At 39.1% G+C, this 101,378-nt stretch overlaps 7 protein-coding genes across 13 annotated transcripts; 4 read left to right on the forward strand and 3 right to left on the reverse strand.

Annotated features, from left to right (window-relative positions):
- The first annotated feature begins 907 nt into the window (after positions 1-907).
- Positions 908-4,925, forward strand: otud3 (OTU deubiquitinase 3). Its single transcript, XM_087782479.1, has 8 exons — positions 908-990; positions 1,887-2,127; positions 3,016-3,164; positions 3,293-3,405; positions 3,507-3,629; positions 3,765-3,864; positions 4,025-4,170; positions 4,238-4,925. Exons 2-8 carry the CDS (start codon positions 1,922-1,924, stop codon positions 4,403-4,405), a joined length of 1,005 nt encoding a protein of 334 aa, XP_087638605.1. The 5' UTR covers positions 908-990; positions 1,887-1,921; the 3' UTR covers positions 4,406-4,925.
- Positions 4,926-5,628: 703 nt separating this feature from the next.
- bcas2 (BCAS2 pre-mRNA processing factor) lies at positions 5,629-7,513 on the reverse strand. The gene is made up of 7 exons (XM_087782480.1): positions 7,350-7,513; positions 6,672-6,764; positions 6,529-6,599; positions 6,289-6,450; positions 6,159-6,209; positions 6,004-6,084; positions 5,629-5,923 (listed from the first exon to the last, which is right to left on the reverse strand). Exons 1-7 carry the CDS (start codon positions 7,440-7,442, stop codon positions 5,797-5,799), a joined length of 678 nt encoding a protein of 225 aa, XP_087638606.1. The 5' UTR covers positions 7,443-7,513; the 3' UTR covers positions 5,629-5,796.
- Positions 7,514-8,747: 1,234 nt separating this feature from the next.
- trim33 (tripartite motif containing 33) lies at positions 8,748-31,078 on the forward strand. Of its 4 annotated transcripts, XM_087782481.1 has the most exons (20): positions 8,748-9,353; positions 19,390-19,508; positions 20,914-21,067; positions 21,743-21,881; positions 21,957-22,073; positions 22,145-22,259; positions 22,330-22,476; positions 23,682-23,799; positions 23,882-24,225; positions 24,619-24,798; positions 25,767-25,823; positions 26,043-26,243; positions 26,327-26,502; positions 26,600-26,735; positions 26,847-27,229; positions 28,068-28,179; positions 28,254-28,328; positions 28,504-28,656; positions 30,160-30,210; positions 30,454-31,078. In XM_087782481.1, exons 1-20 carry the CDS (start codon positions 8,786-8,788, stop codon positions 30,679-30,681), a joined length of 3,573 nt encoding a protein of 1,190 aa, XP_087638607.1. In that variant the 5' UTR covers positions 8,748-8,785; the 3' UTR covers positions 30,682-31,078. The 4 variants fall into 4 exon arrangements, with proteins under 4 accessions (XP_087638607.1, XP_087638609.1, XP_087638610.1 ...); XM_087782483.1 differs by lacking the exon at positions 30,160-30,210; XM_087782484.1 differs by lacking the exon at positions 25,767-25,823.
- Positions 31,079-31,348: 270 nt separating this feature from the next.
- Positions 31,349-35,020, forward strand: slc66a1 (solute carrier family 66 member 1). Of its 2 annotated transcripts, none has more exons than XM_087782487.1 (9): positions 31,349-31,434; positions 32,378-32,537; positions 33,511-33,674; positions 33,750-33,879; positions 33,940-34,027; positions 34,124-34,257; positions 34,320-34,412; positions 34,511-34,696; positions 34,788-35,020. In XM_087782487.1, exons 2-9 carry the CDS (start codon positions 32,523-32,525, stop codon positions 34,866-34,868), a joined length of 891 nt encoding a protein of 296 aa, XP_087638613.1. In that variant the 5' UTR covers positions 31,349-31,434; positions 32,378-32,522; the 3' UTR covers positions 34,869-35,020. The 2 variants fall into 2 exon arrangements, with proteins under 2 accessions (XP_087638613.1, XP_087638612.1); XM_087782486.1 differs by lacking the exon at positions 31,349-31,434 and adding an exon at positions 31,958-32,047.
- Positions 35,021-36,252: 1,232 nt separating this feature from the next.
- Positions 36,253-44,513, forward strand: nr1h5 (nuclear receptor subfamily 1, group H, member 5). Of its 2 annotated transcripts, none has more exons than XM_087781261.1 (12): positions 36,253-36,396; positions 37,057-37,151; positions 39,799-39,933; positions 41,466-41,831; positions 41,908-42,048; positions 42,802-42,920; positions 43,263-43,352; positions 43,577-43,667; positions 43,730-43,846; positions 43,909-43,983; positions 44,038-44,151; positions 44,230-44,513. In XM_087781261.1, exons 2-12 carry the CDS (start codon positions 37,097-37,099, stop codon positions 44,418-44,420), a joined length of 1,494 nt encoding a protein of 497 aa, XP_087637387.1. In that variant the 5' UTR covers positions 36,253-36,396; positions 37,057-37,096; the 3' UTR covers positions 44,421-44,513. The 2 variants fall into 2 exon arrangements, with proteins under 2 accessions (XP_087637387.1, XP_087637388.1); XM_087781262.1 differs by having other exon boundaries at positions 43,580-43,667.
- Positions 44,514-44,558: 45 nt separating this feature from the next.
- On the reverse strand, positions 44,559-53,714 carry brpf3b (bromodomain and PHD finger containing, 3b). Of its 2 annotated transcripts, none has more exons than XM_087781144.1 (13): positions 53,384-53,714; positions 51,096-52,659; positions 50,867-51,023; positions 50,653-50,787; positions 49,869-49,997; positions 49,483-49,795; positions 48,399-48,671; positions 47,225-47,800; positions 46,181-46,253; positions 46,021-46,109; positions 45,847-45,944; positions 45,561-45,715; positions 44,559-45,471 (listed from the first exon to the last, which is right to left on the reverse strand). In XM_087781144.1, the coding sequence occupies exons 2-13, from the start codon at positions 52,634-52,636 to the stop codon at positions 45,285-45,287; spliced, it is 3,726 nt and encodes a 1,241-aa protein (XP_087637270.1). In that variant the 5' UTR covers positions 52,637-52,659; positions 53,384-53,714; the 3' UTR covers positions 44,559-45,284. The 2 variants fall into 2 exon arrangements, with proteins under 2 accessions (XP_087637270.1, XP_087637269.1); XM_087781143.1 differs by having other exon boundaries at positions 46,021-46,112.
- Positions 53,715-54,386: 672 nt separating this feature from the next.
- mapk13 (mitogen-activated protein kinase 13) lies at positions 54,387-66,096 on the reverse strand. Its single transcript, XM_087780757.1, has 12 exons — positions 65,909-66,096; positions 63,437-63,566; positions 63,309-63,367; positions 62,090-62,195; positions 61,886-61,915; positions 60,286-60,333; positions 59,354-59,468; positions 59,200-59,271; positions 57,814-57,893; positions 57,651-57,729; positions 57,059-57,232; positions 54,387-55,020 (listed from the first exon to the last, which is right to left on the reverse strand). The coding sequence occupies exons 1-12, from the start codon at positions 66,019-66,021 to the stop codon at positions 54,935-54,937; spliced, it is 1,092 nt and encodes a 363-aa protein (XP_087636883.1). The 5' UTR covers positions 66,022-66,096; the 3' UTR covers positions 54,387-54,934.
- Between the last annotated feature and the right edge of the window lie 35,282 nt (positions 66,097-101,378).

Raw genomic sequence — 101,378 nt, forward strand, 5'->3', positions numbered from 1 at the left:
GAAAGCTCAAGATAGGTTTCCCACGGTGTAAGGAAATGTTTCACAAGAATATCGTCAGTCTCCATGGCGTTAGCAGTTTGGGAAGAGGAACGAAAAAGGGGGATTTTTTTGAGAACCTTTCCACAATGGTCAGGAGGGAAGTCTTGCTAAAAAAGTTATATGGCTATGTGAGACTCACATCGTACAATAGTCTCCCATCAACAGAGCTTAATGGAAGAGGGGGCGTCTGGAAATAGAAACAGAAAATAACACAGAAACTAGAGATCACATGACCATCACGACCACAAATGATAATAAACAAATCCCACAAACGAGGAATAAAGTAAAAGAGTGGCAGCCAGACGCAAGATCCAAACAGTCAATAAACAAAATACAACTCAAAAAACAGAGTGAAAAATATGAAACAAACGTTCGGAGAAGAGAGAAGATATCAACATTGTACCAGGCGGAAGGTCAGGATGAAGGGCAGAAAGATTGGCAGATTGCCAGCAGGAAACAAAGGACTAAACAGGAAGTGTCCGTACAAAATAAAATGTCACGAGTAATGATCCTAACATGCTGCAAGTGGACAAATAAAAAAAAAGAAAGTATAATATGATTCACCAGACTAATTAATTTCGACGTACCATGTGTTTTCCCAAAGATTTGTTTTTTGTTTGTTCTATGTTATATAACATAACATAATGTACAATAAATAATAGTGCCACTGAATTCTAGTCAGAAATAAAAAGAAAAAAACTTGATTGATTTTTTTTAATAGTGATAATTAAATCATTTTGCTTTGAACAAAAATGTAATATTATGTTTTGTAAATATTTATAAACAAATGAAAAGAACATTATCTATGCCCAGTTTGTCGAAAAAAACTAAATATGATCTTTCCGACTCGCCGTACTTTAGTCAATACGTCACTTGTAAATAGAGTCTTTAACAGAGACAGTGAAAAATCAACACTCAAAAATACGACATAAATGACAAAGATACTTACTGGTAAGTAATTGTTGTTTTAGCGATTTATTATGACGAATTATAGTTATTTACAATTCGATGTTTATATCGGACGGAAACCTCTGTTGTGTCATAGCATGTCAAAAATGCTAGTTGTTAGCCTAGCTTCCTGATGTTTTTTATTTTAATCGAACAACGATTTACTTTCAAACGCAAGATCGCATGTTTACAAAAGTATCGCTTGTTGTCAAAGCAGACAATAAAATACTGGCAATGTGCTAAATATATATTGCATATTTATTCTTTCATTCTTGACTTACGTCGACGTTGTTAGCAACTTTACACTAAAAATATATCCAACTATATATTTTTTTCCTAAATTCCAAAAAAATAACTTTAATCAAGGAACACATACTAATAAAACTTTGAAAAATACATGTATACAAGACTGATGTCCTCACCTCCATTAAAGCTCTAGCCAGTCATCTTCAACATTACCACAGTACTAAGATGGTAAAATACGATATTTTAATTATCAATGTCTCCAAAATTGGGTCAAATGTTTGTTATGATATTTTGGGGTTGACATGTGTGAATCACAGCTCAAATATTATGTTTTAGGATCAATTTCTCAAAGGTCCTACATTCAAATGTTATGATATTCTATCATTTTAAGTCTTAAACCAGCCATGCACTTAAATAAAATGAGATTAAATGATCTGAAACCTATTAACTGGGTGACAATTGAAATCTAATTTCTTTCTAAACAATCAATAGAATCAAAATGAATGAACTAATGAATAATGGGTTTTAACAGTACAAATATAACACTGATAAATAAGATGATATCAAGGCAGAGGGGGGCTTGTGCTGTTTTCCAAATGCTAATGAAATATTTCTGTGTTAAGGTCATTTTTTTTGTATTACTCTTATTTCAGAAATCAGATGCTGAACAGTGACAAGTGAAAAAAATATGTCAAGAAAACAGACGACAAGACCTCAAAAGACCAACAAGAAGATTGAGTTGGAGCGCAAGAGGGATGAGAGGGTAGCACGTAGGGCCATCGCCAAGGACCGTAAGAACCAGTCGCAAAGTGGCAACGGTGGAGGAGAATTCCTCAGTTTAGCCAATCAGCTTCTGGCTCTGGGGCTCAAGCTGAGAGAAGTTCCTGGAGATGGGTAAGTAACATCCATCTGTATATGTTGATCTGTATACAATCAATTCATTCTGAATGAAAGGATATAATATCTATTAAATAGTATTTTAATTATAATAAAAAACAAAATATAACATTGGTTGAGTTATTCGTAAAAGCGCCTTTCTAGACCAGGGTCACAAAGCACTTGAACAATCAAAAACAATATGCAGTTAAAATATATACTATAAAAGGCCAAGACACATAAGACAAACACAGGAGTCCCAGAACATTGAGGAAAAGTCTGCACAAATAAAAATGTCTTAAGATGTTTCTTGAAGGAGTCAGTAGATCCATCAAATTCAGAGGGAGAGGAAGATCGTTCCAAAGCTTAGGAGCAACAGCCTGGAAGGATTTCTCTCCTCTGGTCCAGAAGCGTGTTGAGGAACCATCAGTAGATTCTGATCCACAGACCTCAGAGCCCGAGCTGGGGTTTACGGCTGGATCAGATCACTGATGTAAGAAGGAGCCTGACCATGAATAGATCTGAAAGTAAGAACCAGAATTTTAAAATTGATCAGCCGGGGAAGAGTTTTAAGGATCGGGGAAATGTGAGTTCTCCTACTAGAGCAGGTCAGAATTCTCGCTGCAGAGGTTGTATTAACTCCTCCTTGTTTAGACACCAAAATAAACTGTTACAATAGTCCAAACAAGAAGACACAAACACATGGATTACAAGCATCAGATCATTTTCCTTTAGTTTAGAGATTTGGAGGAAACAGTTCTACAGTGATGTAGACATAATTAAGCTTTTTGATTATTTTTTTTCTATAATTTTACTCTGTTTTTTTAATGTTGTATGCCAATGAAGTGAGAACTTTCGAGACATGTTTTAACGAAATAATTCCATCTGTCTGTTGTTCTTGTGTAGCAACTGCCTGTTTCGAGCGCTCAATGACCAGCTTGAAGGTCATTCCCGGAATCACTTGCAACTAAGGCAGGAAACTGTCCAGTTTATAGGGAACCATCGACAGGACTTTGAACCGTTCGTCGACAACAGTTTGCCATTTGCAACACACTGTAAGCAACCATCTGTTTTCATGTCAAATATTCATAAAGTTCTAAAGAAAAGTGCCTCTTGTTGACTAAAAGTCAAAGCTATGTTTAGATATAACATGTGCTTAACTGAGGTCTTTTCTCATTTCTAGTGCACAACCTCTCTCAGCCTGGTACGTTTGCCGGCAATGACGCCATAGTGGCTTTTGCTCGGTGTCAACAAGTAAAAGTGGTAATCCATCAGCTGAACACGGCATTGTGGGAGGTGTGTATGACTTTTAACTACTGACTTCAACTGGTGCTGTTAGGTATATACAGTAATATCTCTAAGGAAATTCTGCTTTTTTTTAATTATTTTTATTTTAGATCAATGGGACGGACAAGCCAGTGGTTAGAGAGCTGCACATCGCCTATCGCTATGGAGATCATTATGATAGTGTTCGGCGCATCGGAGACAACACGGAGACTCCGTCTCAGCTCCGCATCGAGGTACGGGGTTGAATATTCCCGATCGGTCGTCAATTTTTGAATGAAAATGTTTCCATCAACCCCGTCATTAAAGACACACATATTTCTTTTCAATTATGGTCGAGGTGAATATTGTTTTTGTTTGAAAACCACCAGGGTTTGCATGAATCCGACGGCAACCAGCGAGGGTCTCCGTCTCCGTCAACGGAAGACGACAACGTGATCCTGAGCTCCATCAAGGATCGAGGAATTCACGGTCAGTGCTTGACTCGCATTGAAAAAATGTGACGGGCATTCATGCTATCGTGTGTATTATCGTAACTATTTTTAAAAACATCGGAATAATGTTAACAGTTAGAATCCAGACGCTGATGCTGAAGATTCAGAATTGACTTCCCTGTGTGTTTGCTCCTCAGGTGAAGAAGAGAATCTGCATCAGCTCAGTGCAGCAACCATCAACAGCGAGTGGCTCTCTGGCTGCGGATCAAGCTGCAGGGAAAACTCCGACCAGTGTTGTGTGAACAAGCCACCAGCGGAGAACAGCAACACACCAAAGCCCAAGGTCAGGAAATCTGTGCTTAACCAAGGTTTCTGTTATGAATCTGAATTGGATTTTTTTTTTTTTGAAGATCTCCAACAAGCAGAGGAAAGAGCAACAGCGGATGGAGAAGAAGAAACGACAGGAGGACAGGCATCGACAGAAAGTCCTAGATGCCAGGGGAGAATGCCAGGATCAGAACCAGAACCTCCCTGATAATGTCACCATCGTACATGCACTGAACACTCTCAGTATATAGAAGCGATCGTTGCCAAATCATCTTCTCGCTGCTTCGGCTGCCGTCGACGGAAGCTTCCTACAACAGACTTTGGTCCGGGGGGAGGAGGAAGAACTCCCCCATAGGGTACTTTCTACACAATGCCTTTTCTGCATAACACATGGGGTGTTGTTGGTGAGTGTGTAGGAACTATATTTGCCAAGGGCTTCCTGGTTTCTCTACATGCTGGTGATCTGCCTTTCCATGTCAAACATGCAGTTTATTGGGTTAATCCAGATGTTCTGACCAAAGAACTCGGGCTATGTAAGGGACGTGGCAATAAGAAAGACGCTCAAACATGTTACACAATGTTGCACCATTTTGATGGTCGTAGAACAACACGGCTCTTTAGCCAATCAGAGCTTTGCTGCAGTGACCCAGTGAGGTCGAGAATAATCATCAATTTTCTTTTGCTTACTTGCATTTTTTTTTAATACTTACCACCTGAAACATGTCTGCAGGACAAAGTTGTAGATTTCTAATAAAGTATTAATTGGAAATATCTATTTCTCTGAGACAATTTAAGTGCAAGTTTATTTTCTCTTTTATCTCACCCGTCGGTTCCAGCAGGGGGCGATGTTGTGTTTCGGTCTTAGAACGTTACATATAAAAGTTTCATAAGTCAGCTCAAGATAACTTGATCTCGGCTTCTCCTCGTAAAGCGTGTCGGTAACTTTCTGCTGTGGTGATTTACGCCAAAAACATGTTTTAAATTAAGAAGGTTTTAATGAATAGGGCCATGTGGTTGCTGCGATGGACAGGCAGTTGCTCAGGGGCACATCAGCAGTGTCCAGCTGGAGGACGGTCAGCCGCGATTAGGCCCCATATGGAGCCTGAATTTGCAGCTTCAAGTCTCCAGGCAATGTCCCTTCGATGAGCAGTCGGAGTGATGACAGAAACTGTCTCTTTGCAACACACACACACACACACACCCCCACACACACCTATCAACAACCCCCTCACACATCCATGATGTCAGCCTTGTTGTTTGTCGAGACTTGTTGAAGGTATTTGCCTCAAATAAACACCTGCCCGGACAGGTTGTTTTCTTTTAGTCAAGAACTACTTGTTACAATATTAAACATCATGTTTGGATACATTTGTGGAATCTAAAACTTCCTTAACGTATTTTCAAACAAGGTTTTTTCAGTCAAATAGGAAAAGGTATTGCTCACCGTTTTAAATAAAAATATATAGAAACTAGCAACTTTGAAAAACATTTTATTAAAAAAGAAAAGTTATAAAAATGTGGACAAGATACTTGTGTAAAAAGCGACGTGTGATGTTAACGTGCATCCTTTGATTGGACAAATGAAAGGTGGATTATGATCCAACATTGTGTTCATTCATGGGAGATCATGGGGGAAAAAGCTTCAGAAGTCCTGTCTGATGTTCTCCTTGTTCTCTTCTCCCTGCTGTTGACGCAACGTTCCAATTTCATTCTCCAGCTGGATGATGGCCCTTTCGATCTCATAGTTTTTACTCACTAGCGACACCCAGCTGCGAGGACAGAGAGCGACAACGTTAGGGGGGAATCTGGGAGTATTATAATAGAAGGTGGTTTATAAAATAAAACATACTTTGACTCAAGTTCTCGCAGTTTGGCTCCTCCTCCTAACTGGTCGTTCTTTCGCTGCCAGTTCAAGTCCTGAATCTGCTTCCTGTGTACGACAACAACTCATCAGCCCCTAAAATCATTTTCATTTATTTTCATTGACAAGGAGGGAATCGTCACCTAAATTTCTGAAGTTCCTTCTGGGCCGTCTCGATCATGAACGCCAGGTTACTAAAATGAAAAAATAAGGTTAATACAATAGGTACACTGATAAAGTCAGCAGCGATTTTGATTAAGGTGAATCTCATACTCGTTGTAGACTTTCCACGCATTCGTTCCATACTGTGACATGAGCTCTAGGTTCTCTATGCGAACAGCCTGATGCTCCAGCTGAGCCATTGAGTTGTTGACGCACTCCTGCCAGGCCGTGATGTCGTTCTTCTGTCCTGATGAGGGCGCCGGAAGCTCATATCTGTACATCAGGAATTGGATTACCTTGAGTGACTGATTTTTAGTATGACTTTTTACGGACAATCTTGAAATATTTTACCTCTTCATGCTCAGTAGATCCATTGGCTGACGAGATGCCAGCCTTTCAAACTCGTTCCTCATGATCTCGGTCTGAAAACGTGTATTTGGGACCAATTAACTATTCATTAGTCTTCACGCAAAGTTTCTAAATAAATATCTCACCTCAAAGATTGTGAAATCTGGTGACACTAGATAGCTCAGGTAGTTCTTGGTAGGCCTGTATCTTCTCGTCTCTTCCTCCACCAACGCAGCTGCCTGAATGACAGAAGGGTTTCTTAACAATGGCAATGAAAATAATCTAAATAACCTTAAGTTAAGGTCTGTGAGAACACATGTTACGCATGCCGTCTGTTAATGATGGGGAGATTATGTTCTCTTCTGTAACCTGGAACCAGTTCTCAAGTGACTAGACTGAACCTCTCAGGTTACTCCACGCCATCACTCAAATAACATCATTGAGACATACAAGAAAAAGGATACTATACCAGTAAACAAACACCAAGTGTTGAGTTAATATTTATTCAGCATAGGTTTCTATTTGTTTGCTAACAAAACAACACATATGCAGGGTTATTTTATTATTGTAATAATCATGTTCACAAGAAACGTGTTTTTTCAAAAACAAAATATTAATAGTAGATTCATGAAGCCTGCGATTCATACCAACACTAACCAAAGTAAAGCTAACACATAGAATCGAATATATGTGTATTAAACCACGTAAAGGCAAGGAACATAAAGAAATGTAAATGATTCAGAGTAGTGGTGGTCGGCGTCCATGATGCTAACTAGCATGTTGCTACCGTTCACTCGCAACTTGTGTGGAATAAAATAACTTACAGCTTCTCTGACACCGGCAGCATCGTAACCTTGGTCAAAATAAGGCAACGCGTCAACAAACACTTCGCCGGCTACTGAAGCCGTCCCGGCCATTGTTATTATTGTTCGGATTTGTATTTTTAACTGAACGCGTTTCGTTTACTACGAAACAAACCACATCCGGGTTAAGCGATTTCTTCTTGGGTTAAAGGTGAGTCCGGGCACGCTACTGCCACCTAGAGTTTAACAATTGTACAAAACAAGTGATATTATTTTACCGCAAACGTTTTTTTTTTAAATATTATTCACGAGGTAATTGTTAGCACTATGTCCAATGATGGCGGGAGACGTTTAAAAAATAGATGTTCAGTGTTCAGAGGATGACTGTCACCATCCATGATAAATTATTCATTCAGCTTTTGATCTCTTAAGCTTTATAGTGTGTGGTTCTTTTTATGATTCTAAGCAATGCAAAAATACACATTTAAGAAATGATTTCAAGTGTTTTAAGTGTGCCATATTTTGATTTAAGGCCCTGTTACAGAGGTACACATATTTTTTTTATCATTGGTAGATAAGATAAACAGCCCAATATGGTCTAAAACTCGAAAGATGGTGGAACCAATTGTGTATATAATAAATATATAGTCATTTTATTATTATTTTGAAGGACAGTGAAATTCTAATTCCACCTTTTTATTTCCGTCAGCTAGACTGTAAGTTGAATAGTCTAGCGTAACAATGGCCTGACATGATCTATATATTATATAGGTATATTTTAGTATATTTTAGTATGTAATATTCCAACAAATGTAATATGTTTCATTAGTTAGGGTTCACCATTAACACTGGATGCAGCACTTCAGGAAACTCACACCGATTGCAAGGATGAATTCGTGAACCTGGATTCATGATGTTAGATATTTCTTGTATCCTTCTGGGTTAACCTGACAGTTGTCTCGCAGGTAAAGAATATGTTGGTATGTGTTGTGAGAATGTCTTAAGCCTGACGTAGGCCAAGTGCTTGCCAATAGATAATGCAGAGCCTTATCAGTTGGACTTGACCATGAATGAGACTAAACACAACTAAGCTGCACAAGATGATGCTTTGAAGCTCTCTCTTCACTCGGACGTTTTCCCAAACCATTCCAAAATTGATGATTAAAAGATGAACCAGCAGCAGTTGTTTGTACCGCCCCTGTTCGGTGGTTGCATAGCAACAACGAGTATGGTTGAAATAATTTATTTTTATTTTGAGTAATATCGACGTGCAAAGCTCGAGGGCTTTAAAAACACAAGGATAACAAAAATGTAAAAAAGGAAAGAAAAATAATAATCCATCAATAATAACTTTGATGTGACGTGGTCGCGATTGGCTCATCGATCGTGACGTCACCGCGCAAGCCTCCACTTCCAGAAGTTACGCAGCACGTTCAGTGGTTCAAAGAGGAAGGAAGATGGCGGATAACAAAGACGAGGGGGAGATGGAATCGCCCGCTAATTCGGACCCAGTGCCTTCAGCGGCGGACGGCGAGCTTCCCGACGCGCCTAAAGACGATGCGGACCCACCCGGCGCGGAGAATACACCGCGGGGAGAAGAAACCGAGACCCGGGAGGGTGTCAACGAAGCACGGACTCCCGCCAGTGACGGAACGGTCGAGAGCGGCGGCGCTGCTACTGTTACGGCGGGAGTGGAAGCTCCGAGCCCGGCCGAGCTCCCCGCAGCCACCACCACCACCGCCGCCGCCGCCACCACCGACGTGCCAGTCAACGCGGAACCCGCCGGAGATGCTCCCGCCGCCGGACTGACAACCCAGATGTCCCCTCCTCCCAGCGCTCCGGCGGTGACTCCCGTCAATCTGCTCGATACATGCGCAATGTGTAAACAAAGTCTCCAGAGCCGAGACTGTGAACCCAAACTTCTGCCGTGTCTGCACTCCTTCTGCCTCAAATGTATCCCGCAGCCGGAGAGACAGATCAGCGTCCAGGTACCAGGACCCCACGGACAAACTGACACACACATAGGTGAGACGTGAACCCCCCATGTTTTTCCCCACACATGTACTACTTCATTATATCCTGTCACCATTTCTACAAATGATGACGTTTCAGTTGACAATCTACAATAATATTATTATTTTATTTGTTTACTGCATGTCCTCGTTGTGTTGTGCCAGATTGATTGTTGCAGGAAGAGCTGAGCTAAGAGGCAACGTTCTCCAATAACGCCGATCGTAGTTCTCACCCCATGAGGTTGTAGCTGAAGTAGCAAGATTTATAGTTCAAACCCCCCCTCCTACCCCACACCACCCCTCAAAGGGGGGTTTCTCTCTCAACAGGGTAGCTGGACTCTTTCCCCTTCCTGTTGTGATGAAGTGAGAATCTCGGCCATCTGGTAGATTCTTGAGTTGTTTCTGCTCCTACATCTAGAGGAGCTTCGGTTCTAGGATGCTTGCCTATTGGTTTAGCTAGGCATTCCTCAATTGGGAGGGTGCCCAGGGCAGACCGAGGACGCTTGAACCCGTGTGCGGCCTCTGGGTCAACGGTGACCCGTTTGCGGTAAACAAATGTGGGTTAGTGTTATCTCCGGGTCAAGGTGAACGGATGTACCCTTGCTTCCATAAATGCAGTGGTGGAGGTCGTTCAACTTGACCCTAGCGACGACACAAGGGATACTACTGAACACGTTTGTTTTCGTACCGCAGGGTCACCTTGACCCAGAGATGACAAAAGGGTTAAGTGAGATGCTGGATGAGCATTCTGAGGAGAGGAGAGTCTATGCCCCTTTATTTTGATTACGAAGGATAAGAATTTTACACAAATGCATTAATTCGACCATATATATGTTTATATAAGACCCTTTATCTTGTATTATTATATCAGGATCTAGTTTTTACTGGATGTTATTGCATAATTACGAAATGGGGATCGTATAATTTTGAGTTCATGTCAAACTTTGGGGGGAAATGACGTATTGTGTATATAGTATTTTGAGGAGGAAAGTAAGAAAATGTATCTGGGCCGGAGCATTGAGCTCAGGAAACTGGTGCCAAAAAACATTGATCATAGGCTCCTGTGTTTTCGTCCAAGATGGAAATGAGTTGAATCAGAAAGCACCATAGTTACCAACTGTGTCTTCTCCCAGTGTTGGTGTGATAAAACTCACTTTTCTCATGAGATCCTTATCTCTTGGATATGAGCTCCTTATCTCGTGAATGTGAGATCCTTATCTCGTGGATATTGAGATCCCGATCTCTTATTAATGAGGCCAAAATCTCCTAAATGCCAGGTCCTGATCTCAGTAAGAGAACGAGTCAATTTTTAATGTTTGTCCGGTTCGGTGAACGAAATACATTTTCGTAAAAAAGAACTTCCAGTTGACAGAAGAATATAGTTTGTATAACTGGCAATAAAAATTAATGATTGTGATATTGTTTGTTTTTAAAGATGGCTTTTCCTTTTGGATATCATTTTTATTTTGCAGTACTTGGGTTGATTTAGCAATATTCTAAGGAAATATCGATTCTATACAACCGACATCTTGGCATTACTATACGGCTATTTTTCTTCATTAGCTTTTAGCATCTTCTGTCAGGACTGCTTGAGTTTGACGTGTTGATCATCCTCTCTCCTCTCATTGGCCTACGTTTCTTGTCTTTATTCTTGGTCTTCAACTGTACACAATATAATCCATATGACCGTGGAGAAGAAAAGAACTTATAGATCCACATTGTAAATTCAGATTTTAGTGGCAACAACGATGTATCTTGCCCCTAACAGGTTTAAGGGGATTGCAACGACAACCCCAAATTTTAGTAGAGCAAAATAAGTTGGTATTATTTAAAGACGGACTCATCAAAAACACAAATTGTAGTAATTTGTAAACATAAACAATTGCATCTTTTATGAATTAGTTATCATCACTTCTGATTGTTTTGCTTCACTAGCTGTTTTCCTGATCAAATCTGGGTCATCCTTATTTACAAGGAACCAAAAAAACCTGCAAGATCCTTGCAATTACTGAGGACGAGAGGATACAGTAAAGGATATATTTTAGCTTTTAATTCTATTCGTGCAACCTAAAGAGTGGAACTGTCACTAAAATTCAGTGTCCCCTAAAATCGTTCCTGAAAAGTGGATCGAAATTAATTGAATCGTGAGCTGAATATGAATCAATAATAACCTTGATATTAATTTACAATAAAATGTGATTTCTTTTTGCTCGCCGGCAGCTGCAGCATTGCTTGATGTTAAAAAATGCTTGACTAAATGATCCAGACTCGCCATTCCATGACTCGTAACTAAAAAAGCGTGACTCACCATCATATGTGTATGACTCATAATCACGACCGTCTGACTCAACATTCAACCTGTATGACTAGTTACCAGAAAAAGTTAGGTTTACTAGCAGTTGTGACTCACTAGATGTGACTCCCCAGCAGCACACTCATGATGAACCATCCTGCCTAACAGGTCATCATGACTCGTAAGATAAAACTCTTTAAAAGCATCAGACCTGTAGGAATCCATACCACAACATCCTGATTTCCTATCTTTCAGATTGACTCTACAACACGGCGTATGTATCACCGCAACTCTGTTCAATCAGTCTGACTCAACAACCATCATTTTCAACCCAGTGGCATTAGTATATGTTTATGATGATGATCACTGACCTGTCATCGCTCAGGTCTGACTCATCAGTTGAACTAACTGCTACCTTGTCACACAACAACCACCATCTTTTTAACCAGCAAAGTTTACTTCTCAATGCATCTGTCAATTAAGACATTTGAATACGTGATCATTGATGAAATGTATTGATCAATGGTTGTCGTGCTAGTGTTTTTGAGATGTTATTTCATTAATATTTAGACATTCAACAAGTAATATGCAAATATTATCAGTTCGTCCATTTTTGTGTTGCAAGTAAACTTCCAGCGTCTAGATGGCAACAGTCGATTTTTAATCATTCTTCCAAAGCTGAAGAAACGATAAAATTCTGAGAGATTCCGGCAATAATTGAGGGCAGTATACAGCGATGAATAGGATGGTATACAGCGGTGTATAGGATGGTAACAGCGACGTATACAGCAACGTATAGGAAGGTATACAGAAGCGTATAGAATGGTATACAGCGGCGTATAGAATGGTATACAGCGACGTATACAGCGACGTATAGGAAGGTATACAGCGGCGTATAGGATGGTAACAGCGACGTATACAGCGACATATAGGAAGGTATACAGCGGCGTATAGGATGGTATACAGCGGCGTATAGGATGGTAACAGCGACGTATAGGATGGTAACGTCAACGTATACAATGGTATACAGCGGAGTATAAGATGGTATTCAGCGACGTATAGGATGGTATACAGCGACGTATACAGCGGCGTATAGGATGGTAACGTCAACGTATACAATGGTATACAGCGGTGTATAGAATGGTATACAGCGGCGTATAGGATGGTAACAGCGACGTATACAGCGACGTATAGGAAGGTATACAGCGGCGTATAGGATGGTAACAGCGACGTATACAGCGACGTATAGGAAGGTATACAGCGGCGTATAGGATGGTAACAGCGACGTATACAGCGACGTATAGGAAGGTATACAGCGGCGTATAGGATGGTAACAGCGACGTATACAGCGACATATAGGAAGGTATACAGCGGCGTATAGGATGGTATACAGCGGCGTATAGGATGGTAACGTCAACGTATACAATGGTATACAGCGGAGTATAAGATGGTATTCAGCGACGTATAGGATGGTATACAGCGACGTATACAGCGGCGTATAGGATGGTAACGTCAACGTATACAGTGGTATACAGCGGAGTATAAAGTGGTATACTGCGACGTATACGATGGTATACAGCGACGTATACAGCGACGTATACGACGGTACACAGCGTCGTGTAGGTTGGCACACACCGCCGTGTAGGACGGTACACAGCGACGTATAGGATGGTATACAGTGACGTATATGATGGTATACAGTGACGTATACAGTGACGTATACAGCAACGTATATGATGGTAACAGCGACATATAGAGTGGTATACAGCGACGTATAGGATGGTATTCAGCGACGTATACGACGGTATACAGCGACGTATACGACGGTACACAGCGACGTATACGACGGTACACAGTGGCGTGTAGGTTGGCACACACCGCCGTGTAGGACGGTACACAGCGACGTATAGGATGGTATACAGCGACGTATAGGATGGTATACAGTGACGTATAGGATGGTATACAGTGACGTATACAGCGACGTATAGGATGGTAACGGCGACATATAGAGTGGTATACAGCGACGTATAGGATGGTATTCAGCGATGTATACGATGGTATACAGCGACGTATACGATGGTATACAGCGACGTATACGATGGTATACAGCGACGTATACGACGGTACACAGCGACGTATACGACGGTACACAGTGCCGTGTAGGTTGGCACACACCGCCGTGTAGGACGGTACACAGCGACGTATAGGATGGTATACAGCGACGTATAGGATGGTATACAGTGACGTATAGGATGGTATACAGCGACGTATAGGATGGTAACGGCGACATATAGAGTGGTATACAGCGACGTATAGGATGGTATTCAGCAACGTATACGATGGTATACAGCGACGTATACGATGGTACACAGCGACGTATACGATGGTATACAGCGGAGTATAAAGTGGTATACTGCGACGTATACACAGCAGTGCATAGGATAGTACACAGCGGCTTATAGGATGGTACGCAGGGGCGTGTAGGATGGTATACAGCTGCTAATAACATTTGTCTTTATAAAGCTGCAGAGAAATCATATTTACAACTATTATATTCACTATTATATTTAGAGTTGCATCGATCCAGCTTCTCAAAGTCAGCAGCGCATGTCAAGCAGTGGCTCACAGCAGCGGCTCTGCTGCATTGATGCTGTGCACGAATGTTTGGAGGAGAAATCACGCTACAAGATTCAACACCACTAACTTTATTTAGCATCAAAAGACGTATCACAACAAAGAATATGAGCAGATCAAATAAACAAGAAAGACAAAACAAAACGAAGGAATTAACTTTGCGGTTCTGCAGAGACCAGAGAAACATTCAGTCGAATTTTTGAAGCAGGAAAGACTCGTAGTGCTTTTATTTGACTTGTTTATTCTACAAAAGTGTTATTATGATTTAGTTAGCAGCCAACACCCCTATAAGGCTATACGCTATTTTAATGTAGGTATTATATTCAGGGACTGACCTTCATTTAAACGACATGTTAAGAGTCACAGACTAATACTTATTTCAGATAAAATACCATGTTTTTTTTAAAACGTGTCTAAGACAGTAAAAATCAAAAGAACTAAAATTATATAAATTACTTTTGGGGACTACCACTCATGGGTACTAATAAACGTTAAATCAATTTCATTCAAGCCTGCTCTTTACATATGGTTTAAGCACAAGTTAGCGGTTAGCAATTTTTAACAATTAATCGATTATCGATTAAAAAAAACAAAAAAACAAGTATCGTGATTAATCATTTTTTACCGGTAATTCCTGGCCCCATGACATGCGTAACACACAAACACGGAACACAAGTGACGGAGAATGAAGAGGGCAGGATGGAGAGACAGAGTTACTTTAAGTTGGTTGATGTTGACTAAGAAGCCATTGACGGACGAACCATATCGATATTAAAATGTATATATATTTGCGCCGACGCCAGTGACACAGCTGTTGCTAACAGAGCTAACATTAGAGCCTCTGCTGCAGTGTTGCTGTGTGCAGAATATCACGCTACAAGATTCAACAACACTAATTTTAAAGTATCAAGAGAAGCATCAGGACAAAGAATCAAGATCAGATCAAAGAAAAAAAGGAGGACGAAACAAAATAAAGCAATTATCTTTGCTGTTCTGTAGAGACGAGAGGAATTTAGTCGACGCATGAAGGTTAAAAACGTTCTTGTTAGTGTTAATCTTAGACTTTCTTTTATTTTCATTGCACAGAAAACACAGCTGTGAAACTGGCAATGAGATTTGTTGCTTGGCAACCATTATTAAAAACAGCAGAGTGAATTTTTATATAAAAAAATATAAATATTACTAAGTTAAAAATAGTGCAATATAGTATAAACAGAATAAATAAAAAAAATAACGTTTTAAATATTGCATATAATAATTAATTTATATAAAACTATAAATAATTAAAAATAGTGCAATATGTTATAAATGGAATAAATACATAATATATTAAATAGTGCATAGCTCAAGTTATATTTCATTCAGCAGTCTGATGGCCAGAGGAAAGAAGCTGTTTCTAAATCTTTGATCTGTAGCGGATGCTGCGGAACCTTCTGCCAGGTTCCGTTGACTTCATCGTTGGAATCTGCCTCATACTATAAATAAGAATCACAGACCAGATGATTTTGTTTTTATTTTTTTGACGAAGTAAATTGTTATTTAAAAGGTTAAATATATATTTAACCTCAGATTTTAAAGCTATATGATTTGCATTTTTTCTTTAACTTTGTGTCATAAGATAGCATTTTATGTTACGTATACAGTCGAAAGAACCTATTCAGAGGGAAACTCAGGTTCTCAGAAATAATTGACGTATATCAATAATCGATCATCGATCAATAAGATAATCAATTAATCGATTGAGTTATCGATCATTTAGATGGATAGATAGATGCACTTTATTGATCCCTCTGTAGGTCTCCTTTGGTAAATTGTTTTTCCAGCCAACAGCAACAAAGCAGATGGATTCATAAAACAAGAACAAAGTGCAATAAAAAGAAAGTGCAAGATGACACAATCTAAGTCTAAAGATAGAGAACATAAATCGAAGAAAAATAACAAAGACAAAGGGTGCAAAGATTAACATTGAATAGAATCATCTTTTCACTCCACTCCTGCCCCCAAACTCAGAATGATACAATCTAATAGCTCAAGGAATGAATGAGTCTCTGAGTCTATTAGTGTTGCATCATGGGAAGGAGCATTCGTGCACTCCATCTGCTGCTCTGCTCACTGATGACAGTGTTCAGAGGATGACCGTCGTCATCCATAATGGACGGTAGTGTGTTTGGACAGTAGTCATTTGCATGCCTACTATGGATGTACAAATGAGTATTGTGTTGTTTTAAGTGTGTCTTTCTATGGTGCTTGGGTTTAATGGTATCATTAATAATATATATGGTTATTTTAATTTGGCTAGTCTGAGACGTCAATCATTAAACGGATTGTATATCAACTTGCAGCTAATTAAAAAGGTTAATAATCTCTGTTTTGTTTTTAATACATTAGACTTTATATCTTTTGCAGATCACTCCATGCATGTTTCATTGATATGCTTATTTATACTTAATAAGCATATATAAGTATGCTTTTTTTGTATTGGACAGCCAAAAGCAATGGACTAACCGTTGTAGAACATGCTCGCCCTTTCACCGCTTCCTATGTGCAGCTCGGCGTGTTAGCCAGCTGACAGGATGACGAGGTATGTTGCAACACACGTATGAGTGTCTGGTGACAGAACACAGTGCAAACGCTGTCTTCCCTCTCCTGGAGAACCTGGCGAAGGCATAGAATAATCGCATGGGTTGAAAAGAAGAAGCAATGCTGGATATTGAAGGTTTAAAGACGGAGTAGATTTTAAAGAATAATCTAATTCGAGGTATGATGGATCCATTAAGAAGTCTTGAAAAAAATGTAGTTTTTTAAAAAAGAGTTAGGTTGACTGTAATTTGTGCCTAATGGGTTCGTCTTCTTCGTCCATGTCCAATTTCAACACCTTGTTCTTACCTTTTTGTGATAATAATATCGAATACAAGTATCACAAGAGTGGATTATTTCCCACAAATTCTCTCCCATCGCCCTGGAGCTCACACCTTCCTAACACGATTCCTGTCTCGGCGGGTGAGGAAAAGTCTTGAATCATACGTGAAATAGGATTACTTTAGTGTTACGGTCATCTCCTGAAGATGCTAACCCACAGATAAGAGGATTTGGACGAAATCGATGCTCTTTTGACATCACGGAAGGAAAAAAAAGATTGGATTTTATTCTCCTGGATTAACTTTATTTTTTAAGAGAAGCCAATACCTAGTTCATGCGTTCTAAACTTGCATGAGGGGTTAATTTGCTTAAATGTCTTTTGGTTCCCATTTATTCCATTGTATAGGAATATTACTGTTATTATGGGATACCTCCCTCTGTGTGCTGCTTCCTATCCGAGTTACCCCCCTCGGTGCAGTTCTACACGTGCACTCTTTTCGTGCACGTCACGGGACACCACATCACTTGACCATTCAGCGTAAAAATGTCCCGAGCATCTGAAGTGGTTCATACTCGACCCAAGTTTTTCATCTTGTGCAAGTGTCTCACATTCTTTACGTCCGGATGAAGTGGCGTTCGAGATGAACACTTCAGGAAAAATGGTTAAGATGTGGAACTAACTACCTAGTGAAATGGAAAACCTAACCGTTGTTAAGGGATTTCAACGTCTTTCATTTGACTAAAAAAAACTACAAGAAATCCCCATTGAAGTAGAAAGGACTTGGAAATGAACAAAAGGGACTAAAAAGCATTGATAGGTGACGGTAAGGGAGGGAACTGTTAGTTAAGGCATCACATTATGAACAATAAAAACATAAATAACACCATCATAAAGAAAACTACGACAACATAAAACACCAAGATAATCACAGGACATGCACAATGTTCACATTGTACACATGATTGAACCCATGACCCAGACGAGGCCCGCATTCAGTATCATCAAAAGTAAATGTAACATTATGTATGAAATTACTATTTTGTAAAAGGGGGTGAAATTACATGTACTGTTCTTCTTTCTGCTCCCTTTTTTGATCTCGAATAACTTCCTGTTTGATCAGTTGAAAATAGTTTGTTTACGGTTGATAATGGTTTGATTACAGTTCCTAATAGTTTAGTTGAATTTTGAAAATTGTTTGATTTACTGGTTCAAAATAAAAAATGGTTTGATTACAGTTGAAAATTGTTGGAGAAGACGAATACTAGTTTCGAAAATAACCATTTTAAACGGGCACTCCAGGCTGCAACCCCCTTTCGAACAGGAAGCACGGACGAGGATGGTAAGTGAAGAAATGGACTTCTTTCTTCACACCTGATACTGGTTTATGCTAACGTTCTAACCACAGTGAAGTCTTATCAGATGAATGACTACAAAATATCTTCTTTTTTAAGATGGTATCGACTTCTTTTCAGACCGTTTTTGTTGCAGTTTTATCAACAATGCCCGATTAAATTGCCCGATAATTCCCCTTTTTTTTTTCAACAATGAAAAACGTACTCCGTATATAACGGTTTGTTAACGCGCAACTTCACATTCCGTACGCCCTAATTGGTGTGAGTCCGTGGGTGTGCGACTGCACACTTGCGGGGGGGGGGTCGTTGTGTTGTTTTTTTCCCCTACAAACGCACACACGGTCCAGCTGCTCTCAGCGCAACAACCTCCGAGAGCGAGAGGACCCACACAGCTGGAGATTACACAAACCGGCTGCGAGCTGCTCGAACCGGCGCGGGCCGGCTCAAACCGGCTGAGACCGGTTTGCACTCCTCTGCGTGAGGGATTTATTGGTTTATGGCAGCAGAGATGTAGGAGGGAGATTTGGTTCTTCATCATCCTGTCTAGATGTAGGATTTAGAGGAAAACTAGAAGATAAGATTTGATGTCCAATTAAATGCAATTAAATGTTGGAATTTAATCACTTGTTGTAATTCAGGTTTTTATCTTTTTCTGGTGCCGGCTGAAAAAAAAATGGCTGACGAGGAGCGGATTAAATGTATCCGGGATGAACTTTTTTTTATTAAATAAAACTCTCATGAATTGGCTGTAGGGGCCCCCGTTGGTGAAAATGATGAATAAAGAATGAAAATGTATTTAAATTGAATTACAGACAGGCGGCTCCGAGAGTCCTATTAATCACGATATGAAATGTGTTTCTGAATGTTTTACCTCATTTGTCCTTTGTTTTTGTTCTTCTTCTTCTCCCAGTGAATGTAATGCGCTGCATGGTGTGCCACCAGGACTACAAACAGAGCGATATTATCGAAAACTACTTTGTCAAAGACACTTCAGAATCCACCAGCACTTCTAATGAGAAATCTGCTCAGGTAAAATGAACATTTATATGTTGGATTGTTATTTTTATGACTTTTCTCTTGGGTAATATAATGGTTAAATGTTGTAAAGTAAAAAGTATCTTACATTTTAAGGCTGAAGAGGGGTGGATCGGTGTCTACATACACATATTTAACTACATATTTAAGTGTTAAAATGCATGTTAAAACTTCCCACAGATTGTTGCCCCATTTAAATCCACAATAACTCAAATACACTGAATTGTTTGAGCGATATGACCGATTTAAAGCGGGATTTACACAATTACATTAATATTATCTCGGTGGTAAAACATCTAAAGAATTGTCGACCTAATGTATTTATCAAACTGTCTGTAAGTTGAAGTATCAATTTACCGTCAAATTACTTTCCTTCAAATACTCTGTATACTCTGCCCTGACATCCATTATATTTTTTCCTTAGCTTACCTTAACCACTGTAATATTTATAAAACACGATATAAACAAGAACCTTACATTACTTTTGACCAAACCATCCAGTGGGCCACATGATTACTTGGCGGGCCGGTTTTAGCCCCCTGGCCATGACCTTGAGACATGTGGTGTGTACCACAGATTTTGTGAAGTAAAATAAAGGCCTCTCTAATCCTGAAAAAAATTGCATTCCTGATTCATAAAATTGTAATTTGATTAAAGCGGACAGAACGTAAAAAGGAAAGTATTGGAGTTGTACATAAATATTCAAGTAGTCTTTGGAGGAAAGATTTTGCAGCTAAAGGAACAATAAAATGACTGAGTACGAGAGGATACAGTGCACTCCAGCAGCTTTTAACGCTGATGTTTGGACATATTTTGGTTTCAAAACACATGAAAGCAGTTATGACTTCGTCAAGAGTCATGTGGTCTTTAGATTCTGATACACCAAAGTACTCGGCAATACTACACATGTGTATATATATATATATATATATATATATATATATATACTTGTGCCTACAGTAATGCAATATATCCTATCGTTGTCCATGTATCATGATGCGTATTTTACCGCCAGATTCTTGCCAATACACACCCCTAATACTGTGTGTATTAAATTTGTATTTTAACGATTAGTCTTTTGTGGAGGCAACAGAAAAAGAACATTATGGTTAAAAAAAACAGTCCCTGGATAGTATCTTGGATCTTCCTCAAAGACTATCAACAAATTACTCAAATTTTTGCTGATGTCACTCACAACTTGATCCCTCTTACTGCTTTTGTTTACATCTGTGGTAACACAACATTGCCGGTGTAAACATTAATTATTTTGTGAACACAGAATAAAAACCGTAATACCGAATGTACTTGTGTCTTGGTTGAAAATAATTTCACATTTATTCAGTTCTAGGCCTTGTGGGGATTTATTAGATTTGTTTAACTTGATATTTCTTTTCCTCAGGTGTGCACAAGCTGTGAGGACAACGCTGGAACGACAGGCTTCTGTGTAGAATGTGGAGAATGGCTCTGCCAGACCTGCGTGGAAGCCCACCAGAGGGTCAAAATTACTAAAGATCATAAAATCCGCACAAAGGAGGACGCTGACGCAGCTTCAGGTACGCAAGACAAAAATTCCATTGAGGTGTATTTATGCAGTTACTTCAGGAGCTCGCCTCCTTCCATATTTGATCTATAGCCACTGTCTTGTGCCGACGCTATTCAAAGTGATGAAGTGTCCTGCGATTAATTCGGAGGCACCGGCTCGGGTTGCATTTATCAAGTGAACGGCGTTCAGAGACTTCATCATAGGGTGTTTGAAAATGTCTTGAGGAGAAAAAGGGGTTTTACCGCGACATCATCGGTAGCTTATAGCGGCGCCGCAGATCATTTTACTGGCGACTACAATGAAAGATGGTCAGAAAATGTTCCGCGTGTCGCTCGTATCCCTCTGACATTGTATGACTAGCGTCAACAGTGATACTTGTTCAGTCAGTGATGCCGCAGTTGATTGACACCACTGTCTCTCTGGCTGCTGTTTGAAATGGTGTCTCTGTTTTTGCTTTGGTGTGTGCGTTTTGTTTGAGTATGAGGGTGTGTGTTATGGTGTGCTTGTTTATGGGGGGGGGTTGTGTGTTTATACAAGGGTGTGACTGTAGCTGTGTGGTCTAGTGTTTGAAGGCCTCTTTGTCTCAATTAGAAAATGAATTTGTTGATTCTGCTTTTTCCTCTTTGTCCACCTCCTACTACATGAGCTGCCAAAACAAACCATCTCAATTGTCTCTCCTTTATAGCTTCGGAAACAGCCGGTCCATCAGAGCAAAGACCCGTCTTCTGTCCCGTCCACAAGCAGGAGCCCTTGAAGCTGTTCTGTGAAACGTGTGACACATTGACCTGTAGGGACTGTCAACTACTAGAGCACAAAGAACATCGGTAGGACCTCCCATCATGTTTAAAATGTTTCTATTGTGCGTGTCTTTATTAAAGCTCTTCTTTCGCTTTGCTCAGGTACCAATTCTTAGAGGAGGCGTTCCAGAATCAGAAGGGAATCATTGAAAGCACAATGGCAAAGCTGCAAGAAAAGAAAAACTATGTCCACTATTCCGTCTCTCAAGTACAAAGCAGGCGAGTCCCTACTGAACTCGGGAGGCGAAACCCTTGTATCCTAATGTTCTTAATAAACGTTCTGCTTCCAGATTGAAGGAGCTCAATGAAACGCATAAGAAGGTGGAGCGCGAGATCAAGATTGCAGTGTTTACTCTTATTAATGAGATTAACAAGAAGGGAAAGTCCTTACTTCAAAACCTTGAGGTAAGAGGAGATCATTTGATACATTTTGACGTCCGGGTCATTCTCTAACCCGATCACCATCCGTTCGTAGAATGTGACAAAGGAGCGCAGCATCCGACTGGTCACTCAGCATAAAGATACTGCTCAGCTGGCGCAACAGATTCATCATGTGCTCAAGTTTTGCCACTGGGCCATCAGCACCGGCAGCAGCACCGCTCTGCTCTACAGCAAACGCCTGGTAAGTTGATCAAACCCTGTTATTCTTCCATATCTCCCAAATTGGTAACCTGCATGCAGACGTGGAAATGTTTATATATATTTTTGTAATCGTCATTTCAACCTCTGTCATTTAAACAAGTTTATATTGTATCTGAAATCTATTATAAAAAAGTATGCAAAAACATAAATTGTATGATTGTATAAGTACACCTGTACACTTTTCTAATGTACCGTAATCAAACAATTTAAACTTTGCATCTTCAATTTTCAAGTTAAAGTAATTTACAACTACAGTTAAAATAATTTAGAACCGCAGTTAAAATAATTTTCAACTGTAATCCAAACAAAATTTAACTATAATTAAAATATTTTCGACCATAATTAAAACAATTTTCAACTGTAAACATCATTATTTAAAATAATGTTAAAATAATTTAGAACCGCAGTTAAAATAATTTTCAACTGTAATCCAAACAAAATTTAACTATAATTAAAATATTTTCGACCATAATTAAAACAATTTTCAACTGTAATCATCATTTTCGACTCTAATTAAAATGATTTCCGTCCTTAATCAAACAATCTTCAACCATAATCGGAGTCATTTTGAACTGGAATTGCAATCATAGCGGTAATGAAATAATTTCCATCTGTAAGCAAACAATTTGTCTGTAATCAAACCATTTTCAACTGAACCAAACTTACAAAGCTAAAGAGAAAAGCTGATCATTTCTGTGGCTTTTTCATACTTTTCTATATTCGGAACATATTCCTTTTACCTTTTTAATTTACAGAATGCATTGTGTATATTTTTCATCGATACAACTCGACACTGACATTGTCTGTGTCATGTGATTATTGTCTGTGTCATGTGATTATTGTCTGTCATGTGATTAGTCTGTGTCATGTGATTATTGTCTGTCATGTGATTAGTCTGTGTCATGTGATCATTTTCATGCTACTAATTTTAGAGATCACATGCTCAATAATGATGATTATGAATTTTTATCATTTTGATCAGAAACCATCTCTTTTGTGCATTTTATAATGATGCTGTATTATAATGTAATTACCTTTTGTTCTTCATATAGTGTTTTTTGTGTTTCCTTGTGAATTACTGTGGTATTTGATGTCGTGTATACTTGCATAGAGTAATTTGATTCAGAAAACTGGGAGTTTGGCTCATTCAGAGATGCTGATTTTTTTTTGTTTATGTCTGTGCAGATTCTATTTCAACTACGACAGCTCTTCAAGGCTCGACTAGAACCAGCACCTCTTGCCAACGGCGTGGTTCGCTTTTTCTGTGACCCGACCTTCTGGGCCAAGAACGTGGTCAACCTAGGTGTGTGTTAGCTCCCTTTTATTCTCTGTGTAATTCGGCAGCCATGGTTCACTGGTTCATCCGAGCTCTTTCATAATTGCAGGTAATCTGGTTATTGAAAAACCACCTCCACCCGTACAGCCGCCTGGTGTCATGGCAGCAGGGGCGCCCATTCCACCTGGCCAAGTAATCCCAGGGAAGCACCAGGGTCAGATCAATCTCGCTCAGCTGCGCCTGCAACACATGCAGCAAGCGGCCTATGCTCAACAGAAGCAACACCAACACGCACACCAACACCAGCAGCACCAACAACAACAACAACAGCAACAACAACAACAACAGCAGCAGCAGCAGCACCAACAGCAGATTCAGCAACAGATGCGTATGGCCTCCCAAATGTCACAGCAGCACCCCAGACAAGTCGGCCCAACATTGGTCCAGCAGCAGGTAGGAAACGATTACAAACATCTACAAAGATTTCAAATATATGGAAAAATCCCTAAATAAAATGCATTTATAAAAATAAAAAAAACAATATGAAATAGCAGAAATCTGAACAAACTCTTGGTCTTGTGAGTTTTGCTTCACTAGATGGAAACGGATCAACATTAATTTACATTTCTGCATAATAAAACGCAGAGGGACTGAAATATTACCATAACATGCTGAGAAGGACGTCCGGCGTCACCTTCACTTTTAAAGTTCACCCTTCCATGATGACTTTTTTTCTTTTTTAAGAATAATCTTTATCCCTCAGTATCGATACTTAATAATTGTAAGCCAGCTTGAGAGATTTACAAAAAAATCGTATTGTTCTTACATTTTCTTTTTCTCCTCCAGCCTCCCAGACTCATAAGTATGCAACAGATGCCACGGGGGCCCGCGGGCATAAACGGCATGTACCCTTCCTCCCAGCAGTTGCGCCTTCAAGGTCCTCCGCAGGGTCGCATGCCCAGTAATCAGCCGAGACACAACGGACAGCAGTATCCGTCCATGATGCAGCCGCAGATGCAGAGACAGGTCAGTAGCGCCGCACGGAAGAAGCTGATTAACTCTAACCTCACCTGGTTAACTGTTTCATGATCAATATAACACGCTAACACGCAAGTTTAGTTGCCATGTAATTGCCTTTTTGTGTTTTGTGTTTGCCACCTGATAAGCAACCACACGTTATACCTATAATTTTGGGGATGAAGATGGGCTTGAAAAGAAACTAATAATTTCTTTGTCATTTGGGACAATATCAGAGTTAAATGGATAGTTTACTCAAATTTCACTCATTTTCTACTAACACTCATGTCGACTAAGGTTTGGTATTATTTTCAGAGTAAACTGTTATTTTTTTAGGGTTATAGATAAAATCTAGGACTCTCGCCTCCAGCTACAAGTTTATTCTCATTGAAATGCATAGTAAGTGTCAGCTAAAGATTTAAACTGATGAACTGGGATCTTCTGCCAAAAACAAGCTGAACATATACACTTGTTTGTGTTTTTTGGGGCACAATTGCTAATTTCGAGGCTTCGATACAAGAACAAATATTATTATAACTCTAAAAAAAAAAAAGAAGAAAGATTACTCTGAAAACCATCCCAACCCTTAGTCCACACGAGGATGATTTGAATTTGGGTGAACTATCCCTTTAATAAGGTATTTTTCGGGTTAACGTCTATTATTTTGATGTATTTTTTGTAAGCCATATATGTTTTAAAGGACACAGAGCAAATGCATATCATAATTATAGCTACAAAAGACATGTCTTTTATCCTTCAAAATACTTGAGCTTCATTATTGACATTATTCTGCTTCTCGTACTGAGCTCCTTTTCTTCCTCCACTACAAACACATTATCACTGATTTTTATTTCTTGCAAAAAAGTATGCCGTGAAAGAGATTAAACAAATACTTATTATTAAAATGTGCTTTGACGGCATGCCTGCAAGAATAGGAAAAACCACCACTATATCCAGCCCTTTTTGTTTGTGTCCAGATGTCTATAGAATCTGAGATGAGCCACCAAAGGTTTCGTTTCTTACTGCAATCAGGGGTTTGATACCTTTTCTTACTTTATTTGTGTGTCTTGTGCAGCATGAGTTCTCACTTGTTTGCATGTTCTTGCAACCAACATGCTTTCGTCAGTAGTCGGTCCCCATGGAAGGGCCCAGAAACATTGTTAATGTCATTTTTCTCCCCTCATTGTCCCGCATTTCCATCCCCCTCTTCCTTACGCTCTTTCCATCTGTTTCTCCCCGTCTCTTACATGCAGCATTCTAACCCGGGGCACGCCGGCCCGTTCCCAGTGGCGTCTCTCCATAACGCCAACCCCACGAGTCCCACCAGCGCCAGTATGGCCGGAGCCCACGTTCACAGAGGCCCGGCCAGCCCAGTCATCGGGCCCATCGAGCTCATCCCCTCCGTCACCAACCCGGAGAACCTCCCCTGCCTTCCGGAGATCCCGCCCATACAGGTGTGACTTGATTGATTTAGAAATGTTGTTCAGATTAAATGTAAAAACAATCTTTTAAATCTTTTTTTTTTCTTTTTTTTTAGCTGGAAGACGCTGGGTCAAGCAACCTTGGACACCTCTTGTCTCGGTACATCACAGCAACTACACAACAGGGGTCCTTTGACATGAACCCCTCCCCTGTTCTGTCTACACACTCGCCCGGATCGTCGGGCACCATCCCGAGACCCTCCAGTACGTCCAGCACAGGCAGCAGAGGAAGGTAAGAATGAAGTGGAAGACGCCAGCAGGGGGTGCTGTGGTGACATTTCAGCAGATTCTCGTTCTGATGCATTTCTTTTTCTTTTGCTTTCATTTAGCTCAAGCTCTGCAGGAAAGGCGGTGATGGAAGCGGTGAGGGTAAAACAAGAACCTGGAACTGAAGACAGCTACACGTGCACGACTTCGTCTATGAAGACGGAGCGCAGCAAAGATGCAGGAAGGAGTGCCTGCATGGTAGGAGCCCCTATTTAAACTGTTGCATATTTGGCATCTTTATTAGTTAAAACAGCCTAATAATTCAATAAATGACTAGTAGTTGAGACTTTCTTTCTGTTTCCTGCCCAGATGAGCAGCCCAGAGAACAGCCCTCTGCCAGTGTTAGGAGCCGTGTCTGCCGGTCAAGATGCGCTCAGGATCCTGAGCGAACACATGAAAATGGAGTCTATGACTGACTGCTCCGGACTCAACGGCTTGAGTTCCTCCTCCAACTTTAATTTCCACAACTTGTTAAACCCCGAGAGCAGTGGTGGCTCAGCGGCGGCGGGACTCACAAACGGCAATCTGGGCAAGGCCTCGACGCAAACCAACAACCCCACTCTGAAGGAAGACGACCCCAACGAAGACTGGTGCGCCGTGTGCATCAACGGGGGCGACCTGCTGTGCTGCGATCGCTGCCCGAAAGTGTTCCACATGAAATGCCACGTACCCACCATCAAAATCTTTCCCAAGTAAGTGATTCAAACTTTATCTATTTGCTACACAATGCCATGGTGACGCTGCATGACCTCACACGCATCCACTAGCCCAGCAGACGATGGGATACACCGGAGCGGAGTCTGATATCTAATCTAGTATTGCATTAGAAAGTGACTGAAGTTAAGGGTCCAGACAGTTCTGACCTCAAACATTTCAACATGAACCTTGAGCTGTCTGTGTCCATTTGATACAGCTTTGACTGTTCTCTCACATTAGGTAAGCTAGATATCAACACAAGGTAGATAAATAAATGGACTTATTCATCAGCCTTGTTTTTTTGAACAATCTCTTAAATGGAAGAAACTGGAGTTAATGTAAGGGTTTGTGGAAGCCATCCGTTTTGCAGTTAATGAGAGCGTTGGTGTCGTTTGCTAACACCTGAGCTTCCTTCTAGGCCTGTCATCCAGCTTCTTTTTAGGTCCCCATAGGTGTCATATTATTGACATGTTCATAAAGACACGCAGTTTCAGATATTTAATGCCAATGTCAGTTGAACTTTAAGGGTCTTTTGTAAAATGGAAAGAAACTTAATATGAATTACTCTTTGGTTTCATTTGGAAATGTTCAGCTTTTCCATGAAATGGTTAAAGGAAAAAAAGGAAATATTATAAAATGTCTTGGTAAAATTCAGCATAATGATGCTATGTCAGGTTGCCTCTGCTTGAAAAGTAAAACAAAAAAAAACACATTTTGTCCAACATAAGGTGGTTATTTCCTGTTGTGGTCAGTTCTGGACAAAAATCATAAATATTTATGTTGATAATTATCGAGCAAAACTCTCTAATCATGGCGTGTTTTGTTTTGTTCCAGGGGCGACTTCATTTGCACGTTCTGCCGAAGCCTGACCAGTCCAGAGATCGAATATTGTGACAACAGCAGGAGAATGAAAGGAGATCAAGTGCTGGGTTCGGAAGATCAGAGGGTACGTATCGCCAGCATGCGTGTGGCTCATTCATAGTTTTTAAAGAAAACATGCTAACTTGATCATTTTTTCAGAAATGTGAACGCCTCCTTCTGTACATCTTCTGCCATGAGCTCAGCATTAGCTTCAGGGAGCCGGTTCCTACCTCTGTAAGTTTCTTCTTTTTCTAGCCTTCAATCAGAAGAAAAAAATATTTTAATGAATGGCGTGATGTTTACTGCAATGATGGAATCGAAGATGGCAGCAGCTCATTATCCTGCTGATAACTAGTGCTTTACTAGTATTGAAACTAGATTCTTCTAAGGTCTTTCTTGTCCCTCTTAGGTGCCGAACTACTATAAGATCATCAAGAATCCCATGGACCTGAAGAAGGTGAAGAAAAAGCTGCAGATGCGAAGCTCCACGTACTACCATTCCCTGCAGGACTTTGTGTCCGACATGCGCACGGTTTTCCGAAACTGTGCGAAGTACAACGAGGTACGTTGCATGAGTCTTTTGTCAGCGCCTGGCTTGTGATTTTTATTTTTTTTTTGTGGTGCATGAACTACACACAATGATATATATTACACGACATGTGCTTGTCTGAGGAGTGAGAGATCCATATTGTATCACCCTGTTGAGTTCAAAACCAGTTTTAGTTTAGCCTCTTTCTTATTATCACTATTCTAAAATGTGTGTGTGTGTGTATATGTATATATATATGTATATATATATATATATATATTTTGTCCCAGACCCTCGACTCATTTTTGTTTTTAAACACTACCTCTTGCATGTGGGCGTCTTCAAAGATGCTCATTTGTGTAGCATAGGTACGTACGTACAAGAAAGTGTAATTCAAAGCACGATAAAGAAAATTACTGAAGGCCTTGGTTCAGGATGCGACGAAGAAAACTACTGCAGATATTATTTAGATATCACTGACAGGATGGTACCTTAAGGTATAATGGGCATAACGACAAACCAAAAAAAATTAAGAACTATTTTTCTCTAAAAATAATAGTGGTATTTATAGCATCTGACAAATTTCTATTCAAATGTGCAGTTGATCAGGGAAAAACTTATTTGTGCTCTGGTTCCGACCACTTGTTTTGGAAGCAGCTACTAGATGGATGGATAGATAAACTTTATTAATCCCGCTGGAAATCTCCTTCGGGAAATTGGTATTCCAGTTCAGAGCAGACGCAGACGATAGATTCATAAAAACAAGTGCAATAAAAGGAACTAAAAGCGCAAGGGATAACAAAATCTCAGTATAAAGAACATGGATCAAAGAAAAATCACACAAAGAAAAAAGGATACAAAGATTAACATAGAATACATCATACTTTCAATTCGCTCAGATTTATACAATCTAATAGCAAAAGGAATGCATGAGTCCCTCAGACTATTAGTGTTGCATCCTATTTAACTGATTTAAAATAAATAAATAAATTGGGGAAACTTCCTCCGACGACTGCAGCAACACGGTGACGATCCACAATTGCACGGCTGGAAATCACTCACTGCATCTGCACTCAACTCTGAACTAACAGTCGTCACTCGGGTGTTTTCCTCTCCGGTTTTTACTAACCTTAACCCTTTGTGTTACCCGCGGGTCGAGGTGACCCAAAGGCCTGAAAAACCAAATGAGTTTGTGGTATCCCTTTTGTTGACTCTGGGTCCTTCGTTGACCTAGAGATGACCCTTAAATTCTTCTGTTGATTTAAGGCGTGCTAGACAATTGTGCTTTGGTGTGTGTCTCGTCGTGTCAGTGTTGTGAAGTAAATTGGTAACAAATCAGTGCTAAACCCACAGTAATCCTCCTCCAGGTCCAACCAGTCTACATAGTACTCCTAAGCGGGGCTCTTAAATCAGCCATCGTCTGTGATTTTTTTTTTTGCTTTGTTTGTCATGCCATCTGAATGCAAAAGAAAACGGCACACAAGACAGAAGCTGTGCTGTGAACTCTCTGTTGATAATTTCATTGCCCCTTTTTAGATTTCTCGAATAATCCAGGTTTATGATGAGGAGAGAAAGATTAATACGGAGGTAAGCAGTCAACGAGGGCGAAGTCGTCGCGTCCCGCGGAGGTTTTATGAAATGTTTCTGCCGCCCTCTCGTGGACCCAAAATTTGCAAGCAAGACTTTTTGAGGTGGACACGCAGAAACATCTCCTTGAGCCTCTGTGGGACCAGTTAAGCAGACAGGTCACCTCTGGTTGAGTTTGGGGGACGCTGGGTATCCTCGATCTCGACCCCACATCTAACACAATCCCTCCCTCCCTCGCGGCAGGTGGGATCCGAGATGGCCAACACCGGCCAGGCGGTGAGCATGTACTTCGAGGAGAAGCTGGAGGAGATCTTCCCGGGCCAAAGCTTCCCCGAGTGCCCCGAGCCGGACTCCCCGGCGGCCGAGGAGAAGCCGGACATGGATTCCGACGACTCCGGCGATGACTTTGTTCAGCCCAGACGCAAGCGGTTAAAACTGATACAGGAGGAGGACCTCATTGACGGCAAGTGAGGAGACCTGAGGAAGGACAAGAACAGTGGTGTGTGGAAGAGAGGAGGGGAAAACTCTGTACAAGCTCAAAGAAAAACCGGAATACTGGCCTTCACTGAAGCTGCGTCACGGACTCTCACTTGTACATAATTTGTGTTTGATTTCTTTTGTTAAATTAACAAGGATTGTTTTGTTGTTTTTTGTTTTTTTTTAAATCGCTCTTCGTTTCCGTGGACTCGATGTGCTCCATAAACCATGTGTTCAGCCCCTCCTTGTATATCTCCAACTCTGCAAGCTGTCGCTCATTTGTATTGACGAAAAAAGTGTAAATAAGAGAATTTAGCCGACTAAAGGTATTCCTGCAGCATAGAAGTGTCATGAATACATCCGTGGAAATATATTAAAAATATTGTGACGAGTTTTCAGAGCGTTTGTGTCTTTGGGGCCCGTCCCAGCTACACGGGGAAAGACGGTGCAAGGGGAAAAAAGATAAACCAAGTTTAAAGGAATCTACAGGAATATTTAGACATTCTCTAACGCTTATTTTTATTCAGATGAAATGTATACTGTATTTAGGTCCTGGAGAAGCATCTTATCTTTCTCCAACAAACTGTACGACTGCATGTGACTTCAAAGTCCAGCCGCTGACGTCAGCTCGATCCGCTGAGTGGACAGTCTTGAGCGACTGGTCAGCTGACTCCCGTACTACAGGAAGGAAATCATCTTTTTATCTTTTTTTCCCACTTAATTTGGACTTTGGATTCTCCTCCAGGGGTAGGTGTGAGTGCTTTGTCTTATTTTAGTCCAACTGGGGCAGAGACCTCATTGAACATCCATGTATTTTGTCTACTTTTCCTATTAAAAAAAGCTGTAAGTATTGGAATTGAACCTCTGACTTTTGAGTTAAAAGGAGTGGGCAACTCAAATGAACTAGATTTAAGCTTCAAATCTGACTTTATCAATATTTGAAAACATTAACAATAATTGTTACACAAATATTTATGATTTCACCTTTTTTTTGGTTAAAAATAGTCACAGAAATGCAACAAACGCCACCGTTTATGTTCATTTAAAAGCAGGCTTGTCACTTTATTATACATTTAATATAAGTGGGTTTTAATACTTTTTTTGAACGTTTATAAATGTATCCATTAAGCACTTGGAGTTTGAAACTGCATGACGCAGCAGCTCTTGCGCAACTGCACGTGTCTTACTTCACGGCTGCACACAAAAATGCGAGGCTTGCCGGAATCCACCGAGGCCTCCGAAGTAACGTTCGTCACCGAGAGGGAAGTGATAGTTGCTCACGAAGGTTGAAATGTGAGGCGAGCGTGTGAAGTGTCTGCTTTAATGCTATAGTGTGGACCTGAGACGCGTTCACTGACCGGTAAATAATTCAACTTTATTTAAAGTTAACTCTGGTTTGTTCTGCAGAATGATGCATTGTATTGACGGTGTTAAGGTGTCAAACGTCTCCGATGATGAACTGAGCACATTATCGATCTCAATCACGGTTAGATTGGCGATAATTAATCGCTCACCGGTTTCTGTACAAACTTTCCCTTTCACTTAGTAAAACAGGGACACTTGAAAACATTTTTTTTGTAATTATTTAAAAAAAATAAAAATACATTTCAACCCGTTACATTAACATTAAAACATGTTACTAATAAATGACATTGCTTTTTTATTTTTAAAAATACATGTTTTTTTTTAGGTTTCACCGCAGGAACTGGGCTCGTCACATGACCAGACAGCCACGTGACCTCCGATAAGAGCCAATCACCGCGCAGAAGGGAGAGGTTGTTTATCGTTAGCTTCCGTGTTTTCCGCTCAGTGTTGTTCCCTGGGAGTCCAGCGACATGTCATCGCTACAGGTAAAAAAAAAAATCGATTTTTACAATCCGTCGTGTTTAGTAGTTTTCAGTAATACTGTGTTAAAAATTTTAAAACGAAAAAAAAAGTTTTTTTTTCATCTTACGTTGAACGTAAAGTCCTTATTTCCTATATGTCGCTTTAATGCATCTACTTACCGTGTTACCATGTTATTAATAATTGATAAATGACGACACAATATACAGTTTATAGTATAAAACCGTGTATGTTTCCCTGTTAATAAGTGGATTAATTTTGGTATGTGGTGAACAACGGGATTTAGTTTTGTTCACTCATTTGCTTCCGAGTCTAATAATGCGTAACCTACTGTATATGCCTTTTAGTAAATACTATTTTCTGTCGATATATCTAACATTTCAGTAATAATATCAGCAGCTCAATGCTTAGGTTTCCAAAACCACAAGGTTTTTTACAAGTAAAAAGGAAACCCACGTTTTAAATCATCATTTCCTCTTTAAATATGACTTTTTACAAAAAATACTTACTTGTTTTGCAAAAAAAACAACTCAGATATATTGTGAAATGTTATTAAAAGGTTATAGAAAGGTCAGTAAAAATCTGTTGGTTGCTTATTAATGTTTTAATTTGGAGAATTTATTAAATTAAATGTACAAATAGATTAAGGAAACATTAATAATAAAAATATTACTATTACCACTAATAATGATAATTAAGTAACAATGTTCATGAACCTAGATTTATAAAATTACGATTAGAAAGATGATGTGGAACACTGTTGAAAATATGATCAAAATCATGTGTGAGTGGTAAAAAGTAGTGAAAAATTATAAAAACAATCACTTACCATGGTCGTTTTTAAATATATGTTGACACTAACTCGTCATGTGACTTTATTTAAGTCTCCTCTATCTTAAGTTGTACACTTTGAGGACCTCCGTTAATATTTGATCAAATAGTTAGTCATTATTTAAGTACAATTTCTTTACCCCCTAGCATTTATTCGGAGGGAACACCGATGGCAACTTCACCACGCTGTGTCCGAACGGCTCGCAGTGGGTCTGGAACGGTCTGGGAGAATGTGCCGAGGACGCCAGAGACATGGCGAGCGTCTACCTGGGCTTGTTCTCCATCCTGTGCTTCATGGTGTCGTCCCTACCGTGAGTATCTTGGGGCGAATGACGTCACACTATTGTAAAGATGGATGATAAATAAGATGGCAATTTCTCCGTCAGTCAATACTACAGCTCGTGCCGAACGGGGAACATGGACAGCGCTCTCTCCATCTGGTTTCTCTTGCTGTGGCTCGGAGGCGACAGCTGCAACCTGATTGGCTCCTCTCTGGCGGATCAGCTTCCTCTGCAGGTATTTTCCCACCTCCCCCCCCCAAATTAATCAGAATGAATCAATAACTTTCTAATCCAGACGTACACCGCTGTCTACTACGTCTTGGCCGACCTGCTGATGCTCGCCATGTACTTCTACTACAAACTGAGGAACCAGAGACACCGCAGTGAGTCCACTGGGCTCAATATTCGCCTTATCTCCTTAGGTCTGTGTCGAAGTGGGCCGTTATTGACCGGCCACTGTCTTCTCGTCCCCCCGACAGGCACGGTGGCTTTAAACGCGGTGGGGGTGGTCTGCGTCCTGGGGTTGGTGACCGGATCCCTCACCTGGCCGGGGCAAGAAGTTCACTCGTCTGCGTTCAGAGGGCGAGCTCTGCTGACGACCTCCAACATCAAGGTAAGTTCGACCACCTGACCCCCGGGTCGCCATCTTCTAACTCTCGTTCTTCGACACCTCAGCCTTTCACCCCTAAAGAGATCGTCGGCTTCTCCATCGGCTCCATCTCCTCCGTGCTCTACCTGTCGTCCAGACTCCCGCAGATGTACACCAATGTGAGCGACAACAATCTGTGAAATCTTCGTGTGAATATCACTTACTTCGTGGTCAAGTTTCTAGTGTAAAAACACGTTTTTTTTTCTTCTCCCTGCAGTTCAAAAGGAAGTCAACAGAGGGCGTCTCCTACTTCCTCTTTGCTCTGATCATCCTGGGAAACACGACGTACGGCATGAGCGTCTTGATCAAAAACCCGGACGATCTTTTCGGGGAGAGAAGCTACATGCTCCACCACCTGCCCTGGCTCATCGGCAGCCTCGGAACACTCACGCTGGATCTCATCGTATCCTTTTAACAACCCCCCCCCCGTTACCGTCTAATATCATGTTCTTATGAAAGCTTTCCTCGTTGTTTCCTTAACACTTTAATTCCAGATCTCCATTCAGTTCCTGTCATACCGCAAAAATTCACAAGAGGGCAGCGACGAAGAAAGGACACGGCTGATCGCGAGTTAGAACTGGACGACTACAAAGCACAGGATGACGTTTTTACTTCTTATTTTAGGTCACGGTCAAACCTCACTTTTTATTCTAAATTGTGTAAATATTGTTTTAAAGTGATGTTTTATTGTAGGTTTTTTTTAAAAATCCAGTGTATATCGGGTACTTTAATCGTCGCCGATACTTGAACTTTAGTTGTTTTGTTTTTTTAAATTCCACTTGCTGCTTTTTCACATTTTGAAGTCAATCATCAGTTTTATGTTCTTAAGGGAATTATTTTTCGTGCATTAGTAAAATATGTCTTATCCACTTGCTGTTTATCAAAAAATGAACTGTGTAAAAATATGGTTAAAGTGATCGTCAGTAAAGAAATGTAAACCTACTTTTTGTTTTTCGTCACTGATGCAGGACTTTCTCTGGTCCAAAACACACTCTAGGGGGCGCTATGAACTCCAAAGCAATCTTGACCCAAAGTTTTTATAGCGGTTATTCACATAGTTTCGCGTTTTTTGTAATGAAACACACTAAAGTTAAACTCGTGGTTATTTTCTTAAAGTTGCTTAAAATAATGGTAAGAGAATCAACAACAAACAGCCTCCATTATTTAAAATTCCCCTCATTTTCTACTTGCATGTCGACTAAGGGTTGGGATTATTTTCAGAGTAATCTTTTCCTTTTTAGAGTTAGAGACAAAAATGTTTGTTCATTTTAATGTAGCAATTCAATTCCGAGGCTTCAATACAAGACGTAACAGACGAGCAGTATGGAGGTATTTGGATGGTTTTAAGTTTCTTTTTTTGGACGAAGACAACTGAGCTCCAGTCGCTACATTAAAATGAACAAACATTTTTGTCTATAACTCTAAAAAAAGACAGATTACTCTGAAAATAATCCCAACCCTTTGTTGACACGAGGGCGAGAAGAAAATGAGTGAAATTAAATTCACTTTAAGTCACATATTCATCACACAAACTTGTCCACTTCTATTAATAACTTAATTTCTCTCCAGCACTGGAGCCGCCCCCCCCTCCCCCTTCCAGCTCACCCGCCTCACCCCGCATTCTGTTTGCAGTCCGGCCGTGGCCGAGACCCTGACGCTGACCTTTGACCCCGCCGAGTGTTGTTTTTCCTTCATTAACAGTTGACTCCCTGCACACACGCGTTGCTTCACCGCGAGCGAGGCCACCCAAGACGAGCCAAGTTTTTTTTTTTACGGAGGAGTTGAGAAACGGTGGCAGCGAGATTGTTATGAAAAGGATTTTAGGAGTCGGTGATAGGAAGCGTTCCATCCATCACGCACACAAACACGCCGTTAATGAGACCACTGGAGTTCAAAACCTCATTTAGAAACAACTAAAAAAAAAAAAAAAAAAAAGAGCCGTAAAGCCAGTCGTAGGGACTCAACTCACTGACCGGGGTTTGGAAAAACTCAGATCTTTGTTCAGGGACATGACAAGAGCTGCTGTTTACTCTGTGTGTGTCACACGAGCTGCCCTCAGTTCAAAGTGAGAAGACGGGACGACAGGACGACACCGTCCGTCAAGTGAGTGATTCCACCCCTTCTTTTTATGATCAATTCTTTATATCCATCAATTCCTTATGTACTTGTCATAGCGTGCCATTTCTAAGATTGTCTAAGATGCTGCTATTGTTCACAAAATGTGTTAAAAAAGTATGAAAAAATACGTTAAAAGATATTTATATATATATTAGATTAGTTTAATTTCGTCTCCTCTGGCCTTCTTTGGACTGAAGAGAGATGTGACTTTTGATTTCCTTCTCCTCTACCTTTGACAGCGACAGTTTATCAATAAAAAAATTTCAATTCAGATCAAAAAATTGAATTGAAAAAAGTGCATGAATGAGCTCAGGTCGAGTGTTTCCTTGTGCCGTTACGACGACGGACAAACAAAACGCACACTTTTGTGGACTTTACTCACAGATCTCGGAGGTTGTTGCGAGCGTGGGTTTCCCGCTCGGCTCGTCAAACAGTGGCTTATCGAGCTGCAGGGTTCTGATGAAAAACAAAGCAGAAGATTGATGACGTGCAGCGTTTATCTCAGGACTAATGAGTGGGTTTGTTTTCCCTGCTGCCGCTGAGCTGCGTGATAAAAACGAGATTGGGAGAAAAGAAAAAAAAAAAAGTTGTCGGTTAAGGCCAACGTTTGTCCCCCTTCTTTTCGTTCTATCCCAACCCTCCCAGGAGGCCAGAACCTGACCTCGGCGTCTCCTCCAGATGATCCATGGTGACGCCTGTTGGAGCTTCTCTCCATCACTCTTGTCTTGCTGCTTCCAGAGGTCAGAAGACGACACTCTCTGTTTTTTTGGAAATGAAGCTGTCAACGACAAACAAAAACACGCTACAGAACTTTACAGTTTTGTCTTCTTTGCTTTGATTCTGACTTCTAAGGGAGATCTGGGCTGGTGCGCCCCCTGCGCCGCCTGGTCGTTGGTATCACAGAGAGGTTTAATGTGGGCATTATAGTCATGGAATGACCTTCATAGTAACACATTTTTACACTAGTTTACATGCTTACTTATTAAATAAACTTGACTCAAAACTAGCATCTTGACATGTCAAGAGTTACAATAGTAAGTAAGTAATTATTGTTATTAAAGCGCCTTTTCTCAGACCAGGGTCACAAAACAGATCAGTGATGTAAGGAGGAGACTGACCATGAATAGATCTGAAAGTAAGAGCCAGAATTTAAAAATTGATCATGAAAGAAACTGGCAGCCAATGAAGAGTTTTAAGGATCGGGGAAATGTGAGTTCTTCTACTAGAGCGGCTCAGAATTCTCGATGCAGAGTTTTGTTTTAACTGTAGGCAAACTAGCTCCTTCTTGTTTAGACAGGAAAATAAAATGTTCAAATAGTCTAATTAAGAAGACACAAACCAATGGATTATAAGCTTCGGATCAGTCCATTTTTCTTTAAAACAAAACACTTTTCAAAAAGTAATACATAATAAAACAGAAATTCTATAAATTATTTTTCTTTCTGTGTGGCCCGGTAATCAATGCCTCACGGACCCAGCACCGGTCCTCGGACCAGGGGTTGGGGACCACTGGGTTAGTGAATAAACCTTCACAAATTTTCAACGCCAGAACAACAACACCTACATTTTAGTGACGTTCTGATGAAGCTTCATGAAGCACTGCGTTATATTCAGAGTCCACTAGATGGCGGTCTCTGCACTATTTTTCTTTGTTTTTAACTGTAATGAAACATCACTAAACTGATGGCGCCACCTACTGACCTCTAAACCACATGACACTGCTTCATGAAGCTTTTTAGAACCATCACTACTAAACATGGCTTCTCCAGTCCCACCTGTCCTCTTTATGTCCCTCCAAAGAACAGAAACGAGTCCCTCACTCATGAGACAAACAAGAGGAAAATGTCCGTCATCGTTTGTCCTCCAATAATAAGACTTCCTCTGGTGTTCCAGTAACCGTGCACACGTAGGAGGACGTGTTTTTCCTGCGTCAGCGTGACAAACTGTCAGAAGAAGAGACTTGCTGAACGCTGGGGGTCAAACTCTTTTGACTCCTCTGTCAGTGAGGTCCCCTCTGTCTCCAGAGGGGGAGGTTGATGTAGAGGGACCCCGATATATTTGAATCTGCCTGCTGCTGTCCAATAGACACTTGAGGAGAAACATACTCCCCATCAACAAGAGTTGTGGCGACTGAAGAGCTTTAAATAAAACACTTTTGCACAAGACATGTCTTTCAGTCATTGACGAGGCTGCTTTTTAAAATGGTATTTATTAGTTATTTTTTTGTAATTTCTATTAATATTTATTTTGATTGAAATGCATTAATAATTGCATTGTTACACCATATTTACTTGCTTATTTTGTTTTAACTCTTACATGATTATTACATATCTATAAAATCTAAATTGGATTCAAGCTGTAGTTTCTTTGGCCTAATAATAATAAAAAGTCTCTACTGTATTTTGCCCTCGTTTTATGGCCTAAAATTTCCCTTTATTTTTAACATATTTATATTATTTAAAAAAAGCTCAACAACCTCAAATGACAATGTCAGGATTAAATGAATTGGTGTCTGGAGACATGGAGTAAATAATCTAGAAAAGTATAAATAAGAGGCAGAAACTCTCTGCTCCTCTTAAACACATGTATACATTTTTCTTTCACCGTATATTGTTTGACAACAGTGAAAAGTCTTGGATTTCAGGTAATAATTAGGTGGAAAAGTATTTAATTGTAAATAATTATTGTAAATAAATCAAAAGTTGTATATCATTATAAGTGTAAAACTGTTGAAAAGGGTCCAACTTTACTCTGTAAATGCCTCAAAACAAAGTATCATTGTAATAGTGGTAATCGACAGGATGAGATTGAAACAAATAAATAGTAATAATGATAAAAAATAAACATTATAATGTAAAACAACATACCTCCTTCTTCCTCTTGAACCACCAGACTCCAGCTGTATATCTAGAATTAAAACAATTAATTTCAGTTTTTAAACTTGACAAGGAAATATGACTGGAAAAAAAAAGAGCTGAGCCAGAAGACAAACTGTTACATGTTCTCACCTCCGGGAGCTTCTTTAAAGAAGAGCTCAGGCGTCTGAGACTCGGTGTAGAGCACAGATGATGGCGAGGAGGTTCAGGTGCATCCGTCAGGGATGGAACCAATACAAGGAGCCGATACTGTTGCTTTATTTGTGAAAATATTGTTTCTTCCGACAAAAAAAAAGAATCCCACCAGGGTCCCATCTGTTCCCACCCCTGGTGTTCCCACTCCCCATGTGGGACTGTCAGGACCTCCTCTTGCTTATTACCACTTTTCCTCTGGAGTTAAAGTGTCATAAGGGGCCTGGATTCACTCGGGGGGGGTTTAGGAATGTCTTCCAGACGCTTCATATCTGTGTGAATCCGCTCAGTAATTAACAGCCTGTTCCTTCTCGGACAGATCCACTTCTTCCAGCCAGATCCACGTCGTCTCCCCAGATGAGAGAGTGGAGCGAGCTAGAGATGAATTTCCCAGCCAACGGTTTCCTCTCCTCCTTGGATGGATACGACTCCACGGAGCAGCTTCCTCTGTACGGTGAGTTCAAGATCATCGGAAAAAATCCATTTTATTTTGAGGTTTAAAAAGAGCAGTTCGCTTTGTAAGATTGAAACTATATTTTATACAGTGTGTTGCGAGAATTAAGGTTTTTCTAAACACATCTAAAAAGCCAAAAATTGTATCTTGTTGTTGGACACCAGAGAGAAGATTCCTTCACTTAATCAATGAGGCTCTATCACTCTATTGAGGAGGATCTCCAGTTGTATAATGTTTATGAAGACATGTGAGAAACTTCCAGATAATTTGGTTTTAACATCGTATATATATATATATATATATATATATATATTAAAAACCTTCTTAGTCAGGGGTCTTTTTATCTAGTATTTTATGTATTATTTTGAGGCCTGTAAAATAATAATCTGTGGCCCTCCGTGTTTTAATTCATATTTCTTTGATTATATAGTCAAGATGGGGAAAAAAAACACACAAAAATAATTCCAAAATTCACATCGACATCACCCACGCACACAAAATCATATAAAATCGGAATTTGTAACACCCTGGAAAGGATAACCCCTCTAGAAGATCCTCCTTAGACTGTGGCCAAGTCCTCGCTATGGGGGCCCCCCTGGAAAGTTGAGTTTGGAACCCTGATAGCAACTAATATCAAACTCCCAACTCACATGTTTCAAATGTTGAAGTCTTCCTCTTCAAGATGCAGTAAGTCTCTCATCATTTTCGCGTTTTGAACTTATTACTTTATAAGTTCTCCCCCGTCGGAAATCTCAGCGAACGAGAGGTTACGAGAGCGTAGTCCATTATGACGCAATATTCTTTCCTCCTTCAGCCAACTGTAATCCCGCCCTGCTTTGTTTATACAATGAGTCCCTTGGAGGTGAAGACTTCCGGGATTGATAACACGTGATGACAAACCTTAATGCTTGACCAATCACGGCAGAGTGAAAACAAGATTTCATCCCCAGAAAAAGTGTTTTCAGTGGGTGGGGTTTAACACTTTTTTCTAATGTAAATAATTCAATGAAAAGAGAGTTTTGTACAAACAGACACTGATAAGTACAATAGAGTCCAACATCCATTTAAGACACACTTAAATCAACACATTAGTTGGCGCCCTCTACTGGTGATATTACACTTTTTGCAGTTTCCTTGGAAGATTCCATAGGAAGTCGCTTCAAAACTATTTTAAACTCACACTGGACCATCAGTGTAAAGACCAGGGAACTGGTCCGCTCATGTGATCTAGATGTGTTCCTCAGACCCCGGGTCTCCGGCGGTCCAGATGTGCGGTCAAAGGCCACCGAGAGGACACGCATGTTGTTTTTGCATCAGGACTCCAAATGTCACATCTCAAAAAACACTGTCAAAGGGAGACTTTCAGCTGCATCCCTTTTTCTCAGAGAAGTTGGAAACGACGTAATCCCAGTTGGTTCTTAAAAGCCCAGAAGATGAATTAACAGAAGGGACTAACATCACAGACCGGTGATGAGCGAGTGATCATCGCGGACGAAAACAGACCAAAGTCTTTTCTTTTTTTTTCTTCCCAGACATGTTGCCGGATCCGCTCAACTACCCTTTCCAGGACCCTGACCTCCAGCTCCTCCCGTACAGCCCACAACCGTACAACACTTCCAATTTCTCCATCTACGGCTCCCCGTCCTCCTCGTCCAACTCCTCCTACTCGCAGCACTGCTACCCTCAGTACCAGTACAGCCCCGACTACCTGGGGAGTCCCTGCGATCCCGGGCTGGACTGCGGGGGTCTCTTCTCCGGGGGGCAAGGGGCGCCCCTGGGGAGGAGGTCCCGGATGGGTTTCGGAGGAAGGGGCCGAGGTCAGGACGAGCTGTGCGTGGTTTGTGGAGACAAAGCTTCAGGTTATCACTACAACGCGCTCACCTGTGAGGGCTGTAAAGGTACTCAAGGTCGTCGCCATGTTATCCCCCCCGACCCCCACGACGTTCCTCTTCATCTCAGTCACGTTCTCGGCAGGATTCTTCCGACGCAGCGTGACCAAGAAGGCCGTGTATCACTGCAAGAGCGGGGGCGGCTGCGAGATGGACATGTACATGAGGAGGAAGTGCCAAGACTGCCGGCTGAGGAAGTGTCGCGCCGTGGGAATGTTGGCAGAGTGTAGGTGAACACGACCACAAACGTTTAACGACGTCATTGAAAATAAATAAAAAAAAAACCTCCATCTGCTGCTTTTTTTTCCTTTTCTTAAGTCCAACGTTATTGGGTAAACACTCATTTTTACACATTTTTTTTTAGCATTTGAAATATCCTCAATAGTGCTGACATCTTAAAAAATGATGCGAGGTTTCGACAAAATATCTTTTCAAAGCAATAGATTATAGGAAATAGTGACATCTAGTGGACTCAGGAAATACGTTTCTTCATGAAGCTTCATCAACACAGTTGTTTACAGTTGTTTACATAACTCGCTTGCACAACACACATAGTCAAGACAAACAGGGTCATAGCTCAGGGGTCCTCAACAGTTTTTGTACCACGGACCGGTTTAATTTCTGGAGTAACAGACTGACATTCAGATACAATAGCATGACCTGCTAAAACTACAATAAAGTTTATTTTCATTTAAAATGAGTTGTCCGAGTTATAGTTCAGCTCACCATTCATTCCCGACTTCAGTTGCTTTCCTTCCTTTCCTTTGTATCCTTTTTCTTTAAGTTATTTCCTTTTGATCAATGTTCTTTATACTTTTGCACTTTGTTCATTTTCTGTTCATCTCCAGAGGGATTATAAAGTATATCCATCTATCCATCCATCCAAATCCACAATTGACAAAAGACTTAGCTACACAAAGGTCTATTCAGATCGAACGGATCTCACCCATTCGTTCAGACGTTGATCTTCTCTTCTCAGGTCTTCTCACAGAGGTCCAGTGTCAGTCCAAACGGTTGCGAAAAGGTGGCAAGAGCAGATGCCAGCAGGAGGAGGACACCAGCAGGAGGGTCACGTCCACCAGCAGACTACATGGGCAGGTACATCGGTGAAGCTAGCTCAGACAGGAAGTACTGATGAAGCTTCATGAAGCAGTGTCATTATTTTCAGAGGCCACTAGATGGCGGTCTGTGCACTAATGAAACATCACATCATTTTTAAACTGATGGTGCCACCTACTGACATCTAAACAACATGACACTGTTTCATGAAGCTTCATCAACCCATCCCTAACATGAAGCTCTCAACGCAAACTATGGTGCCTCAGATGTCTTTACATGTTTATTGCCAGTCGTGTAAACTGATTCTGAAAAGATGACCAAGTTGATAAGCAATATCAAGTGAGACTCGTTGAAAAAGTGTTCATCATTTGCTTCATCCAGACTAGTTTATCTCGAGAGCAGCACTTCATCATGGAGAGAATGGTGGAGGCTCACCGTCAGTGGAGAGCAGAGGACAGCAGCTACACCAGGGTGAATTGCTCATTTGATCCACCTTTTAACCCTCTTTTTACCTCAGGGTCAAGGTGACCCGAAGGCCCGAAAAACAAATGTTGATATCCCTTGTGTTGCCTTGACCTTTAGTCAACAAAAGGGATACAACAAACGTTTTTTTCACGGACCTACGGGTCACCTTGACCCAGAGATAACATGGGTTAAGAACATCCAAAAACATCTCTTCTCCATCTATGCTTCAGCAGCTGTTTGACTGGCAGTACGGCGAGGACGGCGAGTGTTCGTCCGCGGCCGTGTCGCCTCATCTGCTGCAGTTCTCCAGAACCATTCCAGGTGAGACCAGGATCAGCGACTCCTGTAGATTCAGGATTGAAAGTGTTTTCGCTTCGTCGCAGGATTTGATCTCCTGGATTATTCCGACCAGAGCTCTCTACTGTCGGTTTCTTCTCTGGAGATCATCTTTCTGCTCTCAGCCGAGCAGTTCTCCAACAACCCCACAGGTCCAAGTCCAGGTGAGCGAACGCCCTCACTGAACCCTCGACTTGGGTCTTATATATTTGTGTATTTGTGTCAGCGTTGCAGCTTTTCAGTCCGTCTACACACACCTGGCTGAGGAATGAGTCAAGAGTAATCCTCCACGGCAGCACAGGTGAGTTAAAAAATATATTTTTAGATTTAAAAACTGAGCTCAGGTTCGTCTCAGGACACGGCGAAGATCTTCTCAGCCCAGTCGTCAACTTCTTCCACAGCATGGGGGCGCTGAGGGTGACGGAAGCCGAGTTCGCGCTTCTCACCGCCACCGCTTTGCTCTGCTCCGGTCAGAAGAAAAAAAAAAAACGCTCATATGGTTCCAGAAATGTGAATCCAAGACAGTCATGAATGTCTTCCTTCGCAGACCGGCTGGCCCTCCTGGCTCCGGGCCGCGTGGAGAAGCTGCAGGAGCTGGTCCTGGATCTGTTGTCGAGGGTGTGCTGCGGGGCCCAGGCACGAGGAGGCCCCAAGCGGTTCGGCTGCCTCCTCGGTCGCCTGACGGAACTGAGGACCCTTCGTCACAACTACCTCCTGCTCATGAGGCACCGGCGCTGACGCGGCAACATTGAAGTGGAACCAAAATATTGATTTTTTTCCCCCAAAGAATTCCACTAATCGTTTACAAATAAAATGTGTTATTATTTACAATTCTATGAACAATTTTGTCAAATATCTCACACCGACACAAAAAAACATTATTTCAAAACTTTTTAATAGAGAATTTGTTTTTTCCAAAACGAGGGAAATACTGGTTCAAACAAAATGTTTGAGGCGACGGTTAAAAATGTACAATTCAAGCTTATCAAGGTGTATTTCTTTTAAGATCAGGATTAAAAAACAGGACTTTTTTTTTTAATAAATAAAAACAGGAAAACCGAAATGAAGCCGGGGATCAGGCAGGAATTTATCAAACCAGAATCGTCTGTTAAAAATGTTTTTTAAATAAGAATTCAACATCAGCGTTAACTAATATAGTTTTTATTTGAATAGCTCCATCTTTTTTTTATAAATAAATTATTTACCTCTGTTTAAAAAGAGAATTCAGATAAAGTGTCGACCTGAATTTGCGTCTCTCGACAACACGCACACAACAGTGACTCCTGCAGCGAGTTCAGATTCATCATCGCACAACTATACACAGCCTCGCGTCGTCTTGATTGAAATACGCTTTTCCTTTTTTAAAAAAGAGGAATAAAACAACATTAAATTAACTCATCTATGTACACAACGAGTGCCGCCCGGGTAAACAGTGAACGTTTTTAAAATCGTAAAAAGCTTTTTGTAGAAAAGATGGCAGTGATCCATTCATGTGTCGAAAATCTCTTTTGTGGATGTTTTTTGATTCCTGGCAGGTACACAAATCTTTCTTTTACATTTGATCCAAAAAGCGGATGTAAGAAGGAGGTGACGTCGCCCCCCCTACAGCCCTAAGTTGGACGCCATGAAGCCCTGGCTGTGGCTGACCCGACTCTGGTGGATCAGGGCCCGGTCGTACGCTACCTGGACCGACTTGCGAATGCTGGACTTGCGGCCCTCCATGATGCGGAGCTTGTCCGCCGTGTCGTCGGCGCCCAGAGGCGTCACCTTGTCCCGGGGGAGCCACTGCCTGTCACCAGAACCAGTCATGGGTTAAAAACGAAAAATCTCTGAGTCCCTGAGTCTATTAGTGTTGCATTGAGTTCTTTAAAAACTCACCAGGTGCGCTTGTTGTCGAAGAAAAGCACCAGGTAGAGCCTGGAGTTGGACTCCTCTTGCCTCTGCTCACCCAGGAGGAGGACGTCTTTGGGCGGGACGGGGATGGGGACGCCGTTGTGCAGCAGACCCTCCTCAGGCATCTCCGGATCAATGACCTGATGACGGACAAATAAGAAACCGTGAAATATCAAGAAAATAAGGAGCTACAAATGTACATTTTAATAAACATGATTGATGTGAAAGAATATCTAAATATATGTTGATATTTAATGAATCAGTCGCTCACCAGGGCAGGATACGAAGGGTATCCCCGACACTTGGCCCACACCAGATCAAGAGGCTCCAACGGCTCCATCTCATCCTCGGACGTTTGGCTTTCATTCCCTTAAAAACCACCCCAACGTGTGAGTTTCTCTTTGATCACCAAAAGTAACCTCATAAACAAACGGCAAATAAATACCAGTGTAATCTGCGTCGCCGTTCACGATGTCCAGGAAGAGGACTTTAGACAGAGCCGGCTTTCCGAGGCTCCGCTTGGGCTTCGAGCTGCTGCTGCGAGAGAATCGTTGCATATTTTATCAAGTGTCCATTATCGGAGCCGGAAGACGAGCCGGTCTTACGTTTCTCGGTGGAGAACCGGACACGGGCTGTCGTCGGAATCCTCGGCGCGCTTGTTAAAACCGTTGGTCAGACCTGAGAGAGAACAGACTTGATTGACGCTTCAGGCCGATCATAGTCGATATAAAGAGACTAATAAACACATCACTATAAACGCATGAATTGACGACGTTAAATGGTCACGTTTTCCCTCGGTTTCAAAGTCGAAAAGCTTCTCTTTTCCGTCGCTCGACTTCCATCCTTTCTTTAGCAATATCTGCTTCCTATTCTTTCATCTTTAAATCATAATCTCTCTTTGAAATGGCATCACATCCTTCAAGCTGAAGTCTTTTGATATGAAGTAATTGAAATTAACAAGATTATAAAATGACAAACGGACCCCACGTGAAATTGAATTGTTTTGTAAACAAACATTCATGCAGAAAATTGATCAAAACTGAGACCATTATGACAATGCAGTTGCAGTGATCTAGCATTAGGGGGAGCCAGAAACACCATTTTAAAACTTACTGATAGGGCTTTTAATTTATATAACATTAGTCTTATGTTATTTTCATATGGAAAGCTTTCATTTATGTCATTCATCCTAAAGTAAGATGCTAAAAATAAATATTTAAACCTTTTTTTGTGGCCTACATAAGGACTGCCACTTCAAATTATCATCATTATAGAAATAAAACTTCTTCAACTGAGAAATATTTCAAAAATGATGTCACAAAACGATCTGGAGTTTATAATCCATGTGTTTATGTCTTCTTGTTTAGACTATTGTTACAGTTTATTTTCATGTCTAAACAAAAATGATCTGTCTCACCTGTAGTTAATACAAAACTCTGCAGCAAGAATTTTGAGCCGCTCTAGTAAGAGAACTCACATTACTCCGATCCTGAAAACTCTTCACTGGCTGCCAGTTTCTTTAAAGAAATAACCACTACTTTCTTACTTACTATTACTTAAAACCTTACAGCTCAATAAAGCTACTCCACGCTTGGGAATCCCATCTTTCAACAGTTGCAATGATGCCGACGTATACAAAAATATCTCACCTTTCCTTTTTGTCATCTTATCCACCTCCACTTTGTGATCACTGAGGAGGGTCTGCTGTTGGACGAGCTCGGGCGGCCCACTGTTTCTCTGTCTGGATCTGGTCGGCGTGGACGTGGGGGTCGACGAAGGCGTGCTGGCGGCTGAGTTGGGCGTGGTCGCGACGATACTCGTGACGTCATCCTGCGGTCCTTTCCCGTTCATGGAAGAAGTGTCTCTCTCTCGGAAAAGCTTGGCTCCGTTCTTCGCTTTCTTGAACAACACGGAAGTCCGTCGGCCGACTCCGCCCGGGGCGGGTTTGGTCGGCGTGCAAAGGACGGGCAGACCGTTGGCCACGGCCTGACCTTCATTGTGCAAAATAGGAGGCGGCGTCACCCGCCGGTCCTGCTCTTTAGTGCAAATAGTGGCTTTTTCAGAGGGTTCGTCGTCCAGCTTCAGACGCTTGCAGTGCCAGTTGGAAGCCGGCGCCTCTCTCGTTATGGGTCGCAGGGTCGGAGGTTCCAGTGATGTGTCCTCGCGCCGCGGGGGGGGCGCCGGCCCCGTGGGCTCCAGTGTCGGCGGCGAGGATTTGAGGTCTTCTAGAGGGACGACAAGAGAGAAAGGTTTCAAGTCTTTTCCGGATCTCCCTCCCTTTCAACTGAAATGAGTTCAAGTGTGATGTAGTGGTGCGGGAGTCGCTCTGGAAATGGTCGGTTTAAGAATGATTCGCCTTCGATTCGCGGGGAAAAAAAAAAAAAAAATCACCTCTAAATGTCTAGCGCTCTACCAGGACGATTTCTCTCTGCCCTCGCGACTGAAGTCTAGCAATCAAGTCTGCTCTCCTCTGCAGGCGTTTTGACATGTCCTGCTGACGGAGGTGGGATGATATGGCGTGACTTTTACATGGCCAATGGAAAGTGGTGAGACCATGAGAGTGATAAAAGAAGAGGTGCAGGCATAGAGTGCACTTGAAGAGAGGAGTTGTGAGGCCTAGCCAGACTCTGTGGGCCCCTACTTACTAGACTGGAGTCAGTGGGGTGGTTGGGGTTGGTACGTGGGGGGACCCTGGCTCAATTACCTGAGGACAACGTTCCATTAGCTCATGTTAAACACTCGGTCTCATACGTCACAAATAAAAGTGTCTTCAGAACGTACATGCATTGGCAACTCCGACTGCAAAGCATTCGCCGCCAGTACCTTTATCAGAAGAGGACGAGACGTTGGCGTCTTTTTCCTCGTCTTCTTCTTCGTCGTCGTCGCCGTCCTCCTCGCTTTTAAAGTGTCCGTTGTGAAGGTGTTTCCGGTGGCGGTAGCGCACGCTGTTGATCTCGCGCCGGAGCAGGCGTATGCGACGGGTCCGGGCGCCGCTGCTCCGCATGGAGGTGACGAAGTCCAGTTTCTCCAGGAGCTCCTTCAGCTGCTCGTCCACCGACATGTGGAGGCGGTTCGCTGGATCCAACACGCTGTCGACTGACGAGGGGATGAAGGCATGAGACCGGAGACACTTACATAACAAACACCAACACAATAACTTGTTATTACTGAATTTTTTTTAAATGTTCTACTTTGATACGATACTGTATCGATATTTGACAGCACTGTATTAATTCTTATTTATAGTGCAATAATGTGTAAAGTAAAATAATTCAATTTTTTAAACTTTAAATAAAAATATTCATGCCTTTCGTTTTTTGAGTTGCAACTACACTTCCGGTTGCTAGATCACATGCTTCGCCACTAAATGAACATTGAAGTGCTGCGAGATACAGGCGATGACTAAGTACGAGAGGATACAGTCGTCTACTGTAGCTTTTTTTTTTAGCGGATGTTTGGACATATTTAGGTTTTGAAACAAAGCACCTACAATTTCATCAAGAGTCATGTGGTCTGTAAATTCTGCAACACCAGAGTCAAGTACTAGACAATACTACAAATATATACCTGTTACTACAGCACCCCAAAATATTGTATCGTGGCCCTCTATATCATGATGCGTAGATACCCTCTCTAAGTCATAATAAACATGGAATTCAATGAAGTGTAACAAGAATAAAACTGAAATGAGTTAGTTAAAGAGATGAGTGGTGATGATGAGAATTTTAGGCTGAACACACACACACGTATTAATATTCCATTATAGAATATAAGTGCCCGAAATAACTGATGAAATATAATGGCTGTAATAAGGATTAGAATGGGAAAAATATATTGAAGTTTGTGAATAATTTAACATCCACACATGTTACTGCAGACAATATCAATTTAGTTTGAATGTACTCACTGTCCTCCCATCTGCAGCTGTTGAAGGTTCGCTTTTGTGGAGACTCGGGAAGGAGCATGCCGGAGTCCAGGTCCAGACCCGTGTTGGCGGCCTGTCTCTGCGCGTGTCTCAGCACGGCGCCCCCCAGGTCCCGGAGGCGCAGCGCCGCTCTGTGAAAGACCGTGTCCTTGGAGTTGTACAGGAGGCAGTTGGACACCATCAGGTTGAAATCCGCCTCCAGCTCGGCCACCGAGCGATACGCATGGTTCTCCAGCTTGGAGCGCATCGTGGAGAAGTCCATGGGCCGGCTGACGAACTCCAGGTAGTCCGGCACCTGATGAGCGAGACGCATCATTAGGGATTCTTTTCATTAGAAACCGTGGAGGAAGATCGTTTTAAAAACAAACCTCTTTGATGTCAACGGGTTCTGCAAAGATCTTGGCCGTGTCCTTCTCCAAGAGTTGTTCCAAGGTCGAGCGGAGGAGTATCAACATTGGGGTCAACTTCATTTCCAGGGTGGACTGATGAACTTTAACCTGCAATGTAAATTCCACAAGACATTACTGATTCAACTGTATTAAAAAAACATCTATAAAGCAGACCTGCCTTTAACAGACTGATATTACTTTTGGTTTTCTCGATTTGAGTAATTAAATGAAATCATTAAATTGCAAGTTTTTTAGTCAAAGTGACCGTTTGAATCATGGGGCAAAAACGTTTTACACAAATTTTATTTATATACTATAATCTTTTGTGGATTTTTGTCTGGTTTTATTTTAAGTAGGTCATTTTTATTTATATAGCGCTTTTCGAGACCAGGGTCACAAAGCGCTTAAACAATCAAAACAATATTCAATAAAGTATATATTTTAAAGATCAAGATAAAACTGATAACACAACAGGAGTTCCAGAAAATCGAGGAAAAGCCTGAACAAATAGAAACGTCTTAAGATGTTTCTTAAAAGGAGTCAGTAGACTCCATTTATTCCCCTATTTATTATCAATATATTTTTAAATGAATCTGTAAATGCAAATAAAAGTACATATAATAATAGCGATTATCTACAATGATAATTAAACATATACTCTTTAATGAACAGCTTTTTAATATATTTTAAAGGAAAGTCAACATTATTAGAGCCCATGAAATGGATTGTAAACTAATCTGGTTTGCGTCTGAACGCCCATTACCTGTTCTCGCTTTAGCTTCTCCCTCTTACGGATGAGCTCCACCAGAAGTCTGGCCTTTTCCAGATCATGCCGCAGCTTCTGCCAGTATCTCAGCGCGTCCCGGGCTGCACTCACTTTTTCATTCGCTTCTGGTTGCTGTCGATGAAAAAAAAAAGAAAGCAGAAACGGTCAGGATCTTTATATCAAACTGTGGACGCCATTTTTCTCTCCTGACCTGATCAGTGGTTTTCTGGGACTGGACGCTACAGTGCACCCGCCGGATGAGTGGAACGCCGTTCCTCGACTGTCGCTTCAGCAACCAGTAACTGTGAAGCCTTTGCATGAACTGGTTTTTCCTTTGAAAGAGGATCCCTTTGCAGATGATGGTCAACCTTTAAAATGGAAAGATATAGTGTGAGGCGAAGACAACACGTGTAATATTGACAAACATGAATAATTCAAACCTGTTAGTGGGTATTTGAGGCACTATCACTTGTGGCGAAGTGGAATTCCGTTCGGTCGTGTCCTCGCCCTTCTTCCCTTTCTTTTTATCCATCTTCCCACTGCCCTCCGACTTCCTGCCTTTCTTGGGCGTCGACGGACCCTCTGTGTAGGCGCTCTGTCCTCGGCTGGCTCGCTTCTTGCTGCCCACCACCCGGCACTCGCTCTCGTCGTCCGACAGCGCGTCCTGGCAGGAGGGCGAGTGCGCCTCGCAGAACGCCGTCTTCTTCACGGAGAAAGTGGTCCCGTTGATGTTCGTCTCCCGCACCGGCTCGATCTTCATGAAGAGCCCGGCGCGCTGGGCGCAGGTGACGTGGAAGGCGGTGTAGCAGTTGGCCTTGTGGCACTGGATGGACGCGCCGCGGCCCTTCTGCTTGCACAGGTAGCAGGTGAGCTTCCAGCGGGCCGCCGGGATGTTCCCGACGCCCTCCACCGGCTCCAGGAACACCGTGTTGGCGAAGCAGACCTCCGGGATCCAGATGGCGCAGACCACGTGGGCCCAGCGGCTGTCGCTCGTCTGCTTGAAGGCGCCGCCGCGGTTCGGGCAGAGGACGCAGTCCACCGGTTTCTGGGGGGACTGGAGGCAGCAGCGGCACAGCCACTGCCCCTCGGGGATGTAGGGGACGCCGTAGCACTCCTGGTGCACCGCCAGGTTGCAGGAGTCGCAGAAGAGGATGACGTTGCTGTTGAGGCACTCGTCGTCCAGGCACACGCAGCAGAAGGCGTCGTCGTCGATGGCGCTCTGGGACGGCGCCCGGCTGCGGGCCTCCCGGTACGCCTCCTCCTCCAGGCGGTCGATCAGCAGCTCGAAGGTGTCCGCCGGGAGCGTGGAGTAGCCCTCGGCCGTCCTCCCGGCGTTGACCATCTCCAACCAGGCGGCGTCCTCTTCGTCCATGTCGTATTCCGCCTGAGATTCCTGCTCCTCGGCAGAACATTCGATGTAACGGTAGTAAGCGGCCGGCAGAGGTGTGGCCTCGGCTGGTTTAAAAGTCTCTAACATTCTGAAGCTAGGTTCAGGAAGAGGTAAGTGGTTATTATACAACGAGACGACCTTCTCGGGAGACGGGGGGCGAGCTTTAGGACAGTGGTTCTTAGAGGGAGGCGGTGACTTCACGGCGGGGCTTTTGGAGTTGTTCCTGCGGCCTCTGGGAGTGGCGGACTTGCGGGCCGCCTGCAGACTCGCCGGCGGAGACGACGGCTCCTCGCTGTTCTCCTTATTGCTGTTGCACTCGCTGATGTCCTGCGCCATCATCTCGTCGTCCGTGATGACCTCGAGGGGCTCCAGGATGGAGATGCGGTGAAGCCTGCCGTCCAACTCCACCTCCACCACTTTCTGCGCCTGGGGAAAGGACACGGCGGCGTCTTTTCTCGGCGACCCCTTGAGGCTGTACGGGGATGGCGAGCGACGGCGGGCTCCTCCTCGCCCGCCCACCGTCCCGTTCGATTTCCTGACATCCGCAGAACGATCCGTGGCCGCATGGCCTTTTTTACGTGGTGTCCTCATAAGCCACCGGTCACACCTTCCACCTGTCAATCACAAAAAGTTGGATTTCATGTTTATCAAAAGTACAATACTAGTAAACATGCCTTGACAGTGAAATGACCCCCCATTGTATTTGTCCTAGATCTTAAAGCTATAAGAAGAAACACACATAGGAGCTCTGTGGATATACTGACGTCATTGTCAACATGAATTGAATGTAAGCGTATTTACACTGTAATAAAAAAAAAGAAGTTGACAACATTACACTCAAAACATTCCTTTACATCGTCATTTTCAAGTCACATTTGATTCGTTCATTATTATCATTTTCTCTCCGACATGCACTCATTTAACCATTTATTTTCAGATGTAAAGAAACATAAAGATTAGGACTAGTTTAATACACAGTAACGCGTTTTCTAAAACTTAAAGCGCCTCCTCCAATCAGCTTCGAGGAAAGTTTGATGGACGCGTCGCAGAGCCAATGAACACGACAGATTGGTGTCCTTATTACGTAGTGAAATGTCAGCCATATTTACAGTTGCAAAAACAGTAATAAAAAAAATTGCCCGATGTCAAATATTCTGGTTTAACAAAAAATAATTCTAGTTTATCCAGATATTGTTTATTAAAGACGTTCGTTGGAACAATACTGTCGTGGTGCCAGTTAGCCATTATTATTCCACTACGAACAGTGTCGAAACTGTTCAAAGTTTCTAACAAAGTCAATAAATATCGTGAAAAACGAGTTGGAAAATCAACCTTTACCTCTCGAATCAAGCGATCTTGCTTCACAGCCAGACGATGAGCTCCAATGGTTGCCGCCTAAGCGACAGCCTCACTTAAGCTAACTCGTCAGCTGTGGAAAGCCGGTATTTTCGGTATTTAACAATACCTGATGCACTCATTGAGAACGAGGCCGACGAGACAAACACACAGACTTGTGAATCCGCATCAGAGGATCTGGAGTCAATCCGTCGAAAACCTCATTTACAAAGCAGGAAAAATATTAGCCTCCTCCGGCTAGCTGGACCTGAGTTATGCTAACGAAACACAAATTGGTGGATATGCACGGCTTCCGGGTAGTTGTTTCAAAATAAAAGAACGCGATTTTTTTGGATTTATTAATTTAAAATCGGATTTAATTTAATAATAAACGCAAAATAGTCTCAGCTTTTAAAAATAAAACCTATTGTTACGAAGGCGTCCATTATACTATAAAATACTTTGTTTCATGTTATCAATATATGTATAATAGAAAATGACATGAATTACTTTACAAGAAGTAACACCTACATAAGATAATAAGTTTGTTTAATAATTTGAAACGGAATATATTATTAGTAATAATAATAATAAAAGATGTATTTACTAATCGGGCGCTCTTATTGCGATACGTTTTATTTCCGCAGAAATATCTTTGACACATTGATATCCGGTTGATATCATTAGCCCCGCCCATCGGACGTCAGTAGACCCTGATTTTCGCGCGCTGGCTTTACATGATGCTGTCACATTGACAACACAGCGTTTATGAAGAATGTATATTGATCGATTCAAACAAAAGGGACTTATAATTTATTTTCACGAGTTAATTAAATCAATAAACACGATAAAAAAGCGACTCCTTACCTACGTCTTATTTAGGTAACTTAATTTATCAAACTCGTTTTAAATAAAATGTTTATTTATGATTAAAAGTAACTAATGAATGATAAACAAGAAAACAAAACACCCCCTTAACGTGTTGTATTGACAAAATGACAATCCATTCGTTTAGTTAATTTTATTTAGTAAACTATAAGGCAGTTATTGTTGGATCCAGCAAAAAACAATTGAACATCCAGCATACATATGATCTCATGGCTTTACACTGAATATTACACACATGTCAAGAATTTATTATGTGAAATGAACATTTACGTTTACCTGTAACTGTTATAAAACAGCTGAAACACAAGCTTAAATTAACCGGGAATATCTATTCAACACTGCCACCACTTGTCAAAAAAAGGGAGAATTTATTGTATGCATTTATAGAAAATACAACTACATGTATTGAATAATACCGGGAAAATAAACCATCCGTTTCCTCAAGCTTGATGCTCACAGACCATAGTAAACAAGTCTAAACAAATGTAAACAATCACAAATGAACAACCTCGATATAAAAAGGGCTGACTGTGATAGAACGATTTCCAGTGTGAGATGGGACTGAAACGAACGAGGGTGAGGAAATAAATGCTCAGTTGGACAATAGAAGGGCACAGTTGGCTGCATGCCTTGAGAGTCGGGGCTTCAATAATCACATTCATCAAGTCAAGGAGTCATAGTGAGAGTGTTTTTCCTCTTCGAATCTCTCCGTGGGAAAGGAACAAAGCTCTTCACCTCTTTGAAACACAAGCCTGCAGACCGGAAAAAAACATTTGTTAGTTTGGATGTGTATTGGAAAGAATCTGGTGATACAAAACAGAGGCAACAATACGACATATTGCAATACATTGCGAGATATTGTGATATTATAGGAACAAGGATATCATTGTACTATTTTTGAGTGCTTGACTGTAGTGTACCATAATTTAAAGACCTCATTACTCTTGACAAAGTCATAACTGCTTGTATTTGTTTTGAAACTAAAATATGTCCTGACATCAACTTGGAAAAAGTGCTAGAACTGCATCCTCTCGTACTCGGTTGTCACCAGGATCTCGCGAGACTTCAATGTTCATTTAGCTGCGGAGGCAGGCTGTTGCCATCTAGCGGCCGGAATTGCAACACAAAAATAAACAAACTGCGAGAATATTTGTGAATCAATTGTAATATATATATATATATATACACACACACACACACTTTATTGATGAACTATAAACCACAAAAATACCATAGAATATGATTCGCTAACAAATGAAAGGAAAAAAAAAAGAGATTATTTTGTCAATAATTGATACATCGCTGTAGAATATAGATATATAGACAGATAGATAAAACTTTATTGATCCCTCTGGAGCAGCAACACAGATAAGAACAAAGTTTCTATAGAAAGAAAGAACAAGATGACACAATCTAAGGCTAAAGTTAAAGAACATGGACCAAAGAAAAGATAACAAAGACAAAGGATACAAAGATTAACATTGAATAGAATCATATTTTCACTCCACTCCTGCTCCTAAACTCACAATTAAACAATCTAATAGCACGAGGAATGAATGAGTCCCTTGCTGCGTCTCAAATCCCATACTACTCTTAGTATACTAGAAGTTAGTATGCATCAGTTTAGTGTACATACTAACTAGTACGCAAATTCTCCACAGATAGTCTGTCTCAAATCAAACTCTGCTGCTACACACTAAACGGAAATCACATGACGGCTTCTTCTTCTACTTCTATTTAACGATGTTTCAACCAACTGTTTGAATGCTATCGACACCTGCTGGCAGCACGTTTGGAAAAAGAAATAAAGAAAAAATATGAGAATCTAAATATTCGCGAGATATTTAAGCTGGTATCAGCACCGAAGACGTATCATCCTTCTACTGCTGCTGAAAATGCACCTGTATATGCAAGTATATGCATATATATGCATTTATATATGATGTAACTTCCGTTTAAAACGTCATTAAGATGGTGGCTGTTTAGGGTGGTTAGTGTCCATCGAACCATACTCAGTTTTGTGGGTGTGTTAGTACGCCAATTTAGTGTGAATGGCGCACTAAATTTCGCATACTAAGAATTGAGACGCACTAGCGCACTAAAAATACTAACTTTTAGTACGCTAGTATGCGATTTGAGACACAGCATATTACTGTTGCATCATGGGAGGAGCATTAGTGCACTCCATCTGCTTCTCTGCTCACTGTTGACAGAATATTGATATCTGTATAATCTTGTATCTTGTAAAATAATATCGCAATATCCGCTTTGTAGTCAACTGTATCCTCTCGTTCTTAGCCTTGCTGTATTTAAGTTACTTTAGCTGCGTAAGCTCTAATGAATGTCAAAGGTTCAACAATAATAATAAATAAAAATAAAATATTTTTCTTTGACAGTTGACGGGCGTGGTTCCTGACAGTGGTTGGCAAAGTCATACAGCTGCCGGTGATCAATCAATCAGCCGTGACAGATTCAGCTCGTACCAGTCCCACCTGGTCATTTTTGTTTGACTCAGCTACGTTCTACTTGCTTGCTGTTCCAACTTTGTTCCTCCGACGTTCTTGTTCCTGACGTTTCTACCAGTCAGCGTTTTTTGTTACTCTGTTTTTGGTGAGTGTTTAATTTGCCTTTTATTCTTTCCCCCCTCAGTGGATTGTGTGTCTTGCTGCCCTGTCGGAATCTACCCCCTTGTTTTCCTTGGACTGTTTTTTTTTATTGTCTTCTACTTGTGGGTCACCTTAAGAAGATTCATGACAATAAGAAAAGCGATTTAATCGTAATTTAACTCACGCTTCCACTCCTCCAGTGATAACGTGGCGTTGTCGTGGCTGTCGTCGTACGGCGTGGGCTCGGGGAAATCCTCCGGGTCCCTCAGGCTGTCAAAGTATGGATGCTCGAGAGCGAGTTCAGCCGTGAGCCTCTCGTCTCCGTCTAGGACCAACATCTTTTCCAGCAGGTCGATGCCTGGAAACGGGTACATTCTCATCACATTTTGCACTAAAAACCCTTTTAAACAAGCATTTTTCAAAGGGTTAACAGATGTAAATGGAAGAATTGGCATCATCCCGTTTAATAATGTTTGTTCTGCCATTTGGAAACATCGGTTTTGATCCATATTGTCCAACATTAGAGGAAAAATACACTAATATTTATTAATAATAATAATAATAATAATGTCTATTTATATAGCGCCTTTCTAGACCAGGGTCACAAAGCGCTTTGACAGCCATTCACACATACTGATACCCTAATAAATAAATAAAAATACAAGGTTACCTACTGTAGCTTTTAAAAGGTTAGATGAAACTCTTAACTTCAGATTCAATAATTCAACATTAATGTTTTTTTTAAGGACGGACACTTCTGGTTGGTCAGAGCTCACCTTTTGCACTGGCGCGAGGAAACAACATTGAGAAGTCTTTTCTTGGGCAACGAGTAAGTGACTTAATATAACTTTTGGCCTGTTTTTTAAAGAGAAAAATGTTATTCATCATGATATATATTAGGGTAGGAAACAGATATGAATATATATATTGGAGGTCTACCTCTGGGCTGTCCAGCTTCTGGATGAACTCTGGCCCAGGAACACCCGTCACCTTCATGATTTGTGTCAACTGGTCCATGTCTGGTTGAAGTCCGAGGTCAAGGATCCTTAAGATCGTGTAACATCACATAATCGCTCAAACCACACTTTTAACTGTCATTTATATAATTTATGTGATTGATAGATTCCTATTATCAGCATTTCTAATACAGCTTTTATCTGTGAAACTTCATTAAAATAAATAAAATATATTTTTAAAAAGTAATTATCTTATTTTAATATACTAGTGGCAGAGCAATTGATTTTGACGACAAATCAAGGACACAAAACTGTCCTAATGCAAGAAAATATAATGTATTTAATGTTGGAATAACTACTGTAATTTCTGAACTATAACACCTAATTTCTTTGAAGCTAATTTATCGAGTTTCACGGCTTAACATCCTCCAGGGGGCGCTCTAGCAGAAGGCGAAATGAATGAGATGTTGCGTCAAGAGAGACGACAACATTTTTAATATATAACTAAAGCAGGTTCTTTTTAACCAAAGACGCAATATTACCACTCAGAAGCAACAAAAGGCGTGTCTATCGCTAGGATTCTTCACTTTTGACCCAAATTTAAATCTGGAGACTAGTTCCTGCTAAACTTTACGGTGATTTCCCTTACGCCATTTACTAGGAGGAAATAAATGTTTCGGCTTTCAAATTAAGAGCATTGATTCGTCTTCCTTGTAATCCTTTACTATCAAGATCATACTCTATACTGTTTAAATCCATGTTTGCTAATCCTTTTTAAATGATTTATCAGTTCATTCATTTCTTTCTATATCCATTGATTGTTTAAAAGTAATTTAGATTTTCAGCCAATTTAAAGCTCTCATATCATTAAATATGGCAGGTTAAAGAATTTGAATACATAACTTTATATAAATTGATGATTAATACTTCATATTTCATCTGTGACTCTTGTGTCAATGTCAAAGATGACAGGTTTATGAAGCTATAAATCAATATTTATCCACGATTAATGACTGACATAGATCTAGAGGATGTAGACTAATATCCCAGAACATATCAATAATAAGTTTCTCTTTTGGGTTTATATACTTGTAAATCTGACACTAAAGGAGTCGGTACCTCATGTCACTGCATTTATTCATGTTTATCTAATGTTACGTAGAATTAAAATGTATTATTCACTAACATGTCTAACTGGAATACATTTTTTTACTAATGAATTCCTAAAAACATGCCTCGAGCAGAAGATAACGTCTTGTCGCACTTAAGTTTTATATCCACAAATAAAGATGTCAAAACTGACAGTAGCTCTGGCGTAAAAAAAAAGAAGTTGAACTTGACTGAACTCATCAGGCGTCAGAAAGGATACAGTCTTTTCCTTTAAAAAGGGTTTTTCCGTTGATCATCTCGCCCATGATGCAGCCCACAGACCAGATGTCCACTGCAGGGGAAAAACCACCAAAGACAGAATCAGCATCAACAACCAGGATGAATCCGTCAAGTCAGCAACAATCGTGTCTTGCCGGTCTGGGTGTAATGCATCCAGTTCAGGATGACCTCGGGCGCCCGGTACCACCGGGTCACCACGTATCCTGTCATCTCGGCGTCGGTGCTCCGCGCCAGGCCGAAGTCCAGAATCTGAAAGCGTTGGCAGAACATTTTAACATCTTATGAAGCGCACGTGAAATTCATTTAATGCAGTATAATCTTTATAGTTTGAAAGAAGTACAACATATTAGCTTAACTACAATGTTAGCTTGTTTATTATCTGATATAATTAAAATGGCTTAGAACAATATAAAGTCAATTATGCTCAAGGATTAAACGTTTCTTCACGTGTCTTTAAGATACAATCTTTATACATTATAATATTAAGGTTAATATGTCAATATTTTGACAAGTACTGGTAATTACCATTGTTATTTCCAAACAAAGCAATTCAAAACAGTTAAAAAAAGTCTCCTAAAACTACAATCTTTAATACAATATTAAGATGAATATCTAAGTGTTCTTTTTGGTATAATCAACATTATTCTTACATCCACTATATACCATTAAGAATTTGAGATTTAAGCCTCCAGTAAACCATTAAATGAGAGAACCAGCTCAATAAAATGTCAAATTTAGGGCAACAATTGTGACAACTGTGGTATAAAAGTGTTTATTTGTTTAAGTTGTTTGTGATGAAGAATACAACAAACATTAATACATATTTTATAAAAACACTGCAGAAACTGTTAAGTAAATCCTAAACTAACGCAGAATGTGTCTGGTTCTAATGTTACCAAAATCTGGCTTTAATGTAAATTAAAATGCACATAATCAATTTCACTGCAGTTGTTTGACCTCCTCACTACATACATAAATACTACAGATCTACCGTTTCTTAATGCATTTAATCATCAAGTAGGAATGCAGGTCGTACTTTATGAAAACGGTAAAATGGGAATCAAACCTTCAGCTCACAATCTTGATTAACCGCCAGATTTCCAGGCTTCAGATCCTGAAATGAGAGCAGAAAGTTGGACGCCAGTACATTTCAATTTATCGGTGTGTTAGTGAAGCTTCGTGAAGCATCGTCTACATATACAGAGCACACTTAAATGTACCTTTTGCTCCATAACGTTTACTTTATTTGGATGAAACTCATGCTCTTGATGAAGAGCAAGAGTTGACACAAGACAAACATGAAGACAAACATGAAGACAAACATGAAGACAGACATGAAGACAGACATGAAGACAGACATGAAGACAGACAAGAAGACAGGCAAGAAGACAAACAAGAAGACAGACATGAAGACAGACATGACGACAAACATGACGACAAACATGACGACAAACAAGAAGACAGACATGAAGACAGACATGAAGACAAACATGAAGACAGACATGACGACAAACAAGAAGACAGACATGCAGACAGACATTAAGACAGACAAGAAGACAGACATGAAGACAAACAAGAAGACAGACATGCAGACAAACAAGAAGACAGACATGCAGACAAACAAGAAGACAGACAAGAAGACAGACAAGAAGACAGACAAGAAGACAGACATGAAGACAGACATGAAGACAGACATGAAGACAGACAAGAAGACAGACATGAAGACAAACAAGAAGACAGACATGAAGACAAATAAGAAGACAGACATGAAGACAGACATGACGACAAACAAGAAGACAGACATGAAGACAGACATGAAGACAGACATGAAGACAAACATGAAGACAGACATGACGACAAACAAGAAGACAGACATGAAGACAGACATGCAGACAGACATGAAGACAGACAAGAAGACAGACATGAAGACAAACAAGAAGACAGACATGCAGACAAACAAGAAGACAGACATGCAGACAAACAAGAAGACAGACATGCAGACGGACAAGAAGACAGACATGAAGACAAACAAGAAGACAGACATGCAGACAGACATGCAGACAGACATGCAGACAGACATGAAGAGTCATTATGATAATAAAAATCATTTTCATACAGTATATTATCTATATATATATATATATATATACACACACACCACACACAAGTATAGTATATTCATATTAGTAGTATATTCAAACCCACTACATGTGTATTTGTCTATATTATTGCACAGAAAACTAAAATCTAAATACTTTAAAAAAAAAATTAACGCATACTTTAAGTGTTGTAAATTTAATATTAAAAATAAAAAAACACTTTTTAACAAGTTAATATATTATTTCACCTAAAAAACCTAAATAAAAATGTACAATTAAATCAATAATTTATGATTATCCTTGACAAAAACGTTTTTATTTCATTACAACTAAGACCCACCCACTGGTAAAATACTACTATTAATACTCACAAAACGCTCTATATATATCAGTATCGACGGTAATGATTTATTTTATTGTGAAGTTGAGAAAAGTATTGAATGAATAGAGCGTGAGTCAAGCGTGTTATTGAAGGGTGTGTCTGGACACGGATGACATGCAAAGACACATCTCAGACTCATCCTACCAGTTAGTTAACAGTGTAAACATACTGAGGAACAAACTTACCCTGTGGATTATCCCGGCCTTGTGGATGTACTGAGTCACATAAAGATAAAAAAAAAATCACTATTATTCACTCTTTTCTTGTCTCCCACCATATAGTTCCCACTCTTATTTCCTCCCCTCTCAGCTGCCGGTGGGCTTCATGTCACCATGGCGACGCTCACCAACGCAGCGAGAGTGTGTGTTTAGTGTCGTCTCTGAGCTCACCCTGAGTCCACACAGCATCTGATAGACCAGAAACTGCACTTTGTCTTCTGAGAGATGACCTCTGACCTTAGACAGGTCGGTAAACATGTATGGCATCACCAGGTAGCTGCGAGAAAAACAAAAAAAAGGAGGTCAAGTACTGAACCACTCACTGGAATAGTACGACTAGTAATACTCTTTAACTATATATAGGTAAAATAAATGTAATTTCTCATATAAACTCATGATTTATTTAAGTGTTAACTCTTAAACCCAAGGTCTTGACTTAACTTTAACTTAACAACCAAGTAACACTTGTTATCTCAGGGTCGAGGTGACCCAAAGGCCTGAAAACAAATGTGTTCGAGGTATCCCTTGTTTTGTCTCTAGGTCAAGGTGACCCGAAGGCGCCAAAACATATGTATTTGTGGTATCCCTTGTGTTTTCTCTGGGTCATGGTGAACCAGTGGCCTGAAAATAAATGTATTTGAGGTATCCCTTTTGTTAGCGCAGGGTCAAGGTGACCCGAAAGCCTGAAAATGAACGCGTTCGTAGTATTCCTTGTGTTGTCTTTGGTCACGGTGACCCGATGGCCTGAAAACAAATGTATTTGTGGTATCCCTTGTGTTTTCTCTGGGTCACGTTGACCTGAAGGCCCGAAAACAAATGTGTTTGTGGTATTCCTTGTGTTGGTTCTGGATTAATGCGACCCAGTGGCCTGAAAACAAATGTGTTTGTGGTATCCCTTGTGTTGTCTCTGGGTCAAGGTGACCCGGTGGACTGAAAACAAATGTGTTTGTGGTATCCCTTGTGTTTTCTCTGGGTCAAGGTGACCCGGTGGACTGAAAAAAAAAATGTGTTTGTGGTATCCCTCGTGTTTTCTGGCTTTCATAAATGCATATGCAATGTTGGAGGTCGTTCACCTTGACCCAGAGACAACACAAGGTTTAAACTTGTATAGCGTGAACTAAAATTATAATTTAAAATAAAAAGTAATTTGAAAGTGAATAAAATTTTAAACCGAACTCAATATTGCTAGAAATCTACTGTCCCCGATCATTATGTTGTATAATTTTAAGTTTAGAAAACTAAAAACTAATGTGATGGTAAGTATAGGTTCATCTTGACATGGATCACTTTCACTTTCAAATCGGTTGAAAAAAAAAATTTGCATCAGTCATATCCGTCCTAAAATCAAAGGACGGCAAAATGCAAAATTAAATTTGGTAAAATGACTCACAAGTCCTGGAAGTCGTCGAGGCTGGAGGCAGGTGTAAACACATTTTGAAGTCCAATCACCTGTCAGGAATGAATCAGTCAGAGTCAGAAACATCGTGTGGTGACTCGTTGGTGTGAGGGCCGACTCACATTTTCGTGTTTCATGTGTTTGAGGAGCCGGAGCTCCCGGTACGCTCTCTTGGCGAAGATCTCGGACTGGAAGGGCCTGTGGAGCTTCTTGATGGCCGCTTTCTCGCCGTTCTTCTGGTTGACGGCTGAGCTGCGGAGCAGAAATGAGGAAGGAAATCAGACTTCGCTTCTGCAAGTGCTCGGCATTCTTTGATCTCGGTGCATTTTGAGGTTTCTGAGAGGTTGAGATAAGGAGTCTGAGGCGGGGGTTCTGGTGCTGCTCGTTGAACTACAGTAACAGCTGATCTGCATGTTTGGAGACATAGAGGGCAAAAACATTGTAGGAGGGGAATCTATTTGGAGTCACATCCACCAACACAGATTATGTTTCACTATTGGATATCACTGAAGACTTGCTGCTAAGATTCTTGTATTTATTTGGTCAATTTTATACATTTAAAAATATATATATTAACCATCACGCTGGCACTGAGATCCACCATCCTTGTCACTACCTTTTTATCTCAAACTGACTCGTATTCAGACCCTGAAAACTCTCACAATCTGGGCAACAACACGACGCCGAAGTCAAAAAGTGATGGATGTTATGCAATTTTTTTTATTTAAACGGCATGATTCATTCTTCACCTGCCAGACAAAAAAAAAAAACGTGGTTATGTTGGCCTCACAAAAGGCACTTGAGAATCGCCGGTCCCATATCAACAGACAGACAGAGACTGTTTGGATGTATTGTTTTGTGAAGAGTTGGAAAAAAGAAAAACAGTGTTTTGTTTGGCCTCCAGAGAGTTGCACAATAGACAAGCACTGGTTCTGAATCAGTGCTTGTGAGCGACGAAGCTGGGATGAAGAAGCGTCAATACAGATGGAAATAGTTGGAGAGTTTCTATTTATCAGCAGTACAGCATCGTCATCAGTTTTTTAAAGCTATTTTATTTTGACAAAAGTAGTGTTTTATTGTTTTTAAATGTGTGCTTTAGAGGTAACTAGGCCTTAAACTAAACAACAATGAATAAACAAGCTCTGTGTATGACATTATATAAAGAGAAAATCAAGGTGGGAATTTAAGTAGAAATATATAATAATACAATAAAAATAGGAAAACCCTTTATTGGAACAGGTCATTCATAGCCTTTGTGCCTCAAACTTAAATATATTAATTTAATCATGATGGGATCATCCAAAAGTGACCAAATACCCTTTACTACTAATAAATTCATATTAATTGTGTTTAATAACAAAAAAAACACAACAATCTCGGTGTAAAAAGGTGCGTGTTGCAAAATTTAGACGAGGTGAAATAACCTTTTTGCAAATGCTAAATACTCTTACCGAAGTTCACATTCTTAACAGTTTATTCTATGTAATGTGACCCACAGACCATGAACCCACTGAAGCTATTAGCCTGTCCACTTATCATACCAAACACCACTTTAGCTCTTAAGACTCGCATTTAGACTCACATTGTTTTTCTTGTGAATAAATAATAACATTGCTTTGGCTGTTAGTTAGTGAGAATAGTATACGTTCTACCTAAACAAACAGGTAGCGGGACAGGGAAGTGTGATGGGCGGGTTTCAAGTTTCCATGTCGATGCAGAAACTGTTTATTTACCTTTTCGGTTCTGGGCTCATATGACACTATTATACAGTCCAGACAGAACTATTTTTCTTTTCACACACTTCCTGATCTGATGGCCTCCGTAGATAACACTTAATCATTGCAGAATATATAATTTATCCGTGTCTGAAAATTCAAAAATACTCAAGAACACTGGAAAACTAAAGCTGTTGTTCCAGGTTTTTTTTTTAGACAGGCTCTTTTTTATTTATTATTAATTATTTAAAAAAGATAAACGAGATGTTTCATGCTTTATTCCATCACAATTGTATATGTATTACCTACAAATCAATGTAGGAATTTAAGTAGAAATATATTATACATTAAAAAGAGGAAAAGGTCTTTATCGGACCAGGTCATTCATAACATTTGTGCCTCAAACTTAAATATATTAAATGTTTAATCATGATGGGATGATCCAAAAGCGTTTAATAACTAAAAAAACAACAACAATCTCGGTGTAAAAGGGTAATAATATTAAATTGTGATGGAATAAAGTATGAAACACCTCGTTTATTAAAAAAATATAATAATAAATAAAAAAAGAGGCTAAAAGTATTTATTTTAGTTTTCCTACTTCTCTTGTCAAAATAATATTTTTAATAAACTAAATAAACTTAAAATGAAGTTATAATTTCTCATATAAAAGTCATGACTTCTGACCAACGTCCTCCCTCTCTACTGTCACAAATAACTTAATGTAAACGTAAATAAATAACCTTATGATGCGACTATACTATGTTTATTATGCTGTTATAACATCCGTCCCTGCGTTTTCGCGGAGGATGTTCCTGAAGGCCCACCTATGTCTCCAGGTGAGCCCCTGCTTCCTACACTTTCAGTCGCGGAACTCACCACACGCTGCCGTAGGCTCCGGTTCCGATCTGCTTGAGTCGACTGTATTTCTCCGGAACGACCCACACGGTGCTGTTGATCTCCTCCCGGGTGAACTGAGGCGGAGGTTCCATGGCGATCAGCAGCAGAGACAGGAAGAGTGAAAGTTCTCCACCTCTTATTTCAACCACTTGCTTTTTTTTTTTTTTTTTTTGTAAAATCGAAAGATAGTTGTGAGATCACAAGTGCCGGTAACACCTTCAAAATAAAAGGCATTGTGGGCGCCGACATATTAAATCAATTTAATTTCTAATTATCTATTTATTACCTTAAAACTAAATTCAAACAATAGAAATAGTCAATCACTTAATAAATAAACAAATACAAGTATAATATTTTTAAAATATCAACGCAATCATTATACACACAAAATTACAATTGACTATATATAGACTTAAAAGTATTAATTTAAATAACGATTAAGTAATCTAGATTGACGCTCTGTTTACGTCTCACTTTGTTTGTTTTGACAGTGTGATCGCTGTTTTTCCGGTGTTACTTTCACGCTCTTGATGCGTCAAACGCAGCGTTACGTATTCAATGAACCCCAGAGAATAATAACGCGTTTATTCAAGGAAAGGAATCTCCACTGTTCGATCTAAGGACACAAGGATATGTTTTAATGGTGCTTAAGAATCATAATGCGTTGATATACGGGAAGAAAATGCTGCACCCTCTTCTAACGACGAGGACGGTGCCAGCTTGCCTGCCATAACATGTCAACAAGGCAAGATTTGTTCCCTCCTACACAGAGTGTTACTTCCATGAATAATATCTGTACATTAACAGCATGAATGAATCACGACAGCCCGCCAGCACTCGATCCATTCATGCATTTACCCAAAAAAAGAAAGAAGTGCCACATCTACAACTGAGTATATATACAAATAAATAAGATTTGCAGTGAAATAAACCAACCTTGAGCAGGATTATTCTTGAATACGACTGGTGGAGATGCTTTCCCTCCATGATAAGCAGGTGTCACTGACATTTGTTTTGTCTTCAGTGGGTGTTTTGAAGACACAGGAAGTCAAACACGATTTAAAAATCTAAGCCAAATGCATCACATGGGATTTAAAAAAGAAGTGTCAACATTAAGACGCATAATAACATCAACATAACATAGTTTTTAGTATGACACAGGCGTCATTTCAGGCCGATTAATTCATATTTACCATCTCGTGGAAGACAAGAGTTTACTAAACATTGAGTGTATTCCCTCGCTTTTAACACAGCAGGAGACTCTGCAGCTGTTTTTAGTGCATTTTACTTGTTTTATTTGCTTTTATTATCTTACTATTTTCAACTCAGTTTATGTTAGGTTTGGTACAACTTTATTGATTTTTTTTTTCCAATTAGACACAGCAATACAGCAATTATTCATAAAAAAATAAGAACAAGAACAAAGAGAAATAAAGAGAAAGAACAAGATGATACAATCTAAGTCTACATATAAAGAACATAGATCAAAGAAAATTAACAAAGACAAAGGATACAAAGACTAACATAGAATAGAACGTCATGATACTTTTACTCCACTCCTGCCCCCGAACTCAGAATTGTACAATATAATAGCCCGAGTATAATGTTGTGTGATATATTATGTTCTTGAACAGCACATTGTTTTTTTTCAGTGCTTTATAAATAAAGTTAAGTTTGGTTGAGTATATTTATTGAGAAAAAAAACTTCCTGTCATTAATACTGACACCTTTTCCTACGAGATATTATTGATTTGCTATTTAATTTGAGATTTACAATACGTATTCTCTTATTTTTAAGAAATAGAGAGTAATTTAACCTCTGAATAACTGCAGTTTGCATTGTTATGTAATAGCTAAGCTAGCAAGCGCAATTCAAATGGTTAACCCTTGTTATCTCAGGGTCAAGGTGAACGACCTCCACCACTGCATTATTTCTGGAAGCCAAGGAGGTTTTTCATCTTGACCCAGAAACAACACAAGGGATACAATAAGCACATTTGTTTTCAGGTTTCCAGGTCACCTTGCTCTGAAAGTAAGAACCAGAATTTTAAAATGGATCCTGAAAGAAAGTGGCAGCCAGTGTAGAGTTTTAAGGATCGGGTAAATGTGAGTTCTTCTACTAGTGCTTGTCAGAATTTTTGCTGCAGAGTTTTGTATCAACTGCAGGCGAGACAGATCCTTCTTGTTTAGACAAATAAAAGGGTGGCAAGGTTATCTTATAAATGTATGTGGTAACTTGCTTGCTTGAGACCTTGGCTCCTACAAGGGTTTGAGTGATGCCATCTGCTGTTAATGATATATTATACTTAATGAAATACAAATAATATTAGAGACAATTAAATATATAACCACACAAACACCCACACAGCGTTAAACAACAAAATATGAATCTAAATTCGATCAAAGCATTTTTTGACCATTTTTACATTAACTAGACCTTTATCCATATTATTCACTGAAATATATGTTTTTTTTTCTCTCTCCCTCCTTCAGCTCTAGAAAGTCTCATTCAGACAGTCTGGTGCACCGGGGCTCTGGTACCACTGGAAGCAGGACCAGGTCCTTGAGATCACTGCAGAGGCCTTCAGGTCAGGACTTGTGTTTCTCCGACTACAGACATCCTGTCAGGCATTGTACTGGAGTGTCCCACGAGTATAGGAGAGTATGTGGAGTGCACAACGAGGCGGCTCCGAGAGAGAGAAAAAGGGGAAGTGATCCGGAGAGAAGAGCCACTGTAGCTCACCAACAAACCAGGATCCGACCAGGAAAACCACTTCTGCTTTCTGAAGGAGCTCTGATATAAAATGTAATTACATTTAGTTGTTGAGACAGTGCTACCCTCGTTACATCACCTCCAACTCTATTTTTAGACGTCCCTGTGGATTCAATTTAGAAAATAGATTTCACGCTCACGAAACAGTCAGAAGACGTCTTACATAAGCTGCTTAGTCAACGTTTGTGCTTATGCTTCGTCCTTTTACGTCGTCACCGCCAATGTCAATATGCAAAATCTGTGACTTTATTGACACGGTTCTCTTGTTAAATCCTGCAGGATTTAGGTCTAGGTGTCAGTACATTCATCTGCTTATGCTGATAAAAAACAGTCTAAACTTAGACAATATGGATTTTGCCAAGAAATCCACACTTTGACAGATAATTATGACTAAAAATAAATGTTTATTTTTATCCTTGTTTCGAGAGATGGCGAAAATACATTCAGAATAAGGCACATCATTTGAAAAAAAAGAGGGTATAATATTAACAACCTGTCCTCTGTAACAGGACATCAAAGACACTGTTTACACTTATCTCATATACACACAAATAAAATGCAAATTTAAAAACAATAACTACCTTTTTTTGTGTGTGTTTACAAAACTGGCAATAAAAGTTTCTGAAGAAAAAAAATCAACCTTAAATGAAAATGCAGAGAGCGGGAAGAAACACATGTCCAAGAAACTTTAATAACTGGGATAAACTATTAGGGGCGCTATTTTCAGCGCCCCAAAATCATAGTCAGAGAAGACTCCTGATTGGCGCAAATATATTCTCGTTAATATGCCAAGATGTGTGATTGGCCGAGCTACCTAAATTTGAGGCACTGGTGGGCTCTGCAAACAAGCGCCCCCAGATCGACAGGTATGGAGAAACATTTGTGCCCCCGGACTTTAAACATACATTCTCTCTGTAGATTTACAGCATCAAAACAAAAATTTGAATTTGAAAAAAAAGTAATTTTTTCAAGGCATGAATATATTCAGTTTCAAATTCGATGAATCAAAAGATAAATGTAATTAAGTAAGCAAGTCATTTTTATTTGTATAGCGCTTTTCCAGACCAGGGTCACAAAGCACTTAAAACAATCAAAACAATATTCAATAAAGTATATATTTTAAAGATCAAGATAAAACTGATGAACACAACAGGAGCTCCAGAAAATCAAGGAAAAGCCTGAACAAATAAAAACGTCTTAAGATAATAATAATAATGTAATAATAATGTAAAAAACAAGTATTCAGTTAAATAATTAAACGTAAAAAAACATTTTACATTCATTTTTCTTCCACAGACAAGATATGACGAACGAGGAAACAAACCACGATTATAAACGGTGAAATCATTTGAAATACCAGGAACTGTGTCACTGTCAAAGCCTTTTTCTTTTCCAGTACTGGTTTTCACCACTAGGGGGAAGTCACAGACTGTACACTGAGCCTCCACTGTTCTCACCCCTCTCTCCCTCTCTCCCTCCCTCCTTCCCTCCCTTCTCCTCCTCCCTTTTTACAACTGCCACGGCTGATTTGGGTGGGAGATGGTGGCGAGAGATGATGAATAACAATTAGGATCTTTTGGAACAGGAAGCAGAGACGACGCCAAAGCCAATATAATATTTTAATACACATTTCTCATCCTTTCTTCTTGCTACAAATGTTGACAAATCTCACCGCAGTGCACCTCGGGGCCCTCAGTCCTAATTGTCCCGGCGGATGTGTACGTAAATCAATTGGACGTTGTGAGTGATCACATTTATTTTCCCAAATTCTCTCTTCAGGAAAAGTCATTAATGGTTTGAGATGAGGACAAGTTGCCACGGATTCCAACTGATCCGCCCGTGAAGCAGAATTAAGTGGCTGTGGATGACAAGTACAATCGTTTATAGTGAATATTAATTGTTGGTCCCCGCGGAGGGAAACCGTGCGTCATTCGTCCACTGCTGCGTGGTTACAAACTCCAGCGTCACATTCTCCACTTGCACGTGAAGAATGATCGTTTTACACCCTTTTTAATGTCGTATAACTATGTTTGATTTTCATTTAAGGAAAAAAAAGTGGCAAAATAATGGATTTAAAATGTACTATAATCAAGTTAAGACATTAAAGCAGGGTTGGGCAATTATAATTCTTCAAGGGCCACATTCAATTTTGTGAAAGTTGTTAGGGGCCGTCACTTATTTATAGTATTAACCATCATAAAGTACCAACTCTATACACTATAATCTACTCTTTATATCATGACATTAGTTCACGCTGAGCTATTCCTTAATTACTGATTATTAACAGGAAATGAATAAGTTATTAAAGATAAATTATATTTAAAAACCCATTATAAGGTGTAAGTACTTTAAGAGAAGTAATTGTCTAGTAATAATACTGTAAGTAAGTAAAACGGCACAACTATAAAAGTATTAATAGCATTAAAAATAACTTTGTAATTGTGAATATGTTCCCTATTCTAAATTGCCATTATAATAATATTCATTAATTTAAAGTATTTGACAGTTATGATGTCAAATTAAATGTTAAACACTTTACTACTTGGTCTTTTGTTTTTTTTTCTACGAGTAAATGAGCGTATTAATAATAAATGTGTTCCCATATTCTAATGTGTCAAGCAAAAAGAAAGACGAGAAAATCCCTAAAAAAAAGGACATTCGTCATTAGGGCGTAGCATTTATTAAGCTAAATAAGCTGTAAATTTAATCTTGTATATATTTTTTCAAAAAATTTCTTCCATTAACTTAAAAATTTTTTTTTAGGAATTAATATATACCGGTACTCGAAAAATTACACACAAGAAAGGAGGGAAAAAGTGTTATGTGTAAATGTAAATTAATAATAAATACAAAATACATTTGTTGATTACAACCATTTATACATGATCATACTTTGACATGACGAGGGCCGTATAAATACAGTCAAAGGGCTGCATGTGGCCCCCGGGCCGCACTTTTCCCAGATCTGCATTAAAGGATAAAATACAATATATAAAGAAGCTAAACACATTATATAAACATGATTCAATCACAATAATTACATTTAATTGTATACAAAAAGAACAATGTCGCCCCAAAAGAAACTTCACCTTAACCAGGAAAACTAAGATTATTTTTCTTTCATTCAGTATTGACTTTTATTCGTTTCTTCTGCTGAAATAAATATATAAATTAAGGAATGACTGTCCAAGAAATGAAATGTGACGACAAGTAATCCATGAGTTACAATTAGACAATCAAGTGAGGAAATATCGTTCCACTCCTGCGACCAATGACAACTGTTTATCATCGGTTACTGCAAACACACACACATCACCGTCTTGCCATGAATCACAATTACACCTGCTGATGTCGGTTACTGCAATAAGTCCACATTATTTACCCCCCCTTTCTCCTGTATTGACTCCCCTGAGACCAGACAGGTTTTTACTGCATCCAAAGAATCCCCTTCATTCGTCTGATGAATGTCTTCTGTTTGCGTCATTACTGATGGATGTGTGTGTTTATCTGTAATGTGTTCAGGAATACGCGGCGCCGCCTTTAGAGGCTTGTCATTAAAATAAAGGACATGTTTTTTTTTTGTGTCAGAATAGAAGCATTCTGCTGCTCGGTTTTAATACAGCATGTAAGACTATCATAAATAAAAGGGATCAAGTTATACATAAAACTTTATTTTCCAAGCCCTATTTGTTTTCTCTAAGTCACAAGAGTTCACGTTTTATATATACAGTATATATATATATATATATATAATATATTGACAGCGGTAATAATGTGATGTGCGGTACCAGTAGATCACCTCAAAGAATCCGTATTAAAGTGGCAATAGATATGTTCTGAAATATTGTTTTTGGCGCCCCTGTTGGTTAGAGAATGTAACTGCAATGTTGAAACTCCTATGTAATTAGTTTTGTTCACCAGCCTTTTTTCCTTGGTAAGAAAAAGAGCATTTTTATTATATAAAACTATAAATAAAATTATATTATTATTTTTTATATAATTTTAATTAAAATAAAGTTCATTTCAATAAGTACTTAATTTCATGAGCTCCCAGAAAAGCTATCTTTTTTTATTCGATGTAAATATATATTATTATATAATAACTGATGCCTTTTTCTGCGGGTGATGTAAAACAAAGACAATTACATTTTATTATTTACCTGTTTTTTCTTTCAATAAAATGATCTGGCTCTTACAAAGACACTGTTTACTTGAGCCACATTATAGACAGAAGATGTAAAAACCCTTTAGGCAACAGTGGGTCTGAAAAACCTTTTAACAAACCAGTTAAGAATCCCTGATTTTAATTGTTGCTTTAACAAGTGTGTCACCTTAATAAAAAGTATTGTTCTCATCAAATATACATCTTCCTTTTTAACTGCAGGGATTATTTTTTTAATTTACTATAATTATTTCAACAGGAACAAAAAGCAAGACTGAACCACTAATAAGGTTTACAAACAATTGCCTCAGATATATAAACAGGAAATGATGTTGAGTGTTGAAGGGGTCAATATTAGTAGTTATTAAAGGAGCTGAATTTTAGTTCATTACACTGCGTCGAGGAATGAGAACATTTGCATTCATTGATCTGCATATATTAGTGCATTTATTTGCTGCTGTTTATTTGAATGTCATTCTGACCCGTGTTATGTTTCAGTCTCAGTCGATATCTCAATCCATCAAGTTCCTTTAAAGGTCACAGCAGAGAAAAAAAATAGTTTATTTAACTTTTAAATGAGTAAAAACATCAATAGTTTTCAATATTCTGGCCTTTATTCAGTGAAGATGTTGTTTTATAACAAAACTTTCTAGGCAAAATTCTAATTTTCATGAATTTTCACACAAAATAATCACTTTTTTTTCTCTCCTCTTTTGCAATCACAGCCGAAAGACGAAATTGCCACCCAGCAGTAAAACCCGCCGCCGACTTCCCGCCGGCTGCTTTCCGCGGTGACCTGGGAAGGAGGCGGCGGGGTCACGCTGACTCGCTGAAACTCGACGCCACAGTCGCTGACTTGACACTGCGCCAGCGTTTCGATTCGCTCGGAGAAACAACATGGCCGCCTTGGCTGTGTGCTGACGAACACGTTAGGGGAGTCGCCAGCCAGTTTCTTTTTTTTTTCTCCCCTTCCCTGCGAGAACAACAACACAGGGAACATTCGAGGACCTCGATCGCACACTTGCATCGCCGTCCAAACTAGCGGGAACAATTTGTGGTTACAAACTTTTCTTGATCATTAATCTTCCCGGAACACTCTTTTTACTTATCGACTGACAAACAAACCTTTCTTTTTAAAACCAACCACGAACAAACAAAAGCCGTCATTTTTCAAATACCACCGTCATTATTTGTGGTTATTGTCAGCTCCATTAGTCACCCTGCTCGTCCCCGCGACAATAGGAGCTGCCACCATCATTAGAATTGAGACGATAAATCTGCTCGATCAAAAGCTGGAATCATTTCATATTTCCAGACGCCAACAGATCTGGAAACAAGAACAATTAGTTAACGTGGGGGAAACATCTGGCTTTTTCGTCGGTCGTCTCTCATTATGTCTGAAAGGAAAATCAAAAGTCGTGTCTAGTTGTTTGTCTGGACTTTTGATTGTTTTCTGAAGCTCTAATAACAAGTATAAAGGTCCCACAGATCGCAAACCTTGATCAAAACCTGATTTCCTGGTTTACTTAACCACCCAAGTGATGATGGGATCCCCATGTTTTGCACCATGGACTGGTTTGATGCCAGCATTATTTTCACCGACTGACCTTCAGATAACAGAGAAAATAAATGAGCAGCAAAAAAAAGTATGTTAAGTAAGTAATATTTAAGTACATGAAAAGTAGAACGCTGATTCAAGGTGGCGCACTATATACCTATAAGTAACACAGATTTACTATTATTAGGAACTTATTTATAGTATTAACCATGAAAAAAAAGTACCAACTCTACACTAATCTACCCTTAATATTATGACATTAGTTCACGCTGAACTATTCCTTAATTACTGATTATTAACAGGAAATAAAGAAGTTATAAGGTAAGGTAAGGTAAACATTAGTTCACACTGAACTATTCCTTAATTACTGATTATTAACAGGAAATAAAGAAGTTATAAGGTAAGGTAAGGTAAACATTAGTTCACACTGAACTATTCCTTAATTACTGATTATTAACAGGAAATAAAGAAGTTATTAAAGATCAATTAAAAAGCCATTATAAGGTGTAAGTACCACAGGAGAAGTAATTGTCTAGTAATAATACTGTCTCTTTGAAAGTAAAAAAAAAAAGTATTAATAGTATCGTCATTAATCAAAAAATGACCATTTGTAATTGTGAGTATGTTTCCTATTCTAAAGGACCATTATATTCATATTCATTTATTTAAAGTATTTGACAGTTATGACATCAATTTAATGCTATTTATTACTGGGTCTTTTGTGTTTTTTTTTCTACTAGTAAATGAGCGTATTAATAATAAATATGTGTTCCCCTATTCTATTATGTTAAAGTTTTATTAATTTCCACTAGTTTTATGGATTATTTGCTGAGTTAACTTTACCAAAACAACTTTCTTAACGTTTAAATTAGACAAGTTATTATTTCTTTCTATTTATGTGTTGCCTATTAAATACCTCACGGACATGGTACACAGTAGACAAAGTGACAACTACAGTTGTCAAAGCTTTAAAAAAAATGAACAACATATTTAATAGAAAAGCAGACAATCGCATAAGCTCCTTGACAGCGTTAATAATGTGATGTGCGGTACCAGTAGACACAGAAAATCAGCTCAAAGAATACGCTTTAAAGTGGCAATAGATATATTCTAAAATATTGTTTTTGGCGCCCTCGTTGGTCAGAAATTGGAACTGCAATGTTGTAACTCCTATTTTCTTAGTTTTCACAGAGTGCATTTGGATTACAAAACAAAATAAAAGGCTCTGTTTGTGTCTGTTTACTTTATAGTTTCGTCGCAACAATTACTTCAAAAAGTCTTTTAGTACTCCATATTATCAAGTAGTTTGGTGGTGATGTAAAAAACTTAAAGAATGTGAAGACATTTTACTATTCAATGACTATTTAAAATTAAACAATCATAACAAAAAAAGATAAAAGAAAAATAAAAAAATAATGTTTTTTTAATTGAATATGAATTTAATTGGATGTCCATGGCAGAAAACTATCTTGTCTTATTTAATTTTGCTTTAAATGGTTCAACCCACACACCGATGCGTCGCCTACATCTGACAAAAAAAAAAGGTTCCCCTGTTGCTTCATGTCCAGTCCAGGCTCAACATCAACTCTTCTCACCAAAATGAGTTTTGATGTGAAGACAGCTTCTCCGGGTGGATGCCCAAAGTAGAAGGGGCATCTTTATTCAATGATACCGGCCATCAGCGGATATTGTGTTTGTCATTTCTGGCCTGTTGTCATCGCACATCACTCTCCAAACAGTCTACCTGCCCACACAAAGAGCAGCAGCTGCTGGCCTGAAGCCGGGATGGTCCCCATAGTTTCACTTGGCTCACCATCTGTGCTGGAGGCAGAACCTTGTGATGACCATTACACTCTCTTTTAAATGTCATTTTTACAAAGCTTGAGGCAGCGAATCAGTCTAGACGTGTACTGGAGTGGCGACAGAAAAACTCCCTACGAATAAAAAGAAATATAAAGCGATATCCTGGCGATGACTGAGGACAAGAGGATACAGTCGACTCCAGCAGCTTTTAAAAGCTGATGTTTGGACATATTTTGGTTTAAAAGAAATGAAAGCAGTATCTTCTGTAAAACAAGTCAAGTACTCGAACAACACTACAAATATCCTTGTTCCTATAGTTTAGAAATATATCGCAATATACCACAGTTTATCGCAGTTGTCCCTGTGTTGTCGGTACATATCGGATCACACGTCAACTGTTCACACTAATGACACTTTAATTCTTCTAATCCACTTAAACTTTGAATATAGGTATAGTTAAGGTAAATATAGTTATATAAGGTATATAGTAAGTAAAGGTTATTTGTAAAGCGAAACTGAAAGTAAGAGTATAAAAATTGGATCTTGAAAGAAACTGGCAGCCAGTGAAGAGTTTTAAGGATGTGAAGTTCTTCTACTAGAGCAGGTCAGAATTCTCGCTGCAGAGTTTTGTATTAACTGCAGGCGAGACAGCTCCTTGTTTAGACATAAAAATAAACTGTTACAATAGTCCAGACGAGAAGAAACAAACACATGGATTACAAGCTCCAGCTTGTGTTGTGACATCATTTCCCTAAGTTCAGAGATTTTTCTCAGTTGAAGCAAACAGTTCTTGGTCAGTTTTCTGCAGTGTTGAACTAGAGACATGTCTTTGTCAAATACAACACCCAGGTTTCTCAGGCTCAGTTTACAGACTGGCCTAAGTCACCCTACATGTACTTTCTCAATTTAAAATGTATATTCTCACAGACTCATACATTGGCCCATGTTTCCACTCCTTCTCCTCCACCTCCTTCCATCCCACATCTCAGTGAAAGCCACTTTGCAGTCATGACTCAAACATTTTGTTAACACTTCCTAAAGTTCTCCTCGAGGGCTTCTAAGTTTTTTGCCACAGATCCTCCTCTGAGAAACAACTGCAGCTCCGAGCGGCGCCAGCTTTTAAGTTCTCTCTTGACAAGTTTTGTACCTGGTTTTTGTCACAACTTTGCTTTTTTGACTCGTTTTTCTTTCAAATTCCTCTCCTGGTGGAGCAATTCTACAAGGTTTTTGCCTGTATGTCTGAGCCTTTAATGTTCAGGGAAAGGCATACTTAAACCTGGAGTTTAATGTAAGTGTAACTTCAACTATATGGAGAGTGTAGCTGATATTTAAGCAGATGCAGTTTTTTAGTGAATACAGATTTTAAACAATTGACATTTATAAGCACTAATTAAGAGACAAAACCAGACGAGGTAGAAAATAAGAAGCAAAACCAATAGAACAAGAATGCGATTCATAAATTACTCGATATTTGTATATTTTGATCATATGAATCCAATTTTTAATCTTTAATTTGAGAATAAAAAAAACTGTTTTAATTGTGTGAAAACAATGGTCAGTCACACCATTACGCTGCCATCGATTCGTCTAGTAAATGGAATAATATATATATTTTTTTATGTGTTAACATGCAGCACTTGATTGATACACAACAATAATAACCGTGGCGTGTGAAACTAAAGGTTTCAGGCGACACTTGAGTCTCAAACAAAGCAGAATGTAAATGAACTGCATTCTCAAGTTTCTTTAAAATATTAACTACTTTATGATTACAACATTTAAATATAAATAAAATGCTATAATATAGAAAGCTACGATATTTTGTGTATTTTAAAAAAATCTCTTGATAACACTGGTTCTTATGTGCTAATGCTTGAAACTCAAATGTATACATTGAATTAACTTGTGTTAAAATGAATGGACAGTAATCAAGGGAAGTGAAGACGAAAGTGCAGGCAGGGTGGAACAGGTAAAGAAAACTGACTCATTCTTGTATTGAAGTCTCGACATATGAATGATGACAATTGTTCGGGAAATTAAACAAGTCCATATTTTAAACTTGTTTGTAGCAGAAGCTTAAAGGCCAATGTTTTTTCCAAAAAAATTCTCTTGTTGAATGTTCAATACACGATGGATGTTACAGACGAGCAGTATGGAGTTATTTGGATGTTTTTAAGGTTGTCTTTTTGGACGAAGAAAACTGAGCTTCAGTTACTACATTACATTTTTGTCTACAACACTAAAAAGGAACAGATTAGTCTGAAGAAATCTGAATTTTGGGTGAACTATCCCTTAGCTCTCTTGTTCCAGTCCGCAGTGTCAGATCATCCACACTCTTAAAGTTGACATCTTTATTGTTCCTTGTTCTATATATATATATATATATATGTTCGATACTCCCTTTAACTTTCCTCCTTCGTCAAGCTTGTGTTGACAACTTTGTGAATTTTCCGTTTACTCTTCTCTCTCCGTCCTGAATTGTAAATTCATCTCTGATTCAAATTCATCTGTTCTCCTGAAGTCGTCCCTTCTGTTCGTCTTATCAAATGGTTTAAAAAGGTACTTTCATCTGCGTCGAAGCCTCTCCAGGTCCAGTAATTGCCGGGCTTTTTCCCTGACAACTTTTATCGTCATTTGTTTTTTTTTCTTTCGTAGGTAGTGATTAAATAAAGGAGGCTATAAGTGAGGAACAAAAGTAAACTTTCTGTTTACCGCGAGTGGCTGCTTGAATAATCACAGGTTGAATAATTACGGGGATGTGCGACGCTATGTCAAGTGTGAGCTAATTAACGACAGCAGATGCTTCACGGCGGCGGACGCGCAAATGAAGTGCAATCACAATGCGAGAAAAAAAAACAAAAAACTACCCTTATAAGTGAAAAACAACAACCTGAAGCTTCGGGATTCATCCTGCCGTTTAAAAAAAAAAAAATCGGGCGTGTAAAACAGCATCATGTTGCGAGAAGACTCAGTGAGACAAACCGGTTAATGGGGTATGAAGCGGGTCGATACAATTAGAGTCCGTTACTTACTTTCCATCCTAAACCCGCTGACTCGTTCGTCCGTCTCGAATCCATAGATGTCGTCATAACCGGTTCGGATTCCCCTATTGTTGGCATCTTTACGAGAATCATTAAAGATGTCAGAGTTGTCGTCTCTTGGCAGCCGAGGTGAAAACCCCCCCCCCCCTCGTAATGGGCCTTTTATTGAACATCTACTGGTAATTGAACGGTAATGAACTGTTCTGTGACCTGTGGTGTGTGAGTAATTGATTCTGAAAGAGTGTTTGTCTCGACCTGGGCAGACACTGTGGATGAGGCATCTGTTGTCACAACGTGTTGTTGTTGCGTCTGTCACCGATAGATGGCGACGTCGCTCTTTCGATTGCCATGAAACAAAAATTGTGTTTTATTGTTGTTGCTGTAGTCCGATTGATCCATCCTCCAAAAATAAACAGCTAAGCTGCAGGTGTCCACCCACAGTGAGATAAGGGTTTTTGTGTTTCGGGATTATTCTGGTTGTTATATATTTTGTCCTCCATCCATTGTTGCAATTTTCTCTATTTTCTGCTTGTATGGGTGTGAATTATTTCTTTTCTCATTTCCCCCAATAACAAACGTGGCTCCCGGTGTAGAAAAATTCCATTTTTGTATCGCAGTCATTACTGCAGATATCTCTGTTATTGATTTCTAATTAAAAAGTGAGTCAATTTTCTTAATAATAATGATGCCATTACACAGCATGACACTGTGTTTTTTACATATTCTGAACCAAAAATAGCCTCTTAAGTTAACATAATGACTTTTAAATACACGCACAATTAAAACCTTTCTAATTATGTCCATCAATCCACCAAAGACATCTTATTTCATTAGTCGGTGCAGAAGAAGTGTCAAAGAACTGCAGGTATCTGTGCTCCAGTCGGCTCGAGCAGCACATTTGTGATGTGTTCCAAGCTTAGAGAGGAAGATTTAATCTCTCTATCGACTCCTGGGTCGGCTCCGTGATCCTCTAGCTGGATCTGGAAAAAAAACATTCAAAGGAAGTCGTCCCCTTAGGCATCCACATGAGTTGCCTGAACCCGTCTCCTCAAACTTTTACAGCGCTGTCCCAGATAACAGAGCTGTGTTTGCATTCATAAGAGAACCGTTGATGCCTCCGTTGATAATTCATGTAGAGTTTTGACTCTCAGTGGTAAAAATACATAAATCAATTAAGGCAAAAGTAAAGTTCCCGTTTTCTTGTAGACATAATTCATTCATAACTGATTTCAACCTTGTTGGCTTCTAATTAGAACACAAAATAAAAGTTTAGAACTTTTAATATGAAAGAAAAAAACAAAACAAACTTTCAAATATTATAAATTGGATTTTTTTTTAAATTATTTTTATTAATAAGAGTAAGAAATAAAATTCACAAATTCAAGTTGTTAAAAAATGAACTAATATAATCAGAATCAGAATATCTTTATTGCCAGGGATGTCTGAACAAACACACACACATTTTGTAAAAAATGAAACAGCAATTTCGATAAAACACATCATATACTATCAGTAGTTATAGGAAATATAACGACAAAATTGAAGGGGAAATAATTGAACCTACATGAATCACAGCCAAAATTAACATGACATAAAACCTATTGGTTTGATTTGGAACATTCATGACATGATGAAAAAAACAAACAAATAAACAAAAATTGCGTCCACAAAATAATAATTCATAGCCAGTAATCTCTCTTGTCACTTACCCGAATAACCCAATTGGTAGATCAGACCTCTCTTGACCTGGATGAAGCCGGCTTGAACCCTATACTAGGAATTGTAATTTTAAGTGGTTACAATAGAAACCTAATTGTGTTGCAACTGCAGAAGCAGACTCGCAATCTCCAGGCTCCCTTTTGTAATCTAGTAAAGGCATATATTCCGGTTACACGACTTATGTACCAACGACGTCATGGCTTATCTTTTACTGCGTTATGCATCATAAGATTGTTTTTAGTCACTTTAAAGCACAGATGCAAAATAAGAGATAAAATAAAGACGATTTTTATTCAGCATTGAGGCATTATTTATATATATATAAATACACAGTATGTTTTGGATTTAGTCATAATAAGAGACAGTATTTTGTCGAATAGGCTAACTAAGCAGTTTGTTTAAGATTTGTGAGACTAGATGAGACATTTAAGATTGAATTCTGTTAAAAATCTGGATAATTATACAGAACTATCACAGAGCATGTTGTTGTTGATGAGATATAATCTTTTGCTGAAGTAAAATATTTCAGATAAATTAATTTATTGTTCATAAACAAAACTTTGATTTACAAAATAGTGTCTTTATAGAAAATTAAGAATTTGACTTAAATAGAAGCGTATTAAATGTTTTATTTCTACAGACACAGTTAAATGCATATTTTGAATTATTATTTATATTTTTTTCTAAATAAAACTAAAGAAAAGCTACGTTTCGTTTAACTTTTAATTTTCTTCTAAGGTCTCTAGAATAACTACGTAAATGTATGACACCAAGTGCACGGTTCAAACCTGTATCCTCGAGATCAAGAGTGGTATAAAACCAATTGAGCTTTCCAGGTCGGTGATAGAGATGGATGGGTATTTCATGGTATCTCTAGGTTGAAATTGCCCGGAAGATAAAATCAGAAACTGACAATACAAGCACCTTTTTCCTTTTTGTTTTCCTGGTTTTGACTGTAGTAACCCAATTCCGACACTAGGAGGAGACAGAAAGACTCTTTTGAATCTACATGTCAGGCTTTTAATGCGAAATGCAATGAGCAAATTTTGTCATGTTAATAAAGAGAAGTTTTCCTTTGCTAAGGTGAGCGACAAAACTGTGATGAAGTATTTTTTAAAGGATTTTGTTTGTCTGGCAGTGGATGCATCAAGTCTTATCTATACTCATTCCAATATCTTTATGCCTAAAGAACATGCGAGCACAAGTCATTGGCGCGCTTACAAAAAGTTTCTGTTCAACTCTACAAATGTGATGCAAATGACTCGCTTGCTTTCGCTCTGGAGGCAAATCAGAGCTTCATTGTTTCCTGAACAATGATTTTATTGTTTCCGCTTATTTCATGATTTCATTTAGAAACTTTATAATTCATGCGATGAGCTTTTTTTTTTTTTTTTAATTAAGCAAGAAAAACAGCTATAAAAAACAAGAGGTGTCTGTTTGTGTTGCTGGGATATTTTGTTTGGAAACCCCAGGTGACCTCTTCCTCAATGTAGCGCTGCAGTGAGAATTAGCCTTTAGCACAGATGGTGAACGATGAGACGAGCAGGCGTTCGGCCAACGACTGGTCATCTTGCATGATGGATCGAACCTCCTGATGGCTCAATAAAAAAAATGTTTATTCATATTACAATAGGCGGCAAAGTGTTTGTTTTTAATGAGAAAGAAGTTTATTGTGGAGACCAAGTTTAACAATCCTACCCATGAACTCATCTCGGTGCCATTTAAGCGTAATTATATAATAAAATCTGCCGTCGAGCCTCTGCATCCTCGAGATGCTGTAAAGACTGGGTGGTAATTGTGCGTTAAAGGTGGCCAACCTCTTGAGTGTGAAACAAACTCTTCGCAATTACAAGAGAGTGTTCTATTAAGATAAAGTTGGATTGTGTTCATTCTTATCTCTAGTAAGGATGAACTCTTGGCAGGAATATTTAACCTCCAGATTATTATCCTTATGTGGAATAAGGTATGTTTACATAATGAGCTCTATGCAATGACCATTTGTGAGTATATAAAAAGTTTTTCTCTCATCTATTTAAATTACTTTCACTGTATAAGTTAACCTTCACTCCATACCTTTTTTTATGTTGACTGTAACTGTTATCACTGCTCTAAAACAGGGCCCCCCATATTTTTTTCTTTTCGCAATATCGACCAGTTTAATGTCGACGTTATTTTCAGGGACTGTCCTTCAGATAAAACAGCAAATATAAAATACCATGACAGGCTAAAAAAAGGAAGGCTAAGAGCATAAAACAATCAATCCACCATAACGCTGAATCAGTAAGTGCACTGGGCTGGTTTCCCTGCAACAAAATTGTCTTATAGATATTTATTATTTTGGCTTATTTTGGCTAGTTTTCAGGCTTATTTTATGAGTAAACTTCACTGAAACAAGCGGCTTGACGTGTCAAGAGTCACCTGCTAATGCTACTTTGTCGTTGATAATTCTACTTCATGCATGCTTCGGCCCTCGACAGGCTGTCGCTATGGATTACCTTTATAAATATATGAGTTAAAACAGATCTAAATGTGTCGTCACCTCATAAGTGTGTGTTAAGTATTCTACAACAATAATGTATGATGATTACAAGACTAGTTTTAAAGACTTTGTCGGACATTTCTGCTTCAAGGTCTGTCAGATTCTCACCCATAGTTCTTAGTTGATTTATTTGAGCCGAAAATCTCTTGATCGTCATCACCTTTTTTTTCACCATCGTCTTCCTTATTTCGCTGTAATTATTTTTTGAAGTCAACAAGATCACACATAACCACGCCCCTTTTTTCAGTCAAACCAGAGGGCGAATTCAAAATTCCTCAAAAATTTTACGACAACGTTAAGTTTCTTAAACTGCATTAAGTATTATTTAAACCAATAAATGATCCGAGAAAATAATAAAAAACAAATCACATCACCTTCACAGTTACTAAAACGTCTACCTCAAGGAAAAAGCCAACCATGCAAATGAAAGAGTTCTCAATTACACTCAAGAAAAAGCAGGAATTGACAAAAAGTGCCTCACGATTGATCTTTCATTCACTGTCTTTCACCGAAGCCGGAGAGTAACTCCGTAAAAATCAAGTGCCTTGCTGCACATTCAAACGTCTTCTTTCCGCTGTCAAGTCGGAAAAACCGCTCTAGCATGAGGCAGGAAACACACGAGGCGAAGGAGGCAGACGAAGAGGGGCCGTGAAGGACGACAAGAAGGGCTGAGGATAAATAATCATATTTCTCTGCACTCACGGTGCTGGAAAAGCACCATCTGGGACAGGCCATGGATTTGCATTACAATATAAATGGGAAGTTGTTGGAGCTGAAAGGCTGATGTGAAGTCATTCAGCAAAAACCCCTTCACTCTCTGACGGGTCGCGTCTCCTTCCTCGCAAGCAGCCAGGCGCCAGGCACTTTGTTGGTACTCGCCACTCCGGTGTAGTCTTGTCGCACCACCACCCCCCCCGCCTCACCTTATCTTTTCTTCAAATGCCATGTCTTCACGCACAAGGAGGATTCTGATAGCGTATGCACCGGCGACTCTCCTTTTCACGCGTGATCTTTAGTGGAGATGGTGGCACTTTTTTTTTGTTACGTGTCATCGAAAAATACTCGACTAATTACATTTTTTTTTTTTAAAAGCCTGCTCACCGCGGCGTGAAACTTCTCACCTTGAAGCGTTTTTATTCTATCGAATCATCACGCACGACGAGGTCCAAAGGATGTCTACGAGAGGATTCCGATTCGTAGACTTTTGCATGACGGAGCAGTGTTTGGAGAGACATCATGTTCAAGCCGCTGGTTCTCACTGTGGACTCAGTGAGCCCTGATGGAAATCGTCTCTCGGCGTCGCGCCGTGTTTACCGGCGTGCTATTAAAGCTCCAATCAAGTGATTGTGTTTATGGGATGTGCTTGTTGAGTTTAACGCACGAGAGCTGTTCGCTCGTTCCTCCACAGTGGCTGTTTGCGCCGCTTGTCTGATTACATATGAGAGGAGTTTGATGTCGAACTTTAAATATTAAATCGCTCGTGCAAACAGTTTGGCAGCGAGTGTTCTCTCTTTTTTTTATTGACACGTTGAAGCAACAAGATGAAGTTAAAACCAGTGTCGGGAAGGTTTCAATGACGCCCACACGCCATGTTTAATTAGATTATCTACGCCAGCTGGAGCTTGGTTCGAACTTTTCAAGTAACTACAGATCAATGACTAAACTGAATAATCATCCAGAGGTTAATTGAAACTTTTTGACTTGTAAAAAAAAGGTTCTACTTGTCGGGAAAGTCTTGAATATCATTTATATGATAATGACCTTAAAGCTACTCAATGGTTTTTGTTCTGTTGCGGAATTTTTTTACTTTGTATGCTTATTAACATTAAACGAAACTGAAAATCGATCAACTCAACCTTGTTTTGAACTATACAAATTAACTTAATATTAACTCTAAACACATTTAAACAACTGAATTGAAACCTTTAAATGGCAACTCATCTGAAACTCCAACTCTCTTGGATCACATGTTTCAAATGTTGAAGTCTTCCTCTCCAAGATGCAGTAAGTCCCTCATCATGACCATGTTTTAAACTTATTACTTTATAAAGTTCCCCCCCCCCGTCTAAAATCTCAGCGAACGAGAGGTTACGAGAGCGGAGTCCATTATGACCTTATCGTGTGTTCTGTCCCTCGGAGGTGGAGACTTCCGGAAGAAAATATTAATAATAATAATGTATTAGAAACTTAGGAGAACAATGTTTTAAACAAACCATAAAAACAAACATTTGTGCCGTCTCAAAAATCTATTCTTATTTTAAATAAAATTATAATTTCTATAACAAAAATCCTGATCTGTACCTATCCTGTTGTTTTACTGAAGGCTCACTAGTGACAACCCTTGCAGGAGCCAAGGGTCTGAAGCAGGTAATTTCCCAATAAATAAAGAGCAAATTAATCATATCAAATAAAGTTTTTTTATTCAGCTCCTATTGAAGATTATTTACTTTTAAACTGAATACTATGCCAGCTAGTCGATGACAGTGCTAGTCACACATATTTGGAGAAAATCTTTACTGTAAGTACTTTCTAAATCAATAAAAAAAAGACTACTCTAAGAAATTCCACTTGTGTCACAATAAGGCGGATAAAATATGAATAGGGATTAATTACAGTGGAATAAACTTATATCAGTCTTACATAGGGGGAATGTTTTCATTTTTTTGTTTCTATGTTGTGAAATGGTACTGGTTAATTAAAGTGACTCTGAGAGACAAATAGATAGATAGATGGATGGATGGATGGATAGATGGATGGGTAATAGATGGATAGATAAATAAATAAGATAGATACAGCCAACAGGCCGATAAGCGAAGAAGAGAGTGCAGACGGGGTGGAGATATCTGCGACTTTGGGCCAGAGGTGTGGTCAAGAATTTGGAAAGCTTCTTCTTTAATATGTAGCAAATAAAAAACACAAAAATCAAACAGCTTGAATCAGCGATAGCTCTGGACTGGTTTCTCTGCAACAAGACCATAGATAAAGAGTTTGTGTTTCACTAATCTTCAGTTTTTTTCCAGTAAACATGACAGAAACAAGTGTCTTAACGTGTCACAAGATCATGTTGCTTCAATAAGATCGGGTCATTTAAATCCGACGACCTTTCAGACATTAATAAGAGCAACTTAAATTGGATTGATTACTTTAATTTCCTTCTGTGAGACCTGGTGAAATGCATCATATGTTTTGATTTGTTATTTCAACATTTTTCCAAACTTTTGTATCCCGTGGAATAGACATTTTTTCGTGCGCCACCTTCCAGTGACTTTTCTGAGGCCTTACATAAATGTCTCACATCTAGAATCTGATTACTCATCTATTTTAGCTTCAATGATCCTCACCTCTTCCTGAGGAAAGAGGAATAAAGAAAGGACAGCGTTCTCCCTCAGGAGCCTGTTCACAGCTCCGTCTCTGTCTTTGTCTGGCGGTGGACCTTTCAGTGCCATTGTGAAGCCCTCAAAGTTCTTTCATCTTAAAAAAGAACCTGTGATAATAGAATCTTTTGTCGGCTACGCCTTTCAAATATCACATATTAACGTATGCCATTTAGGAAGAGCCGTTACCATTTAATTCCGAGCAAAATGTGACGAACCAAGCGTGCCAAGATAATATTCATTAAAACACATCTGTCATTCGGGCCATCTTGCAAAAGTAAATGTGCCATAAAAAAATAAATAATGAAAGGATCTGTCACATTAAAAGAATATCTCCACCTTGCTTTGTCCCCTATTACTTCTGCTGATAATTATTCTCTACGGTTTCACTGATCATGGAATCACTGACAAGCTGTTTGGTTTGTTTGTCTTGCACTTTGGTTCTGTTGTTTAAAGAAACCGTCAAACTACAGAAGGATTCTATTTTCTTTTGGGTTTTTTTTCTAGGTGTTTGTTCTGACTTTGCAGCAGAAAACATCATTTTCAGTGTCTTGTGAATTGCTTATTTTGAAGGAGGATCATCAATCTCTCTGAGAAACTTTTACATACGGCTCCGAAAACACAAAACGGGAGAGCTTCGTTGTAATTCAACACAACAAAAGACTATTAAAATTGAATGATATATCCTGCAGGTGAAGCTTTCCCGTGTTCAACACGAGTGTGTATCTTCACTGATCTTCTGCCCACAAGTCTTTTTTTGTATCTACTCTCTCACATCTTACATTCTAAATAAGACAATAAAATAAATGGCACACCTAAAAAATGTTACATGTTTTATTCTCTTCATTCCCAGCACAGGGAATTGAGAGAATACATTTGGAATGATCTATTTTTGACCTTTATTGTCGATGGTGGCCCAAGACAAACTAATGATCCTTCAGAATCCAGCTACACAGAAACCCTAGAAACACAAAACAAAATTGCTTTTTATAAAAAATATTTTGGAAATGGATGGATAAAAACTGAACTTCAGGTTCAGCACCAAATTAAAATCGACATGTACGCCGAACTTCAACCCACATTTCCATTGAAGCACTTGTCAGTTTCCAACAAAAACGTTTCCTGTTTCCAGTTTTTAAATGAAATAGTAGTATACACAGAAATAAATTGAACGTAGATGTTCAAGTGTTTGTTGTATTCATTTATTTTCATTTTCAAAAACGGGAAAATTACCTTAGTTAGTGTTATCACTTATTAATATGAGATCATTTATTTGATTGATTTATTTCCGTTACAGATGTCTTTCTTTTCAGACCAAACCAAACCACTTTTCTTTTTTTTTCTTTAACAATAATTATTATTCCTTAATTAGAATGACCTTCGTCACATCAGCCTTTCGTTTAAACTTTCTGTTTCCGTGTCTTCAAAATGAAAATGCCCTCGATGTACACAGGATTGTGGGCGACGTCGACCCACTAGTTCCAGGTCATGATAGGTAACCGGGTCAAAATAGATTAGTTAAATCACGAAAAATGTGTTTCCCTCACTACCATATTGTTTTTTTTACAGTTTCAATTGTCGAGTAATTATGGAAAAATATGCATCACATTTAATTTAGACATTGTTTAGTACTGCAATATATCAAAGTTGGGTGAACGTGGAAGTCAAAACTGCTGTTTTTAAGATGAACTTCAATTAAAGTTTTCATATTATAGTTTTAAACTACACATGATTTACATATTCTAGCCTTTGCCCTTACATTGGGTCACATAGTAATATATTTTATTGTATTAGAAAGTCTCCTTAGAGAGAACATGTGCGAGTGGGAGGAAAAGGTTATTCAAGAGATACACAGGAAATTCATAGAGATTTATGTTAACTTATCAAGAATAAAGGAATATATAAAACTAAGTATTCAAGTTAAAAAAAAAAAGAAGTTATTTTGTGTGCTTTTATTTTCTTGTATTTCCTGTGTCTGACCCTGTTTTCTGTGTCACTCTTGACTATCTAATGACACCGGGCTGGAAATGGTTAGCAATCACACTAATATAAGCCTCCTGGTTCAAGGCCTCAGTTTCGGAAAGTCCTCTCGCCTACACTGGTAAAGTTTTCCTCATTTATTAGTTGATATTTCTGATTTATTTTGTTTGTTTGATTCTAATCCTCTGCTCACTTTGAGTTTATGTAGTTTTGCTATTGATAATATCAATTTTCTGCTGCAATTCTTAACATTCAATTCGTTTTCTGCCGTCCAGGTTTCCTTTTCTTTTTCCCGTGATGCCTTTTGGTTTCTTCTTCTGTTCATTTCTCTTTTTTCCATGTTCATAAATTCACACGCTATCTCGTGTAGTCTCTCCTCGTACTGTCCGGTAAATACCGGCAACATTCCCACTTTAAAAACCCTCCCTTGTACAGGACTTGTGAAGCTACATGATAAACTTTTTTTTCTATATGGTGGAAAAACTCAAGAAATGGTTCCGTTAGTGTCTTTGTCTCATGGATTTGATGCGCCTGTGCTTGAAGGAAAAAAAAAAAAAAAACCCTGCTTCACTCGTATCACACCGGCATTCATAAATCAATGTCGTGTTTTATTTAAAGACAATGTGAACCTCCTGTATCTTCTGGGTGAGGACGAGGCGCACAAGAGCGTCAACAGCAAAGGATTCTGGTATCAGCCCAAGAATCAGAGGAGCCGCTACAATTTCCCCTGCCTTTCATTGTTGCTTCTCCCTTTCTCCTCTTTCATTTCAACCGACACCACCTATTACCTTCAGCGCTGACATTCACTCACTCTTTTATGATGAATTCATAAAAATATGACAACGATAGCGAGAGAGGTTGCTTTCTAAAAACTCATTATGGGATATCTATCTCTGCCTGTCTCGCAGACGCACACGTTCAGCAAGAGGGGGAAAAAAAAAAACAACAGAGGCTCTGATGTGAGAAGTTTTGGCTGCGAGCTCTCTGTGGAGGCTTCTGATAAGACTATCAACGCTCGGCTGACTGGTGCGCTTGGTGAGTCCGCGCTCGTTTCTCTCTGAAATCGTTCCTCCAGCCTCTTTGCCACATTAGGCGGAATGTTGTCGGTGAACGGATGCGACGATATGCACTTCAAACTAATGGCGGAGACGCTTCCACGTGCGATGATGAACGACTGTCGCAGCCGTTTGATGTGCAGTACACAAGTTTTACCACCAACTTTGTTGAAATATTAGAGCTATAAACCCCTGGGCTTCACAACTAAACACGAGGATATATATAAAAACAAAAACAACAAATGGGATTGCACATGAATAATAATGAAATGTCACCAGTTAAGCTCTGCTCTGTTTTTATTTCACTTGCTTTAGGGCTCCTGTGATTAAAATAGAGCTGAGCCAAAAGGCAAAGCTCTAGAAACCCAGATAACCCCAAATAATGACTTCAGGACTTTTTGTTAAACTAAAAGGATGATCTGCACTTCCCCTCCACACGTCATGAAGACAAATGTTTTCGTAGCTTTTAAATGTTCATTGCAATTTACTTAAAGTTAAAAGTAAAGCACTAGTTAGTAAAATTAAATCTGAGGTACTTTGGAGGTGGAGACTTCTGGGATTGATGACACGCAGTGACACACCTCAATGTTTGACTAATCATAGCAGAGTGGGTGTGATTGGAGATTTAATCTCCAGGAAAACAAATTGTTTCAGTGAGTGGAGCTTAAGATTTTCTCATGTAAATATATTAATTTTAAAGAGTTTTGTACAGACGCATACTGATGAGTACAATAGAGGTCCAACATATATTTAAGAGACGCTTAAATCAACACATTAGTTGTGCTTAAAGTTTAAAAGTTAATAAAATATGAGAGTTGTGAATGGATTAAAATTTACGACAGTATTTCTACTGTCTAAGATGTTTTTTTTTGTTTTTTTTTTAAGAGTCATCAGTGCATCTTTTGTTTTGATTCCGAGAAGTCGATAACATCAGTTTTGTAAGTTTTCTTTGTATTGATAAAATGTTTTTAATGGAAATACTTAGCTAGTGTGTTGACTGTTATCAATTGATTATCCACAGATATTTACATGTTAATCATTGTTGGTGTTTTAAAACAACCCTTAGTCTCGGATGAAATTAAGATAAAACACTCACCTTTTTCTGCTTCATTGAAGACTCGCTATAATTTATTTCGGTCTTTTTTTTCCCTTTTTGTTGTCATGATAATCAATAACTAATTTCACAGCCTCAAGTCAGAAGTTCAACCTGTTAAACCATTGAATGTATGCAAATACTGTATATACTCACACAATATTTGATGAATACCGTGGGATGAGATGGTAAAGAAACTTTTAAAATTGTTTTTATTCAGCTTCTATTCTGCATTTTTTAGAAAAATAGTAATGATACAATTTTTATAATGTATACATTTTAATTTATATATCTCTTTCCCAAAGTTCTATACTTAGGAACCTTGTTATGATTCAGTTCAACTTGAAACACTGCAGTAAAAATAAAGTACAAAACATTTTTTTTATCATAAATATCAATGCTTACTATTGAATTCATAGTTTTCATAGCAGAAAAGCAAGTACACATTATACAGATTGATATTTCATTTTAAAAGCAAAAAGGTTTTTGATTTTTGAGTTATAGATGTTGTCGACCCCTGATATAGATCCTTAAGTATTCTTGTAAAAACACACCTGAGGTTTGATGGATTTGACAAATTCTCAAAGCAAAATCCAATTCCCCGAAATGCATATTTAACACAGTGATGTGAAGGAAAATCTCGAGCAAGACAGCAGCATCATTCCTGATCCAGCAGCATCGTTTTCCCTCCCACTCCTCGCGTCGTCATCCCAAACCCTAACTGATCCCTCAACTCTCAGCAACCCTCCCAGGTTTGGCTTTATTACCATGCTATCCGGGTTGATGAGAAAACTTATGTGTCCAATATAACCCGAAGGCCCGGTTTCCATTACGGACGTGACCATAACTCAAAACTGCTTCGCTGAGACACTCCTGGCATCACTCTCACTTCTGTGGGATTAAATCAAAGCGGGAGCCGATAGGAGCCTGTAGCTCCATCTGAGGGTGGTAACATGACTTTCAAAAATAACTGCAGCATGGACATGTGAGATACTTCACACTTTTTTTTTTTTTTTTTTACACTTTTCAAAGCAGATATTTGTTGGAAAGTTTCCAGTAGAAATTCATTTTTCCTGTTAAACACAAGTCACATTTCTAGAAAACAAGCATCGGGTTACATCAAGGGTTAGAATAAAAAATGTTATTTACATTTGACATTTAATTTCTGTATCTAAACATGCTACTTTTCCAGCTTCAACTTCAAACCCCTTCTCTCAGAGTTACTTTTATTTTTTAATCTTTAATGTGTACTATTATTGTGAAGGTCCGACTTCCTGTTTTGCTGTGTTTTTATGTTGGTAGCTTAAGACGTTTAATGTATCTTCTATAGTCTGAACGTGTTTACATTGAACATCTAATTAGACAAAGGGAATCATTTGGGTTTCTATGGTGTCACCATCTTTACGATATTTGTTTTTATAGTGTTTTATTGGTTGGATTTACCTTCTATTTAATGGTCACTGTAGAAGGTAACTATTATTTTGAAGGTCCCACTTCCTGTTCTGCTGTAGGTTTTGGTTTCTGACCTAAAAAAGTTAAGCAAATCAATAAAACTACATTTGATGACAAGGAAAACCACATGTTTGCTGTATTTCTTTTCTGGGTCACCTTTATTTATTTTTTAACTTGGTATCTTTAGAACTGTTACGTTCGCTTGCTCTACTTTAGTTTTTTGCTTGTATTCATTTATTTGTAGCCGAGCATCTTGAGTTCTTATTCTTTATTTATCAACCCTTTGCTTATCTTTTAAAAATTTACCACACAACAGTAATAATAAAATACAACTTAATAACTTGTTTCAATTTTTTAAAAAGTAGTAGAAGAAGCTGTCGAGTCGTGTAGCGATAGTGTTTGCTTTGAGACAGTACTACCCTGTTGAAATTTATAAGTAAATGCACTGTCTTACAGTGTACTGTAAAGCAGTGTACTTGGAGAAGTGCACAATTTGAGGCAACACTAGTGATTAGCAGATGTAGCTTCATGAAGCGGTGTCATTGATTTCCAAGCTCTGTAGATGGCGCTCTTGGCTTGCAGATGAAGGGGTTCATTATGTAGCATCATCCAGCAAAGAGTGACACCTAGTGGTCCAATTCTACATGAAGCTCCTTCTACAGATTCTACAGAAAAGAGCTAACTGTTCAAATCCTATTGTGTTTGAACTTTTTTTCGCAGCCTTCCTCCCTCCGTGATTGACGCCTTTTTAAATGAGAGTCAACATCTGTCGCGGTTAATATTTGATCCCATTTTCCGATAACCCAGTGTTCCGTTTTTTTGGCTAAAGTGCGGCGACAACGAACGGATCTACACCAGTGGAGAAACCGAAGATACAACAGTAGACAATTTTTCTCATTATTTTGGATAGCGAGCTGTGGAAAAATAGTTTGAGGCATTTTTTTTAAAACCTGCCGTGGCCTCAGGTGCTCGAGTGGTTTGATTCACAGATGGAAACCCGCTACAGACGGGGAATCATCCCGAATGGTTCTGCACTCAAGAGCTGTCAGCCGAGAGCAAAAGAAGAAAAAAAAAGTATCGTGTCAGACTCTTCGGTGTGCGTGAGGATCACGGCGGCCGGACTTTCATGCCCTCGTCTGCTCCGGCCTGAAAGAACTCTTGGGCCCCTCGTGAGATGCAGATCCCTTCACACCTGAAGGGTATCAAAGCGTACTCTTGCCTGTGAGGGACTAGAAAAGTGATAACAGTCCCAGAATGGTTTCTGTTGGAACAGGGAAAAAAAAAGTTGACTTTTGGCGACAAAATATTGATGTTTAAAGCTTCATCCCACTAAAAAGAACCGGATTCAACAAAACATTTTTAACAATAATACAAATAGCATTAATTTAAAGATATTTAATGTATTGTAAGCACTAGTTAGTAAAATTAAATCGGGAGTGGGACTGGGATTGATGACACGCAGTGACAAACTTCAATGTTTGACTAATCATAGCAGAGTGGGTGTGATTGGAGATTTAATTTCCAGGAAAACAAATTGTTTCAGTGGGCGGGGCTTAAGATTTTCTCATGTAAATATATTAATTTTAAAAACTTTTGTACGGACAGATACTGATGAGTACAATAGACTTCCAACATATATTTAAGAGACGCTTAAATCAACACAACTTTAAGTTTATTATTTAATAAAATGAGAGTTGTAAATGGATTAAAATTTACGGCAGTATTTCTTAACTGTCTAAGATGTTTTTGTTTTTAAGATTAATCAGTGCCTCGTTTGTTTCCATTCAGAGAAGTCATTAACGTCAGTTTTATATGTTTTCTTTGTATTGATAAAAAATGTTTTAATGGAAATACTTAGCTAGTGTGTTGACTGTGTTATCAATTGATTATCCACAGATATTTACATGTTCATCATTGTTGGTGTTTTAAAACGACCCTTAGTCTCGGTTGAAATTAAGAAAAAACACTCACCCTTTTCTGCTTCATTGAAGACTCGCTGTAATTTATTTCAGTCTTTTTTTCCTTAATATTGATGTTAAAAGCTTCATCCCACTAAAAAGACACGGAATCAACAAAACATTTTTAACAATAATACCATTAATTTAAAGATATTTAATGTATTGAAATGGCATCAAGTCACAATCCTGTCTCCAGGGATCGTTGTGAGAAAAAACAAGCAAGAAAATCAATTGCGATCAATCGGATAAAAAGAAGAAAAAAAGCGGCATAATCTGATGAACGTCTTTACAAAGAAAGTACTGACTAATTGGTTCTTAGAAGATCACGGAACGGTTCAGTCAATGAATACATATACGTTTATATTTTACAACCTTCTGTTCGACCATTAAAGTAATCGGTTTTCCTTCTTATCCTCTGGCATCTTTATTGCTTCTTCTTGTTTATTAGCTCTGATTTGATTAGGGGCCAATTTATGCTTCTGTGTGTGTCTGTAATAACCAATAAAACAAAGTTCTGATCATCAAATTAGGATAACATCTCTTGTTATTTGATTTCAAACGGCCTCATAATGGGATTATCGCGCCACGACATCCGTCTGATGCAAAGAATGTCTGTCGTAAAGGAAGTGATGGTGTTATCGAAAGAGAATCTACTTAAGACTTGCATAGAAGTTCTTCTTTTCACATGGGCTCAAAATGAAAGGGTTTCTTTTTAATTCTCCAAAAATAAGCGACTCATTAGGGACTAAAAAAACCCCACTTTCTACCTTTTAAATGCAATATGGTACATTTAATATTTTTCTCATCTCAGTTTTAAGTGAAGCCTATAGGGTCGTCTCATCTTCCTTCTGTCTGAGCGCAATATATTTTCCAAATTTTTAACTTGTATTATTAGCGTCAGGGCTACGTGTGATAATGACAGTTTTTTTTTTTACTAAAGATAATGTACCTGGATAACCAAAGAAATTACAAAAATTTAAAAAGGAAAACAAATGATTTGGATAAAAAGTCAAATGTCTTCTTGGTATTATAAATGTTTTATGTGGGGTGACCTCCAATCATTCAGATGATGTTTCTTTTGCCACAAGTGCCCTAAGTTCACCAACCAAAATTGCAGGGCGGAATGAAATGTAACTTGAACTATTTTTTTGTTTTGTTTTCTTCCTGAGTTTTGCTCTAGTCATGGCTTTTCAGACTGAATTAACACCTGGTCAGGACTTTATGAACCCATATTGAAGTTAAAGTTATGAATTACAGTTTGTAGAGTGGGGGGGCAAATGGACCCATGAGTTTGGTTCTATGTGGGTGGCAAAAAAAATGGACCTATTATGGAGTCTTCCTGGAGTCTGGATGTAATTTCTGCAGAGTGGTTAGAGGGGGGGATTTAAATGGCAGTGAACAAAAGTAATGATCTGATTAGCCTGGAAGCATTGCTGGTATCAAGGGCACTTTATTCCACAAAATACTATGAAAATCTAATCTTTCTATCCTTTTGAGTTTTTTCCTTTGATATATGTTCTTTACATCTGCACTTTGTCATCCTTTGGGCCTTGTTCTTTTGTCCGCACTTTGTTCTTGTTTTTATGAAACTTGCTGTACCCACATGAAACCCAATTTCCCGAAGGACGTCTCTCTTATAAATAAAAACTCTCTTAAATTACCTGTGCTTTTCATGGATGACCGGCTTCATGGATTCATTTTAACTCAGACTATGATATCAATAATCTCAAGTTATTGTTGGAGTAGGTTTCTTGGCTGTGGAACTCTTGGTTTACCACTTCGTTGTAATACTTCGAACATAAACATGTTTCTTTGAAGAATTCAAAGGTTGTTCGCTCACATTTAAAAAGTCATTTGTTAGCCCATTAAGAGAGTTAGTTGCTGGACTTCTTCAAGTTCATGGACCTCTTTAGAACATTCATTCTAAGACAGTCCACATCCAGCAAGAGCAATCACACATCTTCCATGCATCTTTGAATAAAAAACAAACAAAACGCATCACATACAGCAATTCAAAACTCCCTAAACCTACAAGTACCACATTTTGCTTTAAGATACAAGCAACTGGTTCCACATTGTACATCGTCTGACAATGTACGATGAAATGTTTTGTAATTTGACAGCTGCTCCCCGTCTGTTGGTAATCACACAACATGATGGTTGGGAAATTTGTCATGAATTGGGCTTTGGAAAAAAAAAAATAGTGAGCACATTTCCCGAGAGAAGAGACAAAAGCGACAAAATCTTGATAGGCTACTACAAATCAAAGCATAGGCGGTCGTTTCCCTTTACGTCGGGATGCAAAATAAGGACTGAAAAGTTATAATTTGATCAAAGAAGATGGAATTTGATTTCTCTTGACTACACCTTCTTCACCTCAAACAGCTTTCTTAGCATCATTCCTTGAAATATATAGCACAAAAACATGAATTTGCATGGGTCAGATCATTAGTTGAGAGCTCATTATAACGGCGGAGAAACAGCCTGAAGGGCAGACTTAAGTATATAGGCACTGATACTCTACTACATACCGTGATACTGCAGGACAGGACGCTGCTCTCGGAATGAAAAGAGGGCAATTTTCTCCATGCTGTGTTTGGAACAGAAAGTTCTGCCAGGAATCTAGTTCTGTAATTTTTTATTTTTTTCTCTTCCGTGACACAAAAAGGTGAGATGGAAACGACACGAGCGCTGCACACACCAGGGGACACATCTGGTTGGTGATGGAGTAAGATTGAGCAGATGTGAGGGATGTGTGATTGAGGAATGAATGGCTTCTGAGCAGAAGCATCTTCCTGACCGGTCTTCATCATCAGTCCTTGTCGAGCATTCGCAGAATTCTTCCGGGAGCATCCATCTATATTTTCTCACCTGTCGAACAACGTGGCGAAGAGGGAAGGGCTAACTGTCGTGAAGCATTTACGGAGGCTTGGATGTGTTGTATTAATGGACCTTTTGTGTTAAGAGTGCAATCGTTAAGATGAAAAAGAAAAGGCTTCTGGGAAAGATGGGTCATGCTCTTTGTCACAAGATTTTGTTTTGGATTAAAATTGACTCGGGAGATAAACGTCTGCTGTTGTCTGAGCACACGCTTATATCCTGAAGGTTTGATAAAAATACCGTATTTATCAACAGCTGCCTTGAGAACAATGTATTTCATTGATGAAGATTATTTTTTATAATTCAGTGGTTGCCAACCATTAACAAAAAGGGTTTAAAGAGTGCATATTTAACCTCAAATATAGAAATAAATAAAATATAATATTGTTGCCTGGGCAAGCTTTAGTAAGGGTTTAAAGAAAAGGAAAAAACAAAACATAAATTACAAAAAAAGATCATTTAGAAAATGCATTTGAAAACAAAATAACCAATAATGAGGGAGGAGACATGAGAGTAAATTCAGGCAGATTATGGGTTTTACAATTGTAAACGTATTTTAGAAATAATCCTTATTGAATGTGTTTTATTTTGATTTATTTTTTCTCTGGCTATTTGGAAAAAAACAACAATTTCCTGAAGGAGACCTCCTGAGGGATCAATAAAGTTTTACCTTACCTTATTAAAAGTGGTGTGACTTTCATTGAACATTTTAATTTTCACTTGGCAAACGGAGCCAGATTTCTGGGATCAGAACTGTACATATTTGAATTTTCACGATGGTCTTCTGCCCCCTTTATGCCCCCATTTCCCTTGACCTGGCACTGAGGATGAAGATCAGAGAGAAACTGAGATAATGAGACAAAACAAAGTCTCCAGAAATCTAAGACGAGGAAATGTGAAAACACGTATGTAGCGGCCGAGGAAAGACTAGTGTGTGTGTGTGGAATTGCTGATCAATTAAAATATATTTATTTTTTCAATATCAAATGGTTGAATTCAGTTCGTCAAAACATGTTTTTAGTGTGAATATATGAAACATTCTTATTATTATTTCAGGGAAATGTATGCACTTTAAATAGTGTCTGATACCGACTGATAACAATGTTCATTGTTATTCTTGATGGACTCATTTTGTTTTCTATAATGTGAACACAATGTAAAGCAGAGATGTAGTTTCGGGATTGAATAATAGTAAGTAAGTAATATTTATTTATACAGCGCTTTTCGAGACCAGGGTCACAAAGCGCTTAAACAAACAAAACAATACTCAAAAAAGTACATACTTTAAAGATCAAGATGATACTGAGAACAACACAGGAGTTCGAGAAATTTAAGGAAAAGCCTGAACAAATAGAAACGTCTTAAGATGTTTCTTAAAGGAGTCAGTAGATCCATCAAGCGCAAAGAGAGAGGAAGATCATTCCAAAGCTTAGGAGCAACAGCCTGAAAAGATTTCTCTCCTCTGGTCCTGAGCCGTGTTCAGGAACCATCAGTAGATTCTGATCCACAGACCTCAGAGCCCGAGCTGGGGTGTAAGGCTGGATCAGATCAGTGATGTAAGGAGGAGTCTGACCATGAATAGATCTGAAAGTAAGAACCAGAATTTTAAAGTTGATCCTGAAAGAAACTGGAAGCCAGTGAAGAGTTTTAACGACCGGAGAAATGTGAGTTCTCCTACTTGAGCGGGTCAGAATTCTCGATAATGCGATTTTCTGGTTTGTTTTGGGCATAAAAGTTAATTTTTTAATTTATATATTTTATTAATGGCTTTATTAAATTTGCGTAAACAAGCCTGAGATGGCGCCGCTCACGCAGCTGCTGTTTACAACAGCTCCCTCTTTCTACCTACTTTTTATCACACTTTTTCCATTTTTCTGGCGTCTTTTTTGTATTATCTCTTTTATTATTTCTTTTTTCCTTGCACTTTATTTTTCTCAACTGCGCTGTTGTGAAAGTGTGTTTCCCCTCTGGGGATGAATAAAGCTTTTCTATTCTATTCTGAGTCAGCACTATTTAAAGTACTGCTGTACAATATTAAAAACGGACTTTAAAGAAGGTACTCCTGTTTTGTTTTTTTCTACTAAAAGGACTTGAGACTTGATTTGGAGTTTTTTAATACTTGAAAATGTTAAAAACATCATTGAAGCCAGTTTTCTATTTTTCTTCAAGGAGAAACTTGAGAAATGGCTTCAGAAAGTGGAGCATAACAAATGGGTGAAATTCTTTTTTGGATTTGATTCTGTTAAAAACTCTCCATTTGCGCTAAGATGAGCACACCTGTACCTCCTGGAAGGATGCTAATAGAAAACAGCTGGAGCCGAAACGTCACCTCAGCAAGTTAAATGCCTTTAAACGGCTTTTTATTGTCATGCTCATTTTTTTTCCCAGCCAATAATGATGCATGTTTAGGAAGTAGCTTTACATGTGCAGGTGTTAATACTGCTTATAAAAATTCACTTTCATCTTCCCGTCTTTATATTCATGCACGACTCGTTTACATGTTGCCGTTATGTTGCCAATTGACCTTATTGTCTGGTAATTGCTGTTGTGACAGGCCATAGTACGCCGTTTCCTTGGAGACGCTGCATCTGCCGTGTATTGACTAGAATGTTTTTGCGCTGTAATTTTTTGCTCCAGTGACTCTAAAAGTTTAATAATACACAGAGAAATCTAAATAATCACAACATACCTCGGTGCCTGTCGGGCCATGAATGCTCAGAGTAGTTTTTTTTAATCATGAAAAAAGGAAATCTATTTCATAAGCACTAAGTTAACCACGTGTATGACGAGAGAGGCCGAGGAATAACATGGTAAACTCTGAGTAATCTCTCCAACATGAGTTTGTTTGTTAGATGTATCATGAAAAGCTAATTAATGTGTCCACAAGCCTGTGTCTCTGGTGTTGAATGATTTATGGTTATGAATTCCCTCAACAGATGCAGGAATAATAAGATATTCAGATCCAGATCGGCTCATATTTAGAGGGACTAACATCTAGATTATCGAAGGTGGTACCATGTAAAAATATATATTGAGGTAATCCCATGATGTGTACATTAATAAAGTGCTTTAATTAAAAGCTATTACCACATATCACGGATAATATGGTTGAAATACTGAATTAGAGTAGCAGACCCTGTAATTCATGCTCATTAATTTATCACAAAAAGTGCTTTGATATGATGATGCATTAAGATTTTTAGTTTAAAACGAAACAAGAGGGTCTCTGGTATGTTCATGAGTAGGAAATGAATTGTAAAACTTTACGGGAAAGTACTTGAGATCCGTCTCTGCCTTGTGCTAATGGGTTTTATAAAATAAAATGGTTGTTGAAAGGAAATTGACTTGAAAGATAATGTATAAAAATGTACAGCAATCGATTGAGGGAAATAATATCACTAAATAAAATTGGGGAAAAAACAAAACTGAAGGAATGAGATTTTGATTTTTAAATCTGGTTATAATGTAGTGAATACACAAAAAGAGTAAGTGCAAACAAACGATTTTGCTTAAATTTTGCTTTTTTTTTATTGTTCATCCCTTAAAATATCCCGATCTTTGACTCTTTCTTTGGGAATGTACGATTTATCTTTGAATACAGCGAGCAAACGATGGATATTCTGCTGTTTTAAACTTTGTTGAAATACTTACTATTCAAGGTCGTTTTGTCTTCTCCATTGTTTTGATACATTTGAGGTAATGATACTGTTCCTTGTACCACGCATGACCTTGTCACCGCATGTAGGTGGATAATTGTTGTTTGTATAGAGCTTGGTAAGGATAAATATACAGTATCCAATTATTCCAAATGACATGTCTTTGTTTCTTTTTTTGCTTCCATTAAAAACAACCATCCCTGCAAACAGTAATTGGTTAATTACATCAACTGTATGTGCAGCATTTTCCACTAAAGACTAACTGAACCACTACACAACAGGTGCACTTTTGAACCAACTACACTTTAAATCCTGGAATATTCATCGATGTTATTAAGCTAGTTGGGAGGGGGGGGAAAGAAAGTGAACATTAGCAAGTAAATATATTTATATGCTCTTGCTGTTC

The sequence above is a fragment of the Callionymus lyra genome, chromosome 19 (genome assembly GCF_982586985.1).
Source record: "Callionymus lyra chromosome 19, fCalLyr1.hap1.1, whole genome shotgun sequence".
NCBI classification, from domain to species: domain Eukaryota; kingdom Metazoa; phylum Chordata; class Actinopteri; order Syngnathiformes; family Callionymidae; genus Callionymus; species Callionymus lyra.

Bases quoted from the DNA above. Each gene is read 5' to 3' on its own strand.
- slc66a1 (XM_087782487.1), top strand. The intron at 33,675-33,749 runs GTGAGTATCTTG...TTTCTCCGTCAG, and splicing joins TTCATGGTGTCGTCCCTACC to TCAATACTACAGCTCGTGCC. The intron at 34,697-34,787 runs GTATCCTTTTAA...CTTTAATTCCAG, and splicing joins CACTCACGCTGGATCTCATC to ATCTCCATTCAGTTCCTGTC.
- trim33 (XM_087782481.1), top strand. From the start codon at position 8,786: ATGGCGGATAACAAAGACGAGGGGGAGATGGAATCGCCCGCTAATTCG. The intron at 28,657-30,159 runs GTACGTTGCATG...GCCCCTTTTTAG, and splicing joins ACTGTGCGAAGTACAACGAG to ATTTCTCGAATAATCCAGGT. The intron at 30,211-30,453 runs GTAAGCAGTCAA...CCCTCGCGGCAG, and splicing joins AGAGAAAGATTAATACGGAG to GTGGGATCCGAGATGGCCAA.
- nr1h5 (XM_087781261.1), top strand. From the start codon at position 37,097: ATGGTGACGCCTGTTGGAGCTTCTCTCCATCACTCTTGTCTTGCTGCT. The intron at 42,049-42,801 runs GTAGGTGAACAC...TTCTCTTCTCAG, and splicing joins CGTGGGAATGTTGGCAGAGT to GTCTTCTCACAGAGGTCCAG. The intron at 43,847-43,908 runs GTGAGCGAACGC...TATTTGTGTCAG, and splicing joins CCCCACAGGTCCAAGTCCAG to CGTTGCAGCTTTTCAGTCCG.
- mapk13 (XM_087780757.1), bottom strand. From the start codon at position 66,021: ATGGAACCTCCGCCTCAGTTCACCCGGGAGGAGATCAACAGCACCGTG. The intron at 63,368-63,436 runs GTGAGTCGGCCC...CATTCCTGACAG, and splicing joins AACACATGAAACACGAAAAT to GTGATTGGACTTCAAAATGT. The intron at 59,469-60,285 runs GTTTGATTCCCA...CAACGCTTTCAG, and splicing joins ATCAAGATTGTGAGCTGAAG to ATTCTGGACTTCGGCCTGGC.
- bcas2 (XM_087782480.1), bottom strand. From the start codon at position 7,442: ATGGCCGGGACGGCTTCAGTAGCCGGCGAAGTGTTTGTTGACGCGTTG. The intron at 6,765-7,349 runs GTAAGTTATTTT...TCTGTCATTCAG, and splicing joins CTGCCGGTGTCAGAGAAGCT to GCAGCTGCGTTGGTGGAGGA. The intron at 6,210-6,288 runs GTATGAGATTCA...TTTTCATTTTAG, and splicing joins GCGTGGAAAGTCTACAACGA to TAACCTGGCGTTCATGATCG.
- brpf3b (XM_087781143.1), bottom strand. From the start codon at position 52,636: ATGAGGACACCACGTAAAAAAGGCCATGCGGCCACGGATCGTTCTGCG. The intron at 50,788-50,866 runs GTCAGGAGAGAA...TTTCATCGACAG, and splicing joins CCCAGAAAACCACTGATCAG to CAACCAGAAGCGAATGAAAA. The intron at 49,796-49,868 runs GTTTGTTTTTAA...CTCGCTCATCAG, and splicing joins AACCCGTTGACATCAAAGAG to GTGCCGGACTACCTGGAGTT.
- otud3 (XM_087782479.1), top strand. From the start codon at position 1,922: ATGTCAAGAAAACAGACGACAAGACCTCAAAAGACCAACAAGAAGATT. The intron at 3,630-3,764 runs GTACGGGGTTGA...GAAAACCACCAG, and splicing joins CGTCTCAGCTCCGCATCGAG to GGTTTGCATGAATCCGACGG. The intron at 3,865-4,024 runs GTCAGTGCTTGA...TTTGCTCCTCAG, and splicing joins CAAGGATCGAGGAATTCACG to GTGAAGAAGAGAATCTGCAT.